This window comes from Chlamydotis macqueenii, chromosome 7 (genome assembly GCF_036417535.1).
Source record: "Chlamydotis macqueenii isolate bChlMac1 chromosome 7, bChlMac1.mat, whole genome shotgun sequence".
Lineage (NCBI taxonomy): Eukaryota > Metazoa > Chordata > Aves > Otidiformes > Otididae > Chlamydotis > Chlamydotis macqueenii.
In genome coordinates, this window is record NC_141562.1 from 16,887,951 (window position 1) to 17,015,759 (window position 127,809).

The following is a 127,809-nucleotide window of genomic DNA, read 5'->3' on the forward strand; positions in this document are numbered from 1 at the left end:
ATCACCTTGTGAATACACAAAACCCTACAGAAGATAACTCTGCTTCACGTAAAATACAGAATGGATATATATATATATATTTATATATATATTTTCTCTTCTTCTTTCTTTAAAAAAAAAACAAACAAACTGTTTTGCTCTGCACATTGGCAAGTTTAGGATAGAATACTTCCCCAGACATACAGTATGTATGGTAGGAGTGAAACTTAGAGTTCCATGCAGTTTCTGCACAAATATTTTAAAGAAATAGAATATCTTTGTTGTCTTCCAACAACACTTCGCTAGGGGATGGAGAAACCGTGCGTGGTTCACTCAGTGATCATTTGTAAAATTCTTAAAAAACGGGAATTCATGGCTGTTTCTCTGGTTTAAAACACAGCTACCAAGTAGACAAGAAAGCGATGCTTTTCAGTTTGCCCCGCCCGCAATGTGTGAGCAGGATCGGACCCTTTTATTTGGTTTTATTTTTTCCCCCTACACATGGCAATTTCAACATTATAAGCAAATTTCCAGTTTAATTTAGCTATAAATGCAAAAATTAGTAATTATACAGTATATATAATTCTGCTTCCATGGAATACTTTATTTTAAATAAAAACATTTAAGACTGCCTACTGACCGTACAATCAAGACGAGAAAGGCACTAGAAACATAGACAAATCTCTCTCTCCCAAGAAGCCTTTTCCTTAAATTTTAACTCTCTATTCTCTGACAAGTAAAAATCTTTTTAAATTTCATTTTCATACACATTTTGAAAAATAAAGTTAGGAAATACTTAGAAAATCACTTTACAACTTTTTTTTCTTTTTTTTTCCTTTTTTTTTTTTTTTTTTTTGCACTTTTTGACACAGTCACTGCAGATTCTACAAAACCAAGATTACCAAACCTTCCTGTGTCTATCATCTTATTCGTAGAGCGGTGCAACAGGTAGAAAGATTTCTCGATTTTACCCGAGGCAGGTATTTAGAAACCTTCATATAGTCATTTGCTAGAAAATGGCTTACAGCCCAATCTTTGGGGCAAGAGCTATGAAAAGTATGTTTTCCCAAGAAAATAATATGCTTTATTCCCAGACGTGACTGGAAAGACCAGAACTTATGATATAAAAGCTTTCGTTTATGCCGTCGCATCGTATACAAAGGAACACGGTGATGGGGAAATGTAAATCCCAAATCTACCAACAAGAAATGTATAACAGTGCATGATAAGTTAAATTTTCTTTATTGTTGTCCAACGCAGATCCTTTGGAGAGAAAAAAAGATCACAGTGCTTACCAGGTAACTGAATAGGTTAAGTCAAGGGAACTGTTAAAAGAAAGGGTTAGGGAGGGGTTGATTTTTATTTTTTTGTTATGGCATCTTCTCGCACAGAGTTCTTAGCACTTGGGACGGGTCCTCTCCCCCCCGTTTTGTCCGTGGACACGCTGTTATGTGTCGTTCGGCAGGCGGCTGTACTTCACCTGCCTGCCCCGGTGCAGTGCCGGCCAGGGGAAGGGCCAGTGGTAGGAGCGAGGTACGATTCCTTGGACATTCTTTTCAAAGTACTGGAAGGGCTTGTACCACCAGACCCTTGCAAGGAGGTTCGTTTGGGAAGCTTCTTTTAGCACCTGCACAAAGACAATCAGAAAAAAAGAGAATTTCGAAAGAGCACGTCACTGACTCGCACGACTTCAGTGCATGTCGCGTGCTACCCTTCATCGGCGACGCCTTGCTTACAGCTGCTGGCAAAAATCTCTTGGTATCAAGAAAGACCTCCCAAACCGATCTGCATGGACAAAGATCAAGAGGAGCCCAGCTACTTTTCTGTAGCCGCCCAGCGCACACCAACTCTTGCTCTCAATCAAGACGCACCTTCGTTTCCAAGATCTAAACTGTTCAACGATCCCACAGGAAAAATGAATGGCCACAAAGATCAGTCTCTCCTCTTTTGGGAATGAAGAAAACCCACCCCAAAGCACAGCTGCTTCCACAAGTACCTCTGAAATTACACCTAGCTGAAGAATTGCTCTGGAGCCTGGCTGTGCACCTACAGAGCGATGAGCAAGGCATGCCTCAACCCATCTGGAGGATGCAACGAGCCCTGCCCTGCCCTCCAAATGCTCCCAAACCGCCCCCACCCACCCTCCTTTTGCTTCTCCTAACCACGAGCAAGCCACAGGTGAGACACAAGGAGTGGGCAGGCACCCAAGGAGTCATCCAACTACCCTGGCTGAAGGTATCAGCCCACGGAAAGCACAAGCACCGGGCTCGTACGCTAAGCTTCCTCTCCGTGTCATAAACTCATGCGTGCAATAAATCCACTTTAGCCCTCATGGCTTTTGCTTTTCATTTTAAGGTCAGACACAAGGCACAGCCCTCCGCACGTGGAGCGGCACCAGGAAGGAGAGACCAGCACACAAATGCGTGCCCAGGTACAGATCTGGAGATCGGTACTTCCCAACATCTCAGCGGCTTCGGGAAGCAACGTTGAGCCATCTTCTGAGTCACATCAGGCAGCAAAGCCAGTACCTTTCCACACAGTGAGGCAAAAGGCTTTTCTGAAGCAAGTCCTCCTCAGCACTCAAGACAATCCTAACTTCAGTAGCTTCCAGCTACCCAGCGCCATCATTTTGATAGAGCCCAGGAGCACAGGCAAAGCGTGGAAGTCAGTCTGGTGCCATACGACAACCGTTATGAGGTCTGAGCACAGATTTCTATCGAACACAGGGATCTCTTACTGATCTAGTTCACTGGCAGGACAGCAAGAACGATGAGAATGACATGAGACCTCATCTATACTTCTTCATTCAACCTTTGAATTATTTATCGCTGGTCTCTGAGTACTACAAACGATGCTTTGCTCTCTCCCATCAAGTGCCATGTCTCCTCCTAAGCAGCTCTTCATTCTCAGTGTTTCCCTTATCACCTTATTTTTCACACCTTCTTGGACACGGGCCTTGGGACAGGAGCAGCCTGCTCTCTTTCTTTTCCAAAAGAAAAACATCTCCCAAGGCAAAAAAAACCCCACCACATCTAAATGGTTTGCTCTGCTATCACAAAACTGGCCAACCGGCCCAAATTCAGGATTTCAAAAACAGAGGTTACACAGCAGAAGCAGAGCAGCCTGCCTGCCTGTGAGTAGACCTTCAGATATTTTTGTGGTCAAGACAAGATGAACCCAACCGATGATGCCTCTTTCTTTCCTGCAAACCCAAAGTGAGCAGGGAAGAGAGGGATGCTCCACAAGACACGAGTGAGTCCACTTCCACTCCTGCCAAAAGGCTCAAGGCAAAGCACGGATATTCGCCTACCACCACCCCACGGCAAGCCCAACGACCAGGAGAAACTCACTTGCTGGTTGGCCATTGTGTGATACCACCAGAAAAGTCTTGTAGTGATGTAGTAAGCCACCACCACGTCCACAGTGTAGTGGTCATGAGCAAGGAGGATGCAGAACATCCCAACCATGCTGAGCGCCCAGCAAAGCCAGTGATACCACCAGAGTCGCCGCGGGGAATCTGGAATGAAGCACAAGCAGTGATTATTTCAAAGCAGAATCTCATCAGTGCCCAAGACTCTCGCTGCAATTAGCAGAGGACGCGGGTGCAATCCTAGGGGGGTAGTGCGATGCCTGCACTAAGACTGAGAGCAGGAACGCTGAGATCACAAAATAGGTATCGTTCTCGTAAGGCGTAACTTAAAATTGTACTCGGGGGTAACCAGATCCTTGGAAAATAGAAAGGTTATGGAATCTGTGAGAAACGGGGCCAATGTATAACGATATCATACCCGGGTCAGTAAAGCTAGTTGATTTGTATTTCAATATTTCATTCTACATAGGTGGCAATCCATCCCTTTTGCCTTTCACAAAGGATAAACGCGTACACCAAGGCCTGATTCCCGGAAAACGGGCAACTTTGCATTTAGCATGGCATTCATCTCTCTCTAGACTGGGAAACACTAAAATACCATTCACCAAGCAGGGTGCAGTGAAGGTTTCAATTATGTTCTAAACAATCTTTCAAAATAAAATGCTTAATTCAGACATCTCCATGCTAAAGTGTTTTATTTTGTCTCCAAAATTTTCTCTCAGTGAGTCTTTGAAGTTCTATTCTTTTTATTCAATTGAAAAAGCATGCGTTTCTACTTTAATTGTATTTACGAATCGGCACAGCAATAATTCTTCAATGAGCAAGGAATTATGCAACAGAAAATTCCCCAGGGTTTAAGGAACTCACACTCTTTGATAAATAAGTAGGTAAGGGTTAAGATGACTGTGTGACCGCTGTACAGGTAGTCGCCGCACATGTTGTGGGATCCCGTAATGGACAACCCTCCACCAGCAATCAGCTTCATTATCCTTCGCAGGTGAGATTCCCAGTCTCCAAAAAGCTGCGGAAAGAGTAAAATGGAAAAGCACAGTAAAACATCAGCGCTGATCTTTCAGAGTTTAAAGCAACGGTCTTGGCCAGCAGCTCCGCCTTTCAGTTATTCTATTTTGGCTTTGGCACACAAGATCCACGGCCTTCTCCAAAAGCTAGCAGCACATTTCTAGAGGGGAAGAACACTGGAAATGAGACAAATTTATTTTTTATTGATGCTTTGCATCTATTATAGCTAGTATTTGAGCGAGCACAGCCCATATGCAACTCCATCCACCTGTCTAAAATATTACTTTATTTGAATTATTCAATGTATCAAGGAAATTATCGCAATTTCCCTAAAAGACAATATCCAAAAGACTATTCTTTTTTCCTATGCTCACAATATAGATTGAAAAGGCAATTCTGTTCACACAGATATTTGTGTATGTACGTATGTGTGTAAAAACCCGTTACACCAGGTCACCTCCTGTCGCAACGAAGAACACGGCACCTTTTCAGTACAGTATCAACACAAAAACCTGCTCCAGAAGTTGTTAAACCCCTGTCAGAGTGCCACACTTGTGGTAAAACGGGTAGGTGAGCCAAAAATGGTTTTCTGTGTTATTGATAAGTACTTACTGCTGCTAACATGTAAAGGCACAACCTGTCTCCGAGGTCTTGCTGGCAGCCTTTGCCAATGTTCGTGGCTGTGCAGGAAAATGATTTTTAGAGGGAATCCGCAAGCAGAGCTAATGGGTTCAGATCTCTTTTTATTCATTATATTTCTGCACTGGGATGTAAAATGGGCACACACATACATGAACCTCACGTACATACAGTGATACTCAGAATAACGACTCTTGGAAAAGCTATGACTTCCGTAACACAGTCTCAAAAATCCAGCTTCACCAATAAAAAGGAATTAAAAATATTTCCAGCTATAGCTAGGATTTTGTCATGTTCCCTAAACATCTGGTTTTCCTTCTGTTCAAGAGCCAACACACTCTAAAATAAATCAAGCTGAATTTAATTCATCTCCTTTGTAAGAACACAGGGCCTATAGACAATCCACCAGAAAACAAGAGGAACAGCCCAAGCTGGACGTCCAGCTCCGAAACTCAGACCCAAGGCACAGACGACAAAAAACACGTGGTGTGGGACAAGCACAACCAAACCCACCGAGCGCCTCCAGGACCCAACAGGAAGCAGGAACCATCGGAGTCAAAGGAGCAAGACTAACGGATCAGCGCGGGCGACTGACTACGCGTCTGCTGCGTCCTTACCTCATTTAATTAAGTTTTAAAATCCATGGTAACCATCTAACAGTCTGAAGGAAACACAGATCCCCCCTAGCTGGTCATCACAGGCATGTTTCGCCTTTATTTTAAAGCTCAATCTTGCTTTACGAAGAGGAAATTATTAATTTCTGACAGATTTAAAGAGGGTCTTTGCAGCAATTAGGCGTTTCCTGCTAACAGTTCCTTACAGAACATTAAAACGCTCCCCAAAGCCCACTCTTCACAATCATACAGAACCCAATAAGGCGTTGAGAGGTTGTTCTTTTCCCACCAGTACACTTAGAGCTTACTTCAGCTATGATCTCTACTCTTACCAGGGCAATAGAGGAGCACAGCATAAGCCTGGCTTTGAGTAATGAGATGGACTTGCCAACGCCGTAAATTTCCCAAACTGGCAGATTTACTCACTTCAGCCCACAAATACCTGTGTTCTTTCTGTTTTAATTTCATAACGGCTGACTGACCAAGCACAATGTTGACTCCTCTCCCGCTCCCTTCTCTTTACAAAAGGCCTCGGTCCCTCCAAAGGCCGCACGCGGCTTGGCAAACGCTCCAACTTGTCAAACAAGCGGCGTAGTGCAGTTGTTGGGTTTATTTCCCCAAGGAACCCCAGCATTTCAGCTTCGTTCGCGCCACAAGTTTGTACGTACCAGCGACCCCCACCAAAACAGCAACAGCACCGCGTATCGAGTCGAACTTGGGATTCTACTACCGCGCTTAGGCCAACACTAGTGTGGTATGAGATGGACGCAACGCCACCACCCACACCCTGAGCGCACGAATCACCCTTCCAGGCTGACTGCAAGGACCTCACCTAAGCTCCTCTGTCTCAGAGGCTCGGTTTCAGCCACGGCTTTCGCGAGCCCGTTTCGTTCCTCAGCACAACAAGCAGGAGTGAGTGCCAAATCTGGGAGGAGGTGGCAAGTCCTTGCCCCAGCCCAATTGCAAAAATTACGCAGGGACAAACAGTTGCAAAGGCTTCACCAGCCTTAAAAAAGTCTCTTTGGGCCATTTCCAATGCAACTCACGCTCAGATTTGGCACGCTGAAGTGTTTAGAAACAAATGAGTCACACGCGGCACCTCTCCATAGGCTACACACCTTTGACGGCTTCGGTGGATACAGAAAAAATGCTGATCGTGCAAATTTATTGGAAATGCCACAGAAATTGCGCAGCTTAGCATTTCATAAAGGGGGAGAACACCCGCACCACCCCAAAGCAACCTCAACATCTTTAGAGAGAGGGAATGCAGGCCTGGAGAAGAGGAGGCTCCGGGGAGACCTCAGAGCAGCCTCCCAGTGCCCAAAGGGGGCTGCAGGAAAGATGGGGAGAGACTCTTCAGCAGGGCCTGGTGTGACAGGATGAGGGGTGATGGCTTCAAAATAGAGGGAGGTAGATTCAGACTGGATATCAGGAAAAAATTTTTTACCCTGAGGGTGGTGGAGCACTGTCCCAGGTTGCCCAGAGAGGTGGTGGATGCCCCATCCCTGGAAACATTCCAGGCCAGGTTGGCCGGGGCTGTGAGCACCCTGATCCGGTTGGAGATGTCCCTGCTCCTGGCAGGGGGGTTGGACTGGGTGGCCTTTGAAGGTCCCTTCCCACCCAAACCTTTCTGGGATTCTATGATGTCCCCATCGTGCCAAACTGGTATGTTCTAATTAATAACAATGATTGAGAAAGTGTTGCTCACCACTTTGGTAACAGCAGGACAAGGGAGGACAAGGGAGGACATGGAGGTTAAAACAGGGAAGCCAGAAGAAGTTTACCTTTGGAGAGCACTTGAAATGCATGCCAGGTACTGGGAGCGTGGTCACGTACATAGTAATACACCGATACAGGTAGAGTGTGCCAACTATACAGAAAAATCTTCTGCTAATTATAGACCTAGAAGGAAAAAAGAGGAACAATAATGTAAGCAGAATATGCAATGGCAAATAAAATAAACTGCCAACTGTCCTCTTCTTGATGCTCCTAAGTATCAGCTTACACCTGAGAATACTGAATTACTTCACAAATATTCCCACACTTTACAGGTCAGAAACGCAAGAGCAACTCAACTCCCACCATCCATGAAGGCGACTGCAGGAAATTTACGGAGTAGAAAACAAAAGCCTGTGCAGACTTAGAGTTGAAGACCTGAAAAGGGGACTTCATGCCCCACACCCCTCCACTAGCTACGAGTGGTCACTCATTTTCTGTTTGAGGCGGGGGAGAAAGTTCCAATATTCCCATTGTAAGATGAAAAAGTGCGAGTTTATTTGGGGAATACAGGGGTTACAGCGCAAGCTGTAAGTTCTGGCATTCATTTGGTGCTATTCTGAAGCTTTCATTTTTAAAAAAAAATAATATTTCTACCAAGCTGAGCTCTTTCAAAGCTCAAAATTCTCCATCTTTTTTTTTTTTTTTATTTTTAATAGGTTTTGGCAGACTTATCAAACTGTAGCGCTCGGAGGAGTATGTCTGTGCAGTGCCAGATCAACAACAACATCAATGTCTTAATTGATCAGAAAAGCTTCACCTATTACAGCGTAAACGCATTTTACTCTCCAGTGCTCACTGCCACTGAAACACAGCCTTTCAGATTTTTTTCTCCCCCCTCCTGGTGTAAATATGGTCAAAACTGGGAGTTCAAAATTACGCTTTATTAATGTAGCTCCATGGACTGAAATTTAAGAGTCGAAGGCACGGTGCCAGTGGGGCAGTGGTTTTCCGCTGCGTTCCATCTGGGGAATTTTTCTCTCGGAAGCACGATCCGACAAAGATCTCACGCTTGTGCCTGGCTTTTATACCCAGACATGAGCTCGCTTTCCTTTATAACCCAGTAAAACAAATGGAGGGGCTGGGGATTGAAGACTGAGCAGCACTGTATTTCACGAGACCGAAGAAACGGCAGTGTTTTATCAAGCACTGAACTTTTTTTTTAATTAAAATTACCCGTGAACCTGCTTGGTTTAGCTGGATTTAGCGTATTTGAGCTTAGGGAAGCCTGCGTCAAAGTGCTCTGTGCTGTAATGCAGTAAAAAAAAAAAAAAAAAAAAAAAAAGTAAAAAGCCTCATATTTTCCCTTCTCAAAAGGATTTGTGGGTGCATGTGATCACAAGCCAGCTAGCAAGCACACCCTCTAACCTCGTTACTGGCCAAAATGATTTTTATTACAACCACCCAGACCTCACCTAACTGGGGTAGCGAGCTGCTTTTTCAGCCCCATGAGCCTGCAGGCTGATTCTGACATCAAGCATGGAAAAAACCAATCATTGTGCTTCTCCAAAAACATCTGGGAACGCTTCCCAGAGAAGTTAGCTCTGCCTCGGCAGCTGGCCTGGACTCCTCGAGCTCCCCACGGGAAAAGGCTGTGGCATCCCAGACTCCCCAGCTTTCACTCCAAGTCTGCACCAAGCAGGCAGGACAAAGCCAGCCAGGAATTCCCATCTCTACCTGAAGGTAAAATTAATTTTCAGGCAAGAAGTGGTAGCAAAACCAAGGGAAACCCAGCGCTGTGGTTAGCTGGACAGACACACCCAACACCCTCTTCCATTCTGACCCCAACTTGTCCAACAAAGAAGACACACAGGTCCAACACAACATCGCCACGCAATCCCGGGGCGAAACAAGGAAGAGCTGAGCGATCAGTGCAATGAATGACACATCTCCATCGTCCCTCCGCGCCCGGGAGAACAGCAGGCTCGGCTCGGATGAAATCAGGTTACTGGCAAATAATGGATCTGGTAGAATAAGCAAGAGGAATTTCACTGCTTGGCAAAGAAAAGTGTTTCAAAATATCCGAAACTAAGCTGCCTCCCTCGGTCAAAGGTTCAGCCCAGGCACTGCCTGCAATTCAGCTCCTGCGTAACAACGCTGCTGGTTCACCGGTGACCCTGAGCTTCCACTTGGAGACATCCGTGAACAGTATGTCTGTCACCCGAGTAGGCGAGGACCCAGGTCTCATCCTGCCCAGCAACCACCTGGCTTCAAGCCTTATCTGCAGCTCTGAACGGGAGTGTGGCAACGGCCATCCCTGACACCATCACAGCTCAGAGATGTGAGGAAGGTCTAGCGAGCTTAATTCCCTCTCTTTATGCTTGAATTAAGTTTCCAAGGGAGGTGACAACCCATGCCACAAAAGCAATTCACCTCTTTTCATAGCACTGAGTGGTCCACCATCCAAAGCCATGAGAACCATGTCCTCCAGACACAGCCATCTCACTGGGCTCCTGTTCCCCATGAGCACCTCTCCTGTTTTTCCCTTTCTGCTGCTTACCAACAGCTTGAGCCTCCTGGACTTTGACACCTCTGCTCATGGACAGAGGTCTCCAAAGCATTACGTGACCAGTACACACACTGACCAGTGGTTACCAGCTATGCCAGGGCTGATACTGGGAACAGAAAGCCTGACATCTTCCCCTAACACCAGAAAGGGCCCTTCTAAAGCAAATGGGGACAGGGGAGGGTGGGACAGAGCGGAATCTTCACGTCTATCAACGATACCATAGGTTGTCATCAGGTCAACCTACACCTCACCACTTTGAAATCTCCAAAGACCTCATGGATTCTGCTGTTCTTAACCCAAAAGACCCCACTCAGGTCCATCACTGGGTGTTTGATCCCTCGTGTTGCCCTATTAACCTGACACCCCCTTCCTGAGAGCCACCCGAAAGCAGCACAAAAGATGAATGAACCACCATCTCAGTCCCGTGGGTTACTCAAACATTTGTCATGTTCCTACGGAAATCCGCAGCTGCGTCACACACCGGGTGTCCTGCCCCAGCTTAGCAATTGTCTCCTTTCAAGCCGCTCACACCTCATGAAGCTGGTGAACCACAGGCTTATGTTTAAGTTTTAATGTTTTTCTCAGTTATAAGGGCGAGTGATCCATTGGCCTCTGGTTTTATTTCTATTAAAAAGGGAAATCTGTGCTTCTAAGGTCATTACAAAGTCCTGTGAATGCAAGGATTTTGTATTTCACATGGTGGGGCCCAAATTACGTCCCTTCCTCAGTTTCCTACATCGGAGTCACAAAACTGAGTCAGTGAACAGGTAAAGGATGAGACGATGTGTTAACAGAGGAGAGGAGGAGACCCTCTTTGCGCTGGGCAGCTGGGGGACGTGCTTGTGCCCGGTTTTTGAAAGGAAAAGGTGATATGCCACCTCAACCTGCTTAAAATCCCTTGACTGAACACTTCATTCACAGCCTTGGCAGCACGAGAGTTTATCAGGGACCACGGTGTGGATTTACGGCAGCACAAATATCCTAAACTAAGCATCCGCACGGACTCTGTAGAGGGTAAGCGGGTGGTTACTTCCACTGGCAGGCAAATCCACCCTTGCCATTCTGACCAGTACGAGCAAGGAGGCAGAAAACCACTAAGACCTTGCAAACTCATTGCCTATCTATGCTCTTGCATATTTTATGACTAGCTTTTGGCATACTTTGTGTTTGACGTTACCTGTCCCATCTAACGGCAAGCAGAAATCGTATTTCAATGCTTTTTCACGCAGCACAGTCTAAGTGCACGGACTAAACCACTCGCTGTTGGTTTTGTCCAAGAGTATCATAATCGTACGGCAGGGAAACCAAAACCGGAAAGATCACAAGAAGCTTCGTTTTATTTGGATGCAAATCCAGCCAGCATCTGGCCTCCAAAAGCCGTCAGAAGTATACTCTAGCACTCAGGTTTTCAACAGGTTTTACTTACTTGTATTTTAAGAGCAGCCACTGAACGAACCACAGTCCTACAAGGATCATGCCGTTGATTTCACAAATAGAAAAAGCCCATTGCACCCGATCAAAGCGATCAAAAAATGCATCTGGTAGGGGAGGCTGCACCTCCTTGGGAGGCACTCGTTCATGAACAACTGAGATAGTCACTGTGGTGAAGATGAAACAGGAAAGTGCATAAATAAAAGCCAGGAAAGTCTTGCCCCATTCCATGGGATACTGCGAGCGCTCCGGCTCTGGCATGGGGATCTTTATCATCTCCTTCTTATACCCATTTGGCATCCCGTTCAGCATCATCTTACTGTTGAAGCCGTTCTCGCGTGGGGCACTGCTCACACCGACGCGGATGTGCCCATTGGCATGCCCGTTTTTGTGAGCTTCGATGTGGTGTGCCATTTTTAAAGTCTCAATCATGTGCAAGAGCCGCTGCCCGCTGTCGGAAGACACCCGGGAGAGAGGCGTCTTCTTAAAATCCTCCTCGGTGAGGTTGATCAAATCCTGCCCGGTGAAGCTCTTCAACGGCTCGCAATACTCTGGCACGGCATTTTCCGTTAGCCAGCTCGTCACCTCCTCGGGCGACCACAGCACCACTTCTTTCATCTCGCCAGGCAGCCGGGGCGCAGTCTGACATGAATTTCAAACCGGGCAGCAGTCACCGCGACTCCAGCGCGTCGGAAAGCTCCTCCTTGGCTTCATCGTGCCTGAGGCAGCAGTTTGGCGAGCGGCGAGGCCCCGTCTCTAACCATCTGACGGGAGCATCCAGGCGCCGTGGTAAGCATAGGCAACAGTTTACTTCACATTTGTGTTGGCATTCTTCCTGGGGAGGAAAAAAAAAAGAAAAAAAAAAAACCCAAACTGGTCATTAGGACAGCATTTACCAATAGTTTGCCATTCAAAATTACTGCTAAAGAATAGCTAGGCTCTGGCACGGAAAAGATAACCGATCTGAGCACTAGAATTGTCCACACAGCGCCGTCCTTTCCGAGTTTCTACCGATTTCTCAAGAGCATTAACCGCTTTGTGCTATAAACAACCACTATGCAGCTGTGGGAAGGACTCCTTCCTGCTCTGTACTTGTTAAATTTTCTGTTGCTACACAGCTCTGGTCCGCGATCGGTACCCAGACTCTTCTTAAAATCATCATACTGATGGATTTTAGGATCTACAGAGCGAATGTTTCGGGTTATTCACAGCACAAACCTTCCTCCCCTCTAGAGGCTGGTATCTGAATCGAACGTGCTGCGCTAAGTTATTGAACAGAAAGGCTGGGTTTTGTTCTGCAGGTCAGCAACACACGCACGCAGAAACACGTAGAGCAGCAAAGTTATGCTCTCTGGGCAAAACATCAAGCAGGAAAAAAAAATCAATGCCCAAACAGGTTAGCCTGAAAAGAAACCAAAGCAGCTCGGTTTGCAGGCCTCCAGCAGATGTTTAGCAGCTCTTCAAGGTAAATTTTCAGTTTCCATGGTATACTGTTAGATATTCAAATATATACGGTATATAATCAAATAAATGTCTGTCGTCAGCTAAAAAAGGAACCAGTAGGAAAATGAAAGCGAAACTTAAAAAAAAAATAAACCAAACATAAAACTACCCACAAAAAAACCCCACTCAAACCCACGACCTGTGTAACAAACTTCTACACTCAATTAACTGCAAAAATGAATCACAAAGGTTAGAAAAGCTGGTCACTGCAAAACCCGAAACACCAGGAAAACAGGCGTTACCGGCTGGAACCTCTCCGGGCATCTCTGAGACGAGTGGCAAAATCCTCAGCGCGAGGTGACGATCACCTGGCAGTGAAAGCCACTAGCAAATGTCTGGGTTTGAGATGTTTCTACAAGGAACAAGCAAAAAATGGTCCTCCCCAGAGCAAAGAGAGGAAACATCAAGAGGCCCTGTCTCCAGCCCGCCGTCCCACGGACCAAGTCCCTTTTGCGTTAACACAAAGTGACCTAAGGGAAGGAACAGCACAGGGGAAAACCACTCCGTATTTTCAAAAGTCAGGCCTTTATCAGCTTAGAGAGTATTTTTGGCCTCTTGCAAGCTACCAGATGTTTGCGTTCCATTGCAGGGGGTAAACTCGCCGCTGAGGAAAAACAAAATAACGTACGCTACGGGCACGGCATGAGGAGGGGTGGTATGTAACGGGAACAGAGCGTGCTCCCACGCAAAACGTGACCCTGCTGCACCTAAATCTATTTTTGGACCTGTTACCTCAGAAGAAACTTGCTCACTTTCTCTGTGCAATGAAGTAAGTGTGGTTATTGAGAAAAGACAAACATGTTGCTCATGCCATGCACGCACACGTATTTAAATCTGCACAACAAACAGGGAGGAAGATGAATATTCCCCCTTTCGAGTATCTGCGCGGTTGTAATACAGCTCTACCTTCTGTCCTCCTTTTTTTCAACGGGATTATACGCACCAAGGAAGCCTTTTAGCCACAGATCGCTTCAAGCTGTGTTTAGCAAATCGGGATTTAGTTACACAGCTCCGAACGTGGAAAAAAAAAAGAAGGATTGAATTATGCATGTCGACCCACATGAGAAACTCCTACAAGGCTTCGGCCGAGGGAGAGCGGCTCGCCTCTCCGCTCTACTCACTGCAGTCGTAGTACTCAAGCGATGCACCAGCAATTCACAACTCAAGGAGTCGGAGTCTACGTGAAGGAAAACGCAGCGCACGCTTCCACGCTTGTCCTAGGGTCGGAGGTCAGGTGTAAACCCATGAGATGCAGCACCAGAAACTGCGCAGCATCGAATTCACAGCTAACACTGACAGACTGCTCTGTAGGCCTGCTGTTTCCGAGGGCAGCGCCTTAAGACCTTGATAAAGCTGAAGTTATTCATTTCTGAATCCTGTGAAACACCTGGGCTCTTTGCCTGCACCGGGACCTCATTTTCCCATGCCATTTAGCAGCTACACCGGCTGCCTCTCCGCGTTTTCCTTTAAAAACTCTGCGTGGATTTGACGTCGGAGCACTCTGTACACCACGAGGTGGGGCAGTATGAAGCTTTTTCCATTTCAAAGCTGCAGCGACTGAACCGCGCTTTCCCAAAGCACTCAGAAAGGAGGAAAGTGGACTTTTAACCATTATCCTCCCAACATACCAGCCTTTCTGTCCAGCCCCTGACGACACACCGCAAAGCTCCTGCACGCAAACTACGATCAGTTCGGAAACTTGCGTGTGCTGTGAAGTCACCAGCAGTAACACGATGAAAGGTACCACAGAGAAGAAGAAAGATCGCTGGAATCCAGTTTTTGTGAGGTGTTTTTGAGCAGAAAGTTTCGGTCCCAACGGAGAGCGTTTCTGGGAGCACGGGCAGAACGCCCGGGCAGGTGCAATCCCAGCCGGCTGCTCTCACACCGCCAGCATGTAAATCACTCTCGAGCACCTTTTGTAAAGACGGAGTAACTGATACGGACAGAAGGAGGAAAGGTAATACTCTGCCAAGGACGCAGGCCATGCAGTCATTTCCGCTGAGAGTTAAAACGAGGAGGAACAGGTGAAGAAGCTTCTTCACCGACACCTTCCAGCTCGTCACAATAAAAATATCTCCTTATTTTCTATCGCGTGGTCCTGAAAGCTCAATCAGGTGAGGTTTGCAGAAGAAACGGCCCTCACTGATGTCCTTGCTTCCACAAAAGCCAAAGTCGGAAGGTGGGGATGGGCAGTGGCTGCTGCCAGGCCAGTCCCACCACCCCAGCAAGGCACGGGGACGAGCGCGTACCCAAGTCTCCCAAGCTCCGATACGGGTTGCTCGCCAACTGAAACGGTCCCGCCATCCGTGGCAGATCTGCTTCATTAAGGAGCCTGTATCTGATAACAAATTATGAATAGCAATGTGATTTTCACAGTAACACCAGCTGCATGATGATGATGCTGTGTAAAACCAGTATCTGAAAATACCCACCACAAGAGCGATGAGACAAAACCACATCCACCTCAAACAGCAAAAGGCAACCCCCAAACCCAGTTTGTTCATCTCCGATCTCCTCCTAGAGTACTCTGGAACCCAACTGAAGAAAACCCAAGTCTTCCCAATCAAACCATGCCTTCCTCATGTTTATACAGCGCTTTTATTCTCCAAGCGAGGACCCTTGCTGCCAAGGCAACAGTCACTATAGAAATCAGTAAAATAATCAGCCATTTCAGAACCCGCCACGAGCTCCTCGCCAGCAGCCAAGGAGATTTTCAAATCCCTTCGGAGGCAGGGGGTGGGTTTCGGTTGCAACACTGACCATCCCTCCCCAGCACCGCAGAAAAGATGAGATGATAAAACCATGAGCAAAAAAATAGCGTTAAAACCAGCGAGGTCCAGGGATACGCACGGTTTGAAGATAAAATAGTGACATTTTCCCCCTTGGAAAACGAACGCTGAGGTGCGCACTGGTAAGCAGGAGAAAATCAGCTGCTGTCATGATTGAAGTTTTAATGCTTTAGAAACCAACCCGCAAACAAATTCCCTAAATGCCCGCTAAACAGAAGTCACATGGAGACCGAGTACTCTCGGTGAAAGCTGGGAGCTCTCATCCTGCGTTTTTCAGCTCAAAACAAACCGTTTGTAACAGCAGGGGCTGAGTCACGGCTACAGGCGTCTTTATCATCACTCACAATAACGCTCTGACACCCAATAACGGGATGTCCTGTACCTGCAAAGCACCTCTGCGCGCCGATTTGTAATGAAAGGGCGATGCTGGCCACAAATTATGCACTGGGTATCACTAACGAGCTCTCAAGCAGCGCACCGGATTACCTCCCTCCCTCCAGGATAGCCTTGCCTCCAAACCAGAGATCGTCTCTTGCGAGAGCAATCAGGAGGCTGCTGGCATTTTAAAACATTACAGTAAAGCTGGGTTAACACCGTAAATACAAATATTTGCAAGTATAAAATATCTATAGAGTACAAAATTAAGGCACTGATGGGCTCACGAGTTTCACGGAGCTCCGAGACAGGTTTCCAAGGTCGGTCCCAGATGGAAAACGCTGTCCCACGGACGCAAAGTCAGAGCAAGCAGAATTACTACTATCAAAAGAGAGGCTGGGATCGATACGTGAAGCAACTCCCACACACCCTGAATAGCTACTTACACAGCTTCAGAGAGAGAAAAAACTGCTTGCTTACTACATAAATCCCTGAGCAGGCCATTTATTCTAAATTACTCTATAGGAAGAGGAAAAAAGACAAACTACCGTGTATTTCCTATCCTAATTTAATAAAAAAAAAATAAGAACTGGAAATCCACCTGACCAGCAATCCCATTGTGGGAGCAGTTGGTAAGCAGGGCTTTGGTTTTGACACTACAGAAATTCTGCTTCGGTTACCTGGGGTGGACAGGATGGGGAGGGCAGGTCTTGCCGTTGGTTTAAGCTACAACTCATTATTTCAGCCTGAAAACGCTCCTCAAACGCAGGAGGGAGAGCCAGGCAGCAGGACCAGAGCCTTTGCTGGCAGGGCTAACCCAAGCGCACGTCTCATTTTGTGCTGCACACCACAATCCTAACGGCTTCTACAGGAACACAACACCTGCAGCAGAAGTGGGATGAATACCAGTTGATTTATAAACAGCTGCGGTAGGAAACTCCCCTTCCAGCTCCCCGTCCCAAATGCGTGAGAAAGGTGCAAACACCGCCACGAAGTTCATTTGTACTGGGGAAAATAAAACCCCCACGACGATATTCAACTCCTAAGGACTGAGAGAAAGGGGGTTTGTACTATTTCAGCCCTGCACCCGCAAAGGGGCGTGTGAAAACATTGACAGAACGTCACAAATCCCATTACTCACAGGTAATCTGCTCCAACACCAGAATCTTTAATTCTTCAGCACAGACTTCTACGCAGGACGCAACTGCGCTCAAACCCCGAGCGTCCGATTTCCAAACTGGCGCGACCCCAAGTGCTCCCAGGCGGCAGCAAGCTCCGGCTGCCGTCTCCACCGCAGCCCAACGCAGGGCTGCGTTACGCCGGGGGATCTGGGTCAGGCAGAGCCAGGGCAGGGCTGGAAACAGAGCCGCCTGTCCTCACGCAACCCCTGAGCTAACTGCTACTAACGCGCCGGAAACGATACTTGCCCTCCTCTTGAAACGATCCAAGTCTTATATTTATACGCACGCAGCGGAAGTCCTCTGAAGGAAAATAGATGAAACACTGAAAAAAGCAGAAAATGTGTTTTTTCCCCTACAAGGCACAGAAATGGGGAGAGGATGGCAAAAAGAAAATAAGGAGTGGCTAAATGTTTGCGACACACTCCATGTTTTAACTCTGTTAACCAACTGCAGGTGTTCCGGTTGATTTTTTTTTAATCTACATTAAATTCTAGAAGTGATTTATTGTTAGAAAGTCAGATTTGTGGTGAGCCCCTGGGAATCCAAGCAGCAGCAAGACACGGTGCAGGAAAGGGAGGGCAGTCCTGTGATGGATGTAACGCGGCTCTAAATGCACACTCCAGCGTATTCTGCCAAACCAGCCGTGCAGGCTGGGAAAAAGAAAGCTAGCAGAAACGACAGTGAAAAGAGAGCCTCAGGGAAGGGTTACATCTATTTATTGTCATTTTTTTTTCATATTTGGCTTTGTTACTGGACATGTATCAGACAGCATCCAGACCACAACAGCTGCTGCCTCCAAACTGCCTTTCCCAGAGTTACAACCGAAGCAGAAGAAACAAAGTTTAAGGCTCAGAATCCCAGCCTAGAATAATGTTTCCATATCCCACCAGAAATATAAATATTTCATTTCAAATACCCTGCTTTCGAAGCCCAGCACATCAAACCCAGATCAAAAAGACTCCAAGCCTCAAGAGCTGAAATATAAATATCTGCATATCTTCACGGACGACGCTGCTCTCTGCGTTTCAGCTGTCACTATTCACGAGCCCACCCGTAGGGCACAGCACCAACGTCATTAATTTTCAATGCTATTACCCTTGTAAAACAAAACAGTTCCTGGGTTTGTCTTTATTAATTTAGTTTCGGGTAACATACAGTGATCCCTAGTCTGAAAGACGGAAGACCGCAAATATTCAAGATCATTTCTGGTATAAATAGTCCTAATCCAATTTTCAAGCACACCTTCCCCCTCTTTCCAGCAATACCTGCTCAGAGTTGTACCATAAATCAATGATTTACACCTGGAAGACATATCTGCACGAAGGAGAGGAAGACTCTTATTGCACAGTCGGTCCAGATCAATCAGAAATCCAGGAAAAGTAAAAATTAAAAGGCATTTTTTTTATTGCTAATGAGTTACAGGTGTACAATCTGCATGATGGGAACTTGTCTTACTGGAGCCAGCCCTACTGAAAATCCAGACGAACTGCCCTGGCACCTTCCTTTTGTGGTTACTGCTACAAGGAAGAAAAATCTCAGCTCGCTTGCCAGACTTCAGCCACCCTCTGTACTCTCCTCGCTGCCAGCGGCGGGGATGCCAAACCTCGCTGCGTGCAGGGGAGATCTGCCGCTGCCGGCATTCGGCTCGACGGCAAAAATACGCTCGCCTTCATTCAGCAAAATCCAGCGCAGCTGGAGAGAGAATCTCCCCTCCTCCATCCAGTAGCTCGTTCTTCGCAAGCAGAGAGGGATGGCAATCCAATTCCCAGCTCCAAGGATCCTCATTTTTTGCCTTTTACAGACAACATCAGGATCGGTGGTGGTGTTTCAGGACTGCTGCCACCACCACTGCATGTGCACCTCGATGCTGCAACAAGCTCCGAATTTCAGAGTCTGGACTTCAGAAACCCAAAGTATTTCCCCCCCTCACCAGCCTAGAAAAGCAGCGTTATCCCTGTGTCGGACTCCAGATCTCAGCACCATCAACAATTCATACCCAGCTGCTCCCGATGTACGTCAGACCGGCCATCCCTCCCATCGATTACCCTCCAACAGCGGCAAATCCCACTTAAACCTTGCTCCCAACAACAGTTTGGCACTGAACCTGAAGAACGCACAAACGTCCTCCCCAGAACACGAAATGTTCCTAACATTTTTAATTGCCAGAGATTTTAAGAGCCCAAAACAACACTGAAAACACGCTTCCTTCCACACCGACAACGACGGCGACTGTGCATGCTACCAGGTATTAGGCAAACAATTTCCAGGACCACAAGCAGAATGACGTGAAATTACTACGGCTCAAAGTCTGCAAAATACATTATGTTTTAAATATTCCTCTCAGCTTGAAGTTATGATCAGCTACGTTCACAAATAAAGATAAGAAACTTGTATCTTGCCACCTAACTGTTCTGGAAACAAGGAATATTTCAATAACCAACTCAGAATTAAGTTCCTCCTGCAGACATCCAATTACCTTTATTTTTTTTTTCTCAGTGACACATTTGAGGTAGAGGAGATGTGCCTGCATCATGCTGTCCTAACATCTTTACGGAGATATCCATTAGCCACCCAGTAACTCCAGTTACGGTCCCAGGGAGCACCACAGGCAGGCTGGCTCTCAGCCGTCCTTTCTTCTGGCAGAGCGAACACGAAGGACTGGGTGACGGCGTAACAGAAGGACACGCTGAACTGGTAGGTTTCAAACGCGTCAATTAAATCCGTTCAAAAAACAACCTGTACTTCCAGCCAAACAAGAGAACCTCAGCTGGAGGTACTGGGTAAGTACCATTAGCTTGCACTCATGTCATGGAAATTAATCCACATTTAAAAACAGTATTGAATGAAAACAATATTTCAGCTCCTTTCATTAAGTTGTACGTTAGGCGGGAGGAGCTAACAGCCTGCAGCACAGCGTTAGACGTAACGCCACTTCCACGACCCACCCCAACGCAGCGTCCCTGGGCTCCACCACAGCACGTACGCTTTATCCAGCGCCTCACAACCGTAGCTCGCCGTCGTGAGCCAGCCACACGCTGCTCGCAGCAAACACATCAAATTGTTCACAGAACTTCGGTTCATTTAGAAATTGAAAAGCCGCGTTCACCCTCGAAAAAAGAAATTAAAAAAATCAACATTCCTGCCCAGAAAGTAGACGTGTGAATTAACCATTTCATCAATTAAGGGATGCCTGTCGCTCTGAAAGGGTCACTGAGCTGCTTGCCTGCAAAAACAAGCCTGGGCTTCATAGCTGCTGTTACACAAAGGGGTTAAAATGCAAAGAGGAGGAGAAGCCCTGCTCATTTACAGCAGCAAGAGAACTGTGGAAACCCAGCAGCACTGTTCTCCTTCCAGCCACAGAAGGAGGAACTCACAAAAATTGCAGGGAAGGAGATGAGAGGGAGGGAGAGGAGGAAGGATTTAAATCTGCAGTCACGTGGACGCCGTAGATTTCTGCAAGCAGATGGGTGAAGGCCAGATTAGCAAGGTATTAATGACAGCAAGGCAGTAACGCCGATGAGGTGCAGCTCAGAAATAGCCAAACTCTGACCTGCTTCGCAGACGGATTGGTGTCGGCCACAAAGTCGATGGGAGATCTCAGGAGAAGCGGAGCACAGTTGGAAAAAGCTGCTGAGGCTGAAGGTAAAAGATGAATGGCAAAGTAGAACAGGAAGCAGCAGCCGCGCAGGAGGGTGCAATGCTCCTTTAAATCCGCCTTCAGCAGCAAGATGCAAAAGGCTCACGGGGAATAAGCCCTTCCCATAGGTATATACTCAGGAGACACACGCTGTAAAGATGTCCAGCAAGATGCTGCCTACCTGAGTAAGCAAACACAACAAGGGACGAACGATTACGCTGGTGTTTCTAAGGTGCAGGGGCTCATACGAGTGGCAGAGCAGCCAGGATGTGAAGACTCTGCAAAAGCCGATCTGACGAGGAGCCCTGGAGAGCGGGACACCAGTAAAACCCCGTCCAGCCACCTCGTGACAGGCTCTACCACTATGCAACACTCCCTCGAGGCCTGGGAAATGAATATACACCTCCTAAATGCATTAGTAAAGAGAATATTTTAAGAGTATAAAACAAACAGGGGCCAACCTGACACAGCTGCTGCTTTGCCTGCCCTTCCCGTGGTCAGACTTGCTCTACAGGACTATCCTCGAACCGTGCTCTGACACACAGCTGTCTGGTAAATCCTAAGAACGTCTTCAAGATCTTCTAAACCTGCTAAGATGTGGTATTTTAATAAAAGTAATAATAATTAAAAAAAAAGTCTGCCATGCAGAAAGCTCCTGAACAGTGACCATCAGTCCTCCTGCAAGCAACAGAGCTGCTGAAATGACTACTGATGGGAATAAAAGTACTGCTCTGGAAACAATAAGCTCAAGCACTGCGGAGTGTTCACACCAAAAGACATTAACCAGTCACAATAATTTGCATTTGGGGTTTGTTGGGTTTGGTTTTTTTTTGGTTTGGGTGGGTTTTGAGGGGGTGAGGGTGGGGCTGCGTTACCAGAGATTGCACAGAACACAAACACACATCAAATTAGCTTTTAAAAGCAAGTGTGTTACTGTCTGTCCTTAGGCACTCCAAAACCTTCTCACGGGGTCTGAAAATACCTACGTTCATCACCTACGCTCATGTGGGCGAGGGGATGAGAATGCCGTGCCAGAAATCCCGATGAAACAAGCAGCTTACCCTCCGTGGCACCACAACAGGTGCTGAGAGGTTACGGGTTTTGTTTCATGTCATTAGCAAAACAATGCAGGGACTTGATTTAATTTGATCCTGAGACCAACTTGTGTGAGTCTGAGTGCAGCCAAATTACAAAAGCCTGACCTCACAGCAACAGCCCAGGAGTAAAACCAGCGTCTCCCATCAAGTGCAGACAAACAGCAAACGCAGCCTGTCCCATCCCAGCTGAAATGCAAAACGCGCCACACACAGAGCACTACGTGAATTAAGATTTAAGGGGAAAAACCGCTGATCTCAGACAGGACAGCACAAGGACATCACGTTCCCATCTGTTACAGGGATTCCTTGCTCTCCCCGGAGGGCACAACGGGACCTGTAAGAGATGGGGTGTCAACACCAGGGGCTGATGGCTCTGCTCGCTTTCTGGAGGACTAACGAGGAAGGACGAGTGTTTAGAAAGATCGCGACCAAGAGCGGTACAGCCAACAGGGAGGGGAGCACCAAACACCCAGCGCCAGCCTCAAGATCAGGAAGCCTGCATTTCCTTCGTTCTCTAAAAGCCAGTTTTTGCCAAGTAACCAATTTCCTTACACTCTTCATTAAATAAAACATGAAGGGCAGGCAGAGACATCAAATATAAATGCGCACACTTCCCTAAGGCAGCAGGCCTTGTTATTGTAGACGCCGTAAAAATCCATGAGGACAACGGGCATGGAAACTTTATATTAACAAGCGTTGCGTTTGTGTTTGCCTTTGCGATCCAGACCGCCCAGAAATAGCAGAGACTGCTTCGGTTGATGTATTATTGAGTCAGGCCAAACGGGCGAAAGGCAGGATCAAACCCCAAGACAAACATCGCATGGTTTTGACACAGAACTCCACCAAATCCAGAACTTGCACTGCGATCGCAGAGCGCTCACCTGGGGATTAAGCCAGAACGGCTGAAGCGAGCCGTCAATGGGATTTCTCTGCAGAGCTGCCTGGAGATACGGCAGCAGTTAAGAACCACCCTGTTGAAACTCACTGCTCTATCCGTTTTCCAGCACTTTGCCACGCACGTGAGTGCAAACACAATATCTTTACCGTTTCAAGCGTTAGCAGTCAGAAGTATTGCTTTGGCAAACTTCCCTGAGGAAGAGTAACAGCTGCCTATGGAAGATTTGCCCCTAATCACTGCCATCTCCTTTTTCTGAGTATTTTTTGTCTCAGGCAGCTGACTGACGAGTAATACTGCTGCAGTGCTCGTGTTTACAATGCACAACATAATTCCTTCTTCGTATTTGCTAAATTTGACTCGAAAGGCACGACGGCTGTCAAACAACTGGCAGCTGGCACGTCAAAGTTCAGTTGTGAAAAACTGTGTATCCAGGTGAAACTGTGTATCCGCCTTGAAAATTAGGATGTGGTCTAAAATATTTCCAAGCTACCTTTTTACTGCTCTGTATTTGCAAAGTGGGCTTGAGGTGGTCTTTAACTTGGAGGCAGATGGACGAGTTCAGGACGAAGACGGCGCTTAGCTGTACAAGCCACTTCTCCGGGACAGGACACGCGAGGCTCCAAGGCAGCGGTGCTCAGGTCTGTAAGGGACTGCCCCCTGCTCTTTCCGACCATACGGACCTGAAAAAGCTCAACAGGTCCCCGCTGAAGCTCCAGAAACAGCAGCTCTGCCCCAAGCACAGGGAAAACCCGAAGCCGCACATCAGCTCGCGGCTGCCTCCTCCCCGGGTTATTGGGAGGTTCAACAGAACTGAAAGCCATCGCCAGAGCCCGAATGGTTTGCAAGTATGAAATCACTTCTGCTTATCCATTCTGAAAGGCTCTTACGGACAGGAGTCCCTCCCTATTTCAAAGCTCTGCAAAAAGATGGATTTATTGATGCAGACTCATGATTCATCAGGAGAGCAAGCTGTAGGAGACAAACAGTATTACACTGGAGTAGCAAAATGGGGAAGAAAAAATAAAAAATGAGGAAGAAAAATCAGGAGTATTCATTCCAAACTGAGACCCAGACAAAAAAGCAGTGTGGGCGTTGGCATTCTCTAACTTTTTCCTTCCTTATTCTTCTCATCACTAGCAGCAGCATCTGCTCTCTCCTCCCTCCTTCCCCCATGCTCTGCAGCCCGTTTCAGCCCCGTGTGTCAGACCTTCCCCAGCCGAGTGGCACGCGCTCCAGATTAAAGGTCAACAGGCTTAGGAGAAAACGGAGAGGCTGCATGAAACCATCACCCGAAACACGGGGCAGAATATTTTGGATAACTTTGTGACAGACGGGCAGCAGCCCAGTGAGCCCCAGCAGCCTCCTCTTCCTCCTCCCCTTCCAAGGGTTTTTAAAAGGAGGAGAATCGGTTGGAAAGGATCCCGAGGACTGTACATAAATTATGGCCCCGGTCATCAATTAGCTCAGGCGGCACCGAAATGAAAGCCACAGCAGGCTCTGTACTCACTCAAAATAAACTCCTCTGAGGGACCGCTCCTGTGCTGATGGCTCAATTACGCCTGGGAAGACCGTTACAGACCATTAAACACCAACAAAAGTCTGAGCTCGTGTTACTTTTCTCCCAGATAAATCTAACTCAGTAACTGAGTGCTTGCAGCTTAAGTAACTGGGAATTACTGGATCAATTCTTGTTCCCTCACAACTTGCAAAAGCCAGGCCACCGCACACAGGGAAAATGTTTTCTAGACAGTGTATTTTTATCATACAGGGGAGGTATTTTTATAATTTAAAACCATACAAGGTTTGGAAGAGGGTTCTTGATGTAAATTTAGTAGCTCGGAAACCAAAACAGGGGCAAACTGTTCTTACGAGGGTTACCCTAGCCTCCCTGCAAGAGCTTCTTAATTTCTCTAAAATCCCGTCCGAACAGTTCCACAGCTCACATTTTCGGAAACCACAAGGAGAACCGTGAAGACGATGAAACTCCAACACAGCAGAAAGTTGCTTTCATTTCTCATTTGGCATTTGCAATATATTATTTGTTTTGCAAAGCTTCAAGTTCAACAGGAGTACAGCCACCCTGGCCACCCACAGCGTCTCTCTGTTCTCCCTCTGTGATCGCACGAACACAAAATAAAGTTTCTCGATGCTCGCTCAGGTCAGATCTCTGTTGTTCTAACCAAAGCGCGACACGAGGAGGGTTGAACAATGCCAGGATTTCGCTGCGGATTTAGGCAGGGTGTGACTAGCTAAGAACAGACAAACAAATGTTCCCAAAGAAGAGCACGTGGCTGGGATTACAAGAGAAAATCTTGAAACACAAAAGGGTCAGAACTAATGGGGAAAAAACCCAGAGAGCTGGGAAGACTAAGAAACTGAAATCAGAATTGCACCACAACTAACGAGCTGGTGGTCTTCCTACGAAATCCTTCTCATCCTCGATGCTTAATACTCACTGATCCCAAAGCACCTGCTTCCCCAGTGTAAATAAATTGGATTTAACTGAGTAAAACTAGCTGCCTGTCTTCAGGATTCTTGTCCAGAGGCTGAAAGAGTAACTTCAATTCTTAAATTCACTTTTAAGAGACAGAATAATTCCATTTTCACAAATCAAGAGGTAAAATTTGACTTGATATTGAATTCCACCAAGCTCTGGATACAGGTACAGCCCCTCGAGAAGAATAAATGTTCTTTGTCTTCAAGTCATTTGCCCAGGGCAAGCGTTATGTCAGAGGATTTCTTAATTATTATACAGCTAAACATTATTTAGCTATATCGAACTAACCGCTGTCTCCCCTCCACCATGCCCTGTGCTGGGAATACTTGGTACAGCGCGCTCGCAGGTTTTTAGGAGTCGTTTAGGATGGATATCCAGGATATCCAAAATGCCTCTGGGTATTTCCTTCTCCATTTGGCACTGCGCAGGATGGCTCACGTGTTATCAACGCCTGGCTGGGACTGCTACAACAACAGGAGCTCATCTGAACCAAGCAGAGCTTGAGAAATCAAGACAGACAATGAGTTAAAATTAAAAAAAAAAAACCAAGTCAAATAAAAACAAAAAAAACAACCCAAACCCTCAAAACCAAAGACCAAAAAAAGCATCAGGAAACAAACTTTTCAGCAAAGAAAACAATGGCTTCCTTAACTGGCTTTTGTCCTTACTTTAGGAAAGGCAACAGAAAATATACCCAGAGTTCCAAGGACTGGTGATAAGCACGAGGAACAGCAAAACACAGAGCAAAGAGCTGCTGACAAAACACTGTAATGGGCACTTCCTAAAAGCAGCCCTTACAAAGCTCGCCGTTCACAGAGCGCACGATACATCCACCCTCGGCGTGGCTGTTGATCACCTTTCTCATGTTTATTGCAAAATAAAGTATTTTATAGGAGTGTAACACTATAGCCAAGCAAGATGTGTTCAATTAGGAAGTGAAATTAAGGCCCTGTACTTTGTATGTGTCTTTTTCCAACTACTCAACTCTCCCCGTAAACCACCAGCACGCGTACGACTCAAACGGCGCAGTGCATCTCCTCGAGGCTTTGCTCTTAACGGGAATTAGCTAAGTCCCAGCAAGACGCGGCAGCACGTAGGAGCGCTGATGTTACCGACGCAAGGCGTTGAAGCTGCTCACCTGAACTCAGTTCCAGCCCCTGCACGCCCAAGCTCGGGCCGCCCGCGCCAGCAGAGCTCAACAAGCCTTTTCTCAGAGGCATCCCCTCCCTCCTGCCCCGCATCCTCACCCTCCTCTCTTGTGCTCGGGTGATTGCATGGTGGAAAAATCGCTCTTTTCCTGGTTTTTCTGGGCCAGGCGGCCGAACCAGCTGGCTGCTCAGTTACACAAGCACAAGCAAGTCCTTCCCCTTTCGGTGGCAGCAGCGAGTTGTCAGAGCAGCGTGTGTTAAAACCGTACCTCAAGTTTCCTCATCTGGTTTCTATTTTTAACCAGAGACATTTCCCCCACCTTCTCTGCCCTGCAGCCAGCTGCAGAAAGCAGCTGGAGATCCGAGCGCTCCATCGGGCCAACGTCCCTGGCAAAAAAAAAAAAATCACCCACAGGCCAGCGGCAAGAGCACACGGGGCGGCAGAGACGCCCAAACGCCACCCTGAACCTCCAGGGAGGTGTATTTGGGTTGCGTGGCAAGGTTTCAGTGGCAGGGAGGGGCACGGGGGTATCTTCAGAAGATACCAGGAGATTCCCCTGTGTTCAACAGCGCCAATGCCAGCTGGCGCCAGGACAGCCGAGGCCGGGCCCATCAGAGACGGTGGTAGTGCCTCTGGGATTACGTATTTAGGGAGGTGAAAAAAAATTGGGGAGCAGCAGCCAGAGAGAGGAGTGAGAATATGTGAGACAAATGACTCTGCAGACACCAAGGTCAGTGAAGAAGAAGGGGGAGCAGTAATGCTGCTCCCGGCAGAGATCCCCCTGCAGCCCGGGGAGCCCACGGAGGGGCAGAGATCCCCCTGCAGCCCGGGGAGCCCACGGAGGGGCAGAGATCCCCCTGCAGCCCGGGGAGCCCACGGAGGAACAGAGATCCCCCTGCAGCCCATGGAGGCCCCCTCGTCGGGGCAGGCAGACGCCTGAAGGAGTTTCACATTAACTGGCTGAGATCTCAACCAGGACCTGTTGTCCCTAAAAACTCAAAAGAGAGAGAGCAAAGACTCAGAGCACGGACCCGCTTCTGCGCTTAGCCGCCTGGGCCGGCCCTCCCAGGACACAGACGGTAGGACCACTCCTGCCTCCTGCAAGCCAGCATCACCATTTCATACAGCACTTAGATCACTTGCTGGGATGTCCCCAGCACAGAGACCCCCTTTGACAAACTCACATCTCTTGCGGAAAAGCTTGGATTCATCTCCAGGTTTGGATACCTCCTCCTTCAGGCACGTGGTATGAGGTGCAGCACAGACACACGGCAAACCCTGAATCCCCTCCTCATGTGGCAGAGCAGCTTTAAAAAGCTCAGCTTGACAAAAATAGTGTGCAGTCGCCCTGTGAAGTTAGCCAAGCAAAAAGGGCACTTTCCTGAGCAGCACGAGCAGTTTTCAGCTTTCACAGGGGGATGGACACGAGGGATGCAGAGCACAGGCTGAGCAAGGTGTTGAGCCATGTGAAACAGCATGACATAGGATTTTGAGTTTGAGGTTTTTATTTTTAAAGTGCGATTCAGTTTTCTGAGCTGTGCTCTCAAAGGTCTTACCAGGACCAGGCATCTCCAGTGAGAAAACTGAAAATCTCCTTGTAACACCTCTGGTGTAAGACAGCCGGACTGAGAGCTCGGCACCTAAAACACACGGCTTTGGGAGGGCAAGGCACAGCTCCAGCACCGATTCCGGGAGCTTAAGAGTTAGTTGGAAGGTTTGAGTCATGCTCTTGGATGTGGGCAACTAGAATAGCTTAAGCCCTTCCCCAGCTAAGCCCTTTTTCTCTTGTTCAAACAACAGCTGCAAACACTGCAAAGGCTACATTTGCTACTCTCCACGTAAGGTGTTTTCATATGCTATGTATTTTCTATACTTCAAGTCACTTGCACAAAATAGGCTTATTGCGAATGGGATCGGTCAAAACTTAAAGGAAATGCAGAGAGGACCCTAGAGAGGACCCCTGGAGAAATCCGCTTCTTGCATGCCTACAGAAACAAAACTCAGGCAAAACAGAAGTCTGGTGTGGATTTAAGTGTGGCAAGACCCACAGCAAGTCTTCCCAGCTCAAGCAGATTCACATCACAGGACAGTAGGAAAGAAAGCTGAGCCAAACAGCTCATCAGCCACAAACCCATTTAAAATCAAGTGTCATTAATGAGTTACAGTATTTACAGGTAGGAACCAATGTGATTCAGCAGCTGCCACGCTGCTGTTGTGGCCAGGGGAGAAAAACCCTACCACAAACACAACGGCCCGTTCTCCACACGCAGCAGGTGGTCCGCAGGTCCAACAACCTGTTCTCCTCTCCAGACGGCAGCAACCGCCCAGAAAACCATGCTGCCCTTGTCAGTTTGTGGACAACCACGCGCCTTAGTCACCAGCTCCTGCAAAAAACTCTTCCTGGCCTCCAGTTACTTCGACACAGAGTTGAAACACCAATTCCCTCCGACCTCAAACAGCTTCAGAGCACAAGTTGCTTGCTCACATGAAATAAAAGCGTTTTCCAGCTACTCCAGCATGACAGCAATGCATGAGCTGATCCCACCAAGCTTGGCATGCTGCGTTCTCCCCCTCTGCCTTAGTTTGAGTGAAGTGTTTTATTCTTTGTGCGAGGGGAAAGGTCTTCTCCCACCCCTAACCCACTGAACTACATCACTTTATTAACTGGCGCAGAAACCACGACGGCAGCAGCAAACGCCCACGCACAAAACCAAGATCTGCAAGTAAACTTCACTTCTTACCTCTGGAAAAAAGGAGTTTCAGGGGTGAGAAACCTCTTCAGCAGCTTTGCCAAGCTCTGGGATCACGGGTTAATGATTTACCTGACAGTGCCGTAAGCAGGTAACAGATAAGAGTGTTTTGTTACTGTCTGCCTTTGACTACATAACCAAATCAACTCACAAAGGAGATATTACTTGCCAGGACAGGAATAAATTAATGGTCCTCTAAGCTTGCTTACCCCATCTGCTTTAAAAACTCATTTTATATCTGTATACACACATGCACATACATAGACACAGAAAACCAATGCCTGGGGTAGCTCTTCTGCACGTACACATACGTGTGTGTATATACACATATGTACAAACACACACAGAGGTGAGCTACTGCAGGCACAGATCTTCCCGTTTCTTCCCCTAAAGTTGAGTAAAAAAAACCCAATTGTTCGTCTTGTCACTATAAATCTATTAGAAATCTTCCAGATTAAAGCATTCAATTCCAAAGAGGTTTACAAGGAGAAGAAAAGGCAGCGATGCCAGAAACGCACAAACAGGATCACACACCGCGCAAAGGCTCAGCTGCGTGTCTAAGATGCAGCGACAAAGTTATATTTGTCTTTCTGAAGCGCATTCAGCTCATCGAGAGGATTTCTGAGGTTTTCCTGTGACTCACTGCGTTCCTCCATACACCCAGGGCCGCCCCTCCTCTCCAACAGAAGCATTCATGTTTTTGGGCAGTGAGTGACACACGCAGAGCAACACAGTCGCATGGTGCTGTCTCTTCCTATGTGCAGCTGCTAAAAAACCTCACATGAAGTCTAAAATACAGTCTTGTTCATACTGTTTCTCATCAGCACTCACTGCAATTGCCCTAGGGATATTTGGCAGCAATTAAGGAGGGAGTTAGGGGTGGGAAGAGGTGCCCAGGATGGCAAAAGGGACACCAGCTTGTCCCTGAATTCAGTTTGTGCAAGCAAGTGCCGCCGCCACACCGTATAACTCCCGATTACCTTGTACTGGCAAGCTGCAAACAAAACCTCCAAACCCAGAAACCACGCAAAGACTCCACCGTGCCTCAGTGGCCGGCCGCAGCGACAGATAAACCTGTTTGATGGAAACACGCAGGACTGTGGACACAGCTCGGGGGGAAAAGATAGGGGTACTCACCAATAGGTTAACTGCTGCCCTGGCTGCTTTTATTAGGGGGAAAAAAACCCCAAACAACAAACAAGAGACCAACCACAAGCCTGAATGCCATCTTTTAAAAAAAAAAAATCCTCAAAAGCCATATTCAGGATGTTATTGTATCCGAACCCTTTTGCTCGCTTCCCAAACACAGCCCTGGCCCTTCCCCAGCGGTCGAACACGCCTTCTAACTGCCACGGGATCAGCCAGAGCCAGAGCGCTACTCACTCCGGGAAAGCAGGCGGCAGCAGCCAACTTTTCCTCTTCCCAGCTGCCAGGCAGCCGCGACGCTTACGGCGAGAGGAGAGGGCGACAGCAGCAAGGCCTCCGCGAGCTGCAGCGTTTTACGATCCCTCCGCCGCTTCGGCAGAGCGACTCCCGGACCCGAGGATCTCGCTGGTGTCTCCTTCGCGAGCCGAACTTCCTTCAGATTAAAAGTTGCCTTTCAACTTCCCCGCGCTGGCGGCGTTGCGCTGGGCTTCACCAGCTCTCCTCTCGTCAATGCCGCGTGGGAAGCGCCTGGGAAGAAAAAAGCACAAGAAGTGAGTGGCGCACGGGAGGCAATGAAGCGAACTCTCGCCCGTTACCACCGCCGCCGTCGCTCCCTCCCCAGCCACGCCGTCTCGCCCCGCCGAGTGCGTCAGCAAGAGGAGGAGGCGGAGGAGGAGGAGGAGGAGGGACGGGAGCCGCAGCTCGGCTGGAGGGTTGCCGTTTCCTACAGCAGTCGGTGTCACGTCTGCCGGTGGCTCTGGGTTTTACCGGTAAAATAAGAGCTAAAACAGAGGAGGAAAGAAAATTACTACCTAAATTCAGGTCTATTGGTTCTTAATGTGTGCAAGTAACCCAGAGCAACGCCTTGCAACAGTACTACTTGTGAAAGACTCAAGACGACACTGTGAAGCTGAAAGAGCCACTGCTGGGAGGAAGGATTCATTTTTCCATGATCTATAAATCCCAGATGTCAAGTCCCACCCTAAACAAAACCCCAAAACACAACAAGAAAAGTCATATTTCACCACACGAAAAACAAAGCGAAACAACAAAATCCCCAGCCTTTCAATGAAGTTTTTGGCTATGTCCCACCGCTGCCTCCAGCGCCAGAGTCCCAGTGTGGGCAGCACCACCGGTTCCCGAGGGCACGCATCCAGCCTTTATCCCAAAGGAAACACAGGACCGAGGAAGCCAGCACCTCCCGCACACAAATGTAGGGGCTGGCGAAGCTGGGTGGGAAAGGAAGGCGCGAAGCACCCCTGGTGAGCACGAGAGGGAGCGGAGGACGGCTGCTGGCCGCGGGACAGCGGGGAGGTCCATGTAATTGAGTACAAAACCACAATCCAAAGCAGACTGCAGCCACATGTTGGGAAGAGTGATGGGATGAGCAGCGCTGGCAGAGCGCTTTCCAGCAGCTTACATGAGAGCAAGGACTCCACGCAGTCCCCTGGCCGCTGTACGGAACAAGGATATTGTCCAGGAGTGAAGTCAGAGGCGTGTGAAGGGGTCTGCTTCCACACCAGAGATGAAACAATGTGGGGAAAAAAAAAAATACACACCAGTATTAACAAATAGCAGCATTGGGTTTTCTGAACTCCATCCCAAGAGAGGGAGTCTGTTGCCAGAAATACCAAGGAATCTGCAGAGCCACATCAAAGAAATAGAGGGTGGAAAAAGTATTTTCAGAAGCTCCACACAGAAATCCTTCCATACTAATCTTGTTGTGCAGAAAACCTCACTTCTTAAGGAGTAGTTGGTTTGGATGCCCCTGGGCATGGCCCACCAATCCCTGTTCCCGACACCGGCAGACAGCCAAGTGTCAAACTCAACAACATGGTCACCATCGGCTCCTCCACAAAGTCCAGAAGCCAAAAAAGCCCACAGGTTTGTCACTAACTGGCAAACACTGGTGAGGAGAGGGGTGAGGAGAAGATTTTGGTGAAGGACACATGAAGTTCTACATCTGCAAGCACCAATTCAAGGAGAAGGCGGTGAGCACCCTGTTGTGTCAGTGAGCTCCGCCAACTCCCCTGCCTTTAACTAATTTTTAAGTCTTTTGTTTTAAAGATCAACAAAAAGAATAGTATGCTTAAATGGTCCAACTTGTCCCTTTCTCAAATAGCTTCTTCCCTAGTCTAGGAATTAAAACCACGTAGGCTCATTCTCCTTTTCCTGCAGATCACCATCAACATGGAGCTAGCAGACCTCGGCTCAGGCGAATTAACCATCAGATTTTCTCTTTCACACCTCTTTTAGGAAGGATGTTAACAGTTAAGCTCTACCTCCAGCAGGCCAGAGAGTCAAGTCCAACTCAGTCCATTTTATTTAAAATCTCAGGAGAGACGGGAAGCGGGGATGAGCCACTAGTGAGCTCTCTGTGCCTTTTTTCCAGCAGTTTTTTAGCAACTGAGCTCTGTAACACTCAACAGATGGATCTGCCCAACCTCGCCCTGCTTTCAGGGAGGGATTCTGGAGTAGGACTGGTAATTACTCATTACCTAAGGATTTCTTAGATGTAATTCAGTTGGTACCAATTCTGTAAATTCCTCCTATTGAGCATACATATGAGGAACCGAAGGATTAATGAGCAGACGTGCTACAGGCCGTGGGTTCCTCATTATCGAGATGACACTCCTGTCTCCTTTCGGCCATTACACACCGCGTGGGACAGCAGAAGTCACCTGGTGAGGACAGAGGCCAACTTAATAACTCACTTCTGACAATAAATGCATTCCTATTTGAGAGAAACGCTCTTTTATCACCCCAGCAGAGATTATCTTTGCATTATTTTCCCTCAGTGATGCACGACGGCCTGGGTTCAGTGACCGAGGCACGTAAGGAAGCCAGCCCTGTTTTCCCACGAGTGAGGTGGGGCCAGAAGGGAAGAAAGACGACAGTTTGACAAGTATTACCGGTAATTACAAGCGAGCCTCGGGAACACCTTTTCAACATATTTAATCTTTATGCATTTAAATACTGCATGTGTCCAGACAGATACAACTTAATACCCTGTAAAGCCCTAAACAAATCAAAAGAAATATAGTTAATGAACTTTTCCAAAGTACTTGCAAAGGGTTTTTTGCTCTGGGTCCCCCCCCCAGCTCCCCCCCTTTCTCCTACACGCTCCAGCCAGGACATATTTAGCCTAAGGGCTCAAAGGGAGGACAGCCTGAACGGATTACGTCATTTTCTTTCTATAGGACTGAGCACCCGGGAGCACCGCTCTCAGCTAAGCGGCTGCTGCTCGGCTGCGTCTCCACCTTCCCGCATCGTGATGATCACTGTATAAAAGGTCCAAAGAACAGAGACGGCCACCCAGTGCTGACTTGTTTGCTTCTTTCCTGATCAGGACATGAGCTAAGAGACGCAACACTAGATTTGAGGTTGAATGCTGGCACTTAAGAGAAATAGCTACTACCAAGCTCTAGCACTGATGTTTCCTGGTAATTCAAGCACCGCAAGAGAACATCCTTCCAGAAGCCTTGCTGGGGAAAGGTCCTCCTCGCCTTGACAGCTTAAATGTGCCTAACCATAAAAAAAAAAAAAAAAAAAAAAAAAAAAAAAAAAAGCATAGAGATGTAATAATATTTTGGTGTAAAAAGAGGAAGGATGCCTGACTCAGAAATAAGAAGAAATAAATAAAAATAAAGTTTAAAAGCAACTGATAGACAGGGAGTAGCTTTACCACCTCCCGTCTCTGGAACAGGAGACATCACAGAACAGGTGAGAACTTTCGAAGGGATGTATTTCTCTCCCCCTAGGTTAGTAAGCAGCTCTCTTTCCAACACAAGGCTTTGAGGAAGGAATGACATGCTGGCCTTTTCAGGGAGCATCTTTACAGGGATGCCGGCAGGGAGGCACATGGCTTGTGGCTACCGAGGAGCCCTACCAGCGCACACGTGGATTACTGGTTTCTAGGACCAACACCTACCAGAGAGGATACATTCCTATCTTCTACATCCACCACACATATGCCAAAAACCTTTTAAGCACCTTTTTTTTTAAGTTTTTTTTTTTTTTCTTCAAGTAATCTGATTCTAGTCACTGATATATCAGAAAAAATGTGCTATGGGAGTGTAACACAGCTACTCTGATTTCTGTTTGCTTCAAAACACTTTAGAACACCACGTTTGGCAACAGCTCGAGGACGAGGTTTTTTTAAAATTATTTGGAAATAAACAGCCCATTCCCTTCACAGCAAAGCTATTTGGTCTTCACTACAATGTGACTACGTGCTCCTTCGAAAGGATGCATTAGCTGTTGCACCGAATCACTGCTTGCTACCAGCATCAAACCCTCTGCTTAGCGTTTGGCATCACAACATGCTGGACAACCCATGCCACTCCAAAATTGCTGCTCATTACCCTTCCAGCACTTCCAGCCCCAAAATGAGGGACCTAGTTCACAGCAAGCTCAGTGCGCGGTCCGTAACGCTGATCTCTCCTAAGACGCCGGGAATGCACCAAATCCTGTTGCTTATCATCCGTATCAAGCTTATTAATCCGTCCAGCTGTATTACAGCACCAAGCGCTGTTACAACTTACCTGCAAGGCTGTTAAGAACAGACAGTTGCTTCTGAAACTGAAAAACTGTCATTAAATTCACCTTAACGGGGTTCTGATGTACACCAAAAAGGTTAACTTCAAAAATCTATGAAGTATTTATTAAAATAACTTCCATGAACGCCCGGTGAAGCGTTTAAATGTATCAAGCACAAAGGGTGCTGCTGGAGCACTGATGCACTCATCAGCTCCAGTAATTAAGTTTCCACAGAGGAATGCTGTGTCATGCAACGTGTGACTCATGGAGCAATGTCCGGAGGAAAGCACGCTTCTCTTTTCCTACAAAACGCCGAATCAAGTCACCTGAACAAAAACCTTTCCTCCAGCAAAGGAGCTCATTTCAGCATCGCTTGCTTAAGCGTGCGTGCAAGAGCCAAAGTGTATTTTAAGCCCCTGGCAAAGAGGATGATCCCGCAACCTGCTAGTAAACCAGGCAACTGGCAACTCGGCTGAAAACATTGCCTGCTCCTCCTCCAGACGCGAATTAAGAACTACGTTGTGTTGTTGCACTTGAACACGTGTTTGTATTTTGACCTCGCATCGGTTTTGCAACCTCCCGATGCTTTGCTGGCTGGCCTGTTCCCGGGCAGCTCCCAGTTCACGCCCCTTCTGCGTCTGACCCCGTGCACGGTCACGGGACTCCACCACGTTGCGAGAGCTCTGAGGGATCACGCACACACACACGTGCATCCTCGCATGGGAGAAACACCAGTGCGACCCCCACGCATCCCGGAGGTCTGCTGGGACACGGCACCTTCTGCTGCCAACAAGGCGAGCCTCCACGCCACTCCTGTTGTCCAAGCCACACAAGCAGCTTAAATCTCTGGAGTTCTCGTCTAACTGGCGTCATCTTCACAAACAGATAAACTCAGTCATCTTCCTCATCACATGTGCTTCCCTGGGCGGCTGGGTGTGTACGTCCTTCTCTGTTCCTGGGTAAACGCCATGGCTGTCCTTTCGATCACCGGAGAAACACATGGATTTTCTCAGGGGCGGCTCTGCCATCAGAAGCTGTGCTCGCTCAGTGCAGTCGAACACCCAGCACCTCTCCAGAGGCGAGAGTAGAGAAAAACAAGGTGGCACACGGAGTTACTGCACTTCACTTTCACACAGGAGACGAGCAATCACACACCCAGTTCAACGTGCTTAATACCACTGCGGTCATGTTTTAACTGGGAAGAGTGAGGCTTTCCATAAAAACCAGAAACAAGACACCCTTTTCAAACTCACCGTCTCAACTAGACGGACATTTTTCACACGTGACTGCACCCCACTTCCAGCTACCACGCTCCCAGCTCGTGAAGTGCCACTCCTGGTCTCTTAGCCACTTATTTTTTCCTCCAAGACATCTCACTACCCAGGCGTGTCAAAATCCTCCAGCAAAAGAAGTCACCACCTAAGAACCTCGATTTGGTTGTATTTCTTCCAAACCCAAAATTTCAACCCAAAGAACTTTGTTTGCAGGCAGGCAACAAATTGTTACCTCACCAAATACCGTAATGGGACACAGACTGGTAGCACCATTGATTTTTCCATCGAAGAGTTAATGCTTTGTTATTTGCCCACATTTTGCTACAACGCTGCTGGTTTTGTCTACCAGTAGTTCAGCACATACCTGGTGCTCTGGCTTGTTTAAAGCCTTTGAGAGAGCAACTTTGCCCTACCCAGAAACACGGCTTGTCATGATGGATGCCAGCCGCTGCTGTCATCCAAGGAGCAACCAAGAACCTTTCAGGAAAATACCTTTGCTTGTTTTAAGTAGGGCTGGCTGGATACAGCAAGTCACTAATTTATTATGCACGAACAGAGCCAAAACGTCCATACTTAGGCTTATGCAGAGCACCGCAAGGCAAATGCTTTTCCTTTCAGAAAAAAAAATCTCTATGCCAAGGAGGGGCAGAGACATGAGACCTGGCTACTTCCTCTCATTTCCTCTGCTCCTCAGCAGCAGCGCTGCACCCTTCTGCAAACACCAACTTCACCTCTGCTGATGCTATCTCTTGCTCTTCTTATTAACCACAAAGATCTAAAAGCAGCCAACAGTTTGCAGTGCAAGCAAAATTAGCATCTTAGGGGAAAAAAAACAAACAAACAAACAAACCCAGAGCCCCCCAAAATACCCCAAACCCAACAAAGCAAGAGTTAAAACATGGTCATGTTTCCTGGTAGAGGTCAACAACAGGGCTCCAGGGTGCGAAGGGGGCTTTTTCCTGTTAGCGATAAACAGCCTCCACATCCTGAGCAGTTGTTTGCACGCAGCAAGAGTCCCACAGAGCACAAACCCAAGAGAAATCCCACTCCTTAAGCCACAATGTATTTTTGCAGCACCTCAGCAGGATCGTTAATTATCCCGCACACACGACGTGCGCCTGTTGCTCGTGCAAGGAGTATCTTCTCTCATTCCCAGGTCGCAAACCCACAACAATGTACACCCCGCTCTAAAGACGAAACACAAGCCAGTTATCGATTAATCACTGCCTCCGGCTCCCTGTTTTTCCTACGTAACTGAAAGTAAATATTTATAGGTTAAACGGCGCTGACTCAGTCATACCCACCTATCCAGTGACTTACTCATTACTAAGCATGATGTGAATTAATACTGCAAGTTAGGGCTTCAAATATCCACTTCCTGCGTCCCAAGGGCAAAGGGAACAACACAACCGGAGCGATAAGGGGCTATTTGTGAGGGCCGCAGGGTGCTGTATTCCCCGTATCCCGTGTCGCCGCAGCCAGCGTTATCACCGCTTCACACACGGGCGAGCCGTGCGATTCTGTCATCGCATCCCTCAGCCTCCTCTTGCAACTTCCTCCGCGCAGCGAGTAACACCAGTTTACCTGGGTTCAAAGGGCGACCAGATGAATTCAGAGCAGTGAAGGAGAAAAAACAGCGCTTGGGAAGCCTGAGCTATTCCTCACGAAAAGCTGGAAGGGCTTACTGGGGAAATGGCTTTGTATGTCCCTTTACGGTCTTCCCCAAAAAGGGGGACATACAGCAATGCCACCACGGGCCCGGGCTGGGTTTGGTGTAACTCAAAATCTAACTGTCCTTACATCTCCACCAATGACCAAAGTGCGATAAAAACCTTCCCAGTTCCTGTTTTCAGGCTTGGTGTTTATAACCCGGACCTGCCCAATGCGTACGAGGCACAAGGAAGGGTGAAGACCGAAGCGCTCGGTGCTCAGTCGGGCTTTGAGCTCCTGGCCTGGGAGGCCCGGCCGTCCCACGAGGCAGAGCGCGGCACGCTTCCTGTGGGAAGCGTCGCTTGTGCCGCAGAAGCCGAGGGTACGATCACAGGATGCAAAACATGGTAAAGTACAGACATAGGAAATATTGCAGATTCTGTTACATCAAAAATTATGAAAAACCAGCACGACCTTCTTCTTCAATCTGCTGGTTTAAAGATGGGACTTTTGATTTATTGATTGGTTTTCCCTTTGGTGCAGACACTTACAGACGGGGTGGCCATTTCCTCCAGTCCAACTTATTCCTATGGGAAGCCCAAGCACCCGTCCCGTGTAAGTGTTAAAAATGACAGCCTGGTCCTCCCAGCAGGCCCATTAAAACTCTGCTTCCTAGCACACACATCCCCCCAGGAATTCAGCATTGACTGAAACCCCATTCACTCTATTTCTGACATGCACCTTTTCCTACAAGCACCTCAGTCTGTGTCTGTGACTACAACGCCGAGCAGTAAGTTGAACAGGGACCTGAAGGAACTCCATGCTGCCGCCACCGAAGCCACATCTCAGCAGCTTGGACCACAAAAGGCACTGCACACCCCAGGCAGAGGCTGAAGCCTGTGCATTCCGGCACATTTTGAGCGCTGCTTCAGTGCAGCATTCATCCACATCGGATGAGGCTCGATGTGCATCCACTTCCAAATTTCTGAGGGAGTCACGTGCTTTAGAAGGATGAAGTAGATTTGATCTGTAAGTAGGCAGCAGATCTCATTTCAACTCGCCTCCTATTGATACGGTTAATTTTAACAAATAAGGATATGTCCACAGCCTACTAGAGACCCTACTAGTTCTCTCAATAATTGAAGAGTATATTTACACTGTCAGCATGCTACACCGTAGCGTCCACAGAACAGCAATTGCTAAATCAAGCCATGGCCAAATACCTTTCCCCTGGCACTCCTCAAATATATTTCAGCTGGTATTTACCGTGTTCACACTTGCATTTCTGTTCTTGAGACTAGTCGCAGCGGGAAGACAACACACATCTCTCCAAAGCCCACACAGGAGGCCACTGCGCCGTTCTGAGCTCAGTACTGACCCTACAAGTCCCCGTACGACCAAAATAGACGAGGGGAATCCTTCTGCTTGACACTCCCACTCTCAGCTAGTCCTGGCAGACTATCCAAAGCCAGAAATAACTGGAGCTGTTCCTGCGTGAGCTGGGTGGGGTGGGTGTATCCAACTGCGGACACCACCATCCTTCCCGTGCTCTCAGGAACTGGAGCCAAAGGAAATGTCCGTTTCTGTTTAAAGCTCACTCTTAACAATTCCCCAAAGGACGACGTTACTGGACATTGTTGTGCTGCGCACTACGATTTCCTAGAGTAAGAAGAGATCAGTTTCTTCCCCATCCACACCACGAGGACTAACCCAGAACAGTATTTCCGCAGACCTTCTGCTGATTATTAAAACGGTATTTCACAAAAATCACCGTCAGAGGTTTCACCCCTGCAATTACCGTTCACAAAAATGCAATTCTGCAAGGAGTTTAAAATACCCGAGAGTACAAAAGGGTGAAGGCCAACACTTGAGCTCCCTGAAGAGGGGGACGTGCCCCGTTCGTTTATGCAGCACTGTGAGATTCGCTGGGTGACTGGCATTTCTGCAAAAACGCAGTGCTCAAAAACGCTCAGCTTCACACCACGCCTTTACAAACCTCAAGCCTTAAGCGTTGCTTTCTGCGTCTCCCACACCTCACAAGCAGCAGAAAGTAGCAAATGCAGCTTCAGACCTCAGAAAACCCGCACTTAAACCAAAAGTAACCGGCCTCATTTTGCAAACTACCCTGCCAGTGCGATACAGACTACTCAGTCTGCACCTTTTTAGCGTTTCCATCCAAATTTATTATTTCAGGTTTAGACTGAGCACAATAAAAATGTGTCTCGGAAAGTGTTTTAGAAGTCAGAGCTGTGAATTGTTTAGAAAGCCAAAGAAGGGGAGGACAAGCAGCCCCTGAGCACCGACGCTGTGCGTGCAGCAGCTGATGGGAAAGTCTTGCTGGGTTATTTAAGAACCCTGCTCCTCAGACCTGAAGGCTTTCATCAGCTCGTTTCACAGGTCCTTTCTAAAATACTGCCCTTGTATACCGTACCTCTGCTCCCCAGTACAACCCCACAAATACAAGTCCGCGATTTTGTGGGGGTGTTTGTTGCTGGATTAGTTAAAAAAAGGTTGTTTACCTTCAGAGGCTCCCCATCCTTCCCAAGAGATAATCTTCTCTCGCTCTTCTCGCCACGAGGAGAAGAACGGAACGCTTTAACGCTTTATCTTGCACGTTCGGTTTTGGCTTGGCTCAGATGGAGAGTTTTCTGCCAAAGCAAACACTTGGGCAACGTCACAGGGTATATATAGACACACACCAGAGGAGAAAAAAAAAAAAATACAGCCCTTCTGTAGATACTCAGTTACATCAGGAAAGACATAAATAGGGGAGAACGAGACAGAAATAAAGTCTTTATTTTTCTAAAGCTACATGCACAGCGTTGACTCAGACACCAAGGGCAGGGTGAATGATCCAAGATAAATATTGCATCCATCCAGTACCAAGGAGTTTCTCCCATATTCCTGGCTTTTGCCAGAAGATGTGCCGCTTCTGCTCGGGAAAGACTGTCACCCTGGGAGTTCACAGACATTTCTGCACGTCCAGCTGAACGTCAGGAAAGCCACCTTACCCACACACCCGATACCCTGCACCCATAGGGCTACAGTCTCGGCAATCACGGAGACCTGGTGGGATAAATCCCACAACCGCACAAGCATCTGGATGCACACAGGCTTTTTAGGAACAACAGGACAGGTGCTCCTGGGGGACTTTCACCACCTTGCTTTCTGCTGCAGGGAGACCACAGCATGGCAGAAGCAGTTGAGGAGGTTTCTGGAACGCAGGGATGACAACGACATTCTCCTACCACAGGTGGTCAGTGAGCCAACAAGGAGAGGGGCTCTGCTGGACCTCATACTTACAAACAAGACAGAACTGGTCAGGGATGCGAAGGCAGCCCTGGCTGCCGTGACCATGAGATGGTTGGAGTTCAGGACCCTGAGAGGAGGGAGCTGGGCAAAAAGCTGTATCACAGCCCTGGACTTCAAGAGAGCAGACTTCAGCACCTTCAGGGATGTGCTTGAAAAATCCTGTGGGATTGAAGAGAAGAAGGGTCCAGGTCCACCCCAACAAGAGTAATCAAGCCGAGGTGGAAGGAGGCCTACACGGAGGAGCAAGGCGCTTCTCACCAAACCCAAGCGCAGACAAGAGCGGCAGCAGGGGCCAGCGACCCAGGAGGAATCCAGGAACACTGTCTGATCACGCAGGGATGGAGTTAAGAGAGCCAGAGCCCATCCGGAGTTGAATCTGGCAAGGGATGTGAAGGGCAACTGTTAAGACCAACCTTCAGGAATCACAGGCCCCTGCAACCACAAGGAAATTCAGAGCAAGGAAAACTTACTTCAGTGGTAAGTCCTCTCCATGGGACTGGACAGGATGGACTCACCAGTGCTGAGAGAGCTGGCTGATGTCATTGTGAGGCCACACTCAATTATCTTTGAATAGTCATGACAACTGGGAGAGGTTCCTGATGACTGGAGGAAAGCAAATGTCACCGCTGCCTTCAGGAAGGGCAAGGAAACAGATCTGGAGAACTACAGGGCAGTCAGCTTCACTTTGTCCCTGGGAAAGAGCAGCTAATTCTGGAAACCATTTCCAGTCACATGAAGGACAAGACGGTGATCAGGAGCAGTCAGCATGGATTTATGAAGGAGAAAAAATCATGCTTCACCAGTCTGATCTCCTCCTTTGATGAAACAGCTGGCTTGGAGGAGGAGGGAAGTGCCGAGGATGTTGTCTTGACTTCAGTAGGACTTTCAATGCCATCTCTTATCCTCAGACGAGCTGGCAAAGTATGGAGTAGGCAAGTGGGCAGGGAGGTAGACTGAAGCTCAGAGAGTGTCATCACTGCCACAAAGTCCAGTCAGACCCACGGGATGGTCAGAGAACCTATACAGTTTCACCTCTTCATTAATGACCTGGATGCTGTGCAGAGTGTACCCTCAGCAAGTTTGCTGATGACATAAAACTAGAAGGAGTGGTCAATACACCAGACGGTCACACTGACACTTGGATGAACTTTGACAGGCTGGAGCAAAGGGCAGACAGGAACATCATGTTGTTCAAATAAAGGAAAGCCAAAGTTCTTCACCTGAGGAAGAGTTACCTCAAACACCAGTACAGGCTGGGGGCCCATGGGCTGGAAAACAGCTTTGCAAAGGAGGACCTGTGGTTCTGGATGACAACAAGCTATCATGAGCCAGCAACACACCTTCACAGCAACGGTGGCCACCAGCATCCTGGGCCGCATTAGGAGGAGCGTTGCCAGTAGGTCAAGGGAGGTGACCTCTGCTCTGCACTGGTGAGACCACGCCTGGAGTGCTGGGTCCAGTTCTGGGCTCCTCAGTGCAAGAGAGACATGGACATACTGGAGAGGGGGAAAGGGCCACTAAGATGACTAAGGGACTGGAGCATCTCTTCCATGAGGAAAGGCTGGGAGAGCTGGGACTATTCAACTGGGAGATTTCCTAAATCTGACAGTCTCCGTCTCCTTCAAGTTTTGCCCTTTCACCCTTTTGATGAACGCTTTGAAAAACCTCTCAGCTCCACAAATGCTCTGTATCACCTCTACAAACCAGAGGATGATTCTCTTCTTTTACAACAAAGCAAGAAGAGTCAGATGTGGATACCCTCCAGGTTTACTAGCTAAAATCTTCATTCACTTGGCAGATATCTACTTCTTGCTGGTGTAAGAGAACAGAAGTCCTAAAGATTGATTTTAAGGCCAAGAGATAAATTAAAGTTGTAATTTCTTTACATCTCCATCATTGCCTCTTCCCACAGCTGGAGGTGGTCTGGCCAAAGAGGCCAGTGGGGGTCATCAGTAATGGAGAGAAGTACAAAACTGACCCTATCTACTAAGATTTCACCCTAAAATGAAGTTCAGGAACATGGAAGTCTCTGCAGGAAATTCAGGTTTCAGTAAAAAAAGCTCAAGATAAAACATGTTTCTACCCAACCGTTAGCGCATTTGTCGTGCCTGGTTCTCAGTTTAGCACACCTCCTCCTCCTTCTCCTCTCTCTGCAAATAAAGCGAGCACACTGGGGGCTAAGCAGGGAGGGCAGCATAGCTGAGATCCCACCAAGACAGCTGCCACGTCTGTGGCCAAAGCGCTTGTGGCCTCTTCCCCCAGCAACAACAACAGACAACACTACAATTTTAAACTTATCTGTGCACGCGTTGGCTCTCAGGAGTGGAAAGGCCATCAGCAACGCTGGCTCCTTGCCGGGGGTATTTTTCAGCGTTAGCCTTGGGTCATCAAGTCCAGACTCACAGAGCCTCAAGCTGCGAAGGACTTCTCGGGGTTGGCTAGCCTGGCCTCTGCTTCGAGCTTGAACTTGAAAATGAGACCAGCATCTCAAAACATCAAAGCAACCCAACCTAGTGAGGCTAAGGAGCTAGGTTTCTTTACACCAGCAGCACTCATAGTACACGAGAAACCTCATTTACACGGTGCGTTTCTCTGGGGCAGCATGAGCCACTGAATCCAAACCGATACAGCAGGACCAGCTAACGCAGAAATAACTACAGAATCCTCTCTGGACTTGCAAAGGGAAAGAGAGGCTGCTAATTACAGCCTAACTCTTCTCCTCACTGCCATAAAAGCATTAGCAACTCTGTCTTTATAACGTGCGTCGGCACTGGCACTTCATTAAATTGGGGATTGGGGTTCTCACGACAGGAGCGGCAGCACCCCCAAACCTCATCTTCCCTGTAAAAGAGGGAAGATGGGTCGCTGTCCATAACCAAACCGCTCTCTGTTACTCCCAGTCAGTTAATCTGCCCCTTAACCTCACCAGTAGCGGCCAGCACCCCTAGGAAGCCACCCAGTTTCGGCTGCAGGCAGCGGGGAGAAGCCTCAGGGAGGGACTGCTGTTTCTGTGTCACGCTGCCAGAAGCTGCTTTAATGACCAGAAGCATATTTGTATGCCCAAAGGCTGGTTACACCGAGCTCTACATCTGTGTTTCACCTTCTTGATATACTCTTGGCACTCTATTTAGGCAAAAAGTTGCTCCGGTTACTCCTAAGGAGCACCGTGCAGCAAGTTTCAGGGATAATTCCCAATTGAAGCAGACACTTGGGTCCAGCCAGAAAGGTTTTGTCCACACTAACCTGCTTGCAAAGCCAGTTGCCCTCCACAGCAATAGAGCAGCTCGGCTGCACGAGGCAGATTGGAGCCACGAGACACCAGACTGCATCTGGCACGCAGATGCAGAAGCTGCTCTGCAAAACTGCACTGACGTCCAGCACATCACTGATTTGTTAGATCCACCCATCGAAGCAGCTTGTGCTGTTGCCACTTGCAGAATAACGAACATTTTGCTGAAGTCTCAGGGGTATTGCAAGTACTGGAGAAAAAAACCCCACAAAAATATAAAGCACACACACAGAGAGGTATATCAGCCAAGAGTGAGCCAGGATCCATCCTGCTCCAAAGCAGCAGGTACATGATACCTTGGCTCCAGCTGAGACAGCTACAACCTATCCCTTGACATGTGTGGGTGGACGAGAAGCTCACCATGAGCCGGCAATGTGCGCTCACAGCCCAGAAGGCCAACCCCATCCTGGGCTGCATCAAGAGGAGCGTGGGCAGCAGGTCGAGGAGATGATTCTGCCCCTCTGCTCTGCTCTGGTGAGACCCCACCTGGAGCACTGCGTCCAGCTCTGGAGCCCCCAACATCAGAAGGACAGGGAGCTGTTGGAGAGGGTCCAGAGGAGGCCATGAAGATTACGAGAGGGCTGGAGCAGCTCTGCTGTGAGGCCAGACTGAGAGAACTGGGGCTGTTCAGCCTGGAGAAGAGGAGACTCTGGGGAGAGCTGAGAGCGGCCTCCAAGTGCCCAAAGTGGGCTGCAGGAAAGGTGGGGAGAGACTCTTCAGCAGGTCCTGGTGTGACAGGATGAGGGGTGATGGTTTCAAACTGAAAGTCTGGATAGAAGGAGGACAACTTTACACTGAGGGTGGTAGAACACTGGCACAGAGAGGTGGTGGATGCCCCATCCCTGGAAACATTCCAGGCCAGGTTGGCCGGGGCTGTGAGCAACCTGATGTGGTTGGAGATGTCCCTGCTCCTGGCAGGGGGGTTGGACTGGGTGGGCTCTAAAGGTCCCTTCCCACCCAAACCGTTCTGTGCTTCTATGTATTTTCTGAGCGGTCCCAAATCAGAAAAGCATGAACTCAGGCCTGGGGAACATCATTACAACAACAGTGAGTGCCTGAATGATGAACAACATGAAACCAACACGGCACAGTCAGCTGTTTCATTACTGACTCACCCAACAGGAACCTTGTTGTAGTTTTGGATCTCTCATCTAGCGACAAAAATAACTGTGGTACTTCCTTAAATACACCGGGCAACAGTATGGCGTGACTAAGGTGGGCACAGTAGCTTTTTCTCCTGGGTAAGAAAGGCTACAAGACTTTTTGTGATCAATGATATTACAAACTGGAGACGATTTCAGCCAAAAAGCCCCACTTTATTCAGGAATTGCTTGCAATACCAAGATGTTCACCATAAGCCTCTGTAAGTCACTGCACTGCTCAGTTGCTGCTGCTGCTAAGGGCATGCCTGTTTGTTAATTTAACAGAAGACCGTACTTGCTACACCACTAAGTAAAGGAAAATCCAACTTTCCAGAGCCATCATGCATCTTTAAAATAAAACGGTAAAAACCAGCAAAAATAAAACAAGATCCACTGCGCTCCCCGGTGCCACGCTGAGGAGCTCTGCGTACTTAGTTTGTCTCCAGCATTCAAAAATGGACCAGGCTTTCCAGGGCTCTCAGTGCCTACTGAAAGCTGACTGCAGAAAATTCTCTGGTAAATGTTTATTAGCAGTTGCCATTCTAATTTTAACCTCTGGACATTTTTAGGGCCAATAAAAAAAAAAAAAAAATAAAAAAAAAAAAAGACCCAAACCCAAGAGACTAATCCATGTAGAGATTCTTTCCTGCCTGTGCTATTTCAAAAGTCATTCTGAGATTCAGGGAATTTTTTTATTTTGTTTTTTAAATCTTTGTTTAACTTCTTGTACTGGAAGCATTAAATTACACCGCAACGTGGACGGTGCAAGAAAGCAGGCCTCTTAGGAAGGAAGGAGACACACATTCGCATGGGAAATAACAGTTCCCAGCACAAATACTTCACCAGCACTATAATCCATAGTGGGGAGTAGAAATCCCTACTGTTTTTGCTTTTTAAAGGCTGCGGGACTCTAGGAACACAGGAGTGCCCCATGCCAGGACACTCTGTAGAAACTTTTATAAGTATCTCCAGGCTCATATGGGCTCCACCAGTCCCTGCAGAGCAGTTTCATCCATCTAAACTCTCCAGAAGTGGTCACAAAACTCCTTCTCAAGCCTTAATTGCATCTTCATGCACCAAAACCAGATACACTATTACGGTTCAACAACAAATTATTCTGCCCAAGCCCACTCCTTCCACTTCTACCAGCAGAACAGACCACAAAACCCTAACAGAGGCAACTGGTCAAGGCCTGCCCTGTGCAGACCAGACTGTCCTGCAGGACAGACTCTTTGTTTGGGTGGTATCACCTGCAGATGCTCATCGCAGTGGCACACGAGGTCACGCCATGGACGAGAACTAATCCAAGATCTCCAGGCAGAACCGCAGATGCACATCTACTGGACAGCAGATGCGTTCTTCTTTTATTTTCCTTTCCATAAACGTAGTTCCTCAGGTGCAACCCAGACAGCCCAGGGGTATGTTTTGGACAGTTACGAGGCCAATAGGAAAAAAAAAAAAAAACAAACCACATTGGCCAGTCCCTGGGGCAAGCAGCTGCCTGCAAGGATACGCGTCGCTTGTTGGTAGTACCGTGCTGTTGTCAAAAGGCTTTCCCCCGTAATTCTGGCCATGTCAGCACATACCTTTATTCCTAGGCCAACCATGCCCAAAAAAAATCCCAAAAACAAAACAAAAAAAAACCCAAACAAAGCAGTGAGAAGCAGTATTCCTGGATGTCACAACCCTGGCCGTACTAGAGCTTACAGCCTTCCTTTCTTCCAAATTCTGAGCAGGCCAAGTAACACGTCCTTAATTTCGCTTCCCTCTGCACCTTACAAGCTCACTACAGGCTGAACGATGCCTTTCTTTACCTTCTCTAGTCAACAGACTCTTCAACTTGAGCCAAATATGCCACCTGTTACGCTAGCTGCTACTCATTTTGTCCTACCTGCTACGTGACCAGGCGTTTCCTTGTAAAATAAAAGCCAAATTCCCCCCTGGCAAGTCTGCAGGGTGCGTGTGAAGGCAAAGCGACGGCAGACGGTGCCTTTCCCCTCGACCTACAGCTTAGAAAACAGACTGTTCTCAGGGAAATCATCCCTGCCCATCCCAGCCCAAAGAAGTCCTCTCCTCATGTCACTGCTCCAGAAGGTGACTGGCACCACCTCCTCCCTGGCCTTTCACAGGGCACTGGGACAGGGCAAGAGGTACGGAAGATTACAGATCCTGACGGGATGGGATGTCTACACAGCCACTTTGTAGCTCGACTCAACTGCAGCGACAACGCAGACACACTTGGAGGCAAATCTACAGGACCGGACGATGTGGTACCCGGGACTCGGCCATCCCGAAACCCGAAGGCATGGCGCACTATTCCCAATTTCACAGCTGCGCCCAGCACCCACAGCAGAACTGCCATAGGAAATCGTCTTACGAGATGCTGATGCTGGGGCTGACAGAGCTGATCCCTCTGCTCCGGGGGTTTCCCTCCGACACCGTATTTTCTAAACAAGGGAAGAGACCACGGCCATTCCTCCCGGAGAGAGGATGTCAGCGCAGACTGAGCACAGCGCCTCGAGACCTCATTTCCTCTCTGTGCTGGCCTAAGACCTTGGCGTCCCTCAGTGTCAGAGCTGTAGGTTGGTTGCTGAGGACACTATTTGGTTTGTTTTGAGGGCTTCCTCTCTCCCTTGTTTTTTTTTAAATCATAAACCTACATACCCATAACTCAAAAAATAAAAAGCATCCAAAGACCTTCACAGCACAGAAAACAATGAAGCACATCACCACACAAAAGCACTTTCTCACATAGCAATTCAAAACCTCAACAGTACCAATGAGGTGCAATAATAAAACCCTCAAATGAGCCTACGTAGTTAGTTAAAAGTTACCTACACAACAAGCTACAGCTATTTGTAGGGGGAAAAAAGCGCCACCTGCTCACAACACTTCAGACCAGCTCCTCACTTCCATTTCAGAGCCCTGCGTTAATTCCATTTGCCACGTTTCACAGTGCTGCTCTCCCCAGCTCCGGCCCCCGCTTTCCTCAGGCGAGCAGGATCAGGTACCACAGGTCTGACACTCCGCAGGGCGCAGCAGTATTTTGTGTCAGGTAGTAGAGAGGAAGTAGTGATTGTTAACCCTTTCAGGACAGGCCAAGAGTCGGTAAGTTCAGCGCGTAAAAGCAGTCACAGGCTGGTAAGCGTGAGCAGCAAAAATACTGGAGGTGGAAGGCACAGAGGAGTCAGGCTTTCGCTGGGAAAAAGCAGCAGCTTGGCTTGCAAGGTAGCTGAGAGTTTTTAATCTTATTTATCTACATTAAACTATAATCCAATTATCTCATCTGCCTATTACATATTCCATGCTTACTTAAAATTATGAAGACCGCAAACGGCTGGTTAGAGAGCAGCCATCCTCTGACATTGAATCCTTGGCCACACAAATATTCCCATCTTCAGAGGACGTTAACTCACCTGCCTCTGCACAGTGGCACAGTTTTCTCTCCTCCAAGGCAGTTAGTTGTTTTAATAATCTTTAGTTGTGGACTTTAAACTCCTCACCTTTCTTTCCATGCTTGTTTTTGCTCCAAACAATCACGGGCTGCATACGCTTAATAGTATTTGCACGAGAGCAGCGTGCCACGTCATACCTGTACTACACTGCTCTTTATTTCTCCCAAACACGGCAAGCTCAGAGCTTTTTCCTTAGCACCATTCCTCCTCTCCTGCCGCCACGAAGGCCCGGCCTGTTTGGGAAGGGCTCCTGATCTCTCTCCGTTTCAACTGGCAAAATCAACACTACTATCCAAATGAGAGAACAAAAAACACACCAAAAAGCATATTGGCTATTTCTTAGTACGGACTGAACTAAAAACCTACCGCCAGCAGAGTCTACAAATCTTAGGATCACAGAATGCTTTGGATGGGAAGGGACCTTCAAAGCCCACCCAGCCCAACCCCCCTGCCAGGAGCAGGGACATCTCCAACCAGATCAGGTTGCTCAGAGCCCCGGCCAACCTGGCCTGGAATGTTTCCAGGGATGGGGCATCCACCACCTCTCTGGGCAACCTGGGACAGTGCTCCACCACCCTCAGGGTAAAAAAATTTTTGCTTATATCCAGTCTGAATCTGCCTCCCTCTATTTTGAAACCATCACCCTTCGTCCTGTCACAACAGGCCCTGCTGAAGAGTCTCTCCCCACCTTTCCTGCAGCCCCCTTTGGGCACTGGGAGGCTGCTCTGAGGTCTCCCCGGAGCCTCTTCTTCTCCAGGCTGAACAGCCCCAGCTCTCTCAGCCCGGCCTCTCAGCAGAACTGCTCCAGCCCTCTCGTAATCTTCATGGCCTCCTCTGGACCCTCTCCAACAGCTCCCCGTCCTTCTGATGTTGGGGGCTCCAGAGCTGGACGCAGTGCTGCAGGTGGGGTCTCACCAGAGCAGAGCAGAGGGGCAGAATCCCCTCCCTCGACCTGCTGCCCACGCTCCTCTTGATTCAGCCCAGGATGCCGTTGGCCTTCTGGGCTGCCAGCGCACATTGCCGGCTCATGGTGAGCTTCTCGTCCACCATCACTCCCAAGTCCTTCTCCTCAGGGCTGCTCTCCATCCATTCTCCGCCCAGCCTGGATTTGTGCCTGGGATTGCCACAACCCACATGCAGGACCTTGCACTTGGCCTGGTGGAACTTCATGAGGTTGGCACAGGCCCACCTCTCCAGCTTGTCCAGATCCCTCTGGATGGCATCCCTCCCCTCCGCCGTGTCGACCACAGCTTGGTGTCATTGGTGAACTTACCGAGGGTGACTATCCCACTGTCCATGCACTCTATCCCACTGTCCATGTCACCGACAAAGATGTTGAACAAGTCCCAATACTGACCCCTGAGGAACGCCACTCACCACCGGTCTCCACTTGGACATTGAGCCGTTGACCACAACTCTGAGTGCAGCCATCCAGCCAATGCCTTATCCACTAAATGGACCGTCCATCAAACCCATGTCTCTCCCATACGACATCCTTCTCTCTAAACTTGCACAGCATCTTTAATTTTACCTTTTTTGCTAGAAGTCTTTTGCAAATGCTGGAGCTTGCTCAGGAGATACGCTCACAGACATGCTCAAGTGCACTCTCAAAATAATATTGTTCTCGCACACACAGTCACCCTCAGAGCACTTCTTTATATCGGTAAGCCAAAGCTCCTGCAATCAGTAACTAAAAGACAGGCCAAGCACTTTTTCTGCCTAAGCAATTTGCGCTTAAATCACTATAGGCTATGCAGAAAATGCGGGGGAAAAAGTCAAGTATGACTTAATAAACTCTCCTGATTCCTGCTGTAAACAGGCCAGTTTTTTTCCTGCAATTCCAGACGACAGATTTTTTTTTTTTTCCCTACCACTCTCAGCTGCCACAAACAGCCTATTGTTTGGATTTAACCACGCAGCACTCCTGATGCAAGCACTCCGCTTGCGATAGCGTGCCGGACTGCGCGTAAGGAGAAATCCAACAGAAGGCAATTCAGTCCCGTCACAAGAAGAAGAGCGCTCTGTACCAAATACCTGTTTGGAGCCACCGGAGAGGCAGACCCTGCTCTGGCACAGCTGCATACACAGCCCGGCCCGCGCACACCAGACAAGTCTTGCAATGCTCCCAAATATCCAGGTGCCTGCACGGATGTTGTGTATCAGGTGACAGCTCAGCAGCCTGTTAAGAGCAAAACAGCATGCAGATCAACCGCCCCAAATCCAGGAAGCCAAAAATTGCTCAAACCTGTCTCTCTCTGCCTCTCTGCACAGAAATACCACGGTCGCATCCTCTCTCATTCAAAAACTGATTCGAAAAATGAGTTGGACACACCAAAATGAGTCATCACCCTGCACTCTACCTTAACTCCGAGAACCGCTCCGTCCCTCCGCTAAGGGAGCTCGCTCGTAGCTGTGGCAACGGCAAATGCAAATCCTGCCACGCTGCAAAACTCCACGGCGGTCTCCTCCAGCACACGGGAGCTACACGAGAGCTAAACCACGCTTTCTCCCCTGCCACGAGAATGAAGCAGCTATCTGAAAGCTGCTCCCTCCCCCAAAAGAGAAAAATCAGATCAGCAGGGCAAAGTTCAGCCAGCCTTACATTGCTTCAGCGGGATTTGTACTAGCTGTGCTTGAGGGCCCTTGGAAAAAGGGTCCAGAAGAGTTCAGAAACGCGCGCAAGAAGGGGTTCAAGGACCAAATCGTACCACTGCTGGTTTAATACAATAAAGGTAGCAGGGGACATTTAGGCATAGAAGAGAAAATGGGTTTAAGTGACACATTTTTAAAAAATAATCAGAATTCTCGAGAATATCAGCATATCTGAAAGCAAAACCAAGAGCTTTTCTTGGGAGGCATGTCAGATGTTTCTAATTAAGACACAGCCAGTAACTGCACAGAACAATCAGAGCTTAAAAATCAAACAGGGGAAGGGGGAAGGAAAAAAAAAAAACATCACCTAACAAGTTTCCAGCAGCAAAGCCCGTGTGAACTCTAAGACCTGAATTGCAAATTTAGCTGTGGTGAGAACTGCACCTCTGAGCCCAGCAGATGCTCGCAGGGTATCTTCTTGTGGTTTGCAAACACTCCTCAGACAAGAGTCAATATTCTGAATGGCAAGCAAAGAGTAAAAGCCCCAGCCGACGCTTCCTGCACGCTGAGATGGTAGGGTGGGGAGGTGCGGGCTTTCTGGGTTTGGTGGGGCTGTTTGCTTGTGTTTTGTTTGGTTTTTCGGGGGGCTACCATGTGGATACAGTTTTAGAGACTGAAAACACGGCAACATAACCCTCACCTATTTATGAGCAAAGCAAATCAAATCCCACAGGCAAGTTATTCTATCTGGTAGCAAAGCGAAGGAGCTAAAAACGAAGGAAAGGGAGAGTTACCATGGGATACCAAGATGCGTCACTTCTCTTGGCTCTCTTGGCGCCACGTGACGTGAGTGAAGAACTCAGCAGATGGGATTAAAAAAAAAAGTAAAAAGGTCTCTAGATTATAGCAAAGTTCAGGCTTTTAAATCCATTTTGCTAACTGCTTGTGGGTACGGAAATACAGGCAAACAATATTTATCTGTAAACCAAACTAGCTGCCTATAAAGCTGTTCCCACACGCTGCCGAGCGCCAAAATCCCCAGGGAAACGCGGTCCTTTCACAAGCCAGCCACACAAAGCACCTCTCTGTAGCAAAAAGCGACGTACAGTGTAAGAAACCTTCACCTTCCCAGCCACCCCCGGTGACTTCCAGGGTGCAAGCCCAGAGTTTCGGCTCTACCCAAACATTACATCACGTGAAAATCGAGCTGGCGGGGAATGCTGAAGGCCGTCTGTCTCCAGTGCAGCGCAGTAACCCGATCATTACTCTGGGCGCCGGCTGGCAAGCTGCCACTCCAGCCCTCCAGCTAGCTACAGATTGCAAAACTTTGGTAAAGCAACACAGGAAATTATCCAAGACAACTACTAGTATGCTCTTACACACCAACTTTTTATCACCTGCACCATTTGCTACTATGCACCTGTTTCGCATTAGCTCCCAAAAAATATCAAATAATTCCCAAGCCAAGAAATCCCACATGGAATCTGCTCCTCCAACTCCCTGCGCTAGCACGCGTCTGTATGGCATGGCACTGGAAAACAGCTGAGCATTATTACCTGCTTACAACATGAAGTTTCGCATTTCTGCAACGAGTTTAACACAGATGGTGTTACCCTACTCAAAGCGCTGCTTTAATACCCGCTCCCGAGCCAGGAGACGCTGGCTAGGTTTTATCCAGCCTCCTCCGAACCTCTAACCTTTCAGCAACACCCTGCAGCAGGGAACACCAGAGCGTGACTGCGCATCACCAAAATAAATACTTTCCCCTGTTTTAATTTGACACTATTTTTTTTGAACAAGGAGGGCCTGGGTACAGTCACTCCCTGCTCACACTTTGCAATACATTCCTCTTCCCACTTCCTCCGCTCACAACCATCTCTTCTCCACGGTGAAGAGTCAAGGTTTACTCCCCTCCTTTTACACAAGAGCTGCTCCGTGCCTTCGATTACCTCCATCAGCCTTTGCTGAACCTTTTTTTTTTTTTTTTGGAGATGGAGGACCAGCTGGCATTCAAGACACAAGGAATCATGGAGAAAGAGGGTGAGGTTTTTTGTTTGGTTTTTTTTGGTCTGTTTTGGGTTGGGTTTTTTTTTTCCTCTGCAGTAGCTTGTTGTTTCTCCACCTCTTCACTAATAACATTCACTCATTTCCTACTTTGACTTGACAGCTATTTTCAGTGTATGGATCTCCAAACTCAGAACAAACGCATCCCAGGAGCAGAACAAACTCCCCAAACTAATAATGTCTGTGCACCACACCAGCGCTGCACAAACAAACATCAGGTTTCCGAGACAGGAAAAGGCCTGAAAAGTGCAGTCATCTCTTCATCTCTCACAACGGCTGTTTCCGAAACTTCATTTCAACCAGAGCAGCAGAGCGAGGCATTAATCACATCCCTGCCTGTGCACGAGGAAGCCTTCCTCCATCCTCTCCATATAAAACAAGTAGAACATGCATTTTTTGGGGAAAAAAAAAAAAAAAAAAAATTGCTCACCTGCATTTATTATTTCCTGATGCGGACCAGCTAAATGACCTCTACTGAGGTGCACAAAAAAACCCTGCTTTTTTATTAGTAACCAATTGCTGCTTTATAGCTCCATTGACCTTGGATCACATACCAGATTCCTTACCTCACCAATGCTCAACACACTCCGGTTTCCTCTTGGAAATAGAGTAGCCAACGCTTTCTGTGCCATTAATAATCACCGCACACGAAGGGGCAGAACTGTATCCTGAAATCCCTGCTCGGTACACAGATTTTTTTCCCAGTTTGCAGCACCTCAGACTCCTCCCAATACAAGATGACAATACAGATTTGCTTTAATGTACATTTTCACTCCACCTCAAATTACCACAGAGAAGTAGATACTGGCTGAATAGAAGAATTTTCTAGCTAAAACTAAAGAATCAGTGCAGAAACATTTAAAAAAAAATTCTGAGGCAAGCATTTTACTGACAAACAATGGGACTACAAATACACAAAGAACTTCAGATTTATCATGTCTCTTGCAGGGAAGATGCATCTTGCACAAGCAAGAAGCAGCAGGATACAGACAAAAAGTTTGCTGTTTATGTAAGTTCACTTAAAGAAACAATCTTCTAAGTCTTTAGACTTAACCCCTTGCAAAGCTGTGGGGTGAAAAGAATGCTCTTCCTTGGGACAATCTGCCAGGTGCTCCTGCTGCACAGTTCTGGATGCTGGCTGGAATGGACAGGAAGGATGAAGTGATTTTGCTTGGGATAACTGGGCTTTCACTCGAGTGAGCACCTAGCACCCCACCTTGAGAAGAAAGGGAATCAACAAGTCCAGGAATAGACTTTCTTGGGTACTCCATTGGAATTTCAGGTTTCAAAAGAGTTCTTGCTTGTAAAATTCAAATTACATGAATGTGAAACAGCAGTCCTTCTCTGGAGGCCACTCCTCAGGCATTCAGGCTGTTGGATGCTCTGTTAGTTTTGGTTTTTTTTCTCCCAAAGAGCCACTCCTTTCTAGCCCATTTCTCCATCCAGTTTTCACACTGCACAAAGACACCCTCCTCCCCACCCAGTATGCCCTCCTGAACAGAGACACACGCCCACTGGCATGAGATTTTGACACGCAGATCTCCTTACAACAAGGTACCAGATCCTGCAATACCCGCGTGACCTCGTCCAAGCATTCACCAAACGAATCCGCATCCAGAAAGGTCTCAGCTGGTACCTAAGCTGTTCTCTTTCGGTGCAAGTGTTCATGCTGCCTCTTTCTGGACAGTAGGATTTCGGCTGTCAGCATCATCTTCCTCCAACGCCTGCTTCTCATCCAGGTCAAATCAAGCCAAACGAGGGTGAGGAACAAGAAACAGTATTAATAGAGTGCCAAGGTGGGTATCAAATGATGTGCAATGGTTCTCCAAAGTGACAGATAGAAAAGCCGTGGACGGTAGAGTGTTACGGTATCATCGCTCACCCTCCACTCCCCCGTGAAACTCTCCCTTACCCTGAACTCCTCCTGCGCGTGGCCAGCAGGTCGAGGGAGGTTATTCTCCCCCTCTACTCTGCCCTGGTGAGACCGCACCTGCAGCACTGTGTCCAGCTCTGGAGCCCCCAACACAAGAAGGACATGGACCAGTTGGAGAAGGTCCAGAGGAGGGCCACGAAGATGATCAGAGGGCTGGAGCAGCTCTCTTATGAGGCCAGGCTGAGAGAGTTGGGGCTGTTCAGCCTGGAGAAGAGGAGGCTCCGGGGAGACCTGATAGCGGCCTTCCAGTACCTCAAGGGGGCCTACAAGAAAGATGGGGAAAGGCTGTTTAGTAGGGCCTGTTGCAATAGGACGAGAGGTAATGGTTTTAAAATAGAGGGGGGTAGATTCAGATTAGAAATTAGGAAAAAATTTTTTACGATGCAAGTTATAGAACACTGGAACAGGTTGCCCAGAAAGGTGGTGGAGGCCCCATCCCTGGAAACGTTCAAGGCCAGGCTGGATGAAGCTCTGAGCAACCTGACCTAGTCAGGGATGTCCCTGCTCCTTGCAGGGGGGTTGGACTAGATGACCTTTGAAGGTCCCTTCCAACCCTAACCATTCTATGATTCTATGTGCGCTCTTTCTGTTCCAAGCTCAGCTCCGCTCACATTTTCACCTCAGCCTCTGGGCCTCCCTGCTGCTATTGCAGAGACTCAAGAAGATGACTGAAAATCCAGTGAAACTGTATCACAGTTGTTTTTCCCCTCCAGAGGAAGACAAGTTTGCAGAAAACTGACCGTTGTGCTAGAGAATGCAGAGAACAGCTGCCTGTCCTTACCTTAACCCTGACACATGCGGTGCATAACGTTACAGGAGCAACAACAGGCTGACAGCTCGGTCCCAGGCCAGCAGCGGCACCTCGCACCGTGCTTAGAGGGGCCATTTCTCACAAAACACCATTTTTAGGACAACCGTACACCGCACCAAGCTACACAGCACCCAAACTGTGCCGCACAGTGCTGCAGGTAGCACGTCATCATAAGACCAACACCAGAGCTCTTGAATCAACAAGTTGCGACAGCCGCCCAAATGATCTGCATTTGATTTCTGTGGAGGTTTAAGGCAACCGTAGAAATCATTAATTCAAGAGCAAGAGTTTTGATTTAAGTCTGCACCAGTAGTTTGCAATACTCACTGCGCAGGGGAAGGAGGCTCAGAATAAAGTTTCCTAATTAAGGCACAGCTTTACAGCAGAGAAATACAAATAACGACTATCTACTGTTGCCCCTTGACTTTTGGCTGGGCAATTCTGTGTGCAAACAGTGGTGCGCTTGAGTTGTGAAGCTGAGTACACAACACGTTTCCCCCTACACGCAGAAATCAGCTCACTTTCATACTGGCTGCTTCAGCTGTGCAAATAAGAGCTAAAATACTGCCTTCTATATATTCTGTAAAACTAAATCCTATGGAACATGGCCAAGTAACAGTCACAACATTTTTAAGCTCTTTATCCTGGTGGTATACTCCTTTATTTCATCATTTCAACATAGCATTCACTGTAGGTAACATTATTAAAATTTGATGAGGGAGCAGTCTATTCATTATAAAACCTCTCTCGTCAGAATGCTTTGGGAAAATCTTGAGGGAGGCAGGCACAAAAGGTGTATTTTAATGCATCACTTGCAATTCTGTGATTGCAACAGAGGTGATTAAGTACCTTAGGATAGTGCATGCAATTTACCTGCGCAGCTATTGCTCTAAAACCAGCGCAAGTCAATGCACTTAAAGAACCTGGAGCCTCAGTTCCATGGTGCTACCACCTTGCTAACAAATCTGAAACCTAACTGGTTTCAACATCACCTACCATCACTGGGAGGTGTTGCTTCAGAGCTAGCAGTGATTTAGGACAGAGCTGTCCTTCTGCTTCGACAGACCTGCCCACGTCATCGGTCCTTAGGGGTTACGAACCTCGGCTTTGCGCAAGCTGACATCCTCACAAAGCAGAACCAACCCTGCGCTGGCATTACTGGAGGATGATAAAAACCATTTAGAGAAATAGCAGCTACAACATAGCCACCTGCCTCATCTCCTTTGTAAATCGCTTTTAAACTGGCAGGTACAGCTATGATTAAGGAGCAGCTGGAGAGGAGAAAAGACATCCTCACAACTGCTGACAGGTAAGTTTATTTGAACTTCAGCACAAGCATTTGAAGATGAAAGAGCACAAAGAGGATGCTGAGAGACAACTGACAGCTTGAGGAATACACAGCAGTTTTCAAATACTTTCTGTGATGTAGGGTAATATTTATGATCACAGCGTTCACTGGAATTGGATCATGCATTTAGGAGCAAGTCTGCCAGATCAACTGTCTGGGAACTTTAAACAGGATCAGCAAAACCTGTAGAGCATTGCAAAACTGGAGTCAGTGCCTTTGCACTCTTGGTGTTCAGCTGCCTTCCCAGAGAAACTTCACAGAAGACTAAAACACAGGGGAGTAAAACCAAAACTAAACATCAAGAGGAAGAGCAAGTTGAGTGCTACAACTGATTTCAGGAAAGTCCACGTTGACTGCTGTGCCCAGACCTGTTGGCCTACCTCTGCCTGGTCTCCAGCGCTCCATTTGGCTTCTGCTGCTGGCTTCATTTAAAGGCTTCTCACGCAAGATTATTATTTTTGGAGCAGACAGAGTTTGACGAACCAGTCCTGTGGCAGGGCGGTTACGCTGTCAGACACAGACCATCCAAATCTTTGGCGGGGGGCAGACACATCAGGCTGAGGGCATCAGTTAATTTGGACTGGCGGCAGCATTCATGAAACAGTTGAAGCAACCTTGTATGCACAGTTAACATATCCTAATAATAAAAGCAGCATTTGTGCAAAGCGTGTGCCTTGCCTTTTCTGTAACTCGCCTTTCAAGATGCGCTGTACAACTCAGGGAGCTCCCGAGGCTGTATTTACACGAGCTTTCCAAGAAACTATTAGTAAAGCCTGGGGAATTTAGTGATGCGTCAATGTCTGGAGACAGCTGCAGTGAAGCTCCACAACGCAGAAAAGGGCAGGGAGGAACCTAAAGGTAGGAGCAAGCTCTAGACAAGATGATATTTAAGCCTGCCTAGATGTAGCCTGGACACACACATGATCCAAACAGCTGGGGCAGTCACAGAGGACTCTGGTGACAGAGCAGACATCCTCCAGTGGGACTACAAAATCCCTCAGCATTTTAATACCAAACATTCTACCCATCCCTTGCTACATACTCTCACCATGGAGCAAAATACATATAACATTTTGTCTACCTAAGTAGTACACGGAAATCTGTCAAAACAGTTGCTGACAGCCTTTCAACTATTCACTGGAAAAGGGGACAGCAGAGGAAGGGGGAGCACAGGCCAGGAAAAAAAAACCCTTTTTATTTTAATGCATCTTGAAAACAAATCTATGAGACCAGAGAAAAACATTTAACACATGAACTGAAACAAAGCATCTTATACAAAAATCCCAATAACTGTATAATCTGTGGAATAATAAAACTGCAAAACCATGGAGTAATTTTAAACAACTACGTCTGTCATTAAAATAATGAACAAACTTGTCAATATTATCCAATAAGAGCGAGCTATTTAATAGGGTCTAATTCAGCACGGGAACATAGCCTGCTGTGGATCCTAACGACCAACCCTGTGGGAAAACAACCGATTAATAACGCAGCTTCCCAAAAGGCACAAAACCCAGAACTATCACCACCAGAGCTCACGTCTCCTGGGTTGCAGGCTAAGAGGATGCCCAGGTTCATTAAACGCTTCAGCGCCGCTTGAATACAGATCTGCTGGATGCAAAGAAACCAGAGAGCAAAACAAGATCAGAGACCAGCAAGATCACAGAACAGTTTGGGTTGGAAGGGATCTTGAAGAACACCTCATTCCAACCCCCCTGCCAGGAGCAGGGACATCCCCAACCAGATCAGGTTGCTCACAGCCCCGGCCAACCTGGCCTGGAATGTTTCCAGGGATGGGGCACCCACCACCTCTCTGGGCAACCTGGGACAGTGCTCCACCACCCTCACAGTACAGAACTTTTCCCCCATGTCTAATCTAAACCTATCCTCCTCCAGTTTAAAGCCACTACCCCTTGTCCTATCACTACATGCCCTTGTCAAAAGTCCCTCTCTAGTCTTCTCATAGGCGTTCCCCTCATGAATCCAAATCAACAAGACATTTTGAACTATTTCCAGCATGACTTCGCACAAAACAACATTTGCACTTCAATGTAATAGTTGATGTTTTAACCGCTTGCGAAGATCTACAGGAACAGCCAGGCACAGCAGCCCTGAGCTTAATATCAGCTGCTCAGCCTTCAAAGGAAGAGAGAACAGTTGCAAAAGAGCAGTACTGCACTTCAAAGCAGTAACCGCCTTTCAGATAAAGGCTAAATGTATTCACGTTCACTCTTCAAGCACTTGAACCCATCATCGGTGTTTCAGTATTTGCTAGGTGCCCTGTCCCTTCCCCAGACGCCTCAGGTAGGTGATGATGTGACACCTGAAAGGAGTTGGGATGGCATCAGCCACCAAACCTCAACTGAAACCTCATGTACATGAGAGCCGAGTAGCAAAAATTAAGCCAAAGCAAAAAGGAGCACAAGCAAAGAGGATGCAAAGCAAGACAGAAATCTCATTTTCTCTTCGAACACATGCAGGAATTGGTGAGCACACCCTTACAGGAAATCCCATTACTTGAGCCCATAAGCTGTGAATCAACCTCAGAGTAAGTCAGAGCCAGCCTCAGGACAAAGGAACAGCCACTCGCTAATTCAGCTGACAAACAATTCCAGAGAAGGAAGATTCCCTCTTTGGATTAGGGATTAATCAGCAGCAGGCACTGCTTGTTCTCTTTAACTGCAGCCACTTCCTCCTAGCATGTCCCTTGCCTTTCCCAAGGAACAGGGGAGCAGCCACCTGTCTGAGGGCAAACGAATTGGGAAACACAAGCAAAACTATCAACAGCAACCCGCTTACCAAGACCCAGCCAAGCTATTAATAAGCAGGAATGGCGAGGAAAGCTTCCAGAGTCAAATCTGATCGATCCGAACAAACTAAGCGCAGGGAACATAGGATATCTGCTCCAAAACTCAATTAAACCTTCTGCTTTGGATACATGCCCAAGGTATTACACCATCACTTCTCTCCTTGGGCTCCTCTCTTGGCACACCACCACTCCATTAACACGGGAGGAGGCGGCAGCAGCGCATCAGGCGATAAACTGGACTCAGGCACTCCCAGGGGATTGCACGGTTCACTCCTCATCCTCCACAACCTGCAGACTTGCTTGTACCAAAACCACCCAGGCAGATCCTGCAGCGAGCCCAGAGGGACGCCTGCGATTTCCCAGAGAGCGAAGGTAACACCAGCAGCACGGTGGCCGGGTGCTTCTGCAAAAGGTGTTGCCTGTGGTGTGCAGAAGGTGAGTAAAGGCAGTGCTTACACCGCAGATCCCGGGCTCCAACCCGCACACGTCACCTCTTCGGTCATCATCAAGCTCACGCGTTCCTAGCAGTAAAGGCATCACCTTAAAAATCAATGTCACAATGAAGCCATGGCCTCCTGAGCATACATTGCTTTTAATGGAAATCATCTCCCATGCATCTGACATTCCACAGGGGGGTGGGTTTTTGCTGGTTTTTTTTGTTGTTATTGTTCTTTTTTTGTGGGTTTTTTTAAACAATTGCTCTAGCCAACTGTTGCCCATTTAATTGGGAAATCTGACGGCTAAAAATCTCAGTGCCTGTTTAACTACCAAGTAGTCCGCACTGGAATTTAATTTTAACCATTCCAAATCCTTGCTGTACTCACACACATTTTTTATTCCTGAACAAGCAATGTAGGCAAAAATATTTTTAAAAGATACCACATATGCTGAGGCTCTGTTCCCATGGAGTTAAATTTGGTAGGTATAAGCATGCCTGGCAGTAACAAGCTTAAACAAAAATCATTAAGAGATACAGAAACAGAGTTCCAGCCATAAACCACTGCTTTACACTGTCTGCTTCAAACAGTCACCGTCACACTGTCGCAATTAAACAGCAATCTGCACTTGCTTTGCTCGCCGAGGCCAGAGAGCTACCACGGTCAGAACCCTTAGGTACAATAAAAAAGTAATGCAGGGTCTCTCCTTCAAAGCCACTGAAGTTTAAATCGCAAAGAGAATTCAACAAGCAGCTACACTAGGCACATACATGGCCAAGCTGGAGGATGATTATATGTATATAAAAAAGGCTTCCTGGATTACTTTAATTCTCAAATTCTGCAAAGCTAACAATTGAGGAAAGGGATGCTTTCCCTTTGTTTGAAAAAAACAAAAAAAAAAAACAACAAAAAAACAACAAAAAAAAAATCACACTCACACCAAGAAGAAAAAACAATACAAAACAAAAACCACACCAAAAACCAACACAACAAACACTGAAGAGACCACAGGATGTTGATATTCCACTGTATTACATCCCTAGATTTCAGCAATGAGTCACCCATGTTCTTTGTGACCGCATGAGTTTGGAACGTACGTTGCCTTCTACTGAGACAAATACACAAAAAATACAGAGGTCCCAGATACCGAGGCATCTGCAAGTAATACCTTCACAAAAATGACAAGGTATGTGACACGCCCAACAGTATGTGGTCTGAATCTTCTTCTTAGTGAGGAACAAAGCAGCCTTGCACCTCCTGCACTGTACTTGTTGATGTTCAACCCCTGTTAAATCTGCATTAAACTTTAAGTAACAGATTTCTACATTATTCATACCGCCTGTGTACGGGACTCGGGGGAAACAGCAGTGGAATCAATACAGCGACACGAGCTTCTGGTGTCCGGTAAAAGCATCTTCCACTCTTCATATTTATGTGGTTGAAGGAGGGTGGGGAAAGCAGGATTTTTTCGTGACTGATGAAAACAAGCCTAGATATTAGGGTTTGTCCAGAACAACTATCACATAGATGCCAGCTTTCCGAGAGCAGCAACTGCAAAATTAAAACCTGCTCATAACGATTCACCTTAAGTGCAACAGCCCCCAAAAAATGGGTTCCCTCACTAATATTCAAGAACGTTCTGAGAAAAAGGCAGCAGCTTTTCCAACTAAGAATGGAAGGCACAAAAGACTTGGTTCGTTCAATGTGCTAGCGACTCAGGTTACACACAGAAACAGCAGTTTTGAAAACACACTCTTTCTCAAAGCCTCTGTGCCCAATAGCTCCACTTCTATTTTCTGTTCTTACGACACCTCCCCCTCTAGCTCTTAAATCAGTCACGGAGCTTTCCAGCACAGATCAAACCCAACAAAAACCACAAAAATCTGAAAAGACGACTTTCAGCAAATCCTCACGTGGCTTCAAGGGATTATTAGAAGACAAAAACACAACTACAAGCAGCAAGAAAGGGCACCCACCCCATTTATTTTCTCTTTGCAGGTTGTTCATCTATGTCAAAGCCAGGACTGTGAACAGAAACCAGGTATCCCAGCCACCAGACTGGTTATCTACCCAACGTATCACTCTCGTTTCAACAGCCAGAAGGGCAAAGATTTCCTCACAAGCAGCGTTTTGGAGCATTTATGCACAACCTACATCTTCTCAAGTTTGCTCTTCGTTATCCTGACCCAGAAGCAGGAAAAAGGAACCAATCTAAGTGATCTTTTAGTTGCCTTTTCCTAAGATTATACAGTTTAGTACTGGAGTTAGACTGTTTGTGGATACTTTTTTTCTTGAATTAAGCGACTGCTAGGCTGGCACAAGCAACAGCTAAGCTATCGGAAAATGGAGGGAATCATCCTATTCTCTGCTAAGCCAAGCTTTTAAATGAAAGCCTCGCTTAAAAGACACCAGCCAGTGCAGGTGTCAAAAAGCAGCAGTGCCACGCAGCTGTAGGACACTAAGTCAGACGACGCAAATGCACAAGTGAGGACCACTGACTGCTGCCAGTGCTCAACGCTGCCACTGGCACACACACAAAAAATGAATTATCCAAAGCAAAAATGGATATCTGCCTGTGCAAGTCCAAAACAAGAACTTATCCAAATTCAGGTTACATTTAACATCAGTTTACAGTAAACAAAGTATTAAAAGACATACCACTCCAACACATGTGTGCTTGAATATGCAAAATTCATTTACTTACCTGAAATTGCTTTTTTACCCAGAGCACTTGATTCATGAGGTCAGAAGCTCACGATGAATATGAGAGTCAAAGCTCAGAAGACCTGCTGCTGGCTGCTTCTCTCATAATCGTAAGAGTCACTATTAAAAAAACAAATAAAAACAATTCCATATTAAGAAGCAGAGCTAACAGCAAGCCTTCTATTAAAATATTAGGAGATGCTACAACGTCAAGATGAGCTCCAGGTCTACCAATAGCTGGGATACACAGTAAAGACCATGCTAACATGGACAGCTGCATTTTAAAAATAGTATTTCCCAAAGGAGACAGAAAGAGAGAAGATCCCTGTGTCCAAATAAGGCCTCCAAGCAGCCTTCATTGGATCTTGAGGAGGCCTGGAGTGCTGCTTCACCCACTCCACAGCATTCCACACAGAGCAGATCCGCTGCTCCCCAGTCTTCCTGCAGGAGTGTATCTTGGACATACCTTGTTTTCCTCCCAGCCTGCACCAGGCAAGAGTGCTTGGGACGAGACCGCCGCCCCTAGGACAATGGGGGAAACGCAGCTGCCAGAAATGGACCACTGACCACCTGGTTTGGCCTGGGGGCACTGTAGACCAGAAGTCATAGAATCACAGAATGGTCTGGGTTGGAAGGGACCTTCAAAGCCCACCCAGTCCAAGCCCCCTGCCAGGAGCAGGGACATCCCCAATCAGACCAGGTTGCTCAGAGCCCCGGCCAACCTGGCCTGGAATGTTTCCAGGGATGGGGCATCCACTGCCTCTCTGGGCAACCTGGGACAGGGCTCCACCACCCTCAGTGTAACCTCGTGGGAATCTCGGTGCTTCGCTGAAAGCCACATCCAGTTCCAGTGATACCCAGAGCACCTTGTCTTTAACAAAAAGAACAATTAGGCAGAACAACTCTTGAGATACACATTGCCACTTGGAGTACAAACTAAAGAAATAAATCTCGAAATTTTCTTCGAAGGAAGCTGGCAAAGTCACTCAGGCTCCAAACCAGGCATCACACAAGACTTGTCTTGCTGACAAATAAGCTGATACAGGGGGAGTGAAGGCGGAGGGCTGAAAGCCTTTTCTGCTGGTCTTCAAGATAACCAAGATCACTTGTGAGAGAGGAAGCACTGGCACTGAAGCAAAAACAGAACGTGAAAATCAAAATGCATGTGACCAAAATCCTCAAGAGGCAGCACCCAGGTAACAGGCTTCTCTCCATCCCCGTTACCTAACCTTTCCCCAGCCAGACGTTAGAGCCAGCAGCAGGGGACAAACCACTCAGCCCCGCAGCTGGAAGCAAATACACTCTCCACCCAACCCGCCCAGCTTCCAAGGGAGATAAAACCAGGGGGGAGGATTTGGAAGAGAACCAGTTCCCTTTCACATGGGGCTCTGCAGGGCTATTGCAATTAAATTTTTGGATTAGGGAAAACCAGATGGTCTCTGGGCTCCACTCACATTAGCTAGAAAACTGCAATTCATACGTTTCCATTCAAATACTAGTTTGGGTGGGGGGGCAGAAATCAAATTCTGCTTGCTGAAGCAGAACCAAATCCAAATAACTGACTGGTAGGAAGCAAGCAGTCCGCAGCACGGCAATTCTGCTTTCTTTGACTTCTTTCTACTTATGTTTAGGATTTCTTGGAAATTTGCTTTTGAGTTTTACACTGCATTCTTGCCTCATCTTCAAGATTAATCCATCAAAGTGCTTCGGGGAGGGTGTCATCAGGCACCCGCCCCCTCCAAACACCCACCCTGAGCACCCACCAGTGGCCAGAAGACTCCTCTGTGTCACAGGCTGGAAGTGGAATGGCTTTTGTCCACCCGGAGGGAGCCGCAGCGCACCACCAGCAGCGCAGCTGCTCAGTAAAAGCCTTGCCATCCTGCCCTGTTTGCTGTAGGATTGCCAAAATAAGAGCTAATGTTTACAAAACCGAAGAGAAGTTATCCATGCCATGAACACCCACCAGCATGTCTTCAGAAAAGGGGAAGGCTGCGTTTCCACGAGTAACTGCACTCTTATCTCGTAACAACAGCCACCCTCCCAAACACACCATCCTCTCTCTGCTCACAGGCACTCACTCATCTGCCAAGTTTTACAAAGCCCCAAAAGCCGCCCATCTGCTGGGAGCAGCAGCGGCGTGAATGGCGAGAAAGGCAGCCTGCCCTACGCTCCTGCACCCAGAGGGAAAGTGCCAAACTCTGTGTAACCGCTCTTCTAGGAAGAACAGAGCCCTCCCTGATCCAAGAGACGGTGGAGCACAAGCTGCTGCTCAAACATAAACACGTGGTTTTGGTGAGCAAGTTATGAATTAGCACGTGCTGCTGAGAGCACCACGAGCGCTCCCAAGATGCTCGACACTGGCTGCAGCCTCTTCCTCTCCGGTATAAAGCCATGCAGATCCCGTGAGGACACGTTTTCTGCCACATACAGAATTATTTCTGAGCCAGTCAGAAGAAAGTAGAAGCAACTCACACTGACAGTTTACTACCAAAGTTACTCCGATAGCAGAACTGTATGGCAAGGTTTGATTAGAGCTCACTCCTGTCTTTCTTGTGGCACACACGGCACTTCATTGCATTTAAAAAAGAAAAAAACCTAACATGCATGATACACTTTTCCAAGTAAAAGATCTACCTTACTTAAATGGATTAGCCTGGATGCCAAACTCCTCCATCCTCCGCGCCTTCCCCCAGAGGAAGACCCTTCTCTTTGCACAGCAGCGGCTTCTGCTCTGCCGGGGTACAGGCTGCCAAGTTCCGGGCCCGGCTTCCTTAAAGCACATTTTGGTATCTTTATGGAACTAGTTCAGCTTCTGGAGTTGCTAAGCAATAGCAAGCCGTAACGGCACGAGAGAAGCCCACTTCTATTTTAGCATGTAAGGTGACAACATTCAGCTCGGTCTGTGATACCACTTGCTGTAACATCCACAGCATTTCTCTAACGCAGAAGCACCAGCTGAGAAACAATTCTGATGGTTTTGGTGCTATGAAGATTCAATTTCTGAAATTACTCACCAGTCTTGTTCTCCATATCACAGGATGGCTAGGAACTACCAGTTGCTGTCAATAGTGCCCAGACACCCTCTAGACCATCGCTAGCTTATTCAGAATTTTTCAATGCCTGACCTAAAATATGGTAACCAGCACAGCCTCGAGCTTAGGACAGGCTTAGAGTTGACACTGCACCTCTGACTAATGCACTAAACAGATCACAGCTTGTGGAAACCTGCTGGATTTCCAGAAAGAGCAAGTAATTTCCTTTATTAATATTCCAGTGTTATTCAGGTGAATGCTACAATCCTTGTAAGTGAACCAACCATCCACATGATTTAGGAGAGTAAGTGTCCACATCCTAAGCACAAAGGGCCACTTTCTGAGACTGTACAGAATTAAAAATATCTCCTCCTGCTGTACGTCAGCTGTGCCTGCAAAGCACAGACAAAGCTTTGGAGCTGAGGATTCTTCTCTTCCTCTTCTTCCCACTTAACATGTGTACGCAAGCAGCAGCGTTGCAAAAGGAGCAAGAGTAGGCTGCTCTCTTACTTTCTCATCCAACATAAACAGCAAGGATCAGGAATGTCTGCAAAGACTGGATTAACCAGCTACCCACTGCCACTTCGGAAAGGCACCTCAATGACCAGAGCAGCATTTTCATTTCACACCCCAGCACAGGACGGCAAGCTTATTTCCACATTTCACTGGCATGTTTGCTTCTCATTTGCTGGACACACTAAAGCACTCCTTAAAATACACCGGAGAAACTCAGCCTAAACGGATCACTTGCGTGAGCTGGCCAACCCAATACGCTTGTGGATTAAAGAAGTCAAATTAATTGATTTAAAGACAACAGAAGGGATTTCGAGAGAAAATACCCTGCATTTTTAATCAGTGCTTGGTGAAGCACTAAGGGCAGCAGCCCAGAAACATCCCCATCGTCTTTCTTGTAAGGAAAGAAGGTGGCAAAACAGCCAGCACGCTGCAAACTCATTCCTCATGTCCCAAAGCCCTGAGAAAACTATTATCACAACCAACAGCAACATAATTATGTGAATTAGCAAGATTTATTCACGGAATTACCTTTGTTTAGTTCTTCCAGCATTCCAGTGACCTGAACAGGGGACTGGGAACACAACTGAGGGGAGAAAGCTCAAAAGCCTGAAGTGACAAATGGAAGATGCTGTTTGCACAGAGCCCACTTTCTTCACTATTACGATCCGCACTTTTAGCACAGAAGTATACAACGTGCTGGGTCTCACACCTGAGACATCTGTGCACCTTCTGCATTAGCCTGTACAACGCCAGCCAATCCACCACGAAGTCTTGATTGCCATTTTATGCCGTAAATAAGGTGAAGTATAATTTTTAGAAGTGTGGAGAAAAAAAGGACTGCATGAGCACCCGCTAAGAAGATAAAATTTTGAGGTCTCTTACTAAATAACTATAGCAGAGAGAGAAGGAGATATGACAAAGGGGGAAGCAGCTTCCATTAAGAAATAATCAGATCCAAACCCGTCTTTATCTGTTTTATTTTTAGGTCACATCATAAGAGACCTAACACAGACGTATGGAACAAATAACAATCCCATTACAGGTACCCTATTACCAAAGTACACACTGCAGCTAACTCATAGTTGGTCATTTTCAGGATATTCGCAGCCTATCTAGAAACTATCTAGATAGTTTCCCCAGGTTATAAAACCCCGAGGTCTGATTATTCAGACAGACCATATTTTCTGGACAGAAACATACAGCTCCCACAGGCAGTGCACTTAAGTCATATATCATACACACAAGTATCCATTAGAAGGGCTTTCCGGAAAGGCTCGGTTTGATAATCATTTCAAGGTATACTGTTCTAACATCTTTTTGAATGCAATGCTGTCTGCTGCAACATTCACTTCCCAAACACACACTCCTTGACTACTGGCAAACCCACCAAGGGTTCCTCTCAACTTGTCATCAGTAAATCTACTCATAAAAGGTCACGTCTTCCTGAAATGACAAGCCTTCCCTTCAGCCCACAACCTTTCATACAGCGCACCTTGTGAGTTCATTACGCAAATATCGGAGAGAAGGAACGCGGGTACAACCTGAGCTACGAACTTCACTGTCGCTCTTGGAACAGCCAGTAACATGCGTGAAGTCTCCTGTCTTCCATCACCAACAGGAACTACTACAAATTGCTTATTATACTGCTTATTTTTACCAACCAGACTGGTGACTGGCATCTCATGGCTCATTTTCCATTGACTGGTACCTACTCTGCCTTTACAGGAGCTGGAGGAGAATGGGATGAAAGCCAAGGACTCCATGATAAGTACAGTCTACATGCTTCTGCTAAGAGGATGGAGATGGAAATGGTTAACCCCGACCTGCAAGCAACATCGCGCATCAGAATTCACACTATATTTAAATATACAACTTCACACCCAAAAGCCTTCCTGTCAAGTTATCTACTGACCCAGAAACAAATCACAGCAGTTTCAACTTAGCTCTTCCCATTTCACAAGTGCTCTGAAACAACAAGCCCTTAGACACATTCCACCTTTGCAAGCATCTTTAAAAAGTAAAAGCTGATACAAAGCTACTACAAAGAGAGAAATCGGCATAGCTGGTTTGGCAAAAGGAGGTGCACCGTTCATTGATTAGAGAGTTGAGAAGTTATATTTCTCACACTTAAGATTTTTCAGCTTTAACATGAGAACACCATGAGTTTGAGACTTCACTAGTTGGACAACACGGCACCTGCAGAGTAGGGGTGATGATGGCACGGGAAGAAGAGGAGACCGGGATGGATGGTGGTATGCCTATGTGCAGATCTCAAAGGCAGGACAGGCAGAACAGAGAGACAGGGTCGTTTACACACTGCGCAGTCTGGAGAGATTAAGGCAAATAAGCAGGGCACAAAACCAGATCTGTTGTGTGTTTTTTCAGCTCCCGCAGTGTTAAGAGCATTAGTTCAGATTCGCTTCTGGAACATGATCCTCCGCTGGTGACTGAATATCTCCTTTGTCAGCCGCAGTCACAGGCACACAGGGGCTCTCTCTGGCCTCGCTCCTCCTCCGAGGAGACGCGGTGCATTGCGAGGAGCACATCAAATTCCAGAAGTACCAGTGGATGCCATCAGTTCTCCTGGGCAGGGAGGCCAGGGGATACTTAGCAGGACAGCTGGAGAGACCTGCTGACGAGTTTGGTGCTCACTGCTCAGGCTTTGCAAGTAAGCTAAAAATAACCTGCTTCATGGAGCACACCAAGACCTTCCACCTGAAGTGGAAAAACAAAACAAAACCCTAAACACATTGTCTGCTCATCTGGTAAATATACTCCAAATGTGGCCAAGTAGCTTTCCCTATGCTACTGCAGCAGTTAAAGATCTTCTGAGTATACAAAAACGTGCTGTTACCAATACTGAAATTTATAAAGGAGGCTTCTTTAAGCTCTCAAAATATCAATCAATGCTTTGTACATGGGTGTCTTCTAAACTGAAGATCTGCAAGATGATTACACTGGTAACAGAAGAGCAAACACTGCCACACACACAACGCTTGGGCAGCTATCCCATTTCACGCTTGTTTTCAACTCACGCTACTACCCAGGAAACCTCAATCAAAGAACGGCTGTAAAACGGGAAAAGGGAAGGTATCCTTCTCGCAGCACCCCTGGGCTGAAGCCAGCATGCCCAAGATCAGGAACCACTTTTCACCTTCCATGCCACCATCACACAACTAAAAGTTTGGCATTTGCGTCCCACTACTACAACCCTCAAATTCAGTTACCTCGAGCTTCAGGGCTTTTATTTTTATGATATCCTCATGCAACAAAAACCCCCTCGTAACTGTTCTGCTACATCAGTTGAATCAAGGGCCAACCAGATAAACAGCGTGCCCTGTGTCAGACAAGGCTCTGTCTGAGGCTTTGACCACTCTCAGCTCCAGGAGTTTCCTGAGCCTGGATTTAGTAACCCCCAGGGAATCTCTCATCAAAATACTTGGTCCGCTTCCCACCCACTCCCAACTTGATCCCGTTTAAGCTCTTTGTGTCCGTAACATTATCTGGCAAGGAGCCCCACACGTCTGTCGCTGTGTGGAGAGGGGAGTCTACGTGCCGCTGCCCACTCATTGGGATTCCAGTTACTGCCACATCCCAACTCCCACACAGATGGGGTGGAAGGAAATCCTTGTTTCTGGCTTCCAGGCCACTTACAAATTCAAGCAGGTATGTTTACACTACTACCTGACTTTTAAGTTGTCACAAGCTGTCAGGTTCCCTCCCCCAGCTCGTTCTCGTAAACAGAAGAGAGGTTAACAATCCAGAGGTTGAGAACGCTCTTCCCCTCTGTAATAACACGTGGGAGATGTTTTAGAAAACCTTCATCGTAAAATAACAAATGTCAGAAACGTGTCTTTCCTCTGCAAGAAAAATGTCACAGAAATAGACGTTATCTCAATAGGTTTCTGCATGATTCCTCAGATGCCATACCAAGATTTTCAAGCACTAAAAGTGTCAGAACAACTGACTTTTACATTCTTTCATATGAGGCATCACCTCTGGCAAAGCCAAAGTACCTCAATATTCCAAAAAGCTGATCACTTTGGCCTCTAACACTGCTAGCAACGTTCACCAAATGCCAACAACATACTTGGTATCTCCTTCAGGATTTAAACAGCTTCCAGAGTAAAAGGACAGAGCAGCAACCATCCCAACAGATGACAGAGCAATCACAGCACTGCATGAATGACAAACGACCACGCCACTGGCTACCAGCAGCAGAACGCGCATCTGCTAGTGTCAGTGCAAAACCACACGTACCAGCCCCGCTTACCAAACGCATTTCTGCCATCACTTGTGCTCTATTTTTCTTCAGCGGAATCTGATTGGGCTGGTGCTCAGCCAGCACTCCTCAAACACATTTCTAGCTGCTCCTATTTACTACCCAGTGGCAATTTTGGAGAGGAAAAAAAATACTGTAAACTGTTCCACAGATAAAAACTAATCTGGTTACGGATGCTAGCCATTTTTCATACCATAAATGGCTCGGAGTGTGATACGTCGATCAAAATTAACATTAAGATATGCCTTGCTGCCCTGCTACATCCCACTCCCAGCCCTCAACTATGTTAGAAATCCTTGTTCACGCTGTGACGTTCACGATGGCTGCATTCCAGTCTGAGGGTAAAAAGGCTGCCTGTAAGCACTTTATACAGTATGTGAAATGCTTTGTTTAACCAAAAATATTTTAGCTCCAAGAAACATTAAAGCAAGACATAGATTTCAGCATTTGCACAGTAAAGAACTGCAACTCCTACAGATTTTGCCAGAAACTTTCTTCCTGAAGGCTTTACAGCTATAAAAAGACTATTTTGCTAAAGCAAAACTACAAACAAAAAGCAAAGAGTAATGCTCTTAGTATGCTAAGAAGGGTTATTACAGCAAGGATGGGAACAAGCAAACGACAAAGCAGGGGTGCCACTTAATTCTTGTTCACTTTGTTCAGAGCAGATAATTGTATCAATCAGTAGGAAAAACTTGATGGTGCAGCAGGGTAAACCAAAACCTAGCGGGTAACTTATGAGCCCCCAGTAAGCGGGTTCTGGAAAACCTCTATAAAAGTAGAAGTTTCCTGGCAGCCTGGTCCATAATTTAACTTGCAGCAGTGAAATCCAGCTAGCCAGTAGATCATCAACAGTCATACCCACCTTAAAAACAAAACTCTGCCCAAAGCACGTTAGTTAGGCTGTTGTTTAAGAGGAGAGGGGTTAACCACATCGGTCACCAGAGGCAAAAGCATGACAGGTGCCAGGGCAGATTTTCAAACAGCACTCACAATTCAGCACAACTCAACTATCCCAGGGTACAGAACTGGAAGACAGGAATATTAAGAACGTTATTGTTCACAAGCAGCAAAGAAGCACCTCCTTTTCCAGCCCGAAGCTCTTCTCATTTAAAGCCACGCTCTAGACACGCTCTCAACATATTTGATTCCTGAGCTCTGTCCTACTAGAGCAGCAAAGGCTAAGTCAGCTGTGCTGTACCTTCTTGCTAAGGGCACGATACACAGCTGGGTGGAAAAAAAAAAAAAAACAAACACAACGGAAAAAAAAACGTTAAGCTTTTAAAACAGTGATCTGGTAGGTAAGGAAATGTTTTGCTGCTCTGTTAACTGCACTACATGCAGGTTTATGGCAAGGTAACACTACACACTTCTCTATTTCTATGTTCAAAACCAGTAGGAGATCCTGTACAGCACCGGGGCGATGAAACAGCAAGTTTTGACGTTACCGAAGTGCATGTGCCGAAAAATAAGCCCTACAGCTTGATAAGCTGTTTCCTTGTAAGGTACTAAAACACACATGGACCTTCACAGAGGTCTTACTCATACTGCCTCAGAAAGTGGGATTTGCCTGGTGCAGTCAGAGACCTCAGACAAACAGGAACTGCAAGCAGTGAAACCCAAACAATCCCATATACCAAAAAACCCCAAAGAAAGTAAGTTGGAATAAACTTTGGTCAACTTGGTGCTTACCCTCCACAAGATCGACTTCAGCCCTGCAAGGCTGTTTTTCAACGTCAGTCTTGCGCAGCACTTAAATATAACAATACTAGATGAGGCTCAAGAGTTTAAGCAAAAGCTAGCCAAGTTTATTATCAGTCCCTGGCAGTAACCTGCAGAAATAATTGCAGCTTTCAGGTGAAAACACAGATAACTTCAGTCTTGCTCTAAAAAGTCAAAGAGCAAGTTATTGCTTAGTATTGAACTAGTTGCAAGACCAAGAACACATCACAACCACCACATGACAGTAAAACCAGGCTTCATTTTCCAGTTTTTTTTCTTACACCAGGGAGAAAAGTAGTTAACATCAGGTATATTAAGCACCAAAATTAGCTGGTTTGCTTAAATGCAACATACAAAACCATCTGCAGTACTTCCTGAGGTATGAACAACAAAAGCAGCAAATCACGCAAGATTTTAAAGTTTTAGTTTAAGAAAAAAAAAAAACAGGAAAAGAACTGTACGCCACCTTGGAAAGCACAGGAAGGGCAGAAAGGCAGGCTTCTCCTACACCAGAAGGATCACACAGCACCTCCAGGTTTCACAAGACACCTGCAATCTTTAAAAATGAGATCTTTTTCTTTCTCCCAAGACACACACTTTACAAACCAGCTGGGAGAAAAAGCCTGATTCTGAAACACAGGTAAGTAGGCGTGCAAACACAGGTAAACAGACTGTTACACCTGAGCTGTAGCACATTTCAAGGGTGTCAAACTAAAAGCCACAGAGATTTCAGCCCTTCCTGTCAGTCAGTACAAAGAGCAAGAGGCACAGTTGCCTTGTACCCTTCAATTTATACAGCAATACTAAAGTAGACAAAGAGGCTGGGATATAAGCGCGACCTTCAGTCCCCCTTATCCACTCAAATTCTTCTCCAAACCCTTGTAAAATGACACAGCAATCCTGGTTAGTCCGGCCTGCCACAGAGAGACCAACCAGCCACGGCCAGTGCCCTATCAGTGATTTAAATTAGTGGCATAACAGTTCACCACCACTCCCCAAGAGACCTTCTCAAGTCACTGCAGAAGAAGGCGGCATGGAAAATAAATCTATTCCCTTCACTTCCAGAGATTTACAAGGGTTACACTCACCTCAGAGAAATGATAACTACCTTTTGCCTTCTTCAAACCCTCTTTTTTTTTAAATTTGGAGTTTGAATTAATTACAGGCCAGAGAGCAGATGAGCATTAGCTTGGTCTCAGCCTGCACCGCTCTGACCTAGACAGACTTCACTGGCCAGAAGAAAGCCTCTCAGCACTGCGCTGGTGCAACAGTAACGAAAGCTGAAATCTGTTGTGCTATCTCGTTTCCCGTTCCCCTGCACAACACATTTTATTTTTAGGTTATAACATCTGATGCAGGAGGGAAAGAAAGGATGGGCATAGGCGCACCAGCTGAAAACCAGCTCTGAAACACCAAGAACGAGGCATTTCCATTTCACATGCAGTTACATTAGCTACACCTTCAACTCACATTCAGCATTTCTGGAGCCACAGCGGCAAGATTTATACTGTCACACTGATGTCACCTTCACATGTGGTTTCCCCGCAGTCACAAGCTCCTTACAAAGAGCCTGACACCATCCTTGCAAACTAGATCAAACGCTGCCTTTGTGCCTCCTGCTTAACAGGGAAGCAGTACGGCTGAACAAGCTGGGTCAGGACGGAAGAGGAAGACACGGGGAGGCTGAGCAGGTGACTCTGAGTGGCAGTTCAGCAAGGAAATCTCTTGTATGAGAAAGCAGAACTTAGTGAAGCTCTTTTGTAACTCCAAGTGACGCGAGCCAAAGGCAGTAACACAGCTTAGCTCTGGGGAGAATTTAAAGGTCAGAAGGAGAAAGGTACGTAAGCATGCAGCACAGAACAGATCTCCGTTTTAAGCTCATGCGACGGTTTGATACATGGACAAAGTGATCATCCAGCAGCGGCCTGCTGCCTCCTCACACACAACGCTTCCCTGCGGTTAAGGAACTCTCTTCTCACAGCATTGCGAGTGTACAAGCAGAGCTACGTAGCGAGACGTGGGCAGCAGGGTCTGCATAAGGGAGGAAACGAAAGCTAAGGAGCACACCTTTTCCTGAAGCAGCTTCTCTTGGTACAGAGCTGATTTTCACCTCAGACAGCTAGCGAGGAAGGGATGCACACCCAGAAGTACAATCAGAGCCTTTGACAGCCTGAAACTCTGCTGCAGTTCCTTCCTCTGTTTCACAGCGAGACTTTTTCTTTTTTAAACTTATCAAGCACATCTCACAAATCTCTCATATCCACTTAAAGTCAGGGATTAAGTGGAGCTGAAGTGAGACAGCATATCAACTTACACTAAAATTGTCTTACATGTTCCCTTTTGCTAATTCTCTTGGTGCCATAGTCATCATCTGGAAGGCAGATCTGTTCATCAGAGCAGCATGAATCAGGTAATGGCACAGTAATTCAATACATACTCGCCCTCGGGGAGTATTAAACCCCATGGCTGGGTCTGCAGAGGAGTTCAGTGACCAGCTCCCAGGTTTCACAAACTGCGCCTGTTTCTTGGGTCTCCGAAGGCCAAGCAAGCGGAGGCTCTGCTATCAGTGTGCTGGAAGTGGTTTATTCCCTCGTGGCTGTAAGACACAGCAGTTCTGAGCGTGGCATACTGTCAGGAGGGCTGCTGCTGTCTGCACCTCAAACTCCCTGCAAGGCTTTGCTGTCATCTGCCAAACACACCCCAAATTCAGCAGAAACTTCTCCTGCAACACTGACTTGAGGCTCCAGGGAAGACAGATTTATTTATTCTTTTGAATGTTGCAGCAGCCAGAAGAGAGACCTGCACATGGAGGACAACGCATTCAAGCTGGACTTGCCCTTGACTAAATCACTGCAAGTCAAAAGCAAAATTACAGGATGATACCCGGGAGAATGATGGGCGTTTTAATTAGTCAACAAAGCAGTGCATAAGAGTGGCTGATGGGCAACAATTACTGTGTTAAAAATCAATACATCCCTAGTCTGATGCAAATGATACCCAAATCTCAGAATGCTTTTTCAGTGGGCTTAACATAGACATTAACAAGTGGCAGACGATTTGCTAGGGCAGAGGGGGGATTAGGGGGGTATTCTCTGTTGGAGGGCAGCATAACGTGTTCATAAGTAAAGTAACTCCAGTTTGCCCACAGCAACGTCGAGCTGAGTCCTAAGTACGGGGAAAAAAAAAAAAAACAAACAAAAACAAAACAAAAAACATACACACAAAATAAACACCAAAAAAAACCAAAAAACCCCACTCCACCATTTGAAACTTCCAGACACAAAAGTTATTTCAACTTTCAATGGTTCTCACAGTTTGCAGCAGAAATTCTTCTCACATACTGAAAGCTTTCTACCCTCTGTCTTGACCTAAAAGCCATCAACTTGGAAGAGGCATTTTCTAGACCACAGTAATTGCAACACACTTCCTATGCAGTTAAATAAACGGTAAGAGATGGTTACCTTACAGGCTTCGGGAGAATGATGATCAGTATTCATTTAGAAATTCCTCTCCCTTCAAGGTAGAGCGAAGCCCTTTAGGACAAGGAAACCTGGACAGGTTTTACAAAAGCAACTGTGCGAGCCGCACTTAAAAGCTCCTGCGTAGTTATCTGGCACCCCACAAAACCTCGGCTACTCCACAGCGGGCCGTCCTTCCCAGAAGCAACAGTTCAACATGGAGCATCGCCACCAAGGCAACTAAGGAATGCCCACTTTGAGTTTAAACAGATAAAGATTGTGATTTAATGTTGACCGCTTCCAAAGAGGAGCCACCCAAGAAGAGATGTGACGATCCTTCCGCTGCACAAACCAAATGCACGGGACTGGGGAAGGCACGACCACGGAGCTGACGGCCACGGCCAGCTCTTCAGGATGGAGGAACCGCCATGTCACAGTCTTGCCATCACCAAGAGGATTTTAAAGCCAGAAGTACCACCTGCCTAGTTTTGACCCATGTGAGCAACTTACTCTCCCTGGTGTCTTACCTGTTAGTCCTCAACATTTCCCCATTTTCACAATGCAACTTCAATGCTTTTACATTTTGTTTTCAAGAGTTTTTACTCTGTTTTTCGTATTTCAGCAGGAGTTGCATTCCTTTCTCCTTCTGACAGCCTCTACGGTAAACTTTCATATCATGTCCAGTTACCAAATTGTGGTTTTTGAAAGATGAGCAAGTTCCCTGAAGAAGCCAAAGTATTGGACTGGAGAGGGAGGGGGGAATTCCCTGCTGCGGTCTGCTCCTGTTAAAAATACCAATAGCCAGGAGTCTGAAAACTGCATCTGCATAAATGTCGGAGATTAATAATCTCTTCCAAACAAGTTTGTCAACAAGGAAAACATTACTGGTTTTTGCACTACTTCCCTTTTGGAGAGGCCATCTCCTGTAACACATCTGTTACTCAAGTTTTCCGTCAGCTTTGTAAGTGCCAAACAGCCTCTTCCAGTTTTCACAGTTAATCAAATGATTTATGAAAGGTGCAAAAACATTAAATTGGCAGGAAAAAGAATAAATGAGCTCCAGCAATGTATTTGCAAATTTGACCTGAAGAAAACAACATATTTTCTCTAAAAAATAATGGAAAAAAAGGGAGGAAACTTGAGCTACGTATTTCCCAAAAGGGAAAAGTGCTGCTGGGGCTGCAGAGAAATCTCATGCTTGGGAGCAAGGGGTCACAGTCAGTAGAAAGGGCCTTCCCCCATATGCACAGAAGACCCCATGATGTCTTGTTCAAAAGGGCGAACAGCAACACGACACCAGAAAGAGTGCTGGTACCATACTACTGAAATCGCGACATTAAACAAACCCATTGGAAAATGGCTGTTTCTGCCGATTTCTGTCCAGCAGCCCAACATGGCATTAACGCACCAGTCCTGCTTTACAAGGTTTGGTTTCGGAGCTGCCCGCTTTCAGTTCCCAATGTAAGCAAGAAATTTATGTGCCAGCAGCACACAGGCCCTTAGAATTATCAGTAGTACAACATATTCCACTTTTAGAAATATAGAATCACAGAATGGTTTGGATTGGAAGGGACCGTTAAAGCCCACCCAGCCCAACCCCCCTGCCAGGAGCAGGGACATCTCCAACCAGATCAGGTTGCTCAGAGCCCTGGCCAACCTGGCCTTGAACGTTTCCAGGGATGGGGCACCCACCACCTCTCTGGGCAAGAGAAACCTTTTCAGCAAAATAAACCATTACGCTGCAGATTTGACAGGCCGGTTGGTCTCCGATCTGGCAGAATCACGAGTTTTGGATCCACCTCCTCCCAGCCACAGACCCCAAAAACAGACACACCTCAGGGTCATGAGCAGGAATGTGTTCCAGCCCTCTAAAAGCCATCTGCAAAGTCTTGGGGTGAGCCAAGCAACTGCTAATTCCCCTTAATTGCTGGAATGGGACCATCCCCTCTGCAGGGAGGGAGAGGAGGCAGCCCTTCCCAGGCAGGAATTGCAGCCAGCTCTCCCTCCCCTGCCCTGGGGGGATGCTTATCCCAGACTCCAGCTCCATGCACACCTTTTCTGGGAAAAGCAGATCTCCTTGGAACCCGTAAACCATGATGCCACTTGCGCTTCTGGATGTAAAAAACATGCAGGCTGAACTCCTGCAGAGCAAGCACTACGCAGGGACACGTCTGACCCGGGCGGAAGCATAACTGGGATGCCTTCACTTGTTAGTTTTATGCTGGCTCAGCACAACTTGGTGAAAATCCAAACGTACACGCTTGCAACAAGCAGGATGAGGATCCTCCCTCCTCTCCCTCGCAGCTCTGCATGCTGCATTTTAATTGCCAAATGAAGGCGCAGTTAACTGTAGGAAAGCATCCCCCAGTGTTCCCCCACAGCTCCCCACTCAGAGCGGTGTTTGCTGAACAGCCTGACTGGCAGAAGCCTGATAAACAAACTGGGTGGCACAACTGAAGGACTTACTGCAACAGGCCAGCAGCTGCAAAAGGGACTTCTGAAGTCCTAAAAGCACGAGCAGGTTCTACTCTCATCAGATGTAGCCATGAGGTCTTTCTATGTAGGATTAAAGATGGATTAAGACATGTTCCAAAAGCACTTTCATTAAGGAAAAAATGAAAGGCTCTCTAAAAGTTATAATACAAAAGAAAAATCAACGCAGACCCTACATTTCTGATGGTGACCCTACCAAGCCAGGCCTTGTTTCCTGCTTTAGCACGTTCAAAAACGAGCCCTCAGTTTACACTTGATCAGCTGCGTTGCAAACAATCTACAACCACATTTTCATCCCCTCTCTGAGATTTCTAGGAATTAAATTGCACATGAGCATGAAAAGAGAATCCGAGTTTGACACCACTCACCAGAACGATATTCCTGCACTGTCAGTACATAAACCACACACACAAACCTGCTGACTGACCTAGCAGAGACAGATGTTTAAGTATCAAGCTTCCCTTCCCTTCTCACCTGACCAGAAGCCCCAGATGCAGCACGGGGTCCCTGAGTGGCACCAGGTGGGCCAAGACTCACCCTTTCCAAGGAGGAGCCAAGGCACCCTCCCTCCACAGCAGCTGATGCTCCTCCGTGACTCAGCAGTGGGGTCCCATTTCTGCTCCTGGGGCACTCAACTGGGGCTCCCTCACATTCCCACTGCTGTCTCTGCTCTTTCTGGACAGATCTGGTTTCTGTTTCCTTCCCTCTACCCTCCAGGTAATAGCCACCTCTCAGGGACGTCTGCGAGCCCAGGGGGGAGGTGGTGGCAGCAGAGCTCTCACAGGACATGACAAGGCCTTGAGAAGGGGGGAATGGACACAAGGAGGTGGAAGACAAGGAGGAACAGCAAGAAGACAAGGCCAGAAGGACTGCTCTAAGAGGTGATTTGAAAGTGTATGATTTCAGCTGCATTTCTGAGCCTTGTACAAACCTCCGCTCACCATGGTGACGAGAAGGACCAAAACTGGTAGGTTCCATTTGGGAATACTTGCAGAGTCCAGATAAGAATATTTCTATTAAATGCTGTGCTTAAAAATGTGTCGCTTTACTGCGCATATACTGCATATCAATACTTACACTTGAGGAATGAGTTAAGTCTGCAGCTCTGCAAGTACCCAAGTCTCCAGAGAAGGGAATAGCTCTCCTCCTGCTCCCTGCAGTCAGCTTGTCTGGAGGAGCAGTGCTGCCCTCACCCTGCGAATGTAAATCATAGCAATACAAATAGCAATTAAAAAAAGAAAGGTACTTTGTTCAAGACAATCTAATATGCCCTGTACAAGACAATCTCTCTTCCAAGGGGCTGACTTGAGCTCTTCATTTAAAGAAGAAAAAAAAAGTATAGCAAAAATAAAATATGTTATTATTAAGCGTACAGCAAGTCAGTTCACATAAATGAACAGAGTAATCCACCTCTGCTTTATAAAAAAGGAAATGTTTTTAAAACAGTAATTGAAAGGAAACAAATCCTTACATCCAGAAGAGGACAATACTGCCTCCAGAGAAGCCAATGAAGAGACAATGAAGAGCCCTTTTTATTTATTTTAATTCTCCCTCTTATTTTTAAAGACATAAATAAAAAAAGATCAGCATGTTCAGCTCTTCAAACACCTCAGACGTTTCACTTTGCAGTGTCTGTGGAAACAAACGGACTTTTCCTTCCTTCTAGCTGAAGACTGGTTGCCTCTTTCAGTGACTATTAGCAACATTAAGAGCAAAGACAAGAGGATGCAAGAACTATACACGGCTGCACACCCAAACCCGTTGTGTCTGCGAGCTCTCACCCTATATCTTAGGCCGACTTCATACTTCTTTGTGTCTAGGACACACACCAAAGGCAAGCATACATTCACACGCACACATTTGATCTAGAATACAGAGAATTGGCTTTGTAAGCGCCGACATCCCTTCCCAGAGGGCAGACTAGTCAAGGCAGCTGCAGCACCAGTGCTGTAGCTTCCACATCTTAGTTGTATCTTACTAAGATCAGGCACCACAAACACCCCAGTGGTCTCTTGCCCATGCCCCGCTGCATTGCTCCTTTGCTTCCTCCCCTGCCACCAGATCCTTTCTCAGGGATTTCCCATTCACGGCACCTCTGCTCGCTTCAACCCCTTCTGCCGGAGGGACAACGCAGTGCTCCGGCAGCCCCTTGCCTCCTCCAGTGCCAGAGCACCAAGGCTGTGCCCCAGCTCAGAGAAATCACCAAGTGTCTGCTGGGGGAGCAAGGGCAGGACTGCGCTGGGCAGAGGGACCCTCATCCCAGAGGGAGAAGCCCTCACAGTCCCACACCAAGCGTCCAGCACTCCAAAACCCATGAATCCCAGGCAGAGTCTCAATGGCACTTGAGCACTTCTTTCCAGTAGCAGCGAGTTGCACTAAAAGAACACGGCACAACCTGTTTTTATAAAAAAAAAAACCAAACCAACAATGGATCAGTCCCAAACAAATCATTGCAGAAGTTATTCCACTTCAGTGGTGCAGAGACTGCAGGATGGTATTTTGCACGACACAGACCTGGAAGAAAAGCCAGTTACTACAGTGCTAGCGAGGGCAGAAAACTTGCGGTATGATTACATGTGGTGACATTCCCTCTCTGGGCGCTATTTCCCTCTCTGTAAGGTCCTACTCTGCTGGGTAAACCACCGTGCGTTTCCCCAAAACCTCCTGGGACACCCTTTAACACTGGAAACTGGGGAGGTGAAGAGAAGGGAGAAAAATTATTTTTTTTAAAAAATCAGCTCTATGATAGCCACAAATTAATTCAGCCCAGAAAGCTCACTTTGAACAGATGTACCTGAACCCTTGGTTTCTCTGGGAATTGAATCTGCAGCCTTGCAACCTAAAAGCGGGGATTTAGTGATAGGGACCAGAGCTTACAGCTCCAAGGGATTCACACCTCGCCTGGGTGCCTGGGTGGGACGCCTCTGCCTCCCACAAGCCATTCTGCTACTGTAACCACAAGCTCCGAGAGTAATGCACCAGTGAAAACCAGTCTCCTTCACTCTAAGAAATTCAAGCGGTTCATCTCCAGTGAACATCTGGAGTTTGTCCACATGCTGAACACATAAAAACGATGCTCACTGCTACTTAGATGAAAACTTACCATAAATGAACTAGGATCCTTTAGGAAGCAGCACACTGTTCTCATTAGCACTCACATGCACACTAAATGCCCTGCAATTAGTCAAAGTCTTAACGATGACATTTATACATGAGCTTACACAAGAGATGAGAGTGAACCGTGTGCCCAAGTCTACGAGGTGCAGTTACTATTTCTGATGAGCGAAAAGGGATAGGATACGTTGTATTTAGTGGACAGTACATCTGTATATCCAGCTACTCTGAAATCACTTCACCCTGGAAGGTCCAGCTACGCAGAACGCAGCTGCAAACACAAGGTAATTACAAGCAGTAGCACCTTATCTATGAAAGACAGAAAAGCTTCACCTCAACACAGGTTGAAAGAAAAATTAATCCTTCTCACACAGTGTAAAAATTGTCTTTCTAAACCTATTTGTGCTTTAAGGTATTCAGATATAGTTTTTAATTATATTTATTAAGCAGTCCAGACAAACTATAGTTTCATTTTTCTTAAAATCAGGTAAAAAAACCTCAAATGTGTCTTGGATTTCCATAACTATCAAGCTGTTTTATCTTTTTAATGTGCTGTGATGAGTTTTGCACACGCAGCGAGACCACGCTTTGGAACCTTCCCCTTGAAAAGGCTGGAGCTGCAGCATCCCCACAGCTGTACATAATAGGAACGTGTGTACAACTCCCTTCCCAACGGTGTCAGGATGTCTTTGCACGAACACAAAGACCACACACCATAACACGTGTTATTTACGTGCCGAAAGTGCAGCTGGACAGAAGCAAGCAAACCATTATCCACTCCCCAGTTTTTTGTGAGGTTTATGGCAGAAGGGCCAAACTCTGATCAGGGTATTATTATCCAATCTGCAAATAAACACAAGTAATTAATTTAGTAGCATGGCATCGCATCTTACGCGCTGAATTTCAACATGTAGCTATTACAGTAGAATCACTTGAAGGAACACAGCAATTCCCTGTGATTTTTAGTAGACAGTCTGCTTTCAGGTTACAGCCATGAAAAGATGAAAACGGAAGTCCTGAACACAGAAACAAGATTCCCAAATTGTTAACAAAATCCAAAACAAACTATGAAGCCAAACATCTCTGTAGAGTGGACAGTCATTGCAGAGTGGACAACTATTTTAAATATTTGCTCAAATCCAACTACAAATGGACAGCATTAAAGCAGCATTACCACTATGAGAGGGATTACAAAGTTAATGCAAACAATTGACTTTTAACTGACGTGCAGAAAACAGACTCCACAATCTGTAAGACTGTAAAGTAGGTATGTTTATTCAGCACTGGGCAGCACGGGGGATCACTCCTCCAAACGTGCGCAACGTGTTAAGCAACAGGTACGGTATTTATGCATCATAGATAAGCATATTCATAGAATTCCTGCGGACTTGGTTATATATTAATTAGGTTTTTGAGAAATCATTATCATAAGTTTCCTCCCAGGACAGGTTATTCTCTGTATCCATCTCACGTCTGTGCTCAGGAGTCACAGTCTCCCTGGTGGTCATTCTGTCCTCCTTATCACTATGTCCAGCTGTGTGGATTCAGACCTTTGTCCTGCTTTGTTCTTGCTGCCAGGGTGGTTTCTTGATGACTTATCTTTGCTGGTTCCCAATTTTCTTGGTTATTCCACCCTATCAGTTGGTTCTAAACTTCGTAAGTCCCCTTATCTTGGTCTCAGCCAGTGTGTCTGTACCCCCTCAGGGTGTTCCCATCTAACTTATCTTAGCTCTTGCTAGAGCATCCTGAAAGCATCTCGTTATGTTAAGTTTATGACTCTGCTGTTCTTTCTCTCAAGGTTAGTAAATCATTGATCACTATTTATCAGCTTGATTCCTTAGTATTAATCCCTTCTTTCATAACCTCCTAAGTACTTTGTGCGATATTAGCCAAGAAGTCTAACGGGAAGAATCATAAAAGGATTTTAAAGATTGGCAGCCACTCAATAAAACGGCCAAGGAAAGTTCGCTGCAGGCAGTTATAAAATTATGTCAGTCAATTCACTGTAGTCCTGATGAACTGGAGTGAAGCAGCGCCATTCAGAAGGTAAGATCTTTAAGGAGTAATCAGCAGTTCATTGAAAACATCCCCTCAGCTGGACAGGCAGAGAAGAAAACAGCTAACAGCCTTTTCCATTGCACCTGTATCTTAAATATTATCTGTATCTCAGGTTCCTCGCACTCCTCCACTCCCACCCCACCTCTGGCATTCCCTCTTAAAAACATGACTGATGCTTGGAGACAAGACACATGGCTATATGGGTCTGTGTCTTCTCAGTACAGATACTTGTTTTCTTGCAAGTGTTCCCAAAGAAATTCCGAACAAAGCATCAGAATGCAAATAATCCACTTCTGATAAACATGCTTCGCCCTGTTTCTGTTTTTAAAATGTACTTTGATAAACAATCTATTTACATTTTGAAAGGGGGAAAGACTGCAATAGGAAATTGCACATGCATGAAAACAAAGGTGATAACCAACAAGTCATTTTGTTAATTCGTGGGTAATTGCTCATTACTGCAAAACAAGGTTTTTGCACTGTTTCATTAAAAGTAGATAAGAAACCCTAGCCCGTTAGTAAGTATTGCTTGTGGCAAACACGAGCTTTTCCTAGCAGAGCGAGTCTCCATAAAATCATGTTGCCATTAAGCACATATCCTGGCATCCCAAGAGCACTGGCAGAAAGAGAACATGTTGTGTCAAGTCATTTAGTAGGGACCTTCACAGGCTTGCGGTCACCCTTTTCTGTCCGCTCTTGCTTTGCTCACAGCGCTGCCTCGAACGCCACCTACCCCCACGCTGCCTCTGCGCAGCACCCTGCCCCACGAACACCCAACTTCAGCTTTCTGAGAAGAACACGTATGCTCCTCCTCCTTCCTTTACATCTTGTTCACTTACCTATTGCCTAAAAATTCATTCCCTAAACTCCCCACATCCACAGACTGTTGTCCCTTTGCATTCTTGTAAGCAGGAAAGCTCATCCCAAGCCCGACTCACCTGCTGGCGCTGGATTTCCACTCCCATTTAAAGCAAGTGGACCTCGAGCCCCGATGCACCATCACTAGCCAAGGTGGCTGACAGGGCTTGCGCTGAAGGTAGCCTCTGGCCTCAGAGTTATTTCATCAGGGAACGGTGAGTGCGCTCTGGGAACCGTATGCTATTTGCATAGCCAAGCAGGTATTTTTGCAGCAATTGCCCTCAAGGCACTCTCAAGGTCTTTTTCATCATCCTAACAGCAGGAGTCATTTTTAAACCTTTCGAATAGTTTTAAACTAACTTCCCTGACAAAGTTTTCCAGAGCAATATAATCCAACTCCATAAAACTCTAGGCAGACGAGCAGGGGTGCAAGGAAGACAAAGTACAGACCTTTAGAGTGGAAGAGAGACTACAGCTGGATTTAGATGGAGCCGTTTCATTAGCATGAAGATTCAAAGTCACTCCTACGGAGTTATTGAAGGGCTCCCCAAGCCTTCCTAGCAAGCAAAAATCCATTCTGTGTACAAACAGAGCTTTTATAGCTTGGCACAGTGCTTGACTGCAGAGTCAAACTTTTCAATGCCCGGTAAATTTTCACTTGGAAGTGGCAGGAGAGCTCATGCCAGAAGCCCATACGAAATGCCAGCTCAGTGGCAGAAGGTCATAGAATGGTATTAAGAGATTTTATGGAAGCATTTCAAGACATACTTCTTAAAAGCACTGTGCTATCTAGGGAGGCACAGATTTATACTGCTAGGAAAGCCTAGCAAGAATCTTTATGACTCCTTTCCAATCAAGAGTAATGTCTTTAGCACCCTACCTTATGAAAAGCACCGCAGTCGTGTCTCCCTGTAGGTCGTGAGAGCTGCTTCTGTATCTATTTAATCCTTGGTTATTTTGCTGAAGTTAGGAATAAAGAAGTGTTAAACGGCAGAGTTTTTGTGCAGACTGTCCTATGCAAAAAAAAAAAAAAAAAAAGGCAAAAACAAAAAATAAAAACAACAAGAACAAAAAAAAAACAACAACAACAACAAAAAAAAAAAGAGTTTAAAGCTCCAGCCCAAATGATTACCCTTTCTCCATCAATACCTAAAAATATAAAACTATGGCTGCAGGAGAAGGAGAAATTTAATTTGAACCGAGAGGAAGGCTCTCTATTCTCTACTATTTTTACAGAAGTATGTAAGGTTAAGTCAATGTCAACAATGACCCTGAACAGATGTCAAGCATAAAGACTTTCAACAGACTGGATTTTGCCAGCTGTCACCACATCATAATACAAAAAGAGATTGTAAAGGCCCATCAAAACCTGATCTGTCTGCTCATGGTCTCCCCGTGCATCTACACAAATGCACTGTCAGATCCACTTAGCGAAATTGCAAATGCTTTACTAAAGCATTTCAATTGTCTGAATCTGCCATTTTAACAAACTCAAGTATAAGATTTTAAATTCAATTAGCACAAATCTTGGCACTCCCAACATTAAATTTGCAAGTGACATTTAATGGCATTCAACACACATGAAGCTAAGCTAATACACTAATGGACCAGCAAGGAAAATCGTAAGGCACTCCCGAACGCGATGCTCCTTTTTAGTCAAGGAAATTAAAGGCGTAGGCTGCACCGGACAGGAAGAGATGACAGATATTAAAACTCTTTCTTAAACCAAGGCTGCAAAAGCTCTCCTCTCCAGACACACCACACAGCTACGGAAGCACATATGAGAGCAAAGAAGAAAAGCAGCTGCTCTATTCAGTGAGATCTCCTTCCAAACTGCTGGGTTTTGGGGGCAATATACCTAACATACGGCTGTTTCAGTTCTTGAGATAGGAATTACAGCCTCTTCTGCTGTTTTTAGTTCTGTTTCTCCCCACTTCTTTTTCCGATGAAGGCTTAGGCAACGCAGCCCCACTCACCACCGTTCCCCAGACCCACACCAGCCGATGCTCACAGGAGTGCTAGATTTTCAAGCCCTGTCCCAGCCAGCTGATCAGGATGCACTCTGCACCCCATGACGCCAGCCCAGCGAACACACCTGCACCTCACCAAACTTGGTAAGCAAGCTACTTCCAAAGAGCTCCAAAATCAGGGACACAGAAGGCAGCCCATGAGAGAAAAAAAAGCTTTACAGTCATGGGTAGGCAGAGGGAGATTTTTTGTTGTTTGCTTAAATCTAAGCAAATCAGCACAAGCAAAACCAATGGTTAGTGAAGATGCTTTCACAGTAAAGATTTGTGTTTTTCTTGGAATACGGATGGGTAACTGGATGCAAGAGCAGCATTGCACAAGCCAGTGAAGGAAGCATCAACAGGATGCACTCTGCCCCACGCAAACCTTGCTCCTCTTGTTTGGGCGAGTGAACTGTAACGACCAGCAACAGCAATAACTACATTTTAAAAGCTGCATTTCTTTTAGAGACATGGTATGGTCTCCTAAAATAGACTTTCTTTTGCCTTAACAGCTCTTGGTCAAGAGCTATCAGAACAAAACTCAGCAGGCATTCTCAAGGATTCCCCTCCCCCCAACACATTTGGCAAGACCAGAAACAATACAGACAAACACTTGAAAGATGTTTAAATATTCACTTAACTTAATGAACTACATGCAGCATAGGGAAATCATTTACACTTAATAGCTTAATAAGATGGATGTTCTTCTTATCACCAAAAACCAAGCCCAAGTAACCTGCACCAAACACTGCTTCTGGTAAGAAGATTTTCAAAAGCATAAAATGTATTTGGGATGAAAGCGTCACAAAAAGCCAGTAGGTTTCATGCTTTTTTCAGTCTTCTGCATTTCCCTCAGCCTTTGGGGGGTGGGGGAAGAGGAGGACTTACTTATTAACTTGAACAATGCCACACACTTTGGGAATTCTAACTATTAAAAGCCGGAGTTTCCAATCCACAGCACAGGAGTCATGCAGAACACCAGCCTTTGGAGGGCTGCCTGCCCCCGGCGTCCTGTGTGCAAAAAGCCTCCCTTGACACCCAAATCTTTCAAAAAACACTGACAGTACGAGAGAGCTCAGTTCACGACCCTCAGGTTCTAAAAACAACAACTCTCAAAACTCAGGTTTTTGAGCTCATTTCTACTTCAGAGCATTTTTCCCACATACACTTGTTTTTGATGTGTTGCACTTGAATTATAACTGAAATAGCATCCAGGTGCTGTGCTCCATTTCAGCAAAGAACAGTTTGGACCTACCTCGCTGTGAAGCCTTTAAAAATCCTTCCTGCACAACACGTGTCTCTGGGAACCACACTGTGAGAGAGGGATCGCATGTCACGTTCAACAAAACCAGCATTCACAGCCACGTGCAATTCTCCTAGTTCGTTTTTTGATGGTGCTATACAGATTTTTTTTTTTTTTTTAAACACCAAACAGGCCCTTCCTGACATGCTGGAGAACAAGGTTCTGGATTATTTTTGTCCGAGCATTTTTTACAGGATGTCCTGTTGCCCCAATTAAAAAGCCTTTAATTCAACAACCCTTCCTTAAGGCCAGACTGAAATTGCTATTAAATCTGAGCAAGTCCCAGGCCACCCATATTTAGCACACCAATTAACCAACGTTGAACAACATCGAGAGGCAGCGACCAGAAGATGGAAATAATTTTTAAGCTGCCGTCACCAATGGCAGGCGCGTTCTTTCTCCACACATTCAGTTCAAGAGAAGTCAATAATTATTTAATTAAAAGCAGCACCTATTCAAGCTTGAGGAGCATTGAGAGAAGGAACGATATACATGGAGAACAGGCATACAGAAGGTGCTATTAATAAGCCGCTGCCTTTTAAGGATACCATTAACTCTGAGTAGTCAAATAGTATTCATTAATACCCCCAAGTCCTGCAAATGATCCCCATACTTTGATTTATTAAACTTAGAAGTGTTTCAAGTTTTCATTAAAAGCTCATTAACCATGTGGAGACATGTTGTCTCTAGGTTGATATACAAAAGAGGAAAGAAGTGTGATAAATGATTTGGGAATAACGGTTTGTTTGCACAGACCACAAACACAGCTTATAGGAATCTGAGCTAAATTTAATTCTGTTTCACAAGCACAAACGCGGAAAATCAAGGCAATCTCTCTGGATTTAAAAGGGTTTTATTACCCTTACTGTAAAAGCCGCCTTTATCTTTTGTCTGCCACCAACCAGGGCTGACAGCGTTCTTTCCAAACTCAAAACAACTTCACAAAGTTGAAGCAATTCCAATGCCCACCAAAATACTACATGAAATAAAACACAAGCATGCATTACGCCAGTGCAACATCCAAACACACAAACGTAGCCAAGCTCAAGCCCACCAAGATCAACAGCAGAGCTTCCAGCAACTTAACTGTCAGGTGTCACATCTGCATTTTACACTGGTTCACAAACTGGCACGAAAGCCAACGGAAATCATTTTCACCCACACGGACCTGGAGTGGCAGAACGGAGTCTGAAGGAACCGCTAACAAAACCCGCCATCGCACCGCAACGCGCCGATCCTGCCACCAGCCAAAGTGACACGAGGACGCTCACCGAAATCCCATTTCCAGCTCTGCAAAGAGAGCTGCCTGCAACAGCAAGCTTCATCAGCACCAGGTCAATAAGGCAGAGCTCCTGTTTTTTGCAAATAATACTCTCTTCTCCCTCTTTCCATCCTTGCCTTGCGTCTTTATGGTGCTTGAAGGCACCGAGGCCTTCTCTAATGAGGTTTTCACACAAGACAGAATAAATTAGAAACCTTGATCAAAACAGGGCCTCCAGCAGAAACACTGTAAAAAGACAGCCACATGCATCGTACACCCAAAAATATCCAAATAACGCAGCCCGTCACTCAGCTAGCCATTTCACAAGCAAACGGGGAGCACGCCTGCCTGCCAGGGTGCTGAGGATGGCAAGGCCTCTGCTCCTCACCCCTTCCCTCTGCCCCCCAGGCTCTTCGTCCCCGAGACCCTTGGGCCGCTGCCACCCAGCAAACCCCAGACCCGGGGTGGCGGCGCAGCCCTAACGCCATCGCAACGGCCCTCGAAGCCACCACGACAGGACGCATCTCCGCCCCGCTCACAGCCGACGCCTCCGGCTTCTTTTGGAGCGGGAAGCAGCCGGCCTTCGCACCCCGGCAAGCTGAGGGCAGCAGGCAACCCCTGGGCTGGGGAGGGGGCTAGGCCTGGCCTAAGGGGGGGCTCAGGCCTGGCCTGAGGGGGGGCTCTAAGGCCCCACCTGGGCTGAGGGGACCGGAGCCCCCGGGCTGAGGGTGCTGGGCTCACCCCCAGGGCCCTACCCAAGCTCAGGGGGACCTCACACCCCTCAGCCCCTCAGGGGCAGGGGGGACCGGACCCCGCCCCCCCGTTCAGACACCCTGGGGAGGAGGGGGACAGACCCGAGCAGGCACCGGAGCTGAGGGGACCCGCGCCCCCACTCACGCCGGGTCCCGGGGCTGATGGGGCCCGGACACGCCCCGCAGACCCGCCGGCACTGCGGGGACCGCCACCTCCGGGCTGAGGGGCCGGAACCTCTGAGCCGCGGCCCCGTTGCCGCTGTCACCCGCCGCCCCGTCCCGCCGGGGCCTGCGCCCGTCCCCACCGCCCGACCCCCCCGCGGCGGCGGGGCTCGCTGCTCACCGTGCGGCGCGGTCGGGTCGGGTCGGGTCGGGTCGGGTCGGGTCGGGTCGGTGCGGCCGCCGGGCGGTGGCGGCGGCGGCCCCGTGTCCCGTGCGGCGGCGGCGGGCGGGGCGGGCGGCGGTAGGAGTCACGTGACCGCCGTGTCATGCCGCGCCGCCATCTTGTGCGCGGCGGGCCCGGGCCGGTGTCCGCGCCCCGCGGGGGAGCGGCGCTGCCGAAAACCCGTTTTCCAGCGAGATTTATCCCCTCCGCTGATAAATTCCCTGCCCCGTTTGATATTTCCATCAAACCAGCCACTCTGAAGCTTTCTGAGTGCGTGTGTCCAAAAATAAATTGAACATATCAGCATAGCGTACTCTGAGCTGATGAGGTGTAGCAGGGGGTGAGAAATTCTCATCCTAAATCTGCTGGCATCTTGGCACACCCGTCCAGACACGGCCTCATCCTTCTGGAGGTGAGGCCGGGCGCCGTGCCGGCGTGGGGAACCCTTCCCTTTCCACAGGGAAGGTGGGATCCGGTGCTGGGGCGAGCGGGGCCGGAGATGGAGCAAACTCTGATATCTGCTTTTATTTCACTTTCCAGGGGCTGTTCCTGGCCATTGGTGTTCTGCTCACCTTCGTCATAACCTCAAGAGCTCTGGAGACACAAGTCGGCTGTTATTAATGAAATCTTAGTTAAAATAAAATCACGGGACTATTTAGCTTGGGAGCGACCTCTGGGTGTCATCTTCCCCAGGTAGAAAGAGTGTAAAATGCAGTTTCACGAGCGCTTAACACCTCACATCCTATTTCAAACCTCGCACCTCACAAGTTGTGCCTTGTTAATACAAAAAGAAGTCAGGGTTTTTTTCTATCCAAAAAGCATTTTGCAATGCCCACGGAGGCAGTGGGGATACCCGCATGCACTGAGCCTGGTTTCCCTGTGGGTCTGCTCCCCAGCATGGGAAGATTTGCAAGATCTGATTAAAACTTTTCTCATATTTCAGGCTTTTGTTATCTCTCCGAGGTGGTTGCCAGCCAGCAGATCGTGGAGATAGCAGAGCCGCACCACATCCAGTTACCTCTCCCAGGCAGGAGGAAGATGAAAACACACACAAGAGGGACTGGATGTGCTGGTAAGTCACAGTAACATCGAGCAAGAGACAGTTTTCGCCGATCTTGGCACGTAAACATGGAGAAATCTAAAAAAAAAACTCTCATAATTTATCCTAATTGACAAGTGATTGTAGGCATTACCCAAGCAAAACCAACATTAAGCTTGGCTAAACAGTAATTTACACACTGGGAGAGGTGAAACACAGTGGCGTCCTGGTCCTCTGTAAAGAACTACCAAATGCTGCAGTTTCTTAATATGGCATTTAGCCATTCAGAGGGAAAATTCTGTGTAATAAAACTCAAATTTAGAGCCAGTGTGAAAGTTACATTTTGAGATATGCCACAATGTGCAGCTCTTTACACTTTTCCGTCAGTGCTGATAAAGAGGGAATGAATTTTGTTTGACCTCAGCATCCAGAAAACAGCTTTTGCCCTGTGCAAACTGCTTAGTAGTTAGGAGGGGAAACACAGGTAAAAGAAGATGGCTTAGGAGAAGCCAGCACGAGATTTCACTTGACTTTTCTCCCAAATAATTTGCAGTCTGCTTTTTTACCTGGTTGTCTGTGTGCGGCACTTGTGGGCTAAATATAAATGCATCTTTTTTATCTGAATAGGAAACCAGAGTCGGAGCATTGTACTGGCCACTATTTTAACATTCTTTGTGTGGCATCTCCTGGAAGTCATCATGGAAATGCGAAAGAAATGCAGGTATTGTGTTGCCTCACCCAACGTTTTGGGAGCACTGAGCCAGTCACTACCGGCAGAGGAGGTTTTCTCCAGGCAAATGGACAGGACCAGAGTCCTCCAGAGCTGAGGCGGAACTCTTTGATCTTTTCCCACAGAGCAAGAAAGCACATTGTAAACCCTCTGAGCTAACAAAATACTGCCTTAAACAAGAAGTTTTCAGAGAGGCCAAACCCCACGTGTATCACTGGTGCAGCTTGCAAATGACCCTCCCCTCCTGCCCCCTTCCAGGCAGGTCCTTTCCTCCCCCTTGCTCTTGTTGCCACAACCTTGTTTTTAATTCAGTCACTTCATCTTTTTTGGGGTTTGTTGCTGAAGACAACCCAGACGTCAACGGCTTCAATTCTCCCATCCCTGATGAGGGTTTTATTTGTGAATAGATTTAATACCGGCTGCTTCGTTCCTTTTTTTTCCCAAGTTGACCAGGCTTAAAATCTGATTCCTAACAAAGCTTTGCAAGGCTGGCTTGTATGAGCATGACCCAGAGGAAAGGACAAAAAAGCTTGTTGGGAGTGCCAGTGCGTCCTCCTTGGGGTGGTGGAGCCCATGGGGGACTGCGTAATCCCCGTCACATTATATGTTTTTATTTGCTCCCCTTGTGTGATGCTGTCAACACAGGGCTGCTCGCAACTGGGGTTCCCGCTTTTCAGCAGGGCGCTGTTTTCTCCCTGTCATTTCTTGCAACCCCATCCTACTAATGCTATAACAGGATTAATGTGGCTGACACTTCCCCCGGGGTAATCGTATAATAAATTCCCCTTTTCTGGGCTTGTTCCCCTAGTATGGGCATTTTCCAGAAAATAATACGAACCTGAAGGCTGTGCAAATTGATTCCCAGGCAGCCTGACCTCCCTCTTGGGAATGACAAAGGGCTGTCCGAGAGGCTTAGAAATAGCTGTCCCGGGCTGCTGCCTGGGCTTAATCCTGCTGAGCCACTTCTGTTCCTGCAAACAACCTTTCCTGCCGGCCTACAGCCAGTCCCCAAGCACCGAGAGTGGGGAAGATGCTGAGAGATTGTGTTGGCACCATGTAGCATCATTTCGGGGGGCTCCCTGCGGGATGGAGGTGCCCTTCTGGGAGCGGGAGGGGACAACCTGGGGGTTTCTCCTGCTGGTGCTTTGATTTAATTGATTAATGAAAATCGATATACACATTGATGAATCGACTGATGCTAATAGATTGCTGTCAATAATAACCACTAAATATTGATCAGTAGTTAATAAATTATATTCCATTTGAAGAGCTATTTTCATGTAAATGCCATACATTTACCATTAGCACACTAATACTTCATTAATGAACTCATATGAAGCAAACTTAAATAACATTTCAATAACCTTCTTCATCTTCCCACACTCACCGTAGGTGCATCTTTCAGTACGGCCATGACCATTTACCCAGTCACTTCATTTATGACATCATTGACTCATTGATGTATTTATGACATCACTTGACTTTAGCTGGTGTAATTTGCATAGGTTGCATCATTTCAGTTGGTTCCATCAGTTATTTAGTGGTTTTATCCGTTGTACCACTTAACATTAAATGGCATAATCAACTCAGTGCCTTCATGATACCATTGTGGTAGCAGATGACATCATTTATTCAGTGACTTTACGCTAACTCTGAAGTTCGTTGGGGTTGGACTGACTGTGATTTTTTAGAAGACTTAGAAATAGAAACGGCAGGAGCGGTCGTTGCTCTGGATTTGTACAGCACACCGCACCAACCCACGGGGCTTTGTCCCTGTCCCCTCATGGTGTTAAGGACAACAGTAGCTGCGGCAGCGCGAAAAATAAAAATTAAATACATCTTGAATGGAGTCAAGCAAGGGACATGCTGCATTCACGTGCCATGCTTGTAAGAAACTACAGAGCAGGGCTCTTACCTGCAGTATAAATGATAAAAGAAACCAAAATACCTGTTTCCAAAGGATGCAGTAGATTCCAATTCAGCTATTTTATTACTCAAGCAAGTGATTAATGGTGCGATGGCATCATCTTCTCAGATCAGCAGCAATATCACCCCAAGATATGTTGCAAGATTGTGGAGTTTTCCTCCTGTTCGTTTCAGATCATTAGAAAAAGACGTAAACTCATTTCTTTAATTAATGTGATTTTAATGGCTGATTGCCCCTGGCTAAAACAGCATGTGTCTTTGGGGGGAAATGCATAAAAATCTGAAATAAAAGGAGAAACACTTAACAGAGGCAAGGTAATAGTAACAATTTCCCCATTTAAATAGAAGAAAAATTTAAAAGAGGCGTGAAAGAAGGAAGAAAAGAGAATTCAAAGGAGACAGCGGGCCAACAGCTATGAAGAGAGGACCCGCGGGGTTTTCCAGAGGCCCGCTGTGCTCGGCACAGGGCTGTCACTGACCCATCCGGAGCATCCCACAGGCGAACGGGTTGTCCCGGCTGGACTGGGGACAAGGAGACAGATACAGCAGCGCCATGGCAGCCGCTCGACAGGGCCGTTTATCTCCATGCTCTTGCAGGCTGTGGTTGGAGTTTTGATCTGATTTGCTTTGAAACTTATCGAAACGGCTCCTCACATGCTGCAGCCCTTCATTTTTCCCACAATGCTCGTGCTGCTCACTCAAAAAGCTTTTTTTTCCCCAGGACTCCTAACGTTAACTCTAGATAAACAAAAGTGGATTTGAATCATTGCTGTGCTGCCTGTCTCAGCTTGCCCCTTCCGTTGTGCTTATCCCCAAAAGGGTAAATCCTGTTTTTCCATACGCACACGCACACCAGCAGGGCTCAGCTGAGCCTGGACCCCAGCCGACCCGCTCCGAGCAGATGGTGCCTGCGTGCTCGGGCAGGCCCGGCAGCACAGGGCTCTACAGCAGCCCAAGAGACGTTAATTACAGAATGGTTAAAACTCAATTATATCAACCAGGCTGTGGGCGGGAGTTAGAAGAAGAAGAAAACCTTGCTCTGTGAAATCAGCAGCACTGAGGTGGGATTTCATGGGGGCAGTCCCACAGCTGTGGCTTCCCAGTGACTTGGGGAGCCCCGATCAGCTCCCAGCTTTCAAAAGAGGAGATTACCTGCGGATGCTCCTTGATTTGCTCTGCCAGCAGGTTTATTCTCAGAGCAGTGTGCTAAAATCATGGGAGAATGGGAGGAAATGGCCTTGCAAGTGCTTAAGGCTGAATTTGCAGTGTGGCAGAGGCTGGGAAGAAGCAGGTGTCTTAGGGCATAGCAGCGTAACAATTATGTTGGAGAAAGACAAACGGGGACTGGGTGCTTCAGAGATGCAGCAGTGGTGAAGTTCCTGATCCATCCTACCATAATTCCCTGGATCCATCTGCTAGGAGTTCCCAGCCACCATGGAGCTCTGCACTCTCCAGCAAGTCCTGGAGATGGTCACCTCAAAACTAATGTCCTGCTGTGGGGTCAGATGTGCCACCACAGGCTGGAGGTGCCCCAGGGTGGGGGTCTCCAGCCCAACCCCGCTCCCAGCAGGGCCAGCACTGCAGCGGGTCACTGGGGCTCATGTCTGAGTGAATTGGGGCATCCCCGGGGATGGGGATCCTCCACTGCTTGCACGGGGTCGGGCTGTTCCCTTGGCCGGCCGGGGTTTCCCGTGCTGCAGCTGTGCCGGTGCCTCTGGGGCATCCCCATCACGGTGTCCCCAGGTTCACTCTGCGCTGGGGATCCCTTAGAGCCCCAAACTGGTCCCAGACAGTCCCCAGTGTGGAGTAGAAGAGCATGCTCTCCCCGTTAACCTGCCGTCCACCCCGTGTCGAGTTGAAAAACAGGATGATGCCTCCAGATCATCTTCACGTCACTTTATTTGGACACCCAAAATAACCTATCCGGAGTGAAACTGTGCAGGTATGGGGCTGTGCGCCTGTGCTGGGCCATGGAGCTCTGGACTACATCACCTCCACAGCGTCTGAGGAGCAGGAGCAAAGTGATGCCTGGAGGCTCCCAGTCAAGCTCTCACGGGGTTTTCTGCTGAGCCCAGAGGTGTTGCAGTCACGTAGTGACAGCTCTCCTCCTTGCTCAGTCGGGAGATCCAATCCTGGAGGCTTTTTCTGGTCACACCCTGTATTTATCCTTCACCTCACATTATTTTGGGAATTACCGTGTCCAAATGGTTTGGGGATTTTGTCCTCCTGTGGTGCTGGCACCCACAGAGGGCACAGATTTCTTTCTCAAACTGGATTTTCGGAGTTTTCCCTGTAGGGGCAGCACTTGCCTTGCAAGCCAGTCTAAAGGAGGAAAAAGATCTGTATTTTAAAAACCAATTCCTGTTCCTAGGGAATGCGGCTCTGGTAACAGGACTGGCATCAGCATGAGCCTGTACTAGGTGGGTTTAGTAGTTATAATTTATTTTAATGTTCAACTCACTGCCTAAAGCTGCTTTGGGGTTTGTGTCCTGTGTCACCATGCAAGCTCTATTCCTCAAATCAGAATAAGGTCTATAAATGAAGCCTTACTCTAAGAATAATAATAATAATTAACATATTATAATTGTCCTGATCTTGTGTGGGCAATAGTTTTGCTCTAGACTGGAGAACTCCAGAGCTTCCTTCCCAGCACTGCTGCTGTCATGCCGCGGGCCAGGGCACAATTTAAACAGAATAAATCTTTGCCCACATCCCTCCATACCTTTCAGGGAAACACCGGCTCCTCTCATAAAACAGGCTGAGGTCCTCTTACCAACTTGATAAATATATAAAATCAGAGAAATCTGTAGGGCACCAGGTTCTCCATGTGAGGACAAGCATCAAAAATTATTCCAGCCTCCGTACTAATAGTTTGTACCGTAACAGCCTCCAGAGACAACAATCTGATGCTGCTCTTAGGCAAGGGAGAAGCGAGGAAGTGAGGAGAGAAGCTGCTGCTAAGGTTCTCATTTTGATGGCAAATTTTTGTAACTTGAAGATTTACGACTGAAATCCAAGTGGGGCTCGCATACGTTACTGGAAGAGGACCGGAAAACGGTATAAACCATATAAAACTCAGACTCATACAACCCCCTCACTACTGCCAGGCGTGGGAGAGAGCCCAACCCCTTTGGGGTGGCTACAAAATTTATCTGTAAAAAAATGTTGTTTATACCTCTGCTAAAGAAAGAGAAGGCAAGCGCAAAGCACGTTTGTCCTACGGGCGGTTCAGAGATTACTGCAGCTCAGACCTCCCTCGCTCGGCTGCAAGCGCCTTTCGGAGGAGACGATGGCAGAGGTTTTGTGGGAGGAATGCGGGAAGTGGAGCGGCTCCCATCAGACTCAACAGTTTTGCCCCGGAGCGCCGGTCAGACGTGTCAATCCTGTTAGCGGTATTATTCACGGGTCACGGCACAAGGGCGGAGGGCTGGCCGTGTTTGTGCTGCAAATTGGAGTAATGTTGTGAAGACCATAAAAGAGGATATGTAACATGTTTGGCCTCTTGCTGGTATCTAAAATCGCAGCGTATTACGTTTCCTTGAAATCACATTAGCTCAGATCCAATTTTACGGTAACTTACGGCTAGGAAAGACTTCAATTTAATTAATAGCAGCCACCATCTTTTTAACATTTAATGCATCATAAATCATAGCGAAAAATTTTTGCTCTTGATTTGAAATGAGACAGCTGGAGAAAAATTTAATCTGGAGCCTCCCAAGTCAGCCAAGGCTTGCTCCTGAAAGCCGCTGCAACACCCAGGTAACCTGGCAGCCAGCAAAGGGAGAGGCTGCACGGAGTTTTTGGATAAAAATGCAGATCGCAGAGATGCCATCGCGAGAGGTCATGTAAAGCTCAGGACACTACATCAGCCCTGTCCTAAAACAAGCTGTGAGTGGCTTTAAAAGCCTCTCGCAAGATGGGCTGAGCGCATCAGCACTGCACCGCTGGCCGGGGGACAGATTCAGAGCCGGGGACTGTCACACAGCCATACCAAACGCCACTGCCAGTGCGGCGGATTCACTATCAGACCTCCCAGCGATTGTTATCTTTGCTGCTGGTGCTTTTACGGTGACACTGCCATTGTGACACACTCCAGTCACGCCTCCGCCACAGGTTAGGAGCAGTTATCTCCACAGCAGGAATTTTATTTCGGTGCTTCGCCATCGCCGGGTGTCATATCACTGCCGTACGTGCACCCTTGGTGCAATCGGGGTATATTAGGCATGATATTAGGCCTCATCCGGCGTCACCCACTGTCCCACATCCCTCAGAGCTCAGCCTTGTGCTGCACATGTCCTTCGACGCCTGCTTAAATATCCAGCAGTAATAACACAGAGCTAATAATAATAGATTAAGCTGAGCGGTAAACCACGGGAAAGCTTTTTAAGTGTGTGGCACGGTATCTTTGATGCAGGAAGGATGTCTGCTGTCAGTGTTGCGAGGATCATTCATATCAGGTAGGTACATGAATACAGACGTGATCTGGATGGCACGCACAGGACGTTTAGAAATGGAAATCTCATTATCCTAGCAGTAATCCAGGAGTATCAGAGGGAAGCTTAGGGTCTTTAATCAGTAGGACTTCATTAGCATTACAGAGTTAATTGCAATAAAGTAAAAGATGCTGATTAAAGAACATTTTTCTCCACCTAAGACCTGCTACCTACTATATGTGAAAACGCCAGTGGGCCAGATCGTGCCTGTGATGCGCTGAACCCTTCTCCTTCTCCCCAAGTCAAGGGGAGAAAAGGTGGGTTTGCCTCCTGTAAGGCTGGCCCCGACCCGTGTATCTTTGCCCGGATCTCGCAGCGGGAGGAACGCAGGCTGCCCTTTGCGTTGCCTCGGCTTCCAGCTCCTGTCCGTGGAGCTTGATGAAGTGCAAGCATCCTTGCACTGCGACCAGAGGCTGACGCCCTGGGGTGAAAATGCACAGCTAAGGCCACGAAACCTGCCGGGAGGAAATAGGAGGGCTTGGCCCCGCTGTTACAGGGCAGTGCCCAGTCCCAGGGACAGCTTAGGGGACACCTGCCTGGCTGCAGGCTGTGCTCACACACCTCCTCCTTTACCCAGCTGCAGAAATAGGGACATCTCACAGGGCAACAGCAGCCAGCTGCGAGGGCAAGGGCGGGAACCGCTGCGGGGCTGTAACTGGGACCAGGGACACCGCTGTCTCCAAATCCACAACGTCATGAGCTTAAATTTGCAGCAAGTTCTGTTTGGGCAGTTGTCACCACAGACTATTCTTGAAAATGGCATTTGCGAAAGCATCGTTAGTGTTTATCCTCTGCACAGATACGTTGCTTTGGGCCACCTGCTGTAATCAGGGCAGTATTGTTATATCCCCGCAAAATATCCAAGGATCAAACAGCTTGTTCTAGATTACTCAAGATTTGGACCAGAATCATGCATGAAGCCATCTCTTTCATAGGATCATGGTGTCACCACAGTGCTGGACCTCCTGGGGTCCCCACTCCACCTCCCATCTCAGTATGAGTTGGGTGCTCCAGGCCCTGACCTGCTTGGCTTCAGCAAATAAAGGCAAGGACACATACCTTTCCATTGGAAAACATTGTGTCTTTCCCCTTATACATGGTGCACTGGGTTTGTCCCTATAAAGGCACTTCTCTGGCTTATTTTAAAACCCACTGTCCTAAGATGTCAACAGCTTTATTATCTCTTGCCCTGGGGGCTGTTTTGTATAGTCTATTATTATTATTATTATTATTATTATTATTATTATTATTATTATTATTATTATTGGTGGTGGTGGTGTGGTGGTTTTGTTTTTGTTGTTGTATTTTCCTTTGCTGTCATAGTAAACTGTCTTTATCTCCACCCACAAGTTTTCCTTTCTTTCCAGTTCTCTCCCTGTCCCACCTGGGAGCAGGAAGGGTGAGTGAGTGACTGCATGGTACTTAGTTGTTGGCTGGTGTTAAGCCATGACACCTGGATAGGAAGCCTTGCTGGGAGCTCAACATACTGTTTCTTTCCTTTCGCTTCCACTTGAAGCCTTTCTCAGATGTCTGAGATGGTCCCTATATCCCTCTCCGCCTGATGCTCAGACTGCAGCCATGCTCCAAGGATGCCATTCCCATTACGCTGGTTACCCTCCTTTGTGCCCCAGAGCCTCTATTTACCATTGGAGAGATCAAAGACACCTTGAGATAAATCTCTTCACTTAACTGTAATTTGGCCTTAAAGTGTTGATTTGGGAAGATCATTGGGTTCGTGTCTGGCCAGGCACTCCTGTGAGGTCTCCTAGTCACGATGCTGCCTCTCAGCCGACTCACCCAGCTCAGCCTTAGCTCATCTCCTTGGAAAAAGTGGCCCATAACTCTATTTTTTCTTCTAGCGATGACCACACATTCTTCATGGTCGGCCTGCTTTGCATGCAGTCTGACTGGAAGGACTTCAGTACCGGCTCTGTCATCATGGGTCTAGCTGCCCTCAGCTATTTCTGGGCTCTCCTGCAAAAACAGAACCTTTAGAAAACAGCTTAGAATGGATTCCTTCCTCCTCCCTTCGGAGACTGGAGCTGTACACGGCACAACGGCCATCTCCAGGGAGAGCAGAGAACAAACGGAAGCAATTTCGCTGACTCCTGATGTCTCCCTTCTGTCTCAAGAAATAGCTCTGTTTGTTTGTCTCTAAATCGGTTGAAAAGGGGTAATTAGAAAGGACTATTTGTCTTCCCTTCGAGACACAAGCGCCTCTAGTTCGTACAGGAACGGCTGTGTGGGGTCAGATGTGGAATCCCATACCTCTCCGCCAGCGCCTATGGAGCACAAAACTGCTGCAGTGAGACCTTCCCGGTGCCGCAGGGCTTCTCACAGGTTCTCTTTGTGTTTAACAGCCCGTGATTATTTTCAGCTAAAAATAACGTGCTCTAAGGTCTTGGAAGAATCAGCCGGCTTTCCTACGCCAAGAAGAAGCGCTGACTTTCTGTGTCAGTTCAAAGTTGTTCCTGGTGATGTATTAGCCCTTGTTCAGACCACACGTACTTCAACGGGCTCCTTGACTCTGCCGACCTTGCCCTCAGCTGCTTCAGGAGCCAAATGCCAACATACGCGCAGGAGTCGAACGCAGGGTGCTTTCATCTGGGGAAAGAAAACCTGTCAACATTGCAAAATTATCCAAGAGGAGATCTCCAGCCCGGGCTTGGCATAACCAAAGCTTTTGCAAAGTGTGTTTTTCTTGTGAAAAATGGTTAGGGGCTTACAACTGTAATGGCGTGATAGTCTCAAATGCAACCATCATTTCTGTTTATTAAATAACAACTTGTAAGAAAATAACGTTTATTGGCAGGGAGATTTATCATGGCTGCAGAAGCTACAAAAGGAAGGATATTCAGGCTGCCGTCAGCGGCTTTGGTATGACCAGAAAAGCCCAGGCAGGATCTTTAAATGCACAGACCACAAGTATTTTGTTCTGTGTCTACGTTAAAAATACACCAACAACAGAGGGAGCAGACTGACTTTCAAAATTTTCCACGAGATATAAACAGCTTTGGCTAAGTACAACTGACTGATTTTTACCTTAGGAAAAGTTTAAATGTAGTTTTGTTGTTCAGGGGTGACGTAAGGACGGCACAAGCCGGCGTTTCAAACGCGCCTGTTTTGTAAACTTGCTCTGCACAAACAGGTGACGTCTGTTTGTCCTAAGATGGTCTGCTTCAACCTGGAAGTTCAGCTGGAATTTCTCAGGCCAAAATTATAGGGAAGCCAAACTAGAGATTTTATGAAAAAGAACCATTTGTGGAAGAGGGAGTATTTTACAATTAGCACCAAGATCCAAGTGTCACCTTTTTTTAATTTTAATCTTATTCCAACCGCATGATTTCCCCGTAATAGACTCACTCACCAGGAGTATCACGTTCATCTTGATTCAGCTAATGATATTTATACTTCTGCATTGGATGGGATTCATTTTCCTATCCTGTTAATGCAGCATGTGATTATTAAAGATCTTTACCGCACGCATAGATATATATTTTCTGTGTCAGAAAGGAAAGCAACTGGCATTTTAAAATACTGAATGAAAATAGAAGATGGCTGTTTTTCATAAAGATTAAGGAATTCCTTTCAATACGATAAATGGTTATAAGACTCCCTTTTATACTAAATCAGCTCTCAAGTGAATTTATTTGACAGTCACGGGTTCTGGGTCTATTGAAGAACACTTTCCGCCCGTCAAAGGCCTGTGTGTTAATGCAGTGAATGTGTGTAACGTGATATTATGGAGTAAAGGTATGGAAATTTCCCAAATGATGGCTTTTCGTACCAATACCTCGTGTAACTGATGCTACGAATCAGATCTAGCCAGGCTTCTGACTCTGCAAACACCCAGGAACCTGAGGCAGGGTAAAATGTCCCAATCACTGTTTAAATTAATTCTTTCTTCTGAGTTTCAGGGGATTCTTCATACACATATAAGGAAAATCAGATGATTTTCATAGCTCTCCGCTTTCAGCAGAGGACTCAAAAGGCACTCCCGAAGCAGGACGTCTTAGCACCATTTCTCTACCCTCCCTCTCTCAGGCCCATGCCCCGCGGGCACCGTTATTGCACTGTGCAGCGCTTTCCAATTCTGTGTAAAGAAGAGTAAATTAATTTACCTTAATGAATGGTAAATCCAACCTACAACTCCCTTTTCTTTTATGCACGCTAAAAGCAATACTGACTCAAACTGATTTTGAGGGGCAAGCAGACAAAAGTTTTAATTTGTTACCACAGGCTTCAACGGGGAAGTTAAGGATTTTTGAGACAAAAGAGTAAGCGTCCTCTCACTCCAGCTGAATGCCTCTTTCTGTTCATTTTCCTTTTGTGCTGCAGCTGCTAACAGTGCTAAAAGAAAGACCCCGATGACCGCCGTGCCGGTTCATTCCCGTTACTGAAATCTGCGCTCTGAAAGGCGGGCAGGATCAGCTGAGCTCCAGGCAATGCTGCAAAGCGAATCAGCATCTTTTCCCTGCCAAGCTCTGTTTGCCATCAGTCTCAGCCTAGTTTTGGGCAGAGTAGAAACATGTTTCCAAAAACGTACATGGATTGTATGGTCTGCTTGCAACCCACACCGCCTGGAAAACCTGAAAACAGCTTAATAGGCAAGAGCTAAAACTAAACAAACTGTGAACACAGAAAACAGATTTGCCCTCACCACCATAACCGTCACCTACTTTTGACACAGCTGCAGGCTTTGGGGAGGACAGAACAAGCATCTGTCTTCATTTTAGCACTGAAGGTCTAGGAGTTAATTCTTGATATTTGCTCCTCCTCTTGTGTGAGGGTATTGGCAAGTACAGTAATCTCTCTAGCTGCCTAATGCCTCGCTGTCTCTCAAATCTCGATGAGAAGAAAGCTAAGCTTCACAAAACAGGGCAGTGAAGAGGATACAGAGAAGAGAAGTGAGCCAGCAATCAGTTAGCTGTTAGCTCCCATGGGGAAAAAAAAAAAGTGACAAAGTTAACTAGTCCAGGGAAGAAAGAAATTTTGAATGAAAGTTAAATTGCCTCCAGACTTCTTGGGGGCCCTAAGAAATATCTGTAAAACAGCCTCTTACATCCATTGGCAGATAAAAGTGAAAGTGGTCTAGGTTTTTCTAATGATAATGTGGGTGATCAGCACTTTTTTGTAGTAAAGAAAATAGAAAATGTAGAAGGAATTTAAAAGCAGTGTCATAAGGATAATTTACTGCCATAGGATTGGGAGAAATGTCACCAGACAACGTTTTATTTACTGAATCTATGAAAAAGGTGGCTCAGTCATGAAGAAAATCTGTCTTAGATGACTGTTGTAATTTTAGAAAGCTGCTCACCAGCCGTGACTCTACATCTGCTGAACAAATTGGCAGACTGCCCCCGTTTCCAGTTCTTTATCCTGAGTGATTTAACAAGACGTGGCTCTGAATGCGCCATGGTACAGTTGGATTTGTTTCATGCCAACTCCTGACGCTGAATTTTTCTGAAGCTCTTTCAGAGCTTTTCCGTCCCTCTTTTCATGTGGGGATGGATGGCACCAGTCAGGGGAGGTCACGCTATCTGCATTGTCACTGTAACATCCCTGTTGTCTTGGGCAAGAAGCTTGGCTGGAAAAGCGCGCTGCGGGCTTGAACCTCTGGTTGGAAGCGGAGTGAGAGAACAGGGCATGGGACCAAAGCATCCTATCTCACTAAGCTCAGTATCTGCCATCGCAGGCAGGCAAACCACCTCAGTCCTCTCACCGAGCTTGGTAAATTTATCTTGAGGCCCTTTCCAGCTTAGAAACCTCCTAACATCCAGCCCACGTTTACTGGTGTCCAGTTTGCACCCATCTGCGTGTCCTCTCATAAGATGTGCACCACCCCAGCAGTGTCTCCGTGCAACTTCTGCCCTTGGGCAAATGTGACTGTGTACGACCAGCCTTCTGGGTGCGATCGCAGCAAAACCCGCTGTGGGTAGCGTTCATCTTTCCCGGGCTCCACTGATAACGTCTCTTCTGACCTGACTTAAAATTCGTATTTGCCGTTGGGTGATCATGCCGCACAGATGGCTCACAGTTGCCTGGAGATCAGCTGGTCTGTTCAAGCCTTTCTCTTCCTTTGTTATTTTGAGCTGATGAGTTTGCAGTAGAAATCCCTGTCGTTTGCTAGAAGAGCACAATTTTTCCCTGTTCAGTTTCAGTCCCTCTCCAGCCGGTTGTTCTCTGTACTTAGTCACTGTTGAGCTTTGTGCTGTCAGTAAACTTCATTATTATGGCCATCTTTTAGCCATCCAAGCCCAAACCCAGTCTGACAGAACCATAAAAAAAAGGTTGCCACTGGATTAATGATCACACTTGCTAATTCTCTCATGATTCACTATTCTGAGTGGTCTCTTGCCTTCAGTACATTACAATCTTAGAGCTTTTTTTTTCTGCCTTCTATTTGGTGAAAATACAACCCAGAAATTTACCTTTTCCATATACAGACCACACATCCACATTGGGTAGTTTCTCTCCTCCTCTTACTTATGGGGAAAAATAAACTGTTATTATTTATTTCTATTCTTGGGAAACCCAGTTTGGCTCAGCTTTGAGGGTTTCTGAATTTAGCTCTGTGTTACTCAAACACAAAGCCGTTCCATGGCCTGAGCGTGTTTGCTGAATGCAATCACATTGCTTGAGAACTGGAAGGGCTCGACACACGCCAGAAAGACAAGCCACATTAATGACGGGGTTGTCGTGCCGATGGAGTTGCCCGCACAGGGTGAAGCCACACTGCAAGACCAGAAACTCTGCTTGCAAAGAGGTCAAACCACTTATGCTCCCCAGAGGTTTCTATATTTCCTGGGAGAAGAAGCCACATGACACACAGCCCCATTATGACATGGGTGTGATCAGGTTGTTTAAACAACACCATGCAGATGGGAGAGCATGTTATAGCAGCCCAGGTTTCCAAGAGCGCCGTGTTCCCCGTACGTGACCGAAAGGGACCGATACCCCAAGTGCTGGGTGGCCAACTGCAATAGCAGAGTGGCAAAAGGCCACGAGAACAGAGATGTGAGCACAGTTACGGAGATGTTGTTGTACTCGGGGTTCATCAAGTTCAAGGATGGCCTTTCCCATCAGCAAGCAGGCAGTGGCTCTGCCCTAATTATAAGCCTTTTAAATGAACTAGCCAGATGGAAAAGCAGGCCCAGGGAGCTTGGGATAAAACACTGACCCCTTCGCAATGGGAGGGAGGTACTGGAAAGGTGATCTCCAGACTAAGCAGTCCAGTCACAGACTTCCCACTGACAACTGTTGACAAGTCCCAAACCAGAACGACATAGCAACCAAAAGTATCAGGAGATGGTCCCTCTCTCTCCCTTAGGACAGAATGGATGAAATCGGAACTCGACCCTTTCTGCGGAAAGCAGTAAAGATTGGTGCACGTGTTGTTCCTCTTCCAGCTCTCCGATTGCTAACCAAAATGTGGCATCAGCTAAGGAAAACCCCAACGCTTTCCGTATGAGTGACAAATGTGTTTGTGCTCCCTGTTGACATGTACGGAAGACAAAGGACTCCCCCAAAAACCAGAAAGTGCCTCTGAAGAGCCTACACTTTAAAAGGAAGCAGAGAGGTTCTGGCAGAGCCCCTAAATTAAAGCAATTTTGCACCCAGGGTACAAAAACATGCTCCCAAAGTGAGTGCCACTCTGCTGGCTTTGCACTGGCGAGCAGAGATGTAATGCCAGCTGACAGAGGATCAACAGCCTGGGTTTCCGGATGCCACCATCAGCAGCAGCAGAAACTTGGCTTTGCTTGCTGAGCACAAACATGCCTCCTGCCCGGGCCCAGAGCCAGAACAGTGACACAGCTCATGTGGCTCTTCCCACCGGGGCTGCTGTTTGTGCCCTGGCTAGGCTGAGCCTAGCCCCAGCCTGCAGCCCCTCAACCCCTGCTGAAAGGCAGTGACAGCATGTTGAATACGGCAGAATTGGGTTGTCTGGAGGATGCAGGGCCTTTGGATCTTGCTGGCTTTGTTTTCTGCCTTTAAAAGTTATTTCACTTACTTATAGAGAAGAAATAACTAAACACCAAGTAAATACCAGATAGCGTTCTGCTCTGAGCTACCTCTGCTGAAACTATGCAGACCTTATTCTGAAGATAAGCCAGGGTGTCCAAATGGCAGCACTCCTGTGTTTCTTATTTCCCTGTTACTTTGGGACTGTCAGGCTCAAAGGGTGACAACAACTTCTCTTGTTTCTTCTCAAACCACAGCTGGCCATCAGATGATAAGGAATGGCTGCCAGCCAGCAGAGAGAGATCCTTGCTTGGAGATCTGTTCCCTGAAAGTAAAGAGAATGAAAGGACAGGCTGCATGAGAAAGCGAGCCGAACACAAAATTAGAGGCCAACACTTTTTCCTCCCTGGATTGTGTAACTAATATCATTGGTTTACGGAGAGCTGAAACCTAGAACCGTTCCTCACTTCTCCAGCTGCAGGCAGTGATTTCTGTATTATATGAATGCTCAGACTGGCAATGGGAGCAGTTTCTTTGCTCCTGAAAAGATCAGCTAATAACATACAATCAGCTGGGGACATAGTTGAGTATCTTTTCTCTGCCCTTTGACAGCTAAAGAAATTCGTTGCCATTAACGGCAATTACAGGCCATCACAGCACTGAGGAACGGGAAGGCTTTATAAGAAAAAAGCTGTTTTCACAAGAGATTAGTGCATTAACATTCTCAGTTGTATTTAGAATACAGCTTGGTTTGGAAATTGATGCACCTCTAAGAAAAATCCATAGAAAAAGCAGAAATAAGGAAATTATTCAGGACAGCTCTTTGAAACTGATTTGACTGCACTGTAAGAGAACAAAAAAATGCTAGTGAATGGAAATGTGACGTATGAATTAACCACGCCCAGCATCACCATACTTGAAGATGGATAGAAATAAAAAAGATAAAGAGAACAATTTTATATCGTTGCATTTGGACCAGGCATGTTTGTTTTTTGGGTTTTTTTTTCTTCTAATTTAAACCAAAAAGACACAACAAGGACCAAAAAAGGGCATCGCAATACCTGCGGAGGGTGAAAATGGCAACTTGGCTGCTATGTAAATGCTTTCTGCAGAGTTTCGGGGCATGAACTGGAGCTGTTCTGCAGAAAGAAGACACCGCTCTGTGTGAGGACGAGCTCTGAAAGAGGAAAAGCGGTATTTTCAGCACCCAGAGGCTGTGCTTGACTAGCTGGCACCAGGCAGGTCGGTACCTACCCGATATCTAACTCACTCGGTCGGTCTGTCGCTGACACATCGCGGAGCTATCAGAGCAATGACGTTCACATACGGCTTACGCTGCGTAGGCACTAGGCATCCAAGTCATCCGGTCTTTATTTCTGAAGGTGACAAATGCCCTGCACAGAAGTTCGGTTTTTTCCGAACCTTTCAAATAAAGCAGCATTTTCAGCAGAAAGCAGCACTCAAAAATTTCCTATGTGACCAGAGGCCACAAAGGTTTCTATGGACTCACACTCTGTGAATTACGAAACATGTTGTCTTTCTCTTAATATTTTCAAAAATATTAAGAAGGGGCAATAATCAGAGGTGACTCCTCACAGAATGATACGTTATTGCTAAGATTTTTCCCCATTTGAATAGATATATAGAAAAAGCCCTGTGAAAGCCACCCAAAATACAAAACTGAACAATTTAATGTGATATGATAGGGTGTGACAATTTAACGTGATTTGATAGGAGCAAGTAAGGGATCACAGTGGGGGGGAACTCTCTTCACTTGACAATTCGGGACACAGAATTCCCTTTTCTAGAAAGGAAACTGTGATCACAAATCAGTTTTTATTTAATTACCTTTTAAATTCACATTTTTAAAATCTGAAGATTTACAATCTCTAACAAAAAACTCTATGAGTTCTCTTTTTCTCTCTCACACGCTCACATGCACACTGCTGTGATATGCAAAGTCATTCTCCTACTAAAAGCAATTCCAGATTCGTTACAGTGAATAATCATGTAGAAGATGGAATTTATATTTTTCTTGGTATTTTATACAATACCCTCAATAGGTTTCAAAACAACCTAAGACAGTATTTTCTGAAAACTGCACTGTAGGTGGTTTCATGCTGATTCTGTTCTAAAAGATGATATGCTAGAAATGACTTGTGGTTAGATATGTCTAATATAAACTAAAGAAGATCATATGAAATTATGGTGGAGCATTTGCATTTTTTTCCCTCTGGATCTCTTCAAACTGAAATCCGAATTATTTGTCAGCACCGGTCTTAAATGCTTACTTCTAAATTTAGTTCAGCCTTGTAAAATTGGAAAGCTCCCAGGAATCATTTTTGAGGAACCATTTACATCTAAAAGAGCTGTACTAGACAATGATCAAACCACTTTTGTTTGTCTCACTGATTTCCTATTACCACTGTTTTAGTGTAGACAGTGTCCTTTTCTTAAACAATAATAGTTATTAGCCTCACCCTTTGGCACAAACTTGTATTTTCTGTGTTTAACCTGAGCCTTTTCTAGCACAGCTAGCTCAGTCGGTAGAGCATGAGACTCCTCCAAAAAGGACTGTCATGGTTTAACTCCCATCGGCAACTAAATACCACACAGCCACCTCCTCACCGGGGAGAGAATCGGAGAGAAAAGGAACACGCGTGGGTTGAGATAAAGGCAGTTTACTAGGACAGCAAAAGAAGACGTAATAGTTTTGATTATATATTATTAATATATATTAATAATATATTATATAATGATAATAGTAATGACGACATAAAGGGATAGTTGGACTCTCCTCTTCCAGTTGGAGAAGGTCCAGAGGAGGCCACAAAGATGATAAAAGAGCTGGAGCACCTCTCATATGAGGACAGGCTGAGAGAGTTGGGGCTGTTCAGCCTGGAGAAGAGGAGGCTCCGGGGAGACCTGAGAGCGGTCTTTCAGTGCCCAAAGGGGGCTGCAGGAAAGATGGGGAGAGACTGTTCAGCAGGGCCTGTTGTGACAGGATGAAGGGTGATGGTTTTAAAATAGAGGGGGGTAGATTTAGATTAGATATTAGGAAAAAAATTTTTACAATGAGGGTTGTAGAACACTGGAACAGGTTGCCCAGAGAGGTTGTGGAAGCCCCATCCCTGGAAACGTTCAAGGCCAGGCTGGATGAGGCTCTGAGCAACCTGATCTGGCTGGGGATGTCCCTGCTCCTTGCAGGGGGGTTGGACTAGATGACCTTTGAAGGTCCCTTCCAACCCAAACCATTCTATGATTCTATGATAATAAAATATACAAAGCAAACGGTTTCTTCATGACACAGCTGTGTTCTCTGATACAGCCCGTCCCGAGCAGCGATCACGGAACAGAACCAAGAGTGATCTCGGAACAATCCTGAGAGAGAGCTGCCCACCAGCCAACCCCCTTTATACGCTGAGCGGGACGTCCATGGTATGGAACGCTTCCTTTGGCCAGTTTGGGTCAGCTGGACTGGCTGCACCCCTCCCAGCTTCTGCACCTGCACAGCAGCAAAACCTGGAAGCTGGAAGAGTCCCTGATCTCTCAGCAACAACGAATAACTTCAGTGTATTATCAGCATTCTTCACATACCACATCCCATCCTAAATCCAAAACACAACAGCTACTGGGAAGAAAATCAGCTCCATCCCAGCTGAAACCAGGACACCAGTGAAACGCATATGCAATCATTAAGAGTTTGTTTAGCTGCTTAATGTGCTAGCAATTAAAAAGAGGTGCAGTGGGTGTTCCCCCTCTCCAGTGAGGAAACAATCTGAATCTCCATGGGATTGTTCCCCCTTCTTTCAGATCCTCTAGTGTTGCTTAAAGACAGCAGTAGGGTCTGGGTGACATGTGCAATGACAGAAACTGCTATGAAAAATACCTCTCAAGTGAGAGTCATTTGTTGACAGCTGACATCCTTGCTGCTAGGTATTAACAGACCACAAATCCAAGCCCTTATTAGTTGTGTCTCTATGAAACGTCCAGAACAGAATCCTCACTGTCAACAATTTCTGCTACATGCCCTGAAAGTCTCCATTACGCTTGGCAAGAAGTAACCTTTCACACTACAGAGGGTTGAGCCAAAGCCCTCCATAAGATAATTAACTTAGTATTTCCTTTCCCAAAGCCACCAGGAAACATGGCAAGTAGCCCTGCACAGTATCACTGGGAGACAGCCGTCACTCGGGTCTAACGCAGAGCGCCCGTAACTTCGCCCAGAAGCTTTAAAACACTTATTCCTATACTTTTCTTTTCCATTTCTCTCTCATCTTTAAAGGCTTTGCCTACCCCGACTGCCTGAGCCTGGGTGTATCATTGCATTAACACTTTGTTTTGTTTTTTGATGAGATGGGAGACAGGTGGGAGATATACTTTCCAGAATTTCACCAGCTGACTAAATATATCAAGAAGATCTATTTATTCAGTGAAAATCCTCAGCTGTATAAGCAATAGCCTGACTGTGTTGGCAGGGAGCAAAGCTCCAGATCTTCTTGTGTATAAAGCACAGGTCACCCCAGGACAGGGTGTGGACCAAAAGCTTGAGACTTGAGGTATTTTTGTTAACCTCAAGCTTTGCTTCTGCTAGAAATAACGCAGTTTCCTTAGCTACAAGCTGGGATCTATTTAGTATTGAGGGATTTCTTGAAAAAGGGTGTTGTCAGCACTGGGGGATGACTTGCTGATGCTTTTTTTTTGTAACCCGCCGCATCACCAGCGTGCTCAGGCTTTTCCACGGCATGCCTCTTTTTATTATTTGCTTTTTCTACGCCTTTCCAAGCTTTCCCGGAGAGCTCCGCGGGTGCCGAGCAGCAGCCCGCGATGGCGGCCAAGCCCTTACCAAAGCGGGCGCAAGGGCGGGAATGAGGATGGGGAGGCGGGAATCAGGGTAGGAGGGAGGGAGGGTGTTTTTAGGGTCGTGAGGGGCAATAAGTGGGTCAAAAAAAAAGGTGTTTTTTTTTTCACATGGGTGCAGCCTTGAAGGGAAACAACCCACACTGATGTGAGCGATAACCCCGGGCGAGGCGGGGTGGGTGCAGCAGCTTGAGGCGCGGCCCCCGAGGCGCGGGGAAGGCGAGAGGTAGGCGGCTCCGCTCCGCCTCTTCCTGCGGGAGCCGGGCGAGTTGCCGCCATGGCGTCGCGGCGGGCAGCAGCTGCCGCGTTCCCGTCCGCCGCCTTTCTTCTCCTCTTGCCGCTGGCCAGCGCGGGGCTGAGCGGCTACTTCGGCACGAAGTCCCGCTATGAGGAGGTGAACCCGCACCTGATGCGGGACCCGCTGTCGCTGGGTCCCGCCGGGGCCGCGTCGCGGTTGCCGGCTGCCTGCACTCCGCTGCAGCTCCGCGCTTTGCTCCGCCACGGCACCCGCTACCCCACGGCCGGGCAGATCCGCCGCCTGGGCGAGCTGCACTCCCGCCTGCTCCGCCGCCCGGCAGCCTGCCCCGCCGCCGCCGCCCTGGCCGCCTGGCAGATGTGGTACGAGGAGGGACTCGACGGGCGGCTGGCGCCGCAGGGCCGCCGCGACATGGAGCACCTGGCCCGCCGCATGGCCGCCCGCTTCCCCGCGCTCTTCGCCCGCCGCCGCCTGGTGCTGGCCAGCAGCTCCAAGCACCGCTGCCTGCAGAGCGGCGCTGCCTTCCGCCGCGGGCTCGGGCCTTCCCTCCGCCTCGGCGGCGACGGTAAGCCGGGACCATCCCCCTCCATGTCCGAGGGACACCCCGCTCCCCGAGGGGCCGAGGGACCCCCATCCCGCTCCCTCTCTCCTTCCTTCCTTGAGGGACCCCGCCACCCCGCTCTCTCCCTTCTTGAGAGACCCCCCCCACTCCCTCCCTGAGGGAGCCCTGTGCTGCCCCGGGGCTGAGGGATGCCATGAGGCCAGTCCCGTGTCTCCCACCTCTGAGGGAGGACCCCTGCACCCCACGTCCCCCGGTCTGGGGACACCGCCGTGGTAGGGAATGACTGCCCCCGAGTGCCCCCCCAGGGACGGCAGTGCTTCCCCGCGTCCCTGAGGCCCGCGTTTGCTTTCAGAGACGGAGGTTGAAGTTAATGATTCCTTGATGCGGTTTTTTGATCACTGCGCCAAGTTTGTGGCCTTGGTGGAAGAGAACGACGCAGCCATGTGCCAGGTGGACGCCTTCAAAGAGGGGCCGGAGATGAGGAAGGTCTTGGAGAAGGTGGCGAGCGCCTTGTGTTTGCCCGTGGAGGAGCTGAACGCAGGTAATGGATGTCTCTTACAGGCTTCGGCTCCAAGTCTGGCTGAGAACAACTTCCAAGACAGTGTGTAGTTATGCAGAGTAGGTTATTTAAAATATGCTGTAAACCAGAGACGCCATCTCTAATTAAATGCATAAGGCTGTAAAAACACATACTGTTGTTGCAGTAGTGAATGGTTGTTAGTCAATGGTCAGAAGAAAAAGACATTTGAAAATATCTTTCCTGCAGTTGAAATCAACTTTAGCTTTGTTTGGAGGGATGTGAGTTTGTTCTTCTTTTAATTCTGCTTTGTTGAGTAGATGTGGCTTTTGTAAAACTTGTGACAATTCAAACAGATATCCTTGGGAGAAGGTGGACAGGTACATCCGTGTCGTAACTTGTCCAGAAGAGAAGCGCCGGGGTTCCCTGTGCGGTCAGGGGGTGTGGGAGCCCACCACAATAAGCATTGCTGTCGTTTCCAGCGTGTCCCTAAAGCTGTAGTCTCAAAGTTGCAGCACACTGCTGTTCAGTGCTCTCATTTCCCCCTTGTAGCAATGTAATGTGAAGAGCTTGCAGTCTGAAATTAGGATTCTGGGCAGTAATTCTGTTGAAAATTCCACACCCCCCCCCCCCCCGCCCCATTGCTTGACCTTTGGACTGGTGATTATTACGTTGTTTGCATTGCTAAATTGTAATTACATTTCATTTTAGAGACAAGTTGAGAGAAAGGTGCTACTTGTGTAGTAGTAGTAGTTTGTTTTGCTTCTTTGTTGGATTTGTTGTAGATCTGGTTCAAGTGGCGTTTCTCACCTGCTCGTATGAGTTGGCCATCAAAAATGTGACCTCCCCGTGGTGTTCGCTCTTCAGTGAAGAAGATGCCAAGGTGGGTGAGAGATTTACAAAGCCCTCAAAAGATGCCTTAGTGTTCCGGTAGAACTCTTTGCTCCATCAGAAGTTCTGAGTTATGTGCCTCTTATTCATAAGTCTAACGAAGCGCTGCTTTGGTCTCCAAAGAGCTCTGGATTAATCAAGCAGCCAGACTGCGATACCCTTATTCACTCAGATTTAAATACTGGTGGTTTGTCCAGATTAAAATGGTCTTTTCCTGTTGTGCTTAATTCTTGCATGCTTTTATTTCTCTGACATCAGAAATGCTCTGGACAGCTTTTGTTTTGCTTATGATAATCATGATAAAATGCATTGATTCCCGAGGACATCAAATCAGGTCTTTTAGGTCCTCTGAGATTCTTTTTGTATGGTTTTGGGGACCATCACATCTCTAAGCCTAATACCTATTAATAAAACTAGTGGAACCCAGATAAATGAGACTTATATTGGTTCCTTTTCTTTCAAAAAGTACCTGATGTGCCCTTAAGTAAGGCCACCGCGGGGCTCTAAAGGAAACTTGGCACCCCTGGGAGAGGGAGGAGGCCTCTGCACAGATAGGTGGGTGGTGGAGTTAGGAGTAAGTGCCTTCCTCTCAAAGAGGAGGAGAGTCACCATGGACTTCTGCTGAGACCTGTGCCATTCACTACGTATTTATAAATAACTTAGCAATGAGGTGAGAAGGCTTCCTGGCTGTATGGAGTGCCGGGCTCGTTAGAATAGAGGGTGTCTGAGAGGCTTTGCAGAGGGTGCAGTCCCACCCTGTGAGGGTGGGGTACGCAGCAGTGCAGTGGCAGACGGTGTTCGCTACAGGAGGACGTGTATGGGATATGAAGTTGAAACCTCATGTATGATGTGACTGCCTCTCAGATCCCTTGTGCCACTGAGAAGTGAAGTTTCGATGGTGTAGATCCATGAAAATGTCAGCTCAGCTACAGTAAAATTAGTGAACAAAAATGAGAAAAACAACTGTAATGCTAGGAATTGTAAGAAAAAGAGCAGAGAACAAGGAGAGCATCATGTGCTCTTATATAAATCCAAGGCACGGCTCTGTCTTTCCGCGATGCGCGCACATCTCTAGGATGCAGAAATAGACACACTCTGTTAGGTACAAGATTGCTTCCGTCTGAAGAATGATTAACTAAGCTAAGGATCTTTGATCGGCATAAAGCAAAATCAGAAATGCTAAAAATCCGGTGGACAATTACTGTCTTGTCATGCGTGGTACCTAACGGGTACCAAACGAAGCTAGCAGCAGGCAGGTTCACAGCAGGCTGGTTTTGTTTTGTTTTTAAAACAGTGTATAGCCAATCTGCAGGATACTATTAAGGCTAAAACTTGGTGTGTTCAAAGGGGAGATTTGGTTATTGTGGGAGAGAATCCAGTGAAGGCTTATTAAATTTTCAGAAAACTACCTTAAGGCTCAAAGCCCTGGAATTACTGGATTGCTGGATTACTGGAGGCTGGGGAAATGTGCCTGCTGTTTTCCCTAGGCCTGATGATGAGCATGATCAGAGATAAGGTGGTCAATTTGGTGGCTCTTTAGTCTGATCTCTTGTGCCTGGTTTTACATGGAAGCAGTTTGAGCCATAGCCGTGGTGTTCGCAGGGTTTTTTGTGTCAAAGAATCATTGATCATGTAACGTGTGGTAGCATCATTTGCTCCAGGTGATGTGGTTTTTATTTTCCCTCAGTGCAATAATAAAAACTTGTGAACTCTGTAACTTTAGGTACTGGAATACCTGAACGACTTGAAGCAATACTGGAAGAGAGGATATGGCTATGACATCAATAGTCGCTCCAGCTGCATTTTGTTCCAGGATATCTTCCAGCATTTGGACAAAGCAGTGGAAGAGAGCAAAAGGTAAATAAAAAGGTTTTTCTGCTTTGGCTACAAGCTTTCTGTGGCCGATCCTGAGTTGGATTTCATGTGAACAGAAGTTAAGTACTTTACTTCCAAATGTAACAATGTTAGAGGAGTTTGAGCTCGGAGAATTTCAATGGAGAGAATAAAATTTTTAACAGAGCAGTATTAGTGTAAAGAGTATATATATATTTTTTTTTTTTTTTACTTCCACTGATGCTCTTGTGCTCAGCTAATGTATTTGCATCTCTAACTTGCTGATCCACACAAGCCTTCCAGGGACAGCCAGCTGCTGTGTCCAGTAATGGTGTTCTCTTCCTGCATGGTTTGATAAGAGGCTATTGAGTTTAAAACAATGAGCTTTTTGTTTAAAATGTCCTTATTAAAAATCGTTTGTGGTGAAAATGGAAGACTGAGTTGAAAGCAGCCCCGTGATCTGTTCTATGATCTGGTTACCTAAGCACTTCAGCGTGGAAGTCTGTCTTTCTGCATGTGTTTGTTTTGAGTATCTTGCATTACTAAAGCTCTCTGTTCAGATTAAAGATTCTGAAATCCCTCTACTTCCTTAAAAGTTAGAGATGCGGTGCCTGCACTATTTCTGTGTATTGTTTTCTCCTGTGAGCTGGTATCAGTCAGCAGTCATGATTCACTATCTGTTTGGTGTTGATTTGCCTCGTCTGAATCGGTAGGGTGGGGCGAAGCAAATTAGGAACAAAGCTGGGATATGTTGTGGTATGGAGAAGGCAAAGGCTTCAGTTACAGATCGGGACCTTTGAGTCACAGAATTACCTGCATTTGCTTTCCTGTGCTGCTGATCCTTTTGATTCATGGATATTAGACACTGGCTCTGTGTTTTTTACATGATAACCCGTTGGAAGATATTGTTAGTAGCATTCACATTTTGGGTTGGAAGAGTGATCCATAAAGTTGATCATAACCATTTTACAGCAGAGAAGACAGCAAAGAAGTTTTGTTCCTTTACAAGTTTGCTGGCTGAGGATCCAAGTTGGACATGAGCGGTGATAGAAAAACTGTGTGTTAAGTCAGTTGAAGCGTAACTCTCCAACAGTCAGTTGGCTTTTTTGCTGTCCTTCAGCATGGGATGCGGAGAGAGAACTTGTTCTCATCGCTGGAGCTCTGAGTAGCGCAGGAATTTTGTGGTCATGTTTAATACATGACACAGTTTCATCTGAAGTGGAGTTATCACTAGGTAAACAGTACAAGTACTGTTTGTCTTGATTACTTTGGAGATTCACCTGGAAAATCAGACTGATGTGTCTGGTTTTAACAGTGTCAGCTTTGCACATGAGAAGATAAATGTGTTGAAAAATTTTGTGAGACGTACACGCAGGCTTTCCCAACGCTTGCATCCAGATCAGTGCCTTGATCCTGCTTTAATGATGACGTGAGCCCAGGGAAGGGGGCCATACAGGGTTGGAAATGAGAGTCAAGGATGGGAGCGTAGCATGGCAGCGGCAGTCAGGGACCTTTCTGTGCACCAGCCAGCTCGAAGGAGACACCTCCGTTTGTTTTGCCAAGAATGGGTTAAAACTTGGCAGTTGCAAACACGAAATAAGTTTGGCTTTGGGGAGGAGTTGCTCTGAATGAAAGGTGGGCACTAGCAAGAGCGCCCTCTCTCCAGCCAAGCTGTCAAGTGATCACTGCGGTGTCTGGAAATGTAAGGCTTGTGTGGGAGCCAGTGATAGCTCTTGTTTGGGTAGTGATGGAGTCAAAGCAGTGGTTGTGCTAGATCACCCTTTAAATAAACATCTTCACTGCATCCTTTCTTCAGCCTACTGGAGAGCAAAATGAAAAATCCATGAGTGCACAGGTCATTAATGCCCAGCTGTGAGCAGATTGACAAGCACACTGCTGTGATTGCCTCTGTCACGTGCTGTGTCTGTCCCTAGAACAGAGGAAGTAAGAACTGGGAATGAGAAGATCAGGAAGAAATGCAGATTAAAAGACAAGCAAGACCCTTAACACCCCTCTGTCCTTCTGAAATCTGAACAATAACTTCTAAATGCAGTTGACTCATGTAAGGGGAGTGATAATTTTGTGTCCTTGTACTCTTTGAACAGTGACAGCCTTTCAGTCCCTAAATTACAGGCACTAGTTGCCTGTAATGTCTCGACTGTGTATCTCAGCTGTGTATAAGATATCCCTGTAAGTTTAAGAATTTTTAAAAGCCGTAGCTGACAAAACCTGTGTCTATACCTCTGATTACGGAGGACAAGATCAGCAGTTGCTAAATTACACGGTGGAGCAGGCTTCTCTGGAAAGAGCAGGTGTCTGAGGCAGAGCGCTGAAGGAGCAAGGTGACTTCATCCTGTCTTTCAGCTTTGGCTCCAGGAGTTTGGTCGCAATCTCTGGGGCTCTCGTGTTGCCATCACTGAGGGAAGGAGGTGTCGAGTTTACGTGTGTGTGTGTGAAGGATCAGAACCCTAAAAATCTTGCAAAATGCAAAGTCTGTTTAGTCTGAATGGGAAGTGAAAGCTTGGGAAGTGCATCGCCTTGTAGGAAAGGAGCGTGTCACTCCAGCCCACAACGTAAGGTGGCAGTCTTAAAGCACCGAAGACGTCAGTATGATCTGAATCTGGTAACTCGGTGCATTTAAGAATGCGTGGAAATTTGCCACCACCGATGTGTTGGAACAGCCTGTGTCTCTTGTGATCTAGAGGGCGGAGGTGCAACTAAGGCTGCTTCGTCTCAGGAGAGAGACTTATCCTGGATCCCCTGGCAATAGAGAGTACAAATGAAAACAAGAAACCATCAGCATAAAAAAAAAATGCCTGTGTTAACAGTAGAATCATAGAATGGTTAGAGTTGGAAGGGACCTTCAACGGTCATCTAGTCCAACCCCCCTGCAAGGAGCAGGGACATCCCTGACTAGATCAGGTTGCTCAGAGCCTCATCCAGCCTGGCCTTGAACGATTCCAGGGATGGGGCATCCACCACCTCTCTGGGCAACCTGTGCCAGTGCTCTACAACTCTCATTGTAAAAAATTTTTTTTTCTCATATCTAATCTAAACCTACCTCCTTCTAATTTAAACCCATTACCCCTTGTTCTATCACAACAGGCTCTACTGAACAGCTTCTCCCCATCTTTCCTGTAGGCCCCCTAGTAGAAAATGTTTCATTGTGCATGAGCGTCTCTTTTTTTTTTTTTATGGTGTTGTGCAACTTCAAAGCAACAGGATAAATACTTTTGCAGCAGTTAATTACTTAGAAAATCATAGAATCTTAGAATAGTTAGGGTTGGAAGGGACCTTTAAAGGTCACCTAGTCCAGCCCCCCTGCTTTTAGTCTTTTTAGTAGAATGTTGTTTCAATTTAGTGATGTTTAACGCTCTTTGTAACTGGCAGTTTGCTTTAAAAATTTAAGAACAACAAATCTACTTCCAGAGCATTGTCTTAGCTCCAAGTTATCTTTTTTTTTTTTTTTTTTCTGGAAAGCTTAGGTTGGGGTACCCAAAAGTAGAAAAGGGAGCATTTCTGTTCCAGCAAGAAGCTGAGAGGTCTGGATTATCTGTTCTGCTCCAGGCTTGGCAGTGGAGAACAATGTTGGCAGTGCTGCATTTTTGTTGTGTGCTTTAAGTATTTATATTCAATAACTTTGTCCCGTTTTCATTCCCAGTTACAGCCGAATTAAAGAGAAACCTTGCTTTTATTGTAACCCTGTTTCTTCCATGAAGTGATTCTTGACCTTGCAATCTGATTCCTCACTGAACTTAGTTGCCTTATTAGTTGCCTTTATCTCTTCTGGGGAAAATATCTTCTGCTGATTAGACTATTCTTAAGGAAATTATGAAGGTGGTAATAAATACCTATTGCTAGTTAGTCCCTCCTTCAGTTAGCAGTGCAAAAGTTTCAGACATTTTTAGGATCTTTCATCATACAAATTCCAGTAGAATTCTTGGTTTAAACTAGCAACAGTCTCTTCTGTGTAGGTCTTGCTCTACAGCAAGATGGTTTTGCAGGCTGTGAAAGGGATTTTCACTGTCTGATTGCTCTTGTAAACTGCTCCCATCCAGGCAGCCGGTGAAAAGGTGTTGGAATATTTCTCTACTCAGGGACTTGGGTCTGATGTTGAATTTATTAATAGTTGTGTTAGTGGCCACCTACTGTTACCACACCCATGCATGGACCCTATTCTTCTGCACCCTGAGTAGCAATAAAATATAACTGTTTAATAAAAGTTCATTCTTCAGGAGGAAGCTCCTGCTCGTTGAGACTTCACCACAGTGGCAGCGGGTCTTTCATGACCATGTTCCTCCATAGGTTCTTACCAGTCTGTAAGGAAATGTCATGGTCACACTTCTAGGGAGAGGTTGGGGGCCAGGACTCTCTTCATACAAATTTTCGTAATTGCAAGATATATTGTATCACAGTTGTATTGAATATAAAATTAAGCCAGGTGATTTGTTGTACTGAAATGGCATGCTCGGGCAATTGTCTTGGTCCATAAAGCACTTTATTTTTGCAAAGACATAAAAATTGCATTTTTCCCAAGTCTTCCTGCTACGGACAGAAAATACAGAGTCAGGCTATGCAGCTGTGTGACAAAGAAGCTAATGGGGAAGTACTCTTCACGAAACCATTGAGTTTTCCCCCCAGTGGAGCCTAGGCCTTGCTGAAAATGTCCCTGCTCTTCGTTATATTGGTAAACTGCCAGGTAGTGATACGTGCACGCGTGTCCACTTGTGGTTGTGCTACTATGGAAGAGTCCTTGAGAGGCTGCTCTTGCCAGTTAGAAAGTGTCCAGTTTCCCAAAGCTGTGATATTTAGAGATGCTTCAACACTGGGATGTAGAGGAGCAATCTGTGATTATCGCCTCGCCTCGGAAGCAGCCCTGAGTTCTTTGTGGCTCACGTGGGCTACGGCCGGTGACCAAAACCTGTAATGATTTCCCCCGCTAACTAACATGGTGCTGGTGTGTCGTGGTTTGCAGCATAGGGTATGGATCTGTAGGAAAGCTGTACAAAGAAGGGATAAAGGTGTGCATTGCTTTTCAGCTTCAGGTTTCTGGCAGCGCTGTTCTGCCAACAGGAACTGTGTGTGTTGTTGAGAAATCTGTGTATTTTGGTAGTTCATGCAGTTTGAAGCTGCTGATCTTATTAAAAAACCCCTTAACAGCTACGCACTTGGGCAGGGGTGGATTTGAAAATTGTTTGTGGCACACTCTAAGGTTATCAGCATTACAGTTGTTTTGTACTCTTTTCTTCTAGTGTCAAATATTGAACGAGTCTGCCTTTCTTGCTTGTGAAGAAGAACACGAAATACCTGTTATTGCTTGTACTATCCGAATGGATTCCCATAAGGCTCTGGAAACTGGGAGGTATGCTTTGTGCAGCCCTCTCAGTATTCAAAGTATGTGGCTAATGACTGAAAAAGCTATCCTAGCTGCACGTACGCATTGCAGAATGTTTGGTGGTTTCCTCTGAGAGTAAGCAGGTTCAACGTATTTAAAAAAATAATAATTTTAATTTGAGCGTAGTTCAAGATCAAGTGAAGATGATCTTTGTAGTTATACCAGGCTAAGCCATAAGGTAAACAGCTTAATTTGCCAATTTATTGGTAGCTTTTATTGTTTCATGTAATTTACCTTCCTCTTTGCAGAGCAGTTCACAACACAATTGATAACCTTTCTGTAGTCCTTTGCTACTGTGCCCTAATTGCTCCTTTTAAAACTATGACTCAGCACAAAAGAATTCAATATAAGATCTAAAAACAATTGAGCATTCAAAACTGTCTTTTTTTTTTTTATATACATACAAAAGGGAACAGAACAAAACGATTCCACACATGGAGTAGAAATGATATAATTGGATTTAAAAGAACTCCTTTTGCTCAGTTCCAAATTGTTCAGTCCTTTCTTTTATTAAAACTTCTTGGTTGCTGCTGAGATCCCACATCGGCGCGGTGCAGGTTCTTGGCTCTCTGTGGGCATCGGCAGGCTCGGGATGTCCTGCATCCCTTGGTGGGAGTTGCAAACCAGTGCATTTGGTCACCCACCCGGTAGCAGAGCAGCTCCAAAGGAGAACCAGGACTATGATGCGTAGACGTGTAATTTACAGGATTTGAGGGGCAGGTAGTTTGTAGCCAGGTGCGTGGGCTTCCTTTGAGGTGTGAAGAGGCTCTTGCAGAGCCAGGTCAGAGGCGTTGGTACTGTGCTCCCCAGAGGGCGTGGAGGTGTGGGTGGCTCTGCGTGGAGCCCTAGGGGTGTCCCCATTGTGGCCCCTGGCTCTTTGGGGTACTGGGAGAGCCTGTGATGAAAGCTTCTGGGCTAGGTGCTTGTCACCTCATCTGCTCATTACGTAGTGATATATAAGTAACACCCCCCCCCCCCCCCCCCCCCCCCCCCGCCAAAAAAAAAACAACTGGTTGACTGTAGTACATCTGTTCAGCGAGGAGAAGACGTTGTGTGTGTGATGGGTAAGCTGATCCCTGCAATAAGGTGTTCATGTGTTTACAGAACAAGGTGCCAGCTGTACAGTTCAATAGACCGCACAGTTTACATTAGTACACCTGAAAAATTTGCGGGTCTTGGCTTCATTTGCAGAAGATCAAAGGAATGGGATAAATTTCACTAATAAACTGTGAATATCTGAAACAGCAGCTTTATATCGTATTTTGTGGTTGGTTTTGATAGCTCCATCTTTCAAGGATGGGGCTTCTGGCATGATTAAAGGGTGCTTTTGGGGAAACTAGGAACAGAAATTCTCTGTAGGTCCTTCTAGGGCGTTCAGCAGCATCCCTGTGTCCGCATTTCTGAAGCGCATGTGCAGGTTTGCTGACTTGTCTCCAGTACCTGGGCTGTCCAGGGGACCTCCCCTGGGAATGTGTCTCTTCATCCACCTTGCCTAGAACAAGATGTTTAAAGTGTTGCTTGTGCCTTTCAGACCTCCCAGAACGTACTTAATCTCACACTAATTACCTAATACTTGCTTGCTCAGGATTGCTCTGAAAAGATATCTCGGCAACTTTTATAGCGTCATACCCTTTTATCTAAGGAATTAAAAAACCAAGCACAACAATACCTAGGCAACTAACGCACAAATGACCTGATCTAACCAGTATTCCCCTTGGGCAGGAAGGGTTTGAAAAGTGGCATGACCCTCTTGGTTTGGTTTTGGCTCGGCATGGTGATTCAAGATTTAACATGAGCACGATGCTGCTGCAGTAACGCGTTTGATCTCTGAGGTCCGTAAGAACGTGAGGGGTGGGATAATTCAGAAAAGAGCCTTTGAAACAGCACAAGCTCTGAAGTGAAATGCAGTGGAGCCTAGTTAGCTCTGGGTGATTAACTCTTGTGGGACTAGATAAGAGTCTTGCCTTTTAATCAGGATTTTAAATGAGTTTTGTGTAGTCCTGTCAGCTTTTCAAGTTTGCCCGTGTCATGAGTGAGCTCGTGTATGTCCATGTTGGAAAAGAAAATGTTTGTCTTGTCAGTATTAGTGGTGGCATTTTGTTGTGTTGGTGCTGATTCTGGAAATGAATGAGCACAGCTGTCTTCTGTTCTGCTATTTAAGGTGGAAGTTTTGACACATAAGGACTTAATATGATTTGACAGATTTTTTTCTTTTTCTCCCCAGTCATATAACACTTTGAGCAACACCACTGTTAAGTATTTCTGCTCTCCCACTGCTGCCACTGCATTCCCTGATCTCTGCGATTTCCGTGTAGGTTTAGGGTTCCTCAGCTGTTTTTTGGGTTTGTTTGGGTTTTTTTTTTGGCCCCCCCCCCCCCCCCCGCCCCCCCCCCCCGAATAAATCACAAGAGGAAGTGGGAGGCATGAAGAATGATAAATCCCATGTCCGTGCTTCTCCACTATGGCTTTTTTCCATGGTGAGACTTAGCTTTCAGGGTTGTGCTGATAAATTGTCATTTTCAGCTGTGGCCAGATTTGCTTAGGGGGTTACAGTGTGGGCAGTTCCTGCCTGGTGACAGTCACTTCTGCTCATGTGAAGTGCCCCATGAAATGAATATGAAGCCAATTCCAGCAATCCCTTTCAGATGAACTCTTAATATTTTATGGCGAAGTTTTATGTGTAGTCTCTTCATCACCCTTTAAAGTTGGAAATGACTTATTTTTTCTACTGATCAGTGTACTTTCCCAAGTCGTTTACTACTAAACAAAAGGGAGGAAAAAGGCGAATTAAAATACCATTAGCAGTTGCCCAAGTACAATGTTGAGAACTTTGATGCTTCCACGTGATGCTGAGTTGTTAATCGATCATAAAGAAGATTGAGTGTGGAAACCTCAGGCATTCTGTTTAATATTTTATTAGCCTGTGCTACTGTTTTGAATTTATCAGTGTTTTGCTGATTGTGCTTTGCACTTCTGTCTTTACTTTATCAGAAATGTAGGGGCAGTAGCAACCTTTGTCTGTGTGCACACGCTGAAGAAGCAATCTTTTGTGATTTCCCCATAATTAAAAATATTACTGTTGCTGTTTTAACCTTGGTGGTGATTTTTATTATCATTATTAGATGATATGAAATCACATCTGAACTGGAGTTGTGACCCCAGAGACTGAACAGGGGGAGTGCTTGAGTAGTCTTAGAAATCAGATATCCAGCGCTGGTGAGAAACCAGGTATACCATGTTGGAGGCTTTTGAAAACTCAGGATTGTATAAGGAAACAGTCTTAATCCTTGTTAAAATAATGTGGTGGGATAGCTCTGAGTGGGAGAGGTTTGTTTTGTCTCCCAAGGTGGTTTGGCCTGTCAGCATGAGGATTTCATGAGACTAAAGCAGGTGAAATAAAATCTCGAGTTCCAGTGAGAATGAGTGCCTTGTTGATTCCTTCTTTTCTCTTCATGAGATTTTCTTTCCTCGTTCTTTAGAACTTCTCTCTGTGTGTATGTGTATGTGCTATAATTTGTTTCCTGTTTTGGAAACGTGTCTTTCTGGTTTTTTTTAAGTAAAAAGATAACTATTTTTTTGTGATTTATTTCCGTTTGAAAATTCCTGCTAGCATCAGCTGGAAACTAAAGCCAAACCTTGCTGTAAAGCCAGCACTAATAGCCACAATGCTAATTTTTTTTTTTTTGACATTTCTGAAACGTTTTTGGGGAGGGAAGGGATGTGAAATCCATTCCCTGTGGAGTGGATAATGCCTGCCTCCTATGTAACACTTGTTTTGGAGACTTTAGCAGCATATTCACCTTGCTAGTTTCCTTGCTTAGCAAGCTGTAGAGCGCAGACCACCACGTTTGGAAGCAGGCACATGTATATGAGCATGCAGCTGGGACAAAACGAAAATGTGCCACGTTGCTAGAGCCGGGTGGTGCTCCCCCAAGAGTGCTAAAAGAACTTGAATGAAATAGCTGAAAAAACAGCCAATGTGTGTTGGTTTTGGCCAAGAAGCTTGTGGGGGCTGGCAGGTGTGATGATGATTTAAGAGCAAGTAATTAAATAAAGGAAAAATGAAAACAAAAGTTTCGGGACAGAATTGGAATTCTGGACCAGTCTAGTAGAAGTTAACGATTGATAAGCACCTTGCTGAATATGCTGTACCACAGTAGTGTCAGTATGGCTCTTTGAAAGGAAAACACTTCTCTTGGAGCTCTTGGGAAGGATCAGCAGGCGTACAAATACAGTGGGCTGGGAGACACAGTCATGATTTCCAGGCATCTTTCAACAGGTTTCCTCATCAAAAGAAATCAGACAGGCCAAGGTTAAGGGGGAAGGTCCTCACATGGTTAAAAAATGAATAAAAGTACAAGACATGGAGGGTAAGAACTGCTGATTGATTTTCCCAGCAGAGGCAGGTTGCCAGCGGAGGCAGATCTGCAAGGATCTGGGCTGCTCAGCATGTTGTAAATGACCGGGAAAAAGAGGTGAGCAGTTAAGTGGCACTGCAAATGCAGCACTTTTATTCAAGATAAGTAAGATAAATTGTTTCTACTAGGAGGATTGTAAAAGGACTTTGTGAGACTAACTGGGCTTGCAAATTGCAGATCTGTGAAGTAATGCACGTGGTAAAAATGGTCTTATCTGTCAGAAGGTGGGATAACTTGCTGCTCAGGAGTTGAGTTTGGAGGTCGTTACGGTTGTCTGGAAGTGTCTCGAACTTTTGTATGCTAACTAGAAAAGGTGTTAGATGTTAATTAAGAAAACGGAGAGCATCATGGATGCAGCATGAATTTACAGTGTAGCTTACTGTCTTGAGTATTGTGTGTTTCTAATAATCAGACCTAAAAGGATATAGCTCATTTGGAAACGCTGGGGAATGACTAAGGCAGGATTTCTCAACTTGGAAAGAACATTATTGCGAAGTGGTAAGAAGAAATGATTAAATGGTACGTAGCATCGACAAATAGAAAAAATTAAGAGCAGTGTGTGAAGCTGTGCAGCTTCTTCCCCTAGGATGTTGTGCGTGCTGGAAATGTTTAAGGAGTAACGATTTAAGGAGAGATTTGGCAAAGGGAAGATTCATTGAGAGGTCCTACATTATGTAGAAGCTACATCTGGCCCAGGAGATCTCTGAGCTGCAAGTTGCAGGAGGTCAAAGGAGTAGCCTCTGCCTTCTCCTACAGGCATGTGGTTTTGCTGCTGTTTCTATTTGTTGACTGACAGGAAGGATATGAATGTGTCCTAAAACCTAAAAAGACTTCCCTGGAGGGGGGTGTGGAGGAGGATAGAAATGAACTAGTGAAATGAGTAAGAGGAGGAAAAAAAGAATGGAGGTGGAAGGGAAGAGAAAGGGTCGAAGGATCCAAACCCAATTTTAAAATGAGGGAATCAGAAGGGAAATTCTTAAATGACAAGAGGAGAAATGCAAAACCACTGATTTTGGAGGAGCTGGAAGGAGGGCTGTAGTGAACGTACACGTCTTGGTGCAGCAAAAGCATGGGTGGGAAAAAATGAAACATCCTTCGTGCCGAACCTTTCTGTGGTTTTAATACTTCTTTTGAACAGGAGACGGAGGCAGGTTTCTGATACGTTTTTTAACATGACATTTTGCCAAAGGGGAGAGCACGCGCATGTATGCGCATACATGTCTAAGCGGTATAGTCAGTAGAGCCGCAGGCTGAGCAGAGCGCAAGGTGTGTAAGGCTGCACCGTGGCTGTGTCCAGCTGGTAGTACAGAGCCCATCCTGTGCCCGTGCGGGGCTCCTGCTTCTCCGATCAAAGTTCGAGTCTGCAGGCAAGTCCCCCAGTTAACGATTTTTCAGTTGCTTCAGAATTTAGTTTGGAGCGGAGGAAACGCCTCCTTTCCAGGCCAATCAAGATGCGTCTTATCTGTGGGTGGACTTCACTGGCAGCTGGAGTGATGACAAACATCACCTCTTGTCTCGTGAAAGCTAAACGTGTATTTACATGTGCTAGAACAAGTGACGTGAGCTTCTGAGTGCCGCTTGGAGATGGTCCCAAAAAGCCATCATCCTCCTCTGGAGCAAAAGGCAGATTTTCCCCTTGGCTGGTACTTCCTCGTGCAGCAAGCTGACTCTTATCTTTCCTTTGGTTGAACAATGTCTAACCTTTTGTTGCACAAACTGTCTTATTTTTAGGCTTTGTTTGTGGTATGAATCAGTCGCTTAATTTGCTGGCCTGTGCGCTGAGGGAGTATCATCTTCTTTATGACTGGATGGTTTTCTCAAGAGTTAGTAACAGCAGTAGTCCTGCTTATAATTTGGAATAACAAATTGCAGAGGAACAGCAGTCTTCCTCCAATCGCTAGGTCACTGTCTTCAGACTAAACTTTGGTAAATGCTGATGTACCTTCCAAACAGCTAAACTGTGTTA

The 127,809-nt window shown here is 46.8% G+C and overlaps 2 protein-coding genes and 1 long non-coding RNA gene across 10 annotated transcripts in view; 2 read left to right on the forward strand and 1 right to left on the reverse strand.

Annotated features, from left to right (window-relative positions):
* Nucleotides 1-1,204: 1,204 nt before the first annotated feature.
* On the reverse strand, nucleotides 1,205-86,238 carry SGMS1 (sphingomyelin synthase 1). Of its 8 annotated transcripts, XM_086752746.1 has the most exons (9): nucleotides 86,132-86,238; nucleotides 80,299-80,415; nucleotides 63,720-63,838; nucleotides 30,598-30,888; nucleotides 11,334-12,173; nucleotides 7,407-7,524; nucleotides 4,217-4,370; nucleotides 3,330-3,496; nucleotides 1,205-1,606 (listed from the first exon to the last, which is right to left on the reverse strand). In XM_086752746.1, the coding sequence occupies exons 5-9, from the start codon at nucleotides 11,954-11,956 to the stop codon at nucleotides 1,427-1,429; spliced, it is 1,242 nt and encodes a 413-aa protein (XP_086608872.1). In that variant the 5' UTR covers nucleotides 11,957-12,173; nucleotides 30,598-30,888; nucleotides 63,720-63,838; nucleotides 80,299-80,415; nucleotides 86,132-86,238; the 3' UTR covers nucleotides 1,205-1,426. The 8 variants fall into 8 exon arrangements, with proteins under 8 accessions (XP_086608872.1, XP_086608875.1, XP_086608874.1 ...); XM_086752749.1 differs by lacking the exons at nucleotides 80,299-80,415; nucleotides 86,132-86,238 and adding an exon at nucleotides 65,482-65,657; XM_086752748.1 differs by lacking the exons at nucleotides 80,299-80,415; nucleotides 86,132-86,238 and adding an exon at nucleotides 64,185-64,346.
* A 4,857-nt stretch (nucleotides 86,239-91,095) lies between these two features.
* Nucleotides 91,096-94,333, forward strand: LOC147600074 (uncharacterized). The gene is made up of 4 exons (XR_015259072.1): nucleotides 91,096-91,373; nucleotides 91,502-91,654; nucleotides 91,905-92,033; nucleotides 92,628-94,333. It is a non-coding gene; the product is annotated as an uncharacterized LOC147600074 (long non-coding RNA).
* Nucleotides 94,334-112,248: 17,915 nt separating this feature from the next.
* The window catches only part of MINPP1 (multiple inositol-polyphosphate phosphatase 1), a 20,834-nt gene continuing 5,273 nt past the window's right edge, over nucleotides 112,249-127,809 (forward strand). The window contains exons 1-4 of the mRNA XM_086752547.1: nucleotides 112,249-112,792; nucleotides 113,142-113,330; nucleotides 114,092-114,189; nucleotides 115,921-116,054. Of these exons, the coding sequence (XP_086608673.1) occupies nucleotides 112,249-112,792; nucleotides 113,142-113,330; nucleotides 114,092-114,189; nucleotides 115,921-116,054 (965 nt within the window). The remainder of the gene's footprint in view (nucleotides 112,793-113,141; nucleotides 113,331-114,091; nucleotides 114,190-115,920; nucleotides 116,055-127,809) is intronic.

Bases quoted from the DNA above. Each gene is read 5' to 3' on its own strand.
- SGMS1 (XM_086752746.1), bottom strand. From the start codon at position 11,956: ATGAAAGAAGTGGTGCTGTGGTCGCCCGAGGAGGTGACGAGCTGGCTA. The intron at 4,371-7,406 runs GTAAACTTCTTC...CTCTTTCCGCAG, and splicing joins ATTTCAAGTGCTCTCCAAAG to CTTTTTGGAGACTGGGAATC. The intron at 1,607-3,329 runs GTGAGTTTCTCC...GTCTTTGTGCAG, and splicing joins ACACAATGGCCAACCAGCAA to GTGCTAAAAGAAGCTTCCCA.